Source organism: Budorcas taxicolor, chromosome 24 (assembly GCF_023091745.1).
Source record: "Budorcas taxicolor isolate Tak-1 chromosome 24, Takin1.1, whole genome shotgun sequence".
Taxonomy (NCBI): domain Eukaryota; kingdom Metazoa; phylum Chordata; class Mammalia; order Artiodactyla; family Bovidae; genus Budorcas; species Budorcas taxicolor.
Window position 1 is genome coordinate 34,307,405 of NC_068933.1, and position 142,596 is coordinate 34,450,000.

Here is a 142,596-nt window from a genome sequence, read left to right on the forward strand (position 1 = left end):
TGTGTTCTTAAAATATTTGTGAGTAATCATGTATTTGATCGGTAGATTTAAGATTCTAACTGAGAGGTTTATGCAAATTTTCTCCCAACACTTGTATTATTACTCACTAACTCCCTGGAGAGTTAGGAGAACTAATAGTTCTCCTTATTTTAGATATAAGGAAACAGACAAAGAGAGTAAATTATTCCCCACATGTATAGAATGTTAAGGAGTTTTTGAGTTCAAGTTTAAGATAATCGGACTCCAGGGTTGAAACCTTTAAAAATTCCACAATTTTCCCACATATTTTCTGATATAAGACTGGGGATGGGAAATGGAATTTACATTTATTGAGGATCTAGTAGATGCCAGGCAAATGTCAACTGCACTCACCCTGCAGGGCAGAAAAACCATTCTTTATTATAAGATGGGATACCAAAGGCTTCTGTATATGTTGTTCAAATTTCTAACTCAAATGTGTAAAGAAATCATGATATTTCACATATTAGACTTATCACTGGGAATATAGGGAAAAAAATGAGAAACTCATCTAAGAATGAGATTGTGAGTTCATCTCTCTACTTATCTGCCATATATAACTGTGATGGAGAGTGAAATCAATGGATGTCTATTTCCTTTTCTCCAGTGAAGAACATGTTTATAACTCGCTTCCTCAATGTAAAGTAGTCTTATTTATGCCTAGAGCAATCTCCACCTCTTCTCGGATCATGTTATTAAAAGCCCACATCTTAGGTGAAGATTTTGGCCTTGGCTTTTTCTCATGTCCTACAATCATAGTTTTGTCATCATGCTGGGTGCCTTCACCTGCACTCCTCACCTCCACACAACTTCAGTCATTTTCTCCTAGAGTGATACACTGAGCTCTCCATCTCCCTGTTTTTGTTTTTTTTTTCCCAGCTCTAAGTCATAACTTCAATATCATGCTTTCATTTACAGTTTTTTTTTTCCATTTTTCACAGTCATTTCCCACCAGCATTACTTTAGGGTTATATTAAGAACTTGCCTCCAGAATTTGACACATTCATTCCATAAACATATTTTATAAGTTGATTGCAAAGTGTGCTGAAAGGTAACTCATCATATGGAAAAGATGAGAGAAGGAGGGACTGGGGAGCAATTTTAAATATGGCCGACTAAGTAGGCCCTGTTGAGCAAGTGATGTGTCAGCCAAGACTTGGAGGAGGTACAAATAATTATGCAGTTTAGATATTTGAAAGGAGTCACCTGACATCACAGAGCCAACTCACAGAAGGCTTGTATTTAAATGCAAAGGTTGCAGGGCAGTAAGAGAGGAATGCAGGCATACACTGGGGGCCAGAGAGACACCTCCGGCACAAGATCAGAGGTTTCCTATTTTAAATTTTAAACAGCCCATCATTAATCCCACTGCCCTTATCTCACCAAAATAGAAGCCAGATATTCAGGCTTTCCCACAGGTTAAGACTCACAGCTCCACTGCAGCTGTAAACCACTCCTATCTCACAGGCATCAAGCTGGCAGAGCTATCCGTATATGCATCTGGGCAGGAGCTTTTCAAGCACATGAAAGATCCAATGAAAAAAACCTCAGGTCTGATCCAGGAGAGAAAAGATGTTACCTCATACCAGGGGTAGTAAAGATGGTCTTAGGAATACATTTTGAATGTGAACCAACAGAGTGAGTTAAGAGTTTGGCTGTAGAGTGTAAGAAACAGTGCTTAAGTGATGTTCATTTCTAATAGAGCAGAGGGACAGTGAGGCTACAAAGTTAACCCAGAGCTCTCTGTTCCTAAATGTGTGCTCTTAATATATTTAAATTTTTATTTGAAAATTTATGGATGATGAAAAAGGAGAATCTGCATAGGTAATCATGAACCAAGACAGATATCTGACATGCCATGATATAAAGGTTAAAGTTTCTCATTTATGAGTAGGAACATGCTTGCTCAGTTTGCAACTGTTTGGACTGTAGCTTGCCAAGCTCCTCTATTCCATGGGATTCTCCAAGCAAGAATACTGGAATGGGTTGCCATTTCCTCCTCTAGGGGATTTTTCCCGACCCAGGGATTGAATCCACATCTCCCGTGTCTCCTGTATTGCAGGCAGATTCTTTACCTGCTGAGCCACTGGGGAAACCCAAATAGGAATGTAGTTGAAGTATTAACTAATTTTGAAGTGGTAAAGAGAGGGATTTAGCATGATAATGTCCACCTTTAAAAGATTTTGTAGGGATATATTAGCAGAAAATGTGGTCAGATTCAGGCAGAACTGGAGACAAGTAAAATGGAATGCACAGTACAAGTGTTATGAAGGTAGGATTGGATGATATGGAAAGAATAGCAAGTTTTGAGACCTAAGGGGTAGACTTGGTTGAAGTGGTGATGGAGTGGATGTATTTGGGTTAGAATAAAAGAGGACTATGAAGACTTAAATATTCTGACTCAATGGATAATGATACCTTTTACTATTGATATACTGTACAGTTGGTGAAAACCCATTTGGTATTGGGGTGATGAAGCAGAAGGGAGTGAAAAAGGAGTTTGTTTTGAACATGTGTATGTGGGACACCTGTCAGAAATGCACAGAAGACTAGAAGTTCTCTTCCTCTATAGAAAAAAATAGAGAAAATAGTCATTATTTCCTTCTTCACATACTTATTGCTCTTTGTCTCTCTGTTTCCTTGTTCATGATTTTCTTTGGCTCATGTTATAGAGACATACATAAATACAGTTTATAGCATTTCCTTTTATTTTATTTTTTTAAAATTATTATTATTATTATTTAAAATTTTATTATTTATTTATTATTTTACTTTACAATACTGTATTGGTTTTGCCATACATTCATATGAATCTGCCACAGGTGTACATGAGTTCCCAATCCTGAGTGACTATCACAGACATGTCTAGAAAAAAAAAAAATTAAACAAAACAAACAAAAAAACTTGGTTTTACATAATCTGTGGGGCATAGGCATAGATTGTGACAATATAAATTTTCTTATCCAAATTAATTGATATAACTTCATAGTAAAATTAGCTTATGTTAGTTTATAAAATGTAGCATTTTTATTTTTCTATATTTCTTTTACAACAGTTGCTAAACAATATTTCAAAAAAACACAGCTTGGAGAAAAAATATTATCAAGAAACCAAACATTATCTGGCCTGATTCAAGAATAAAAAAAAAAAATCTGCCTTTCTCTCCTTTTGTGATGGCTTAACGTTTTCAATTTCATAAGCCAAAATAAATACTGTGAGTGAAACCATGTAGGCTCGTTTCATTTGATTCTGTTCTCAAACCCAAGTTCATGTGCCTGATGCACACTGAGGCCAAACAAATGGAAATCACAGTATTTGGAGCAGAGAAAGTTTTATTGTAGGGACCAACCAAGGAGAACAGGAGGCTAATATTCAAAGAACCCAAACTCCCTAATGGGTTTTGTGGAAGAGTTATAGGTAAAATCTGGGGCAAGAGCTGCAGCGTGTGGAACTTCCCTCTGACTGGCTGGTGGTGAGATAACAGGGCCGTGTTCCAGCCATCTCAGTCATCAGCCTTTCCAATCAGTGTGGGTCCACTTGCTTGTGCTCAGCCTGCAGTGACCTCCTCCGTCTGGGTTGAGGGGGCCCTAGTTCCTGCTGAAGAACTCCAAGGCATGCACAGACTGCTAGCCCATCACCCAAGGAGGGACCAGCACCAGGCCCCTTGCTGCAGCAATGTTTCTTCCTGCCTCCCCTTCCTTCCCCAGTTAGCAACTGTTTGAATATGCCCTTTGGAACTCGTGGAAGGTCGAGGAAGCGGAAAGCCTTTTTCCTTCAAATAAGAAATGGGACACATGGAAAGACTTTGGTATCCAGGAGGGCCCCACAGGGTCCTGCTCAGCTTCAGTCTAGTTGGTCCTGGGAGGTTGTTCCATCCCAAAGACACATTCCATCATGCACTCTGCTACTGACTGCCTGAGCTCAGATGCCCACAGCCCTGCTAATCACTCCCATCTCAAGAGAGGACATCTGAGTCCACTGTCTCCAGTAGCTTGTGATTCTCATGCGCTACCCATTCCAAGCTTTGGGAGATTAAGAGGATATTGAGTGTTGTAGGTCAGGACAGCCTCAGTGCCCTCAGAGAGTCCCTGGCCTCCATTCTACCTTCAAGGAATTAAACTGAGTTCCTGGTCATAGGTAGCTATTCTATCTCCAGGTGATACTCCCCTGGCCTCATGGAAAACTGAGTTCTAGAATATATCTTTCCCTTGAAGGACCCAGACTTACTGTCTCTCTTGACGGATGTGCTTCTGCACATTTCAAAGTGTTATTTGTGGTTTAGGGATCCATCGTCTTACCTGGAATCTAACTAGGACCTGCAGAGTTTCCATCAATATAAATGAAAGTGATCCTGGGCTGTGGGAGGAGCTAATCACAAAGGCCAAGAGTTTCCTTTTCCAAATGAGCAGCTAGCTGATGATGGTTACACAAGAGGTGGTCCATCCATACAATGGGATAGTATTCAGCCACAAAGAAGGAAGCACTGATATGTGACAAGTGGATGAATCTTGAAACTGTTATGCTATTCATGGTCTCTGTGAATAAAGCCAGTCACAGAAACCATATATTATGCATTTGTATGGAACATACAGAACAGGAACATCTAGAGAGACCAAGAATAGTGATTATTAACTGCTTGTGGGGTGGGGGGTGTGGGAGAAAGGGGAATAAAAAATGGGTGGGAGATGATAACAGTTGAAGGGTAGAGGACTTGCTTTTGAGATGAGAGAATGGAAACTTTTACTGTGGTAACGGTTGCATATATCTGTGAATATATTGAAAATCCTACAGTCATTCACCTGTGTGCTTTCAGTGGGTGAACTCTGTGGTAAAAATCATACACATCAGGATGATTCTATTGGACCTTTCCCTCACCCCCTTTGCCACTACCTTATTTTGACCCATTATGATTCATGTCCTGCCTTATTTAAAACTAATTTCTCAGGATCAGTTTCCCAGGAGTACTATTGCCTCCTAGGTCCAAGTTTTGGACCTGATCAGAGTTTATTTTTGTAATTTTGGTACAATACATCCTTGCTGTGGAGTGTCCTGGGATAAAGGAAGATGAGGATGAGTGGCGGGCAGGTGAGTTAGCTTTTGAGCCCGAGCAGATTAAGATATTTGTCAGAAGATTCAAAGACAATTGTGTGTTCTGTCTTCTGCCCTGGTGCCCCTTTTCTTCTCTTAGTTTGTCTTGCTGACTGTCTCATTTCTACAGCTTCCTTTGTATGGTTCTAAAAGGAATTTTAACAAACCACACTTAGATTCCATTTCAAAGTTTCCTTTCCCTTTCCTCAGCAGATTATAACGTAACACTGTATTTAAGAATGGGACACAGTTGAAAAAAGTGCTTTCTATTGTTTTATCCAGGATCAAGTTCCACAGTCTTGATTTTTTCCTTGTTTGAAAAGACTTTTTAAAAAAGATTATGAAGTCGGCAGTAGCACAATTTAAGAAGAAAATTTCTTGTAAAGAATATAGTTAATATTGCTAGTTTTCTCTTTCTCTGCCACCATAGCAAATAAAAGTTGTTAGAAAACCATCACATGGAGAATGGAAATTACCAGGAACTTCCCCCAGAAGAGCATGCCTGCTAATTTGCTTCAGTTGTGTATGACTCTAAGACCTCATGGACAGTATGCTTATTTGTCCCTTTATCCCTACTGAAGGGTTTGAAGGATGTCCACGTTGTCATCACAGACCCGCTGTACGCAGGCGCAAGCATTTGTCTGCGGTTCCTTCTTTTGGCCCTGAGCGCCCAACCACTCAGGATGCCTAAGGATGAGCCAGTGCAGCTGAAAGCTAATTCGAGGCCCTGGTCATCACCCCCAGGGCTCGGGGCAGAATGCTGTACTCCGAAGGGCTTCTGCCCGCGAGCCTCAGGGATACCCAACGGTCTCTCACCTGGCTCTGCTTCCTGCGCCCCGGCCCAGCCATGTTCCTACTCCTCGCAGGGCTTGCTGCGCTTGGAGGGCTGCTCGCCAGCCAGGGTAAGACTTCGGAGCCTCAACTTCCTTCTCCCTCTCTGGGTACTGAGCAGAGCTGGGATCTTCCTGGGGAGCAATTTCTGTAGCTCTAGGATACCTGCCGCCCCTTCCTGGGATTCTCTGATGGTGCCTTCCTTCCACCCTCAGCCACCCCCGGACCAGGATAGGGGATGGAAGATGTTAGCCAAGGATGCAATGTCTCAGCCGCTGAAGGTCTTTCTGGGCCACCCACTCTGTAGCCAGAGGACTTAGCTAGGTTCGGTACTGCCGTGTCTTTATTCCTCAGAGACCCCAGGGAAAGGCTTCAGCGTGGTTCTGGAAACCAACAGGATGGTCCTGCAGCATTATATCTGTTCTCTGTTCATTTGTTTGTTTCCTAGCCATTTTCAGTGGGCCACTGAAAATCTGTTGAAATCTGTGGACCAAGAAGGAGGGTGGACACACGTAGATAGATTTACAATTGTAGACCCCCACCATGGACTCAAAGCTTAAGAATCCATGCTTATCTTAGAGGACTGTTGCAAAAAATAATCCCATTTTCTTACTGCAGATTCTGAGGGAATGTTCCTATATGTCACAGTTCCACAGAAGATAAGGTCAAATGAGAGTGAAGATTGGGAGAAGCAGGTAAATGATCAAGAATGTTACTTTTAAAGATGGAGTGAAGGAATAATTTAGGAGTGTGGGATGGACATGTACACACTGCTCTATTTAAAATGGATAAGCAACAAGGACCTACAGTATGTATGGCACAGGAAACTCTGCTCAATATTTTGTGGCAGCCTGGATGGGAGGGGAGTTTGGGGGAGAATGGATACAGGTATATATATGTATATATATGACTGAATCCCTTTGCTGTCCATCATGAAACTCTCACAACATTGTTAATTGGCTATGCTGCAATATAAAATAAAAAGTTAAAGAGTATCAGTTTTATAATTTAAAATTTTAAGACTCTTTTTATTTACCTTTGCATTGAATCATATCATACTGATTTGTATTTGCTTGCAAAGCCACATATTTTTATTGCTAATTCCTAGGCCCTTCCCTTCATCTCTCAGGCTCTTCTGAAGCACTTGTTCACAATTTTCAAGAAATATTAAATACTATTGATGAATCATACTGGTAGAAATAAACAACATTAATTAAGTGTGACAATGGTTCAGACTGCAATGTATGGAAAGAAAACATTATTAATGGCCACAGTTAAAGTGATAGAACAAATGGTTTTGAGCAAAATTTAGACCTGCAAATTTGACCCAGAAGCATCAGACTTATTAGAAATAATGGCCAAAGAAAAAGAAAATTAAAAATATCACATTTGCCTGAAATGTGATATTATTTAAATAACTGAAGTAAACAACTTGAAGTTTAAAGTGATAGATATTACATTTAATTGATGATGAAAGCATGTCAGTAAGTATTAACTGGAAAAAGAATTTGAAAAATGTGCACTAATACTAAAAACTGATTAAATTGAAGACATTCCATCTTGAATATTTTCCTGATTAAAATATTTTAAATTGGCATAGTTATGCTGTTTTAGATTGCAGACCAGAAACTAGAATTCATAATACAGGGGTTTAGATTTCCATATGGTTAAGAAATGGGGTCAATATATAGAAACCCTGAGAAAATGCTTTCAGTTCGAAGGAACAATTTTTGAAATGAGTTAAGTAAAAAAATTAAGACTCCAATAACTCTATTTTGAGATACAGTATTAGAATATATTATGATTATGTTCTACTACTGAAAAATTATAATAAAAACTAAATGTATAAAATTGTACTTGAAAATCATAATAAAATTTCCTTTAGAGAAGTTTTTTTTTTAAATACTACTCTCATTTAATTCTCACATTAACCTTTTGAAATATTTTAGATATATTTTCATATATATATCTGAGAAAGGATTACAGATGTTAAAGTAGTCAGAGTTATCAGTTTTAGGACATGGAGTCATGACTTTAATTTATCAATATTTTTCCATTAAGAGTAAACTACATACTGTTGAAAAAATATTTGGATTTAAGCTTTTTTTTTCTGATTTGCTTCCATTTGTATGTATATTGTCATTGCATGATCACTTTAAACTTCAAGTTGTTCACTTGTTCCACAGTTATGTCAAAATATATAGCGACAATGCAGGATGTGAAATGTGCAGTGTCTGTCTACATGTTTTTAAATCTATCTATGTTTCATTACTGGTAATCGGTCTGTTCGCATTTTCTATTTTTTCCTGGTTCAGCCTTGGGATTTGTACCTTTCTAAGAATTTATATGCAGAATACATCATGAGAAACGCTAAACTGGAAGAAACACAAGCTGGAGTCAAGATTGCCGGGAGAAATCTCAATAACCTCAGATATGCAGATGACACCACCCTATGGCAGAAAGTGAAGAAGAACTAAAAGCCTCTTGATGAAAGTGAAAGAGAAGAGTGAAAAAGTTGGCTTAAAGCTCAACATTCAGAAAACAAAGATCATGGCATCTGGTCCCATCACTTCATGGGAAACAGATGGGGAAACAGTGGAAACAGTGTCAGACTTTATTTTGGGGGGCTCCAAAATCACTGCAGATGGTGACTGTAGCCATGAAATTAAAAGATGCTTCCTCCTTGGAAGAAAAGTTATGACCAACCTAGATAGCATATTCAAAAGCAGAGACATTACTTTGCCGACTAAGGTCCGTCTAGTCAAGGCTGTGGTTTTTCCAGTAGTCATGTATGGATGTTAGAGTTGGACTGTGAAGAAGGCTGAGCACCAAAGAATTGATGCTTTGAACTGTGGTGTTGGAGAAGACTCTTGAGAGTCCCTTGGACTGCAAGGAGATCCAACCAGTCCATTCTGAAGGAGACCAGCCCCAGGATTTCTTTGGAAGGAATGATGCTAAAGCTGAAACTCCAGTACTCTGGCCACCTCATGTGAAGAGTTGACTCATTGGAAAAGACTCTGATGCTAGGAGGGATTGGGGGCAGGAGAAGAAAGGGACAACCGAGGATGAGATGGCTGGATGGCGTCACTGACTCGATGGACGTGAGTCTGAGTGAACTCCGGGAGTTGGTGATGGAATCCTGGCGTGCTGCAATTTATGGGGTTGCAAAGAGTCGGACACAACTGAGGGACTGAACTGAACTGAACTGAAGAATTAATCCATTTCATCTAGGTTGTCCATTTTCTTAACTTATAGCTGTTAATAGTCTTTTATGGTCTTCCCTGGTGGCTCAGTGATAAAGAACCCTCCTGCCAATTCAATCCCTGGGTCAGGAAGATCCTCTGGAGGAGATAACAACCCATTCCAGTATTCTCACCTGGGGAATCCCATGGATTGAGGAGCAAAGGAGATTGACGTGACTTAGCAACTAAGCAACAACAGTAGTCTCTTCAGTTCAGTTCAGTTCAGTCGCCCAGTCATGTCCAACTCTCTGCGACCGCATGAATCACAGCATGCTAGGCTTCCCTGTCCATCACCGACTCCTGGAGTTCACTCAAACTCATGTCCATCAAGTCGGTGATGCCATCCAGCCATCTCATCCTCTGTCGTCTCCTTCTCCTCCTGCCCCTAAATCCCTCCCAGCATCAGGGTCTTTTCCAATGAGTCAACTCTTTGCATGAGGTGGCCAAAGTACTGGAGTTTCAGCTTTAGCATCAGTCCTTCCAAAGAACACCCAGGACTGATCTCCTTTAGGATGGACTGGTTGGATCTCCTTGCAGTCCAAGGGACTCTCAAGAGTCTTCTCCAACACCACAGTTCAAAAGCATCAATTCTTCGGCGCTCAGCTTTCTTCACAGTCCAACTCTCACATCCATACATGACTACTGGAAAAACCATAGCCTTGAGTAGATGGACCTTTGTTGGCAAAGTAATGTCTCTGCTTTTCAATATGCTATCTAGGTTGGTCATAACTTTTCTTCCAAGGAGTAAGTGTCTTTTAATTCCATGGCTGCAATCACCATCTGCAGTGGTTTTGGAGCCCCCAAAAATAAAGTCCGACACTGTTTCCACTGTTTTCCCATCTATTTCCCATGAAGTGATCGGACCAGATGCCATGATCTTCATTTTCTGAATGTTGAGCTTTAAGCCAACTTTTTCACTCTCCTCTTTCACTTTTATCAAGAGGCTTTTTAGTTCCTCTTCACTTTCTGTCATAAGGGTGGTGTCATCTGCATATCTGAGGTTATTGAGATTTCTCCCAGCAACTGATTGATTCCAGCTTGTGTTTCTTCCAGCCCAGCGTTTCTCATGATATACTCTGTGTATAAGTTAAATAAGCAGGGTGACGAGTTACAGCCTTGATGTACTCCTTTTCCTATTTGGAACCAGTCTTAAGTTCCATGTCCAGTTCTAACTGTTGCTTCCTGACCTGCATATAGGTTTCTCAAGAGGCAGGTCAGGTGGTCTGGTATTCCCATCTCTCTCAGAATCTTCCACAGTTTATTGTGATCCACACAGTCAAAGGCTTTGGCATAGTCAATAAAGCAGAAATAGATATTTTTCTGGAACTCTCTTGCTTTTTTGATGATCCAGCGGAAGTTCGCAATTTGATCTCTATTTCCTCTGCCTTTTCTAAAACCAGCTTGAACATCAGGAAGTTCACCATTCCCATATTACTGAAGCCTGGCTTGGAGAATTTTGAGCATTGCTTTACTAGCATGTGAGATGAGTGCAATTGTGCGGTAGTTTGAGCATTCTTTGGCATTGGCTTTCTTTGGAATTGGAATGAAAATGGACCTTTCCCAGTCCTGTGGCGACTGCTGAGTTTTCCAAATTTGCTGGCATATTGAGTGCAGCACTTTCACAGCATCATCTTCTAGGATTTGAAATAGTTGAACTGGGATTCAATCACCTCCACTAGCTTTGTTCATAGTGATGTTTCCTAAGGCCCACTTGACTTCACATTCCAGGATGTCTGGCTCTAGGTGAGTGATCATACCATCGTGATTGTCTCAGTCATGAAGATCTTTTTTGTACAGTTCTTCTGTGTATTCTTGCCATCTCTTCTTAATATCTTTTGCTTCTGTTAGGTCTATACCATTTCTGTCCTTTATCAAGCCCATCTTTGCATGAAATATTCCCTTGGTATCTCTAATTTTCTTGAAGAGATCTCCAGTCTTTCCCATTTTGTTGTTTTCCTCTATTTCTTTGCATTGATGGCTGAGGAAAACTTTCTTATCTCTTCTTGCTATTCTTTGAAACTCTGCATTCAGATGCTTTTATCTTTCCTTTTCTCCTTTGCTTTTCGCTTGTCTTCTTTTCACATTTATTTGTAGGCCTCCCCAGACAGCCATTTTGCTTTTTTGCATTTCTTTTCCATGGGGATGGTCTTGATCCCTGTCTCCTGTACAATGTCACGAACCTCATTCCATAGTTCATCAGGCACTCTATCTATCAGATATAGTCCCTTAAATCTATTTCTCACTTCCACTGTATAATCATAAGGGATTTGATTTAGGTCATACCTGAAAGGTCTAGTGGGAACCTATAAATACTGACCCTGTCAGATTTCAGATTTGGGTTATATGGGATCCAAACGTTCAGGTGGCAGCCTTAAAAGTTGAGGTTGCATTGCCAATATTTTCTAAGTAGAAATGGAATATAGACTTTAAAAATTGTGAATTGCTATATTATATATACATAACATATAATATTATAGATTAGTATGTGTGAGTGTGTGTGTGTGAGTCACTCAGTCATGTCTGAGTCTTTGTGACCCCATGGACTAGCCCACCAGTAGGCTCCTCTGTCCATGGGATTCTCCAGGAAAGAATAGTGGAGTGGGTTGCCATTTCCTTCTTCAGGGAATCTTCCCAACACAGGGATCAAACTCGGGTCTCCTGCATTGCAGGTGGACTCTTTACTGCTGAGCCACCAGGAACATCAGTATACTTCAATTTAAAAAAAAAAAAAATGAGATTCTCATTGTATAGAGAAGCTCCTATTAGGAAGAAACTGGAGACTTAATTTTCTTGTTGAATTGAGCAAAGAGTGGGGGAGGGTAGTCAGGGGAAGCGCCCACCAGCCCTTTCAGGCTGGTATCCCTAATAGCAGTATCCTGGCAGTATCCCTAATAGTGCACAGGTGTAGTCTGATTTGAAGCTGGACCTTCAAGCTCCAACTGAGAATGTGAGTAGTCAAACCCCTTCCAGGAAGAAAGTGAGAGCTGGGTGCTTTGGCCTGCTCCATCTATAATGCACCTGGGAATAACCATGAGATGTGCTCATGGGCACATGAAAAATCTGCTTCTTTGTTTAATGGGAGACTCATGGATGCCAAGTCCCCCTGGCTGTCTGAACTAGGCTACTTGGAAACCAGTCCCTTGGGTGGCAGCCTTAAAAGTTGTGCTGCTGAGTGGACCTAGAGATTGTCGTACTGAGAGAAGTAAGTCAGACAGAGAAGAAACATCGTATGACACCCCTTATGTGTGGAATCTAAAAAGAAACAATACAAATGAACTTGCGAAACAGAAAGAGACTCACAGACTTAGAGATAAGGACAGGGATAAGGATGAGGGGAAGGGATAGTTAGGGAGTTTGGGATGGGCTGTACACACTGCTATATTTAAAATGAATAACCAACAAGGATCTACTGTATAGCACATGGAACTCTGCTTAATGTTCTGTGGCAACCTGGATGGCAGGTGAGTTTACAGGAGAATGGATACATGTATATATAAGGTTGATTCCCTTTGATGTACACCTGAAACTACCACAACATTGTTAATCAGCTATGCCTGCTTTGTTGCTTGTTGCATCTCTTTGCAGCCCCATGGGCTGTAGTCTGCCAGGCTCCTCTGTCCATGGGATTTCCTAGACAAGAATCCTGGAGTTTATTGCCATTACCTTTTCTAGAGGATCTTCTTGACCCATGGATCAAACCTGGGTCTCCTGCATAGCAGGCAGATTCTTTGCCATCTGAACTACCAGGGAAGCCCTAATTGGCTATACTCCAATATAAAATAAAAAGTTAAAAATAAAAAAAAAGGTGTGCTGCTGGATGCCTGGTCCAAACCTTTTGGTGCTGAGGGAGATACTGAAAACTGGGGCTTCTCTCCTGATTGGAGCCTATTTTGCCAGGGCTGGGTTTTATGGTGTGTGTGTTCAGCCTTTCCTGCCCTTTTGCGTGGTGGATATTTTCTCAGTCACCCAGTATTGAGGAGCCACTCTGCTACTTCCTGGATTTCTCTCAGAGGCAATTGACCCATGCAAAGCTTATATTTGATATACCTGTGGGAGGAAGATAAGACCAGAGCCTCTTATCCTGTCATCAGGTTTATTTCATGTTCCTGGGTATATTTATTTTTGATTGGATTAACATTGCTAATTCCATTTGGTTGATTGCTTAACTTTGTGATTTTCCCTTAAAATGTACTATACTTTGTTTTGGCAGGCAGTTAGGTTACCTATTGGTTACCTAACCAGCTTGAAAATGTCGTGCTTGTAATGTCTTTGGTGAGGCTTCCTTGGTGGCTCAGTGGTGAAGAATCTGCTTGCAGTGCCTGAGACTCGGGTTTAATACCTGGGTCAGGAAGATACCCTTGAGAAGGAAATAACAAACTGTTCTAGTATTCTTGCCTGGGAAATCCCATGGACAGAGAAGCCTAGCGGGCTACAGTCTATGGGGTCGTAAAGAATGAGACACGACTGAGCGACTAAACCACAATGTCTTCAGGATGAATGTCTCGAGTAACCCCGACTCTAGTTTCTGGGTTTCTAGGTTAGTTTCTCCTTAACACTAAAATTTGACCCTTCTGTGATCTTTACTGAATGGCATGAGCGTGTTCAGTGACATTTTTCTCCTCTGGTTGGTCAGACCTTGTAAGTCTCCCAGCACTCTATGAGCTGTGGGTTTTATTCCTCAGCTCCTCAGTTCTTTGCCCATGGTGTTGGACAGACCCTAACTTCACAAAGTGATTCCTACCATCTAGTGTTCAGACCATTGAAGAAACTCTAACTCTGAGTATGGGAAAAACCTGTGGCTTCCTTCCAACCAATAGGATATGGCCCAGTAGATGGAGGTACCTCTGAGGATCATATTTGTTAAAGGACAAAGATTGGATTTCAGGCCTGTATCGTTCTTTTACATAAAACATGTTTTGCTAGACATTCTCTCACCCTCCGGACGATGTCTTAAAAGCAGCCTGCTGTACTGTGTACTGTGCACATCTGCTCCTGGACCCCTTCCCATCAAGGTGATGAGGACCACTATAGCTTAGTCCCTGGAGTCTCACAGCTCGTATTGCTGGAGCCACAGCATTCTTCCCTTGCTTCCTTCTCTTAGCTCTGTCTTTAGCTTATATGTGAAGCATTGCAAAGTGGCTCTAGTGTTTGAGAGTGTGTATTTATGCATTTATAAACATGTTACTGTTTCATTGTATTTGGTGTAGCATGTAAGCCTACAGTCATGCCTCATTCATTTTGGCTAAAAATGAGTATGTTTTTTATACACATAAACAGTAAAATCTAGCATTAATACATAGTAAAGTTATATTTCTTCAAAATATAACTTTCATCTCTTGTTTTCAAAAGCCATTCCCTACATTTATCGCCCTCATCCTGAATTTATTTAAAAATTTAAAATTCTTGCTAGTTAGAACAAAATAGTCTGAAGGATATATGCTTTTTAAAAATGGATTGGGTGAGTCTTTTTTGACTTTAGTGAAAAATACTCTTTTATTTATTTCTGATTTACTTAATTACCTTTATTTGCTTTATTTTAGGTGACTTATATCATTACCATTGATAACAAACCATATGCTCTGCATCTCAGAAAACAGTAAGAAATAATTTTCCCTTAAAGCTTAGAACTTACTTTTAAAAAAAATGTTTTTTGTACACTATTTAAATTTAAGCATGCAGTAAAATGTAGGTTGTTTAATTAGTTTTTCAGTTTTGGATTCATTAGTTCCTGAATATTAAGTCTATGAGAACTTTGAATTTTTATTTTCCAGCTTGTTAGTTTCAAATAAATCTATGCATAAATAAGTAAGCATTTAAATCCACGACTCAAGAACTGCAAGTGATGTATCAAGTATATCCAGTATACAATCAAACATGTGTATATCATGTGGTTATTGGCAGAAAATTGAACTAGTTGCATACTTTGTGTGGAGGTTTTAATTATATATGTATTTATTTTTAACAACTTTATTTGGTAAATTATGTGTATATACATATAATTATAAAACTCTCAAGTGTATAACTATAAGTTTAATATAGTATCACAATTTTCAACCATAAATCAGTTTTAAAACATTTCGTTCTCCACATTAGACCTGTCATACCATTTCACATTTAATGTCTGTTATCAGCCACTACTCTGGAAAACAAGCAATCTGTTTTCTGTCTCAATCTGTGTTTTTCAACATTTTATATACTCAAATAGCCTCTTCTTTGCCTACATCTTTGAAAATATGTATTTTTAACAACTGTATTTTGTCTGCCTGTATTTTTGTGGTTGAGTAAGGCCTGAGAAAATTTTCTTTACTTAATTCATGACGATTCTCATCTAACTCATGATCATTAAACTCATGTTGGTCTTTAGGGTCACTACCATTCCATTAAAAAATATTCTTTAGTAAGGTCATCAATGATCCTCATGTTTCTAAATGCCCGTTACTTTTTATTCTTCATTTTTCTTGATCATTCAGTGGCATTTTGTATAGCTGAGCAGCATCTCCTCCTTATAACAGTTTCTTCGTTTGGCTTCCAGGACACAGCAGGTCTCTTGGTTTGTCTCTTATCAGTGTATTCAGTCTTTCTCAGATTTTGTTTTTTTTTTTCCTGATTCCACTTCATCTCTCTCATCTTAGGAGTACTCCATGGTGCTATTCTTCAATTCCCCTTTTTTCCCTACCTATACTCAATTACCTGGTTCTTTCATCTGCTTCTATGGGTGTATTGATTACTCCCAAACTTATATCTTTACTGTATTTCTCTTTAGCGAATGCCACATTCGTGTATTTGACTTCTTATTTGATAACCAAGAGTTTGCTGTGATTCTCATATTTAATGTGCCTAAAATATACTTCTGGTCATTTTTCAAAATTTGTCTTTTCCTCAGGGATTTTAGTAAATGGCATGTCTACTTTTTCAGTTTCTCAGAACAAAAATGTTAGAGTCACTCTTGACATCTTATGTTTTTCTTTTGTTTTCCTCCACATCCAGTGGATTACTAAATCCCATGTGATCTACATTCAAAATGCATTAAACAGAAATCAAACCAATATCTTAAAGTAATCACTAATCAATTAAAAATAAATATTTTTAAAAAAGGCATTCAGCAATTGGACCTCCACCACTGCTACAATCCTAGTTCAAGCTACCATCATGTCTTTACTGGATAATAGCCTATCATCCAGCTATTGCAGCCTAGCTGATCACTTTGTTTGTGCTTATCGTCCTACAGTAGGTTCTCAACAGGACATTCAGTCTGATTCTATTAAAATGTTAGTCTGATCCTGCACTCTTCCTGCTCAGAATCTCCCAGTGGTGGCTTCTCATTTCTAGGACACCACCTCTTACTATTGTCTCTTGTCTTGTCTCCATAATTCACCACAGGTACTTTGTCCTCTAGATGGTCTTCGTAGGTACAAAACCTATCTCTGCCTCAGGATATTTGCATTTCCTCCTAGATCTGTGCAGATCCAAGTGGCTTGTTTCTCAGGTCTTCAGTAATCAAATCACTTAGCCTTTCCTTGCCATCCTGCCTACATTTGCAACCAACCTTTGGGCCTTATTTATTATCACTTAACATGGCTCAGATGGTAAAGCTTCTGTCTACAATGTGGGAGACCTAGGTTTGATCCCTAGGTCGGGAAGATGCCCTGAATAAGGAAATGGCAACCCACTCCAGTACTCTTGCCTAGAAAATGCCATGGACGGAGGAGCCTGGTGCAGGCTACTGACCGTGGTGTCGCAAAGATTCGGACACGACTGAGTGACTTCACTTTTACTTTCACTTTCAACATACTAGCAGTATGTGTCTCTCATTGTGAGGAAGACTGTGGTTTTGTCTTTTCTATATTGCTGTACCCCAGTGCCTTGAATTGAATCTGTCAGATTGTTGGCTCTCAGCAAATATTGTTGAATGAAGACATTTGTAGGCACACACACAAATATCTGATATGGAGGATTCAAAGTCTATTCTGGTGTTAAGAAAGCCCAAACTCTCTGAGATGCCAGGTCAGTGAATTTACACTGTGATGGCATGCTAAAATTACTCTAATTAAAGACTACACTTATATGAATCCTATATATTTTACTCATATTTTTATTATTTAAATGTTTATGTTCATAGTAAATTCATGACTCAACCACTTTTAGTTTTTGTTTTCCTTAGCTCATTTGTATCCCAGAACTTTTTGGTTTATACATATAATGAAACTGGATCTTTGCCTTCTGAGTCTTCATATTTTAAGGTAAGACCCAGATGTTGTAGACATTCATTACCACACATTTCCTTATTAAAGTGGGCTTACCATTACCATTGGGATAAGCTTGTTCCATGTCAGCAGTTTCATACAAATATTTTATTTCATATTCCATGTATGATAGGGATGAAATCCAGATCCAGAGAACACGTCTGGGCACCTCATTGGTATAAAATAAAGAAATGTGTCAAATACTTATTTTCCTTGAAAACCATTTTTATTTTTTATTTTTTTAAATATAATTTTATTTATTTTAATTGGAGGCTAATTACTTTACAATATTGTACTGGTTTTGCCATACCAACAGGAATCTGCCACAGGTGTACACATGTTCCGCATCCTGAACCCCGCTCCCACCTCTGTCCCCATACCATCCCTCTGGGTCATCCCAGTGCACCAGCCCCGAGCATCCTGTATCATGCATTGAACCTGGTCTGGTGATTTGTTTCACATATGATATTATGCATGTTTCAATGCCATCCTCCCAAATCATCCCACCCTCGCCCTCTCCCACAGAGTCCAAAAGACTGTTCTATAAATCTGTGTTTCTTTTGCTGTCTTGCATACAGGGTTATCGTTAACATCTTTCTAAATTCCATATATATGCATTAGTATACTGCACTGGTGTTTTTCTTTCTGGCTTACTTCACTCTGTGTAATCGGCTCCAGTTTCATCTACCTCGTTAGAATTGATTCAAATATATTCTTTTTAATGGCTGAGTAATACTCCATTCTGTATGTACCACAGCTTTCTTAGCCATTCGTCTACTGATGGACATCTAGGTTGCTTCCATGTCCTGGCTATTATAAACAGTGCTGCGGTGAACATTGGCTTACAAGTGTCTCTTTCAATTCTGGTTTCCTCCGTGTGTATGCCCAGCAGTGGGATTTCTGGGTCATATGGCAGTTCTATTTGCAGTTTTTTAAGGAATCTCCACACTGTTCTCCATAGTAGCTGTACTAGTTTGCATTTCCACCAACAGTGTAAGAGGGTTCCCTTTTCTCCACACCCTCTCCAGCATTTATTGCTTGTAGACTTTTGGATCGCAGCCATTCTGACTGGTGTGAAATGGTACCTCATTGTGGTTTTGATTTGCATTTCTCTGGTAATGAGTGACGTTGAGCATCTTTTCATGTGTTTGTTGGCCATCTGTATGTCTTTGGAGAAATGTCTGTTTAGTTCTTTGGCCCATTTTTTGATTGGGTCCTTTATTTTTCTGGAATTGAGCTGCAGGAGTTGCTTGTATATTTTTGAGATTCATTCTTTGTCAGTTGCTTCCTTTGCTATTATTTTCTCCCATTCAGAAGGCTGTCTTTTCACCTTGCTTATAGTTTCCTTTGTTGTGCAAAAGCTTTTAATTTTAATTAGGTCCCATTTGTTTATTTTTGCTTTGATTTCCGATATTCTGGGAAGTGGGTCATAGAGGATCCTGCTGTGATTTATGTCGGAGAGTGTTTTGCCTATGTTCTTCTCTAGGAGTTTTATAATTTCTGGTCTTACGTTTAGATCTTTCATCCATTTTGAGTTTATTTTTGTGTATGGTGTTAGAAAGTGTTCTCGTTTCATTCTTTTACAAGTGGTTGACCAGTTTTCCCAGCACCACTTGTTAAAGAGATTGTCTTTTCTCCATTGTATATTCTTGCCTCCTTTGTCCAAGATAAGGTGTCCATAGGTGCATGGATTTATCTCTGAGCTTTCTATTTTGTTCTATTGATCTATATTTCTGTCTTTGTGCCAGTACCATTCTGTCTTGATGACTGTGGCTCTGTAGTAGAGCCTGAAGTCAGGCAGGTTGATTCCTCCCGATCCATTCTTCTTTCTCCAGATTGCTTTGGCTATATGAGTTTTTTTGTATTTCCATACAAATTGTGAAATTATTCGTTCTAGCCCTGTGAAAAATACCAAAACTGCCATATGACCCAGAAATCCCACTGCTGGGCATACACACCGAGGAAACCAGAATTGAAAGAGACACTTGTAAGCCAATGTTCACCGCAGCACTGTTTATAATAGCCAGGACATGGAAGCAACCTAGATGTCCATCAGTAGACGAATGGCTAAGAAAGCTGTGGTACATATACAGAATGGAGCTTGATAAGGATTGCTTTGAATCTATAGATTGCTTTGGGTAGTATACTCATTTTCACTATATTGATTCTTCCAATCCATGAACATGGTATATTCCTCCATCTGTTAGTGTCCTCTTTGATTTCTTTCACCAGTGTTTTATAGTTTCCTATATATAGGTCTTTTGTTTCTTTAGGTAGATATATTCTTAAGTATTTTATTCTTTTCATTGCAATGGTGAATGGAATTGTTTCCTTAATTTCTCTTTCTATTTTCTCATTATTAGTGTATAGGAATGCAAGGGATTTCTGAGTGTTGATTTTATATCCTGCGACTTTACTATGTTCATTGATTAGCTCTAGTAATTTTCTGGTGGAGTCTTTAGGGTTTTCCATGTAGAGGATCATGTCATCTGCAAACAGTGAGAGTTTTAATTCTTCTTTTCCAGGTTGGATTCCTTTTGTTTCTTTTTCTGCTCTGATTGCTGTGGCCAAAACTTCCAAAACTATGTTGAATAGTAGCGGTGAAAGTGGGCACCTTTGTCTTGTTCCTGACTTTAGGGGAAATGCTTTCAGTTTTTCACCATTGAGGATAATGTTTGCTGTGGGTTTGTCATATATTACTTTTATTATGTTGAGGTATGTTCCTTCTATTCCTGCTTTCTGGAGAGTTTTTATCATAAATGGATGTTGAATTTTGTCAAAGGCTTTCTCTGCATCTATTGAGATAATCATATGGCTTTTATTTTTCAATTTGTTAATGTGGTGTATTACATTGATTAATTTGCGGATATTGAAGAATCCTTGCATCCCTGGGATAAAGCCCACTTGGTCATGATGTATGACCTTTCTAATGTGTTGTTGGATTCTGATTGCTATAATTTTGTTAAGGATTTTTGCATCTATGTTCATCAGTGATATTGTCCTGTAGTTTTCCTTTTTTGTGACATCTGTGTTAGGTTTTGGTATTAGGGTTATGGTGGTCTCATAGAATGAATTTGGAAGTTTACCTTCCTCTGCATATTTGTGGATGAGTTTGAGTTGAAAACCACTTTTAATAAATCTTTATGATACACAAACTTATTACTTTCAACTTTTTTAAATGTTGTGAATATTTATAACATTTGTCAATACAGTTAATGCATAAATAATTTATTTATTGGCCTCACTGTACTGTTTTTCAGATGCATTGTCATTATCAAGGATACATTGCAGGTTTCCCAAATTCAGTCGTGACACTCAGCATCTGTTCTGGACTCAGGTAACAGAATCTTGGGGCTTCCCCATAACACAGTGGGTAAAGAATCTTCTTGCAATGCAAGAGACACAGGAGAAGTGGGTTCAATCCCTAGGGCAGGAAGATCCCCTGGAAGAGGGCATGACAACCCACTCCAGTATTCTTGCTGGAAAAAATCCAATGGAGAGAGGAGCCTGGCGGATTACAGCCCATCCCTATTGGCTTAAAAAGTAAAGAATCTGCCTGCAGTGCAGGAGATCCACGTTCAGTCCCTGGGTTGGGAAGATTCCCTGGAGAAGGAAATGGCAACCCACTCTAGTATTCTTGCCTGGAGGATTCCATGGACAAAGGAGTCTGGTGAGCTACAATACATGGTGTCACAAAGAGTCAGACATGACTGAGTGAGTAACACACAACAGGATCTTTGAGGTTATTTATACATGAAAAGTTAGGATATACTTTGAAACAAAATTTAGTGGCTGCAAAACAAATCTGGGATATTTAAGGAGACTTCTAATCAGAACGTTTTCTTCATGATGGCCTTAGTTTTTAATATTAATAAATGGGCCTTTGCAGTAACCATTGAAGTCAAATCACTCAAGGGAATCCTAACTGAAGATATGTTCAAGATATTGAGGAGAAAGAGACAGATGCATTAAAGAAAAAATTCAAACACACCCACCCCCCAAATCCTTTAGAACATCTTCCTGGATGTTATTGTTGTATTTTGTATCAGCTATCTGGAATAGTTATGGAAAATTACATTAAATAGTTACTTAGCTAAGCACAAGCTGTACATTCTCAGTGTAGGTGTGCTTTGTATCAGATGTAAGATGACTAGCTGAGAAGGTACCTCAGATGTAAAAGGCAGGGGTGATGATTTTCATTATTGATGTGGCAGGAAGAAGGTGGTCAGTTTATAAGATACAGGCCCAGAGAAGAGCAAAAAGATTCTTCCCACCTTCCCTTTGCTTTTCATCTCCTGATGTCCAGAATTTGTTGACTCAGAAACTTGACATTTTCTGAATGTGGCTTTGCTACATATCAGCCTTTTTAGACCTCCATCCTATATATCCACTGTCCCTCTGTAAGAACAGGAACTTTTTATTCTTGGAATTCTCAACAAATGCCTTGGTTTCCAGCAAATCAGTTCAATTCAGTTGCTCAGTCGTGTCTGACTCTTTGCAACCCCATGCATGGTCTTAATACACCTTGAATGAATGTGACTGTTATATGGGGGAAAAAAATACTTCTCAGTTTACTTAGTTCTTTAATACATGAGAAAAACTGAGGCAGATGTGGTTACTCAGTTACTAGTGGTAGCTGAAAAAAAAGTAGGAAAAGAGAGTAACTTTAAAACATGTTCCTCACTATGGTTGCTCATTTCTTATGGCATTTTGAATTATTAATCTGATGGAATCATTTGCAGGATGATGGGATTATTTGCAATATTTTTATGTCATTGTTTTCTAAATATTCAGGGGATTCCTTCAGTTTGAAAATATAAGCTATGGCATTGAGCCTTTGGAATCTTCAGCGAGATTTGAGCACATAATTTATCAAGTGAAAAATGACCATACAGATAAACCAGTGTTGGCAGAAAATTACAGCAATATTTGGCAGAAAGATCAGTCCTATGCAATCAATTTAAGCTCACAGGTAACTGAGACAATTCTGATGTCATGACATGCTATAAAATTACTTCTATAGAATTGTGTTAATCAGGAAAAGGAGGTACTTAGCTGCTGAGTACCAATATAACATTTGATATCTTTTTTCTACATGGGTATATAAAACATCATATTCCATCTAAAATACATGGAAATATGCAATAATGTATTTCAAGCTTATTGTTGTATGTTGTCTTATGTAATATTTCTTGTTTTTCACTTTTATTCAAGCAAAAGTGCTTATTATTGAGTAAAATTAGGAATATAGAAACACTAGTTACCACTGCCCTGGTAAAATTGCTTTTAATATTTTGATATATAGGTTTACATACTACTGGGACATGTCCTTCTAAAATACTGTATCATTTGTATATTATTAAGCTTTTAATTTGTAGGCTGAATATAGAATTCTTAGTTGACAGGTGTTTTTCTTTAATCACTTTGGATATTTCAGTTCACTGTCTTTTGGACTCCATAGTCTCTGATGAAGAATCAGATGTTAGTCATCTTATTGACGATTCCTTGTGCACCATGTGTCCCTTCTTTGTTGATTCTTTCAAGAGTCTCTGTCTTTGCCTTATGACAGTTTTGTTATGGTGTGTCTTTGATTGGATCCTTTTGAGTTTATCTTACTTGGAGTTCATTAAGCTTCTTGGATGTTTAAATTAATTTTTTCATGAGATTTAGGAACATTTTGGCCATTAGTTCTTTGCAGCTCCTTTTTGCCCTTTTATCTATCTCCTCCCTATTACCTCCATTGTATACATGTTGGTCTGCTTGAAAATGCCCCACCGGAAAAGAACAGGTTCTGTTCATTCTGAAATCCATTCTGATTTCTTTCTCTTCCTCAGACTGTATAATCTCAATTGACTTTAAAGAGGTACAAGAAAGGACATCTTCGTGGTGACAAAATAGTTTTGTATCTTGATTGGAGTTGTGGTTATATAAACATACACATGAGAAAATGACATACAGCTATACACATACACATTGTACCAGGTGAATACCCTAGTTTTGAAAATGTACTGTAAGTCGTAGGATGTAACCATCAGGGAGAATTACAAGAGATCTGTGATCTATTTTGGCAATATTCTATCATTCAATACATATTTTTAAAAATCTGAACAAAAGATTTTAAAGAAGAGAATAAAGGTAACCCATTGAAATGAATGGATTTTGAAGTTCAATTACTGAAAATTACATGTGACGTTATGATGAATGAGACTATAAGTTCATTTTAAAACACAGGTATTAAAGATACAGTTTTATTATTTTGAAAATAAGAATATAAATTTGAAATGGCAAATGGGGAAAAAATGCTGTTATTAAAATATGAAATCTGCTTTGTAGAAACATACTGAAAATCGGTTATGGTGTGTACATAATTGTGATTATATTCAACCAGGCTGCAATTCGGAATCCATGGTTGTCAACAGTGGCTTACATTTTTATACAAGCACAGTAAGAGCAACCAAAATACAAAATATTTTTGAAGTTAATTTTGAACACCAAGAAAAGAAATCAGCATCTCAGTATATACACATTTAAGATGCATGCAGTTTACTTCCCTGTGAAAATGTAAACCTAGGCTCTACCAGTTGAATCCAGTTTCTTTGTTTGTTTGTTTATTTATAGTAGGCTATGCTATTTTGTGGGGCTTCCCTGGTGGCTCAGTGGTAAAGACTTCACCTGCCAATGCAGGAGACACAAGTTTGATCCCTGGATCAGGGAGATTCCCTGGAGAAGGAAACGGCAACCCACTCCAGTACTCTTGCCTGGAGAATTCCATGGACAGAGAAGACTGGTGGGCTGTAGTCCATGGGGTCACAGAGTCAGACCTGACTTAGTGACTAAACAATAGCAACAACAAAAAGCTGTTTTATGACAGATGCCATCTTTGTTCCCTCCTTATACTTAGATTTAGTTACCAGTGCACTTGGATCAAGGAAGAAATTGTAGGTCCTTTAAAATATCCATGTGTGAAATGGTATTTCAGCATGTTAGATATACATCTCTTGTAAAAATTATCATTAGAGTACTAAATGATGTAATAAATTGATGATTTATAGCTGACTAGGTCAGGAAGCAATAGTTAGAACTGGACATGGAACAACAGACTGGTTCCAAATAGGAAAAGGAGTACGTCAAGGCTGTATGTTGTCACCCTGCTTATTTAACTTATATGCAGAGTACATCATGAGAAGCTCAGGACTGGAAGAAACACAAGCTGGAATCAAGATTGCTGGGAGAAATATCAAGAACCTGATATGCAGATGACAACACCCTTATGGCAGAAAATGAAGAGGAACTAAAAAGCCTCTTGATGAAACTGAAAGTGGAGAGTGAAAAAGTTGGCTTAAAGCTCAACATTCAGAAAACGAAGATCATGGCATCCGGTCCCATCACTTCATGGGAAATAGATGGGGAAACAGTGGAAACAGTGTCAGACATTATTTTTTGGGCTCCAAAATCACTGCAGATGGTGACTGCAGCCATGAAATTAAAAGACGCTTACTCCTTGGAAGAAAAGTTATGACCAACCTAGATAGTATATTCAAAAGCAGAGACATTACTTTGCCAACAAAGGTCCGTCTAGTCAAGGCTATGGCTTTTCCTGTGGTCATGTTGGATGTGAGAGTTGGACTGTGAAGAAGGCTGAGCACCAAAGAATTGATGCTTTTGAACTGTGGTGTTGGAGAAGAGTCTTGAGAGTCCCTTGGACTGCAAGGAGATCCAACCAGTCCATTCTGAGGGAGATCAGCCCTGGAATTTCCTTGGAAGGAATGATGCTAAAGCTGAAACTCCAGTACTTTGGCCACCTCGTGTGAAGAGATGACTCATTTGAAAAGACTGTGATGGTGGGAGGGATTGAGGGCAAGAGGAGAAAGGGACGACAGAGGATGAGATGGCTGGATGGCATCACTGACTTGATGGATGTGAGTCTGAGTGAACTCCGGGAGTTGGTGATGGACAGGGAGGCCTGGCGTGCTGTGATTCATGGGGTCACAAAGAGTCAGACATGACTGAGCAACTGAACTGAACTGAACTGAACTTGACACAATCAAAGATTATTACATTGTATCAAATGGGACACAGAGCCTATGCTCTGGAGCTATGGAATTATTCACTTTCTCTTATTCAGTATTAATAGTGAATACCTAGACTTCTACCTTACTCTAGCAGGCTCACTGGGATTCCTTTAAACTTGGAATTTGTTTTCAAGTTAATTTTCTGATTTGCAATTAATTTTTATAGTTAAGACCTCATGAGGGTTTTATGAGGTAACTTGCCTCCTCTACATGTCACTGTCTGTGTTTAATAAATTCAAAACATATTAACATTTGATAAATTCTATTTTCAGGAAAAAACTTTTTCAGAACTATTGCCCCAATATCTAGAAATGCACATTATAGTGGAAAAAGCTTTGGTAAGTCAAACTTTCCCCTCCTTCCGTTGCTCTCTCTCTTCTTTCCCATTTTTTTCCCCTTTCTTAAAGTTTAATGTTTTATTGCTATCACCTAGAGAACATCAGCAAAAATGTTTAATCATTTCTAAGTATTAAATTTATGAAATCAATTTATGGAAATTTTTTATATTGTTAGCTCTCTTACAAAGGGTTTCAAAATTAATATTTCTAATGATTATGGAATGGTAGCTACACTTTTTTTTGCTAAATGTATATAGAAAAATTAAAACATGAAACTACCAATTTGGACCAATTTATCTTTCAGAGTCCAGACATTTTTTATTTTATTTTTAATTAATTCTTTTTTTATTGAAGTATAACTGATTTACAATGTTGGGCCAATATCTGCTGTACAGTAAAGTGAATCAGTTAAATACTATAAACATTCCTCTTTAGTATTCTTTTCCATTATGGTTTATCACAGGGCATTGAATACAGTTCCCTGTGCTATAAATTGGGACTTTGTGCTTTATTTGCCTTCTCTCTTTAAGCATTATGAAAAACTTCCTTAAAGACATAATATATGTAGTTTTCTGATTATTTCCGAGTAAAAAGGTTTAATTTTAGATGTGACTTGGATATGGTTAAGAAGCTTCCCCCATGGCTCACTGGTAAAGAATCCGCCTGCAATGCAGGAGGCGTGGATTGGATCCTTGAGTCAGGAAGATCCCCTGGAGAAGGAAATGGCAGCCCACTCCAGAATTCTTGGCCTGGAAAATCCTGTGGACAGAGGAGCCTGGAGGGCTACAGTCCATAGGGCCACAGAAGAGTCAGTCAGGACTGAGTGACTGAACATCAAACAACAACAAATGTATGTAATTAGGATCCCAAACTAGCCTAGGATGCACAATACTATCTACCCGCCCTCTCATTCTCAGATCAGGCCGGGGTCTCTGACCACACTTCCTAACTGCCTTGCCCTCTCCTTAACCTGCTGTACCCTCTCCAGTCACAGTGTTTCCTTTGAACTGTGATAGATATTTGCCAGCTGACCAATTGACTTAATATTTTTTCCAATTTTGGGGGGAATAATTGATAAATATGATTGTATATGGCTACATTGTACAATGTGAAGATTTGATGACCATGTACGTTGCAGATTGTTTACCAAGACCAAGATAATTAACACATTCACTGCCTCACAGCATTAACAGTATTTTCCATGTGTGTGTGTGTGTGTGTGGTAAGAACACTTAAGAGAACTCATCAACTTTCAAGTATACAATACCATATCATTAACTATAGTCACTGTCCTGCACATTAGATACTCAGAACCTATAACTGAAAAGTTTGTACCCTTTGACTTACATTTCTGCATTACTTCCTCTGGCAACCAAAATTCTATTCTTTGTTTCTATGAAATTGGACTGGTTTTCTTTGTTTTAGATTCTACATGTTAGTGATACCATGACACAACACAGTTTCTGTCTTTCTTGGGTTGGCACACTTAGCACAATGCCCTCCAGGTTTATCATGTTGTTGCAAATGAGAGAATTTCCTCCTTTTTGTGACTGAATACTATGCCATTGTACATGTACTGTACTAAGTCGCTTTAGTTGTGTCCGACTCTTTGCAACCCTATGGATTTTAGCCCACCAGGTTCTTCTGTCCATAGGATTCTCCAGGTAAGAACACTGGATGGATTGCCAGGCCTTCCTCCCATTGTACATGCAGCTGCTGCTGCTGCTAAGTCACTTTAGTCATGTCCGACTCTGTGCAACCCCACACCCTGGGATTCTCCAGGCAAGAGTACTGGAGTAGGTTGCCATTGCCCTCTCCACCCATTGTACATATATACCACTTTTTTCTATTCTTTCATCTGTTGACGACACTTAAAGTTGTTTTCATATCTAGGCTATTGTGAATAACGTTTCAAACATGGGAATACAGATATTTCTGTGAGATACTGACTTCACTTTCTTCGGCTCTACACTGAGAAGTGGGATTGTCATTCATATGGCAGTCCTTTTTTTAATTTTTAAGGAACTGTTATATTGTTTTTGATAATGCTGTTTTCCAATCCCATAGAGTACAAGGGTTTCCTTTTCTCAACATGTACACCAGCATTTGTCAGTTCAGTTCAGTCACTCAGTCGTGTCCGACTCTTTGCAACCCCATGTACCACAGCGAACCAGGCTTACCTGTTCATCACCAACTCCCAAAGCTTGCTCAAACTCATGTCCATTGAGCTGGTGATGCCATCCAATCATCTCATCCTCTGTCATCCCCTTCTCCTCCTGCCTTCAATCTTTCCCAGCATCAGGGTCTTTTCCAATGAGTCAGTTCATCACATCAGGTGGCCAAAATGCTGGAGCTTCAGCTTCAGTATCAGTCCTTCCAATGCATATTCAGGACTGATTTCCTTTAGGCATGACTGGTTAGATCTCCTTGCAGTCCAAGGGACTCTCAAGAGTCTTTAACACCACAGTTCTAAAGCATCAATTCTTCAGTGTTCAGTGTTCTTTATAGTCCAATTCTCATATCCATATATGACTACTGGAAAAACCATAGCTTTGACTAGATGGACCTTTGTTGGCAAAGTAATGTCAGCTTTTTATTATGCAGACTAGGTTGGTCAAAACTTTTCTTCCAAGGAGCAAGCATCTTTTAATTTTATGGCTGCAGTCACCATCTGCAATGATTTTGGAAAGAAAAAGTCTGTCACTGCTTCCATTCTTTCCTCATCTATTTGCCGTGAAGCGATGGGACTGGTTAGTTTTTTGAATGTTGAGTTTTAAGCCAACTTTTCCACTCTCCTCTTTCACTTTCATCAAGAGGCTCTTTAGTTCCTCTTCGCTTTCTGCCATAAGGGTGGTATCATCTGCATATCTGAGGTTATTGATATTTCTCCTGGAAATCTTGATTCCATCTTGTGCTTCATCCAGCCCAACATTTCTGCATGTGAGTTAAATAAGCAAGGTGACAATATACAGCCTTGACGTACTCCTTTCTGGATTTGAAAAAAGTCTGTTGCTCCATGTCTGGTTCTAATTTTTGCTTCTTGACTTGCATGCAGATTTCTTAGGCATGTGTAAGCTGTTATTTTTTTCTTTTTTCTTTCTTTTTTTTTTTTTTGATGACAGCCATCTGACCAGTGTGAGGTGAAATCTCACTGTGGACTTTGTTTTCATTTCCTTGATGGTTAGTAATGTTGAAAACCTTTTGTGTACCTGTTGGTCACTTGCATTTCTTTTTTGGAAAAATATCCATTTAGTAAACATAATGTCTTTTGAGTATCTAGATGAGAGTGAAATTATTATGTCATTGCTGCTGCTGCTGCTAAGTCGCTTCAGTCGTGTCCGAATCTGTGCGACCCCATAGACGGCAGCCCACCAGGCTCCCCCGTCCCTGGGATTCTCCAGGCAAGAACACTGACATTAGGTTAATGTAAATTACTGTTAGAGGATATTGATAGTTTTCAGAAGTGACTGTAGCAGTTTGCTCTTCCATCTTCTCATAAGTGATTGGTATTGATAGTCTTTTTCAACTTTAAATGGAGTGTAATCTATGAAAATATTGAATCACCATGGTGTACACCTGAAACTAATATAATATTGTAAATTGACTATAGTTTTTAAAAATATATTTTTTATCAGTTTCAAAGAAAAAAATATTTTCTTTCTTTTCACCTTTACCCTATTTCAGTTTGTTCTTTATCAAACCTTTTTGAATCAGTCATGCCACATAATTTTCACTTTACATCATTGACATTTCTGTCTTCCTAAAGATTTATTTGAGCATGTTGATGATTTTTAATATTTATTTACTCTTCTTGAATTATTAAGCATGCAATGGGAAATGTGGCTGATTTCTTCTGTTTTGGAAAATATCTACTTCAAGAAATCCCTTTATAATATAGACAGATCTGTGAAGTTATTTTAGTACCTCTTGATGATTTCAATTGTTTCTGCTGGACAGTGTCTTTAAAATATATAACAAGGGAGAATCTATTTTGAATGCCTAAGTATGATTTTTTTTATTGTTGTTTGTTTTCATTATGGTAAATATTATTATCTTTATGTTAGTATATTTTAATTCAACTCACAAGTCCTATGGTTTTCCTACTTGCTATCATCAAGGGATATTCATCATACAAGCAAAATTGCTGTGACATTTTTAAAAGAGTCATGTTTAGGAACTCATGTACACCCGTGGTGGATTCATGTCAATGTATGGCAAAACCAATACAGTATTGTAAAGTAAAATAAAGTAAAAATAAAAATTAAAAAAAAGTCATAAAAAATTTCTTTTTCAGTATGATTATATGGGATCAGAAATGATGGCTGTAACACAAAAAATTATCCAGATTATTGGCCTTGTCAATGCAGTAAGTTTTAACATTTTTGCATGTGTAAATTTATGAAAAGTCATTGAAAATCTTTTCATTATATCATGGCAGATTAATGACCTCAAGTCCTTGATTTGGGTTAATATCCAAAGTAATCAAGTAAACTTTATTTTTTTATGTACTATTTTGATGTAATGATTTATTTTATTTGAATATATACAATATAAATCTTATTTTTAGATGTTTAGTCAGTTCAAATTGACTGTGATATTATCCTCCTTGGAATTGTGGTCAGATAAAAACCGAATTTCCACCATTGGAGAGGCTGATGATTTATTACAAAGATTTTTGGCATGGAAACAGGACTATCTTATCCTTCGGCCCCACGATGTAACATTCTTACTTATGTAAGCACAATATTCTGCATTAATACAGAGATATACATAAATAATTTCATTAATTTTATAATATTATTAAACATTTATTATAAACAATATTATAAAACATTTATAGTGTTTTTCAGTTTGCTGTAGGCCCCTTTGAAAATGTTAAGTAAAATATAGATGTTGCCATCGAGGTGATAGTGTAGTAGGAAACATGATAAAAATAAAAACAATCTGAATCACTTATATGACCAAAATATTTTGGAATATAATTTATATGAAAAAATCTGTCTTTCATGAGCTTTTATAATATCAGCTATATGACAGAATACATACAAACTCCAACTTATTAATGATGTAAAACTGATACTATTCAGTTAATAAATATTACCTACGATTTGTGAATGCATTTCATGTCTACTGTTCGATAAAGAAACATTTAGGTTTTTGGTAATATGGTTAGGGCTTCCCTGGTGGCTCAGATGATAAGAATCTGCCTGCAGTTGGGAAACTCAGGTTTGATCCCTGAGTTTGGAAGATCTTTGGAGAAGGGAATGGCTGCCCACTCCAGTATTCTTGTGGAAAATTCCATGGACGGAGGAGCCTGGTGGGCTACAGCCTATGGGGTCACAAAGAGTAGGACATGACTGAAGAAATGCCTGTCTATAATTTTAAAAACTGCTTATATTTAGATGGCAAGAAATAAAAATAAATAAATAAAATTAATCATCAAAAAAGAAATATTTTCCATAAATTAAAAATTTCTTTTAATTTTTAGTGACCAAAACAATAAATTGCTGAATAAGGGAAATTGAGGAGAATTTGATATAATAAAATTATATCAAGTCAAGGACTTAGGTTAAGAAAAAAAATTGATATTAAGGTGAATTATAGTTTTCAAAAATTTGAGCATTTTGTATAATATATTAGGTATTATTCAGATTGAAAATAGTATGTTTGAAAACTTATTTTAAATTTTATGGGAGATTTAACTTAATAAATAAGCTTGTGAATCGTTCTGAATGACCATGCTAATACAAAAGGAAACATTAAAATGATGTAGTTACAGGAAACAGCCTAAACATGTGGGAGCAACATTTCCTGGCACGATATGCAATAGAAGCTATGATGCAGATGTTGCTGTGGTATGTAATTTGTGTCCTCTCTGTGAATATTTTTTTTCTAAACTTTATATTGTGTTTTATAAATATTATTTTACATAGTGAAGTAAACTTGATTTTTTTTCTCTATATCTGTATGTATTATTATTTTGTTCGGACAACATGATTTTAATCTCAGACAGTTATTTAATTATAAATTTCAAATATAGGGAAATGATATGAAGAGATATGACTATACCTCTTCACCAGCCTGGCATAAAAGATGATAGCATTGTATCAGATTTCCTAAGAACATAACCTTAGGGAAAAGTTAAAGCCTTCTGTTATGTCTCCTCCAAATTCAGGAAATAACAGAAGGCATGACTTCATATTTGCTAGTTTTTGCATATTTTATACTATTGTTACAAATACATGTAACCATTAACTATGTATTATTGTTTTGTTTTGTTCTTTCTTTATATATCATTTCAGAACCATTTTGAATAGCTTGTTAAAAGGTGTATACAAGTTGAAACATACTACTACTTCCTTTTTCTTTCAAAACTGTATCTTATCAAATAAAGCAAATATTCTTTTTACAAATAAAAATGGTTTTACAAGACTACTGAAAACACTAAATCAATTCTTTGCATAATCTACACTTTTGAATCCTTTTCCTTTTGTTTTTAAACTTTCCTTCCTGGCATATAACATAGTGTATATTTCCTTTTAAATAAAAGTTTTATTGAGGTGCATCATGTATAGAGAAAATTGCACAAGTCATAAGCATACAGCACACTAGTTTTTGGCCAAGTTATACATAGATATAAGTATCACAGAGGTCAAGAAATAAAATCTTATCAATAGGTCAGATCAGTTCAATTCAGTCGCTCAGTCGTGTCCGACTCTTTGCGACCCCATGAATTGCAGCATGCCAGGCCTCCCTGTCTATCACCAACTCCTGGAGTTCACTCAAACTCATGTCCATCGAGTCGGTGATGCCATCCAGCCATCTCATCCTCTGTCGTCCCCTTCTCCTCTTGCCCCAAATCCCTCCCAGCATCAGAGTCTTTTCCAATGAGTCAACACATCGCATGAGGCGGCCAAAGTACTGGAGTACTGTAGCATCATTCCTTCCAAAGAACACCCAGGATTGATCTCCTTTAGAATGGACTGGTTGGATCTCCTTAGAGTCCATGGAATTCTCAAGAGTCTTCTCCAACACCACAGTTCAAAAGCATCAGTTCTTCAGCACTCAGCTTTCTTCACAGTCCAACTTTCACATCCATCCACTGGAAAAACCATAGCCTTGACTAGATGGATCTTTGTTGGCCAAGTAATGTCTCTGCTTTTCAATATGCTATCTAGGTTGGTCATAACTTTCCTTCCAAGGAGTAACTGTCTTTTAATTTCATGGCTGCAATCACCATCTGCAGTGATTTTGGAGCCCCCAAAAATAATGTCTGACACTGTTTCCACTGTTTCCCCATCTATTTGCCATGAAGTGATGGGACCAGATGCCATGATCTTCATTTTCTGAATGTTGAGCTTTAAGCCAACTTTTTCACTCTCCTCTTTCACTTTCATCAAGAGGCTTTTTAGCTCCTCTTCACTTTCTGCCATAAGGGTGGTGTCATCTGCATATCTGAGGTTATTGATATTTCTCCTGGAAATCTTGATTCCAGCTTGTGCTTCCTCCAGAATCAGAAGACTCATAAATCCTCCTTCCCGCTATCTTGACACTTACTGGTTAACTTGATCTTTCTTTGAGCTTTCTGTAAATAATAGAGTATGTGTTCTCAATGTGTGTATTTACAACATATTTGCTCAAAACTTCATCTTTGATGGTTATTCATGTTTATATGTGTAGAAATAGTTTGTTCATTCTTTTGCTCTATATTTCTGAGTAATATGCCCAATGAATTCCTTGGGTATTCAAATTTCAATGCAGTTCAGTTCAGTCATGCACTTGTGTCCTATTCTTTGCAATCCCATGGACTGCAGCATGCCAGACCTCCCTATCCAACACCAACTCCCAGAGTTTACTCAAACTCGTGTCCATTGAGTAGGTGATGCCATCCAACCATCTCATCCTCTGTCATCCCCTTCTCCTCCTGCCCCCAAATCCCACCCAGCATCAGGGTATTTTCAAATGAGTCAGCTCTTCAATCAGGTGGCAAAAGTATTGAAATTTCAGCTTCAGCATCAGTTCTTCCAACGAATATTCAGGACTGATCTGCTTTAGGATGGACTGGTTCGATCTCCTAGCTGTCCAAGGGACTCTCAAGAGTCCTCTCCAACACCACAGCTCAAAAGCATAAATTCTTATGCACTCATCTTTCTGTATAGTCCAACTCTCACATCCATATATGATTACTGAAAAAAACCTTAGCCTTGACTAGATGGACCTATGTTGGCAAAGGAATGTCTCTGCTTTTTAATAAGCTGTTTAGGTTGGTCATAACTTTTCTTCCAGTGAGCAAGTGTCTTTTAGTTTCATGGTTATAGTCACCATCTGCAATGATTTTGGAGCTCCCCAAAATAAAGTCTGTCACAGTTTCCATTGTTTCCCCTTCTATTTGCCGTGAAGTGATGAGACCAGATGCCATGATCTTCATTTTCTGAATGTTGAGCTTTAAGCCAACTTTTCCACTCTCCTCTTTCATTTCATCAAGAGGCTCTTTAGTTCTTCACTTTTTGCCATAGGGGTGGTGTCATCTGCATATCTGAGGTTATTGAGATTTCTCCCAGCAATCTTGATTTCTTCTTGTGATTCATCCAGCCCAGCATTTCTCATGACATACTCTGCATATAAGTTAAATAAGAAGGGTAATAATATACAGCCTTGACATACTCCTTCCCCAATTTGGAACCAGTCTGTTGTTCCATTTCCAGTTCTGTTTCTTCTTAATCTGCATACAGATTTCTCAGGAGGCAGGTCAGGTGGTCTGGTATTCCCATCACTTGAAGAGTTTTCCACAGTTTATTGTGATCCACACAGTCAAAGGCTTTGGCACAGTTAATAAAGTATAAGTAGATGTTTTTCTGAAACTCTGTTGCTTTTTTGATGATTCAACGGATGTTGGCAATTTGATCTCTGGTTCCTCTGCTTTTTCTAAATCCAGGTTGAACATCTGGAAGTTCACTGTTCATGTACTATTGAAGCCTGGCTTGGAGAAGTTTGAGCATTTACTTTGCTAGCATGTGAGATGAGTGCAATTGTGTGGTAATTTGAGCATTCTTTGGCATTGCTTTTCTTTGGGATTGGAATGAAAACTGATCATTTCCAGTCCTGTGGCCACTGCTGAGTTTTCCAAATTTGCTGGCATATTGAGTGCAGCACTTTCACAGTATCATCTTTCAGGATTTGAAGTTGTTCAACTGGAATTCCATCACCTCCACTAGCTTTGTTTGTAGTGATGCTTCAAAATTAGGCATTATCTATGGAGAAGACTCTTGAGAGTTCCTTGGACTGCAGGGAGATCCAACCAGTCCATTCTGAAGGAGATCAGCCCTGGGATTTCTTTGGAAGGAATGATGCTAAAGCTGAAACTCCAGTACTTTGGCCACCTCATGCGAAGAGTTGACTCATTGGAAACGACTGATGCTGGGAGGGGTTGGGGGCAGGAGGAGAAGGGGACGACAGAGGATGAGATGGCTGGATGGCATCACTGACTCAATGGACGTGAGTGAACTCTGGGAGTTGGTGATGGACAGGGAGGCCTGGCATGCTGCGATTCATGGGGTTGCAAAGAGTCGGACACGACTGAGCGACTGAACTGAACTGAACTTATTGATTTCCTATATTGAACATTCAACATCCTAATAGCTGATTTCTTCATGGAAACATTTAAGATCTTTTTATCCTTCCAAGGTATCTTTTATCATGCAACATGCTTGTTATATTAAAGCGCTTTCAGTCTGGGCACTAATTTACATCTGTCCTGAGAAGCTTTATTGTATTGTTTACTTGATCATATTTTTGGTTCCCTTTTCTTTGTAAAACTTTGTTAAGTATGTATGAGAGCATTTTGACTCATCATCTATTTTTTTTTCTCTTCTTAAATTTTTCCTTTTCTTTTTAATCCTTTTTCCCAACCTTGAGCAATTGGCTTAACTTTTTCCAGGGCATAAAATTGTGCTACTCCATGTCATGGGTGGTGGTGGTTTAGTTGGTAAGTAATGTCTGACTCTTATGACCCCATTCACTGTATGTAGCCCGCCAGGCTCCTATGTCCATGGGATTTCCCAAGCAAGAATACTTGAGTGGGTTGGTATTTCCTTCTCCAGGGGATCTTTTCCACCCAGGGATCAAAGCTGGGTCTCCTGCATTGCAGGTGGATTCTTTACCACTGAGCCACCAGGGAAGCCTTGCAATTATTGAAGTCCATGAACACCTTGGTTTAAGCAACATATGTTACAAACTGCATAAGACATATATCATGCTGTAGTTGAGTGTTCTATACATGCCAGTTTTATAGACATTGTGTGATAATATTTTTCATGTCTTTTAAATAATTTCCTATTGTCTAGTGCTTTTGTCAATTATGAGAGTTGTCGCAGTCTCCAACTAAATTACGTATGTGTGTGTTTATTCTTTCAATTATATTTATTTTAGCTTCATATTTTTGAAGCTCTTATGTTTGATATGCAAACATTTAAGATTATTATTGAACTTTTTATTACTGCAATATCCTTTGTCCATGATAATCTTTGTTCTGAAGCTAGCTTCATCTGTTTTCAATATAGCCTCTCCAGCTTTCTTATGATGAATGTTCATATGTTAAATCTCTTTTCTTAACTGGTTTGGTCTTTATATATTATGTGAACTTCCAGTCAGCAGCTGAACCATGTGTTTTTTCCTCTGTTTCACCAATCTGTTTAACTAATATGTTTAGACAATTTTCACTGAATCTAATTGTTGATGCATCTATATTTCAGTTTGTCAACTTAGTATATGTTTTCTGTGTTATCTATCTTTTTTTGGTCCTCTGTTGCCATTTACAGTTCTCATTTTTTCTAGAACAATTTTTTGTATTCTATTTTGATTTATTCATCATAGGCATAATAAGCAAGCATGACCCATTGGCCAAATCTGGCCAACCACCTATATTGTAAATAAAGTTCTATTTACAGTTTTATCCACACATTAACCCACTGTGTCTAGGTAATTATAGTTGTGACAAATACTGTATAGTACACAAATATATCCTGTCTCTTTATATAAACTATCTATCTCTTTTTAGTGTTTTTCAATATTTCTCTTTGTAAAACATTTTTAATATGTTCTATAGTGAGATTACACACACACACTGACACAATCACATACACCCAAGTTTATTTACCAGCATTTTCAAGTAGAATATGGGAATGTTAATACCATATTTATTTTAGATCGAAATTATGTGTATAATCATAAAATGGGAAATTTTATAGTATAGTTTGCTTAAATACTACTTCTAAGCATATTAATAAGTATACACACTAAATTATAATTTTAAACATAATTTTAAAAAATCAAATGAAAAATAGTCTATTTTATCTACCCATGAAAGTACATTTTCTGTTCCTCTTTCTTCACTACTGATGTTACAGGTTTTCTTTTATTATCATTTTCTTTCTTGTCTGAAGAGCTTCCTTTAGTCATTGTTTTAAAACTTGGTTACTGGCAATATGTCTTTTAATTTTCCTTCATTTTAGAATGTCTTTATTTCATCTTCATTATTTAAGGATATTTTTGCTGGATGAAAGTCGTTTTCAGCACTTCAAAACTATTGTGTTACATTCTCTGTCTGACATTATTTCTGATGAGAACTCTTATTAATCATTGTTCTTCTGTAAGCAATCTGTTGTTTTCCTTTGGTTGACTTCAAGACATTTAGAAGTTTTCTCTGGCCATCTAATTATGATGTGTCTGATCATGCATTATTTCGAGTTTATTGTTAGAAGTTTTGTGAATCTATTAAATATGTAGATTTGTGTCTTTTGCCAAATTGAGGAGATTTTCAGCCATTTTTCTCTTCAAATATATTTCAGCTATGCACTTTTATTCTGGGCCACTAATGATATTAATGTTAGGTTTTTGTTGTTGTTGTCATCATTGTCCTACTGCTCCTGTATTTTTGTTCATTTTTTCAAAAGCTATTTCCTCTCTGTCTTGAGATTGGGTAATTTATACTAATGAATCTTTAAGTTCACTGATACTCCCTTCTGTCATCTCTTTTTTTCACTAAATTCATCTATTGAAGTTTATTTTCTTATTACTGTATTTTTTCTCTTCTGAAGTTTTAATTCAGTTCTTTTTATATCATCTATTTATTTGATGACATTTTCTATTTCTTAATTTCCTTTAAGAGTTTTTGTAATAGCTCATTGGAGCATTTTTATGGTGGTTGCTTTAAAATGCTTGTCAGGAAATGCATCTTGGTTTTGCTTTCTGTTGATTGCCATTTCTGACTGCAGTCAAGATATTCCTGGTTCTTGGTATTTGAGTAATTTTGGGCTGTATTTGGAATATTTTTGAGAATTGTCATCAGGCACTGATTTCTCTTTTTATTTTCCATTTCTGAAGACAGTTCATTTTCTAAAATACACATTTTAGGCTAGTTTTATGGACTGTTGCTCACATCCTGGTTTAGTTTCCATGGCCTTTTTAATGATATTCTTTGAAACCTTGGACATTATAGCATTCAGAGGAAGTGTGGATTCTGCTGCTTTTCTCTGACGAGGGTTGACTTTTGTTTGCTTGTTTTGTCGTTCAGTGCTCTTGGTTAAAGTCAGAACAGCAACTCAGCCTCACAGACGGCAGATCTGGCCTCAGCTGAGCTCTTCAGTTTGAGGCTGCTAATTGTACGAGTGTCTCAGGAATCAGCGAGAAATGTGGGAGACAGAATTCGGATTATCTTCTTTCTGAAGTTTTCTGCTTGTGTATTTGGCAGTCATAATTTCCTGATATTCACATTTTATATTTCCAGGCTAGAAATAGTAAAGATTTTGCCCTGAGTTGCCCCGTGAACCCACATCCCATATCTGTTATACTTGTCCTCAGTCTAAAAGTCACACAAACTTTCTCTTTTTAGTTTCTTTTGAGCATAGACTCCCAACCAATGCTAAAACCTTCTGTTAATGCCAGGTGGACTCCAACTTCTTCACCACCTGTAGTATCTATTATATTCTATATTATAGATGCTAAGTCTCTATTGAAACTGTACCATATTCATTTTTCTTCTCCATTTTTTTCCTGTATTTGTGTACATGCACAAATACATGTGCATGTACAAACACACACACACCACACAACTCTTCCTGCCCACCCCCAGCTTTATTGGCTTCTCTGATAGCTCAGCTGATAAAGAATCCTCCTGCAATGCAGGAGACCCCTGTTTGATTCCTGGATAGGGAAGATTCCCTGGAGAAGGGATAGGCTACCCATTCCAGTATTCTTGGACTTGCCTTGTGGCTCAGCTGGTAAAGAATCCACCTGCAATGAGGGAGACCTGGGTTCTATCCCTGGGTTGGGAAGGTCCCCTGGAGAAGGGAAAGGTAGCCACTCCAGTACTCTGGCCTGGAAAATGCCATGGACTGTATAATCCATGGGGTTGTAAAGAGTCAGACACAACTGAATGACTTTCACTTTCACTTTCTAGCTTTATGGAGACATAATTGACAAATAAAATATTTATATAATTAAAGTGTAGTGTGAAAAATTCTAAAAGAGATGGGAATACTAGACCACCTGATCTGCCTCTTGAGAAACCTGTAGGCAGGTCAGGAAGAAACAGTTAGAATTGGGCATGAAACAACAGACTGGTTCCAAATAGGAAAAGGAGTAGTCAAGGCTGTATATTGTCACCCTGCTTATTTAACTTATATGCAGAGTACATCATGAAAAACGCTGGGCTGGAGGAAGCACAAGCTGGAATCAAGATTGCCAGAAGAAATATCCATAACCTCAGATGTGCAGATGACACCACCCTTATGGAAGAAAGTAAAGAAGAACTAAAGAGCCTCTTGATGAAAGTGAAAGAGGAGAGTGAAAAAGTTGGCTTAAAGCTCAACATTCAGAAAACAAAGATCATGGAATCCGGTCCCATCACTTCATAGCAAATAGGTGGGGAAACAGTGGAAACAGTGAGAGACTATTTTTTGGAATCCAAAATCACTGCAGATGGTGATTGCAGCCATGAAATTAAAAGACAATTACTCCTTGGAAGGAAAGTTATGACCAACCTAGATAGCATATTCAAAAGCAGAGACTATACTTTGCCAACAAACGTCCATCTAATCAAGGCTATGGTTTTTCCATTGGTCATGTATGGATGTGAGAGTTGGACTATAAGGAAAGCTGAGCACCAAAGAATTGATGCTTTTGAACTGTGGTGTTGGAGAAGACTCTTGAGAGTCCCTTGGACTGCAAGGAGATCCAACCAGTCCATCCTACAAGAGATCAGTCCTGGGTGTTCATTGGAAGGGCTGATGTTGAAGCTGAAACTCCAATACTTTGGCCACCTGATGTGAAGAGCTGATTCATTAGAAAAGACCCTGATGCTCGGAAAGATTGAGGGCAGGAGGAAAAGGGGATGACAGAGGATGAGATGTTTAGATGGCATCCCCGACTCAATGGACATGAGTTTGGGTAGGCTATGGGAGTTGGTGATGGACAGGGAGGCCTGGCGCGCTGCAGTTCATGGGGTCACAAAGAGTCAGATACGACTGAGCAACTGAACTGAACTGAACAGTGTGATAATTTGATACTAGTTATGGAATGGTTCCAAAAATTAATCAATATATCCATCAATCCACTTTATTTATGAAAGTGCTTAAGACCCACTTTCTTGACAGTTTTCAAGTATATATTGCAGTCTCATCAACTGTAGTCACCATGCTTTATACCATATACATACACACACAATATCTTTATTTAGGGTATGGATTAAATTTTACTCATGATAATTTTTTTGGATATAGAAAAACTAGGAAGTTCTAAAAAATTTTTGTTTGTAATTTGTAAGTTCTAAAAATTATGTAATTATTAAATAAATGTAATATACACATTTATTTACATAAATAAATTACATTTATTTATGAAATTTCATTCATATGAAATGCTACTCTTCACTATTGTCAGTCTTTTTGTGCTAACATCTCACTTGAGATTCTTTACCATGGCCTTGCCTGTGTCTTGAACTTCCATCCTGTCATTTCTTCATTCATTATACTACAACCTTTGAACAGGTTCCCAAACAAGCTTGCTACCACTATTCATAACGGTGGGTCATTTCGCAAACTTTGTATCTCATCTTAAGCATCAATGCCAAAAATAGACTTTTCTAACTATCTGATCTATACAGTTATACCCCTCCTCAGAATTCTCTGTTGAAGAATTCCATTTCTTTAGAGCACTTTTCATGCTTTATTTATATCTGGTAGGTTTGTTGTTACTTTCCAACTAATTTTCTTTCCCCTCTTCTGTAAAATATGCTCCAAGTGTGGACAAAGTCCCTTCTTTTCATACATGCCACTATATTCTCATTTTTTTTGTTTAATCATAGTGCCTGGCCTATGTCTATATTGAACTATATTTGTTAATGGAAAGTATTGATTTAATAAGAAAGTTAAATGTGTTTGATTACCTTTTACCTTATCTCATGCTCTTTATTAAATTAACTAGTATGGATATTCAGATTGATGATTTATCAAAATGAAGTAGAAATCTGGTCAACATGGAAAAGTATTAAAATATAAAATTTTATAGGAACAAAGCTCTTTTGATATGTTTCTTGCTTTCATTTTCTTCTCATATGTTGGTTTTCTCTTCAACTTTCTTTATTTCAGTATCCAGGCACAATAACATTGGAGGGATTTTCAGTTATTATAGCTCAACTACTTGGCCTTAAAATAGGGTTAGCATATGATGACATCCAGGAGTGTTCCTGTCCAACAGCTAAGTGCATAATGAACCATGAAGCAGTGTAAGCATTGTTTTTCCTCTCAAATTAATGTCATGCACATATTTGTGCACTTGGTTACAAGACATGAAGAATTTATTTTTTATACTCAATCCCACATCAAAAATTGGGAAGGAATGTTTGTGCAAGAGGAGAAATCACACTAGTGAGTTTGTCCATGTGACACAAGACTCCAGAAAGTAGTGGATCCCGTAACAATGAAATATTCACTAAAGGGAATTCAAGGAAAAATGTAGATTTATGAGGACTATGAAATATTGTATTCACACAGATAGTTTTGCTGTTTATATTGTTGTTGTATCTGTTGTTCAAAGCAAAATCACCTTTGGTGATGTAACATAGTACTAGTCCCTTTGGCTATTACATTGAAGGGAACAAAAAATAAGAAAATATTTGAAGAAAAATGTAGATGTCCTTATTTGCAGATATTATGATTGACTACCTATGCAAAGGCAGCAGAATCAGTCAGTGTACCATCAGAACAATAACATCAGAAAATTCGTCAGGGTGATCAATCTTGAAAACTAGTCTGTGTACCAGCACTAAGGAAATAGATAACTTACTATAAAATGTCTAATTTTTCCAGAAGTTCATACATTCAGTACAATTCCAGTCAATATTTTAGATTAAATTAAATTGGATGAACTCTGTGGGAGGCATAAAATGGAGATAATAGACATAAATGACCTTTTCGTGATTATGGAGTGGAATTTATAATCAAAGGAGAGATTTTATTGATGGGACATATGACATATCTATAGACTGATTAAAATAAAGAGAAGAGGAGGAAAAAATGATGATGTTGGATATAAGGAACACAGGAGCAAAATCACGGAGTAATGTAGGAGAGAATGTAGGATCCAGTGCTTAAGTAGAGGGGCTGATTTTAATAGAGCTGGATAAATTCAGTTATTGTGATAGAATGTTAGGAGTAAGTAGATTGAAACATACACATTACCATCTGTAAAACAGATAGCCAGTGGGAATTTGCTGTATTAATGCAGGGAATCAAAAGCTGGTGCTCTGTGACAACCTAGAGGGGTGGGTTGGGGAGGGAACTGGGAGGGAGGTTTAAGAGGAGGGGACATGTGTGTGCTTGTGGCTCATTTGTGTTGATGTATGACAGAAATTATCACCATATTGTAAAGTAATTATCCTCCAATTAGAAACAAAATTTTAAAAAATTAGTCATGATTTACATTGTCTCCACAAAAAGCATTAGTTTTTCGTTTGGAGCATCTAACAATTCATATTATATATGGTGCATATGATATATGGTGCATATATATATATAATATTCACATTATATATGGTGCATTGTTTAGATGTGGTTTTATTAGATAGGTTTATTTAACCTGAGGATTATTTCATTTTAGAGTTTCCAGTGGTGTAAGGATTTTTAGCAACTGTAGCATGCATGAATATAGATCTTTTGTTTCAACATTTGAAGCTCAGTGTCTTCAGAAGTTTTCAATATTGAAACCATTCTACCAAAATCAATCAGTGTGCGGTAATGGAATTTTGGAAACTCATGAAGAATGTGACTGTGGCAGTGAACAGGTGGGTGATTAAGACTGAAATCTGAGCACAATTTTGTATGTTTCTAATAAGCAACCAAGGTGTATATGGAATAATATATGCAACTAAGTCTTCAGTAGAATTAAGATATAAAAATGAGGATAAATTAAGATGTATGAATCACTTCCACATACCTCTTCAATTGAGAAGGTGAGTAGTCATGAAATCGGGATTTGTACACACCATTCCCAATTATGCCAGCAGAGAATTTTTGAGTATGTATACTAAATGAAATCTCTTTTAACCTAAATCTTATGACTTCAGTCTCTGTTTTCTTTATAAACTTCTGAATTTGTTCCAGCGTTTTTCTGTCTTTTGTCATTGTGAGAATGTCTAAACATTATAATGTGTTTTTCTTAATTAATCTCAAATACTCGTGTATTTTCAGGTTTCAGGATGATCAAAATTTGTTCTTTATAATCCTTCTAAAGATAAATATAGAATCTATTATACTATATCTCCATCAACCAAATGTACAATTAACACTATTCTCAACCGATAGGACCAAATATTTAGTTTGTTATAGTATCATTATTCTCTAATATTTAACAATCCCCCCTATTTAAATAAAATAAAATTTCTCCATGATTACTCCCCTGCAGCTATACGACTTTCTCATCCACCAACATAATAGCTAACCACTACTCATTTATGTAACTTAAATCCTTACAAATTCTCTTAACCATCTACCATTTCCTTATATGTATGTATGTATGTATGTATGTATGAATATGTGTGTGCATATGTATGTATATATGTTTTCTGACTATCTCAGATATTGAACTGTCATCTTAGTTTTTTGCCAAATAGCACTATTCACATCTTGCATTGACCTACCCCTGAATATGTGCCAGTTACTTAACAAATCTGATTATTTTTAATGAAAGATAAAATGAAGCAGCATAATCCAGGGCTAAATCTACACAGTGTGAGTTTCCACAACTGCAGGCTACAGATACACTGGTAACTATAGCACATGGTGACAGTGCTCTACCATATTTCCTTGGCACTGATTATTCCTGCACCATGTTTTTGCTTCACGTACCTGATACTTTGTGTTGTAGTGTTTGTTCTGTCCCCAATAGAGTAGAATACTTGGGCAGTTATCAAGGAGAACTTAATGTACTCAGTACTAGCAATCAGCCCTCAGATAATTAGGACTGTGGATAATGTCCCCAATTGTTTGCTCTGCATGAGGAAATTCTCGAAAGCATGCTCTACATCAGAGTTCTACGAACTGTAGCCAATGGACTACACTTTTGTAAATGGTACTATATTGGAATGCAGCCATGCTTATATGTTAGCATGTTGTCTATGACTGTTTTTGTGCTATAACAGTGGAGTTGAATGGTTGCAACAGAGACCATATGGCATAGCATTCCTACAAAACTGATATTATTTGCTGTTTCATCCTTTACAAAAAATGTTTTCTGTCCCCAACTCTGTATCATTTCCCAGAGGTACTTGTGGGATATTTTTGATTTTAACTTTTTATTTTGCATTGGATTATAGCCAATTAGCAATATTGTGATAGTTTCAGGTGAACAGTGAAAAGATTCAGTTATATATATATATATATCCCTTGGACCGCAAGGAGATCCAACCGGTCCGTTCTAAAGGACATAAGTCCTGGGTGTTCATTGGAAGGACTGATGCTAAAGCTGAAACTCCAATACTTTGGCCACCTCATGCGAAGAGTTGACTCATTGGAAAAGACTCTGATGCTGGGAGGGATTGGGAACGAGAGGAGAATGGGACAACAGAGGATGAGACGGCTGGATGGCATCACCAGCTCAATGGACATGAGTTTGAGTGAACTCCGGGAGATGGTGATGGACAGGGAGGCCTGGTGTGCTGCAGTTCATGGGGTCACAAAGAGTCGGACACGACTGAGTGACTGAACTGAACTGATATGTGTGTGAATATATATATTCATTCTCCCCAAACTCCCCTCCCATCCAAGCTGCCACATAACATTGAGCAAAGTTCCATGGGCTATACAGTAGGTTCTTGTTGGTTATTCATTTTAAATATAGTGGTGTGCACTGACAGCCACAAGTTGGTTCTCTAAGTCTGTGAGTCTCTTTCTCTTTTGTATGTAAGTTCATTTGTATCATTTCTTTTTAGGGTCTACATATCAGGATATTTCATATCATATTTCATATGATATTTCATCTTCTGTTTGACTTACTTCACTCAGCATTACAATCTCTAGGTCTATGCATGTGGCTGCAAATGGCATTATTTCATTCTTTTTAATGGATAAGTAATATTCCATGGTATTACAATCCCACTGCTGGGCATATATCCAGGGAAAACTATAATTTAAAAAGATATATGTACTCCAACGTTTATTGTAGCCCTGTTTACAATAGCCAAGGCATGGAACAATGTACATGTCCATCAACAGAGAAATGGATAAAAAAAGATGTGGTATATAGACACAATGGAATGATACTTGTGAGGTTTAGCTTTATCTTACAGGAGCCATAACCAGCTCACAAATTTGCATGTGTTGGCTTGCTTCCCTTCCCTAATATCCCATGCCAGTTTTTTGGTTTAAACAGAATGGACCTTCAAATACATCTGCTCTCAAATCCCTGGAATTTGTGGGTGTGCATATTACATGGCAGAAGATAATTTGCAGAAGTAATTAAGCTTATGGGCCTTAAAGAAGGGGCATTATTCTGGATTATCTGCATGGGCCAAGTCTAAACACATGGGCCCATAAAAACAGAATATTCTCCAGGTGAAATCAGAGAGCTGTTACAGAAAGGGGCTCAAAAAGCTTTGGAAAGTGAGAGAGACTCAAACTGCTACTGCTGGAGGAAGACACATGGAAGAATAAGAAGAAATGTTGGTATTTTCTTGGAGAAAAGACTAGTCCTTGGCCAATGGCTGCCAAAGCAACAGGATGCTTTTTCTCCAAATTGTGGTTTTACACTTGTGAGACTGTAAGCAAATAACCTGACCTAGTTTACCTATCTGAAATTCTGACCTATAGAAAGTATGAGAAAATTAGCTTGTGTAATTTTAAGTTTGACCACTAAGTTTGTGGTCATTTGTAACAGCATCAGTAGGGAAATAATACACTTTCCAAATAAATTACTAATATACATCCTTATTGCAGGCTTTCCAGGTTGCTCAGTGGTAAGAATCTGCCTGCCTATACAGAAGATGTGCATTTGATCCCTGGGTTGGAAAGATCCCCTGGAGAAGGAAGTGGCAACCCACTCCGGTACGCTTGCCTGGGAAATCCCATGGACGGAGGAGCCTGGTGGGCTACAGTCGCAAAAGAGTTGAGCACAATTTAGCGACTAAACCACCACCACAACAATCCTTGTTTCAGAGTCTCTTTCTGGGGAAACTCAAAGCACATTAGCTGAATCAGAAATTGTCCTGGGAAGCAGATACTCAGGATTCTGGAGCTTCCCTGGTGGCTCAGTGGTGAAGAATCCCCTTGCCAATGCAAAAGAGTTTCCATCACTGGTTCAGGAAGAATCCACATGCTACAGGGCAACTAAGCCTGTGAACCACAACTACTGAGTCTGTGCTCTGGAGCCCGGTAGCCCCAACCACCAAAGCCCGAAGGCTCTAGAGCCTGAGCTCTGCAACAAGAGATGCCGCCACATTAGATGCCGCCACATGAGAAGCCTGTGTGCCACAACTAGAGAAAGCCCACGTGCAGCAATGAAGACCCAGCGAAGCCAAAGATAATAGGAAAAATGATATATAGATATGATTCTGAAACTGTATTTCATGCTGGCCACATAGTAATAGGTACTCATGTACTCATTTCTGGACTTGGCACATTTGAATAGATGCACTTGAGAAACTTAAACCTCCAGATTCCTCAGAAGCCCCTGGGCTGTGAAGTTACTGCCCGCCTCCTGGTGGAGCTGAGCATCACATTGCGTGTGGACCACAGAGACTTACATGAGGATGCCTATTCTTCTCAAGATCTGTCTCTGCCTTCCCTTGTTGGTACCAGACTACCAGTTAGTGTCAAGTCTAAATGCAGCCCAAGTGAATATTGGAATAAAGAGATTATTTCTATGAATTGTAGAACTTGCTAATACGTATGGGCAAGAACATGGAGAACATGCCAGGGGGAGATATCAAGGATGTTGGCCCCAAGATATTGAAATATAAGCCTAGAGGGATTGCGGGCAGGAGGAGAAAGGGACGACGAGGATGAGATGGCTGGATGGCATCACTGACTCGATGGACGTGAGTCTGAGTGAACTCCGGGAGTTGGTGATGGACAGGGAGGCCTAGCGTGCTGGGATTCATGGTGTCGCAAAGAGTCAGACATAACTGAGCGACTGAACTGAACTGAGCTGAACTGAACTGAACTGAAGGTATTGATAGGGGGATGTTGTCTAGTGAACTAGGATTTAATGCCTTGGTAGGGGACTTCCCTTGTTGCTCAGCTGGTAAAGAATCTGCCTGCAATGAAGGAGACCTGGGTTCGACCCCTGGGTTGGGAAGATCTCCTGGAGAAGGGAAAGGCTATCCACTCCAGTATTCTGGTCTGGAGAGTTCCATGGACTATACAGTCTATGGGGTCACAAAGAGTCGGACACGACTGAGCAACTTTCATACTAGGGGACTTCCCAGGTGGCTCATTGGTCAAGAATCTTCCTGTAATGCAGGAGGTGCAAGAGAAGCAAGTTCAATCCCTTGGTTGGGAGGATCCCATGGAGAAGCGAATGGTAACCCACTGCAGTGTTCTTGCCTGGAAAACGTCATGGACAGAGGAGCCTGGTGGGCTACAGTCCATGTGACTGCAAAGGGTTGGACATGACTGAGTGAACACGAGCATTCTTTCATCCAAGATAACCTAGGGCCAGCCTTGATTTGCTGTTGGGTGGAGCCTTGAAGATGGGAAACAATCTGGGCTATAATAAATGAGGTTGTTATGTCAGAACTGCCTTAATGGAGTAATACAGGAAGAGTCAAAAGTTGAGTGGCCATATTTGCCATATTTTAATACAAAAACTAGCACCTAATTATTTGAGTGGCCCAGAGTGCACCCCTTTCACTAAAGCAATGAAGAAATGCATTTCCAAGGAGATTGCAACATAGCTGAAAATCCCAGTGGTAGCTTTCTTCTATAGACTAGGATTGATGGTTGGAAGTACCATTATGGAGTTGGGCATTCAGTGTCACTAGGGATTGCTGAATTCCGAAATAGCTGAGGCCAAGCAGCTGTGGTTAAGAGAGATCTGGGTGGTCAATGATGAGAGTCCTTGATGTATGTAGCTGAAAACTAACAAGAGGGGAACAAAGGGCAGTTGCCAAAAATTTCTAATGGAAATTCACAATTCCTTGCTAATTTATGCAACCAAGCCAGTTTCAGAGCCAGAGCTCATTGTTGAAGTTGAGGTTGAGATCCTACAGTAGCCCCAGTAAGGATATAAAGCAGCAGTTTCCTCAGTGATTCCCCCCCATAGTGACCTCCAGCTGTTTGCTGTAGCTGTTCACTGGGGAAGACCCAGATCATTATAGAATGATGAACAGAGCATCTTTACTCAAGAGGCTTACAAAGAGGACCCAAAACACCATCATGGGTAGCATGGGCATGTAGAGAATCCAAGTGGTACCTGGCATCTTTGGTAAAATCCATCTTAGAGTAGATCCAGTAGATTCCTTAGCCTAACCTGTGGTCATGTTGCTAGTTCTTCTGTGACACATTGAGGTGACAATGAGAAGGTGACAGATACTCACCTGGGTTCCCCAATATGTGGAGTAAGAGCTACAAGAATAGGAAAGGATAAATATAAACACCTGAAATTACCAGGATAGAAATTAGCAAGCAGAATGTATTCTGGATGAAGAAATCAATAGGCAAAGTAGAAAGTAATTTGAATCAGATTACAATGGAATGGAATGAAAACCAAGACCATTGCAAAAGGATTAGTTAGCAGATCTAACAGGGCTGACATCAGAAGACCCAAAACACCTTCATGGTCAATATAGCTTCTGTATCCAAGCATCCTACACCCAAGTGCAAGTTCTTGTTATAAATAAATAAAATGGGTAAGACTCTACTAGCATTAGTAAAGAAACAAATCAGAGATAACAGTACTTAAAGATGAGACAACACTGTATGGCATCAAAACCATTGATTTAACAACCAGGAAAAAACAAATAAACAGCATTTACAATAGCACTAATCTCAAACACTAACAAAGTAATGCTCAAAATTCTCCAGCCTAGGCTTCAACAGTCTATGAACAGATAACTTCCACATGTTCAACCTGGACTTAGAAAAGGCAGAGGAAGCAGAGACCGAACTGCCAACATCCATAGAAAAACCAAGAGAATTCCAGAAAAGTGTCTTCATTGACTATGCTAAAACATTTGACTGTGTGGATCACAACAAACTGTGGAGCAGTCTTCAAGAGATGGGAATACCAGACCACCTTACCTGCCTCCTGAGAAATCTGTATGCAGGTCAAGAAGCAACAGATAGAACTGAACATGGAACAATGAACTGGATCCAAATTGGGAAAGGAGTATGTCAAGGCTGTGTATTGTCACCCTGCTCATTTAACTTATATGCAGAGTACATCATGTGAAATGTCAGGCTGGATGAAGCACAAGTTGGAATCAAGATTTCCGGGAGAAATATCAATAATCCTGGATATGCAGATGACACCACCCTTATGGCAGAAAGCAAAGAGAAACTAAAGAACCTCTTGATAAAAGTGAAAGAGGAGAGTGAAAAAGCTGACTTAAAACTCAACATTCACAAAATGAAGATCAAGGGCTCTGGTCCCATCATCTCATGAAAAATTGATGGGGAAACAGTGACTGACTGTATTTTTGTGGGCTCCAAAATCATTGCAGATGGTGACTGCAGCCATGAAATTCAAAGATGCTTGCTCCTTGGAAGAAAAGCTATGACCAACCAAGCTGCTGCTGCTGCAGCAGCTTTGTGTGACCTTGTGTGACCCTGTGGACAGCAGGCCACCAGGCTCCTCTGTCCACGGGATTCTCTAGGCAAGAATACTGGAGTGGGTTGCCATTTCCATCTGTGATGATAGTTTAGAAAAAGAAAAAAAGTGAAGTCGTGTTTGACTCTTTGCGACCCCATGAACTGAAGCCTACCAGGTTCCTCCATCTATGGGATTTTCCAGGCAAGAATACTGGAGTGGGTTGCCATTTCCTTCTTCAGACCAACCTAGACAGCATATTAAAAAGCGGAGACATTACTTTGCCAACAAAGGTCTGACTAGTCAAAGCTATGGTTTTTCCAGTAGTCAGGTATGGATGTGAGTGTTGGACCATAAAGAAAGCTGGGCGCAGAAGACTTGCTGCTTTTAAACTGTGGTGTTGAGGAAGACTCTTGAGAGTCCCTTGGACTGCAAGGAGATCAAAACAGTCCATCCTAAGGGAAGTCAGTCCTGAATATTGATCAGAAGGACTGATATTGAAGCTGAAGCTCCAATACTTTGACCACCTGATGTGAAGAACTGACTCATTAAAAATATCCTGATGCTGGGAAAAATTGAAGGCAAGAGGAGAAGGGGACAACAGAGGATGAGATGGTTGGATGGCATCACTGACTTGACGGATATGAGTTTGAACAAGCTCCCGGAATTGGTGATGGATAGGGAAGCCTGGTGTGCTGCAGTCCAAGGAGTTGGACATGCTGCAGTCCAACTTGCAAGGAGTTGGACACGACTGAGTAACTGAGTAACTGAGTAACTGAGTAACTGAGTAACTCAACTGAACAAAGAACAACATGAGTAGAAATAAATATGTGAATAGCATAATATATTTTAAGGAAATAAGAGTAACTCAACTGAACAAAGAACAACATGAGTAGAAATAAATATGTGAATAGCATAATATATTTTAAGGAAATAATGTGCATAATTTTAAAACTTAGAAAAGTTCATACCAGTTGTCTTTACTGGTAAAATTTAAAAATTAAGAAATTATACTGATTTTATGCAACATGACCTAGAGTATAGGAAAAAGCTATATGCTGTAATTCATTTTTAAGGATAAAAGAACCTTAATTAAAGGGCTTCCCCGGCACAGTAGTAAAGAATCTGCCTGCCAATGCAGGAGTTGCAAGACATGGAGCTTCTATCTCTGTGTCCAGAAGATTCCCTAGAGTAGGAAATGGCAAGCTACTCCTGTATTATTGCCTGGGGAATCCCATGGACAGGGGAGCCTATTAAGTTACAGTCCATGGGGTGGAAAACAGCAGGACAGAACTAAACACACACACACACACACACACATACACAGACACAAAACCTTGATACAGTATCTAATGAGACTATTTCAAGGACGGATTTATGTATGCTCATATTTCTTTTTTTTACCTTTCACTTTTATGTTTTAATATAAATTTATTTATTTTAATTGGAGGCTAATTATGATCACAGAATTCTCAGTAAAAGTTATAAACTGAATGTAATGAAACCTGCACACACATGCACTAGCACACACATTACAGAATTTATTGGTTTATTTAAGGAATTTTAAAGAGTGATTATCTCAGTGGAGAGATAATAATCGTCTATTAAAAGGGAACTTACTGTATTATAAGGGAAGGTGTCTATAAAATCTTATCATTAACATCATATACATGATGGTCTTTCTCCCTGAAGTCCGTAATGAGGCATGAAGCCCCTATTATCTTTTATACTTGATTTTGAATGTGATGCACCAGCCAGCAAAGCAAAGCAGGAAAATATTTAACAATTCAAAGTGTAACTTCATTCCTAATAATTTGATTGTGTAAAATTAAGACCTGAAATAATCCAGAAATAAATTATAATTTGTCTATATAAGTGCATGTATCAAGGTCATTGTTTACATAGTTCACAAAAATAAGGAGACTTCTTTATATCAGCAATAAATTAGAAAAAGAAATTTTAAGACACCATTTATAACAAAACTAAGAAACATGAAATGTTTAAGAATGTGTCCAGTAAAATATGTACAGGACCATGGAATAAAAAAAACTGCAAAGCATTGCTAGGAAGAATCATGGAAATATTTAACAAATTCAAAAAGAATCCTTATTGTAAGATTGGAGGAATTGATATTGATGAGATTGTGATTTCTCTTCAAATTTGTCATCTCTAGATGCAATCCCAATGTGTATAAATTCATCCTCAAACAAATATAGAGTTATAAAATAGAAGGGGATTTTACTAGCTTTTCAGAAAATTGTGTATATTCTACTTTTGATCGGAGAGGGCAATGGCAACTCACTCCAGTCCTTTTGCCTGGCAAATCCCATGGATGGAGGAGCCTGGTAGGCTGCAGTCCATGGGGTCGCTAGGAGTCGGACACGACTGAGCAACTTCACTTTCACTTTTCACTTTTATGCACTGGAGAAGGAAATGGCTCCACTCCAGTGTTCTTGCCTAGAGAATCCCAGGGATGGGGGAGGCTGGTGGGCTGCCGTCTATGGGGTCGCACAGAGTCAGACACGACTGAAGAGAGTTAGCAGCAGCACACCAAACTTGAAAAGTGAAAATTTCTAATAGTTGCATTGTTAATTGTAAAACCAAAATTAGTGGATCATTTATATCCTATTACGCTAAAACCCACTGATCTATATCACACTTCAAGTGTACCTTTTGCATGCATATAACTTTCTAATTTCTAATGCTGTTTCACTGAATTATGCAGTTTCTAAATATTGACATTTTTCATTATAAAAGACTATAACCTTAATTCATTAATATCATCACTAATATCATCAGAAAAGTAATGGAAAAATGAAGCCTCTGTGGATGGTAAAATTTTCCAAAATTCTAATTTTCACTTGAATGATTCAAATTCAGTTGTTTTCCTTGGAGTAACAGGCATATTTCATTCACTTTTAAGAAAATATCTGCCAAAACGAATACAATATTGTAAAGTAATTAACCTTCAATAAAAAAAAAACTCAAAATTCAAAAATCTAAAAAAAAATAAAGAAAGAAAATGTCTGCCAAATACCCAAGACTGAAAAACTGGTTTGTCCATCAGTGGTTCTTGCAAGTAAAAATGCTTTCTATGGTAAATGTGACTAGTCAATCTGTAATGCAAAAAATCAGAAAAGTGTTTTCCTTGAGAATCTATAGTAATGGAGAATATATTGTGATTATGCATAAACTGAATGGGGGAGGTGTGGAGGTGCATACAGTGTTGAACAAAGTCAGGTTCTGTTTGGCAGTAAGAAGAGGGTATTGGATGCTGGTTAAGCCAGGAACAATATCTGCTCCAACACTACAATCATATATGAATATATATGTGTACATGTGTATTCCAGATCACTGAATCCCTTCTAATGAGCTATATATAAAACTGTGTCAGTGCTAAACTGAAAAAAAAAAGGTGCTTATGAATGCTCTCCATTTGTCACACAATATTAGAGGAATGTTCAAAGGTTAAAATTCAACAAATTTAGTAGTTTTTTACTTCTTTACCAAAGACCTCCTTAAATGAAGCTGTTGAGTACATGATGGTGAATAATACAATGACCAAAAGCTTTGATTTAAACTAGACCTCCAGCAGTTTCATATGAAATTGCTTTTACCTGATCAATGCAAATATCAACACAATATAAAAGACAAATAAAGTCTAATTATTATTAAGAATTTGTTGGCCTTATAGACACCATTAAAAATATTTTAAAGATCTCCCAAGATCTGCCAACTACATTTGGAGAGCTTATAGTTTGAACTAGTTGGCAGATAATAAACATAAAATTTTTGACTAATTTTAATAGTAAAGAAAAATTCAGTGTTACGAAGTCACACACACAAACACACACTATAGCCTAGTGTAACAAACATAGATGCGAGTTTTCTATGATAAATATTGACAAATAAATTCATGGTAAAGAATCCGTCTGCAGTGTGGGAGACCTGGGTTCGATCCCTGGGTTGGGAAGATCCCTTGGAGGAGGGCATGGCAACCCACACCAGTATTCTTGCCTAGAGAATCCCCATGGACAGAGGAGCCTGCTAGGCTAGAATCCACGGGGTCACAGAGTCGGACTTGACTAAATGGCTAAGCACAACTTGCATACATAATCAAAAGAAAAATCTGCCCAGTTGCAGTTTATTTGGAAAAACACAAACTAAATTTATCCATGTGATTATTATACTAAACAAAGAAATAAAAACATATCACAACTAGTTGAGGAAGAATCTTTAAATACTCCTTCTTCAAAAATGCACTTCAGAATAAAATTTAGTATCAGTTTTAAGAAACATCCTAGCAGTAATTTACAACAAATTTAATATATAATAGTGACTCATTAGAAGCAGATCCATTATATTTGATAATAAGTGTTATTGCTGTTAGAGTACAATAGTGGAATACCTGAGACAAAAAGTAATCGTCTTTAGTTTTTAAAAGTCAATAAATAATTAGAGAATGAAATAACAAAGGCGTGTTTACTACACTCTTAAAAAAAACCAAACTATGTAACAAATTGGTGTAAAGTTAATGAGCTCTTTCTAGTACATTGAAAGTCTAAGTGATTTAACAAAACTGAAAGACACACAGAAATTGCAATAAATAGATAGCTGTTTCTTTTAAAGTCAAATTGCATTCAATTTAATCTTTATTAAATCCCAATCAACACACCCCTTTTAACCTGAATTGAACTACCCTTCTGCAAAAGGAATTCCAAAATTTAATCTAGAAATATAAGTTAAACAAGTGCATGAACATATTTTAATATTTTGGAGCAATGGCCATAGGAAATTAAATATACATACACACATACACACAAGTTGATAATGGGAAAAGAATAACAACAAAATAACATTAAAGGGAATAGATGGTTCATGGCTTGATTATTGCTGCATCACCAGCACGCAGAATAGTATCTGATATATATTCCAGGCTCAACAAACATGTTGATTGAGTGAATGCATGGATAATGTAATTCTCACTATAATAACATAGGATGTGTGCAAGTGGGTGAGGAGTGACTCTTTGATACATTTGAAATATCCCATTAGGAACAGTGTTACTTGGAAGGTTTATTCCAGAGAGTTTTTCTTAAAGAGAACTAGGGAAGAATACAAAAGGGACTTTTGATGTTTTAAACATTTTCACAGACTACTCCATTAAAGTTATTTTAAAATAATGGCTATATTTCTCTGTGCTATATAATATATCCTTGTTGTTTATTTATCTTACCCTTACCTCTCTTCCCTTTGCTACCTGGTAACCACTAGCTGTGGGCTTCCCTGGTGGCTCAGTGGTAAAGAATCCGCCTGCCAGTGCAGGAAAGGTGACTTTGATCCCTGGGTTGGGAAGATCCCCTGGAGAAGAAAATGGCAACCCATTTCAATATTCTTGCCTGGGAAATCCCAAGGACAGAGAAACCTAGAGGGCTGACAGTCCATGGGGTAACAAAAGAGTTGGATACAACTTAGTGACTAAACAACCACCCCTAGCTGTATGTTTCAGTTTTGTTATGTCTATTATTTTTTTTCTCTTAGATTTTGCATATGAATGACAACTACAGAGGAACATTTTAGAAAATGAGTTCATTTTGGGGTAATTTTGCCTTGCTGCTGCTGCTGCTGCTAAGTCGCTTCAGTCGTGTCCGACTCTGTGCGTGGGTTGCCATGTCCTTCTCCAATGCGTGAGAATGAAAAGTGAAAGTGAAGTCGCTCAGTCGTGTCCGACTCCTAGCGACCCCATGGACCGCAACCTACCAGGCTCCTCCATCCATGGGATTTTCCAGGCAAGAGTACTGGAGTGGGATGCCATTGCCTTCTCCAATTTTGCCTTACAAAATATCAAAACATTCTACGAGGCTGTTAAATTCAGCTCACTGTGATATTGGGCCATTGGCTTAAGAAATGAAAGTTGACATCTATACATCTGTATCTACTTATATGTCAGCATTTATGTCTATCAACTGATATAATTTTCTAAATATGAAAAAATTATATAGATACATAACATTTAATTTCCAGGGTGAAAATAGTTAATGTCATAAGAGTTATCAATTCAATGCATTCCCTACTAGGAAGGGAGAAACAAGCCCTGAAAATGCAGAATCTGAACTATTATCAGCTGAGCCTCCATGTTGCTAGGAGCTGGCCTGCTGCTCACAGACAGGCTGCAGTGTTCCCCTGTTGAAAATGAATGATTTTATACAAGATCAACATCTGTAATCAAAATGGATGAAGGAAAAAGAGTAAAACCACTGTTTAAGCAAGGCCCTCCACTTTATTTCTGAGAAGGGTAAAACCTGAAAATTTTCCAAGTTATAATAGTAACCAAACACCCCCTTTTCCTGACCAATGAGTAATTCTTGCTTCTTTACCAGTTTCAACCCTGGCATCAATACTGTCTTTATTCTTGGGTTTGTGTGTGCCCATTCCCTCAGTCGTGTCTGACTTTTTGTGACCGCATGGACTGTAGCCTGCCAGGCTCCTCTGTCCATGAAATTTCTTAGGCAAGGATACTGGAATGGGTTGCCATTTCCTACTCCAGGGGATCTTCTTGACCCAAGGATCAAACCTGTGTCTCCTGCATTTGACAGAAAAATTCTTTACCACCATGCCCCCTGGGAAGCCCCTTTCTTCTTCTAGATAAGAATTATTAAAATACCCAATCATAGATGAACTCCTGGTTTCTGACAGCATCTAGTCTTGCAAAGTCCAGTCTCTTTAAACCCTCCCCAAATTAGCTAAGCCTCAATCCTCTAACTACATACTCTCATGGAGTTGTATACAGTTCCCCATGGCATTTGTTTTCCTTTGCAGAAACTATTAATAAACCCAGCTTCTTCAACTCAGATGTGTCCCAGGTGGATTTTGGGAGAATGGCACTGGCACGTATATCTTCATAAGTATCCCCCACTTTATACAAGTGTAAGCTCTGTTTTTGCACTGACACACACATGTGCAGGTGTGTGCATTTATTTATTCCTGTATTCACTGACACACACATGTACAGGTGTGTGCATTTATTTATTCCTGTATTCACAAATACATTGATGAGTAATAAATACTAGAGTAAATATCCCACAAAATATGGAGGGGTATATTTCTGGAAAAAAATCTGTAAGTTTTAAAAAACAACAAAATATCAGTAAAATATTGATAATATTTGATAGTCTTGGCATGTTGGAGGGCTTGGTGATGAGATATAAAATGCAATAGTCATAAAGGAAGAAGAAAGTTGCAAGTTACAAGAAATGACAGACACCATTAATAAGACAAACAATAAACTTCAAGGAAAAGTCATTAACATAGAGAGGCAAAAAAGGGTAATCAGAGATTTTTTAAAAGCCACTCATGGAAGCAACCTAGATGTCCATCAGCAGATGAATGGATAGGAAAGCTGTGGTACATATACACAATGGAGTATTACTCAGCCATTAAAAAGAATGTATTTGAATCAGTTCTAATCAGGTGGATGAAACGAGCCTATTATACAGAGTGAAGTAAGCCAGAAAGAAAAACACCAATACAGTATACTAACACATATATATGGAATTTAGAAAGATGGTAATGATAACCCTATATGCAAGACAGCAAAAGAGACACAGAGGTATAGAACAGTCTTTTGGACCCTGTGGGAGAGGGAGAGGGTGGGATGATTTGGGAAAATGGCATTGAAACATGTATAATATCATATATGAAATGAATCACCAGTCCAGGTTCGATGCATGATACTGGATGCTTGGGGCTGGTGCACTGAGATGACCCAGAGGGATGGTACGGGGAGGAAAGAGGGAGGGGGGTTCAGGATGGGGAACACGTGTATACCTGTGGCAGATTCATGTTGATGTATGGCAAAACCAATACAATATTGTAAAGTAATTAGCCTCCAATTAAAATAAATAAGTTTATATTTTTTTTAAAAAGCCACTCCTATTTAGAGGGGGGAAAAAGGAAAATGAGTAAACAAAAATCCTTATGCAAAATGGTGAAAATTGTGAGAAGGAATGATTATTCATAAACCAAATTTTACAAAATGCAAAATCATTTTCAAACACACTAGCAATCAGAGAACCAATAATAAGAATAAGGCACCATTTGCATAGTTACCTTGTTATAAATTAAATTGATTGCTCCTAATTAGTTTTGACAAACATTGTTTGGTCATGCATCCTTATTTCCTTTTCATGAAAGGCTATATACATGCAGATACACTCATGTAATGATACTGAACTTTGGAACACTAAACACTGAAATAGAATACAGAGAAAAGTTATACGCTCTAACTCATTTTTTAAGGATAAGATACCCAGTGAGACCCTGAGGAAACTGCAGGATATGATCACAACTTTAGAGTTTACTCCGTATTTTCTATTTTATTTCTATGATGGGAATATTTACAAATATATATCCACCCATGTAAACATAAGAAAAATTGGAAACATTTAAAAAATTTTAAAGGAAGAAGAATCTTATTAAGGACAAAATCTTTAAAACTTGATTTTTTAGTAAATGGAAGATATTTAATTTTACAAATTCTTAAGAATATAAAAATATTAAAGAATATACAAATTATAGAAATGCAATGCATTCACTTGAAAAATATTTGGTCAACATTATTTAAACTATCATCTAATCTGAATAATAGTTGACTGCCATTTACCTTGTAAAAATATATATGTCAAAATATCCTTTTTTCAATGTATTTCCATTATAGTAAAATGTTGCACATGACTCCTATATTAAATATATTTTTGTTATATATATATATAGCCTAACTTTTCTTTAGCTTTATTCATAAAGGGAAATTTTAGTAAACAAGTCTCTAAAAAGAGAGCTGGGAAAAGTTTTCTCTTAGAAATTCAAATGTTACATTTCCGTTTTCATGTTATATTTATGTCCAGGTTATATCCAAATTAATTATAATTTCCATGTTATAATTCCAACTGATTAATTAATTACCACATATTTTAAATATTGAATGTAAATGATCAACTTTTTTTTAGATATTATTGACTTAGTTTTTATAGTTGCATGTGCCTTTGAGAATTCTAGAAATAGTAAAATAATAAAGTTTCACTAAACATAAGTATATTATATAGTTGAAAAATTGAACACAATAGAGTACTAAGTAGAAGCTGAGAAACAAGAACTATTAAGTGGTGGAACTAAAATGGTATTTCTTCTTATGAAATTTTAGGAATGTCAGTTTAAGAATTGCTGTGATTATAATACATGTAAACTGAAAGGCCCGGTACAGTGTGCTTCTGGATCATGCTGTACGTCAAAATGTGAGGTGAGTTTCCAACATTTATGTTGATGATTGAATTGTGATAATGGAATGCTATATAAATTGAATTAATGTAGAATTGATAGACTTCAGAAAAAATTCAGTGGAACAAAGTAGAGAGTGCATAAACAACCATGGGCATTAAGGACATATATGATGAGATAAAGACATCTAAGATTAGTACTGATTCTTCCATTATGCTGAAACCTCAGTTCACCATCTTCTAATTTATCTGATAAAGAGTAGAAGAAACATATACCATCCTGTACAAAAAAAATAATAATAATCAGCTCTTAAATCAATTGTAAAGTCAAATGACTAACAAAAAAAAATATAACAGAAATAGCAGACAAATGTGAAACACAGTGTGTGAAAGTGAAAGGCGCTGAGTCGTGTCAAACATTTTGTGACCATGTATAGCCCCTGTATCAGTTCAGTTCAGTTCAGGTCGGTCGCTCAGGCATGTCCTTGCGTCCCTATGGACTGCACCACGCCAGGCCTCTCTGTCCATCACCAACTCCCAGAGTATACTCGAACTCATGTCCATTGAGTCGGTGATGCCATCCAACCATCGTTCCGTCTGTTGTCCCCTTCTCATCCTGCCTTCAATCTTTCCTAGCATCTGGGTCTTTTCCAGTGAGTCAGTTCTTTGAATCAGTTGGCCAGAGCATTGGAGTTTCAGCTTCAGCATCAGTCTTTCCAATGCATAGTTAGGGCTGATTTCCTTTAGGATGGACTGGTTGGATCTCCTTGCAGTCCAAGGGACTCTCAAGAGTCTTCTCCAACACCACAGTTCAAAACATGTATAATATCATATAAGAAATGAATCGCCAGTCCAGGTTCAATGCAAGATACAGGATGCTTGGGGCTGGTGCACTGGGATGACCCAGAGGGATGGTACGGGGAGGGAGATGGGAGGGGGATTCTGGATGGGGAACACGTGTACACCGATGGCAGATTTATGTTGATGTATGGCAAAATCAATACAATATTGTAAACCAATTAGCCTCCAATTAAAATAAATAAATTTAAATTAAAAAGAAAGAAAAAAAAGCATCAATTCTTTGGTGCTCAGCTTTCTTTATAATCCAACCTCACATCAATGCATGACTACTGGAAAAAACATAGCTTTGACTAGATGGACATTTATCAGCAGATTAATGTCTCTGCTATTGAATATGCTGTCTAGGTTGGTCATAACTTTTCTTCCAAGGAGCAGGTGTCTTAATTCATGGCTGCAGCCACCACCTGCAGTGATTTTTTTTTTCTTAGTGCTTCCACTGCTTTTATTTATTTTATTTTTTAAAATTTTTATTTTTATTTTATTTTACTTTACAATACTGTATTGGTTTTGCCATACATTGACATGAATCCACCACGGGTGTACATGCATTCCCAAACATAAACCCCCCTCCCACCTCCTTCCCCATAACATCTCTCTGGGTCATCCCCGTGCACCAGCCCCAAGCATGCTGTATCCTGCATCGGACATAGACTGGTGGTTCGTTTCTTACATGATAGTATACATGTTTCAATGCCACCAAAAATAAAGTCTGTCTCTGTTTCCACTGTTTCCCCATCTATTTGCCATGAAGTGATGGGACCAGATGCCACGATCTTAGTTTTCTGAATGTTGAGCTTTAAGCCAACTTTTTCCGCTCTCTTCTTTCACTTTCATCAAGAGGCTCTTTAGTTCTTCTTTGCTTTCTGCCATAAAGGTGATATCATCTGCATATCTGAGATTATTGATATTTTTCCTGGCTACCTTGACTCCAGCTTGTGCTTCATCCAGCCCAGCATTTCTCATGATGTACTCTGCCTATAAGTAAAATAAGCAGGGTGACAATATACAGCCTTGATGTACTCCTTTCCTGATTTGGAAACAGTCTATTGTTCCATGTCCAGTTCTAACTTGCTTCCTGACCTGCATACAGATTTCTCAAGAGGCAGGTCAGATAGTCGTATATTCCCATCTCTTTAAGAATTTTCCACAGTTTATTGTGATCCACACAGTCAAAGGCTTTGGCATAGTCAATAAAGCAAAAGTAGTTGTTTTTCTGAAACTCATTTGCTTTTTTCATGATACAACAAATGTTAGAACTTGATATCTGATTCCTCTGCCTTTTCTATATCCAGTGTGACATCTGGAAGCTCACAGTTCATGTACCGTTGAAGCCTGGCTTGGAGAATTTTGAGCATCACTTTGCTAGCATGTGAGATGAGTGCAATAGTGTGGTAGTTTGAGCATTCTTTGGCATTACCTTTCTTTGGGATTGGAATGAAAACTGACCTTTTCCAGTCCTGTGGCCACTGCTGCATTTTCCAAATTTGTTGGCATATTTAGTGCAGCACTTTCACAGCATCGTCTTAAGATCTGAAATAGCTCAACTGGAATTCCATCACCTCCACTAGCTTTGTTTGTAGTGATGTTTCCTAAGGCCCACTTGACTTCACATTCCAGGATGTCTGGCTCTAGGTGAGTGATCACACCATTGTGATTATCTGGGTCATGAAGATCTTTTTTTGTACAGTTCTTCTGTATATTCTTGCCACCTCCTCTTAATACCTTCTGCTTCTGTTAGGTCCATACCATTGCTGTCCTTTTTTGTGCCCATCTTTGCCTGAAATGTTCCCTTGGTATCTCTAATTTTCTTGAAGAGATCTCTAGTCTTTCCTATTCTATTGTTTACCTCTATTTCTTTGCATTGATCACTGAGGAAGGCTTTCTTATCTCTCCTTGTGATTCTTTAGAACTCTGCATTCAAATGGGTATATCTTTCCTTTTCTACTTTCCTTTTCACTTCTCTTCTATTCACAGCAATTTGTCAGGCCTCCTCAGACAACCATTTTGCCTTTTTGCATTTCTTTTCCTTGGGGATGGTCTTGATCCCTGCCTGCTGTACAATGTCACGAACCTCCATCCATAGATCTTCAGGTACTCTGTCTAACATATCTAATCTCTTGAATCATTTGTCACTTCTGCCGGGATCCAGCCCCGGTGGATCCAGGGAATTCGAAGGGTGGACGGAGTTGGTGAGGAAAACTTTTTTATTTATTAATATAAGATTAGATTAGGAAGAAATAGTGTAGTAAGAAAATTAAGTGGAGAGAAGAGGCTGATTAACTTGGGTTACGTGGAAAACCAATAAAGTTCCAGACAAGGAGCTTGCACCATCTACGTTAGGCCGTCGGCGCCTGTTTGAATATCGGAGAGTGCCCCGCCTTGGGCTCTCTCTCTTACGAATCTTAAAAGCCAGGACAAGTAAGTAGACATAGTGAGCCTCCATGTCCCAGATGGGAATTCAGCCTGAAATTAGAGTAAAGAGGAGACACGGGGGAAACCAGTCCAGCAACTGGCTCTCCTTCTATTGTCCTTCAAGGCCTTTTATACTTTTGATTATACATAGAGATCAATGGGTAATACAAAATTATGTAGCGTTAGCAGCCCAGACTCTTTCTGTATATCTTTTTGTATACAAAAGGTCTCAGGTGATTTACATTATCTTCTGGCCAAGAGGCTTGTTAACACTTTTTGGCTCTCTTCCTTAATGAATGTTAATTTTGTTTCCCCTGAAGTGTTTTTCTTTAATCTGCATCTCCTTAAAGCGCTAAAGTTACATCTCTATAGAACAAAGGTGCAGTGGGTTATAACAAAGAAGGTACTTAACTCAAAGATCTAATGTTGCTAATACCAGGTCTACTACTTATTTTTCTATATACCGACTATATCTAAAAATAAAGGATATGAAAATTTGGCAGCAAGTATTGGCCCAACAAATGAAACTTTTAATCAGTCCTATTGTAGTGACTTTGACTCCTTGGAAGCCCCTACATTCCTAGGATGTTTTAAGCTTCCCGTGCCTCCTGTGGTCAGGAGGCCTCAATCAATCACACGCGCAGCTGTACGAGTCCTGCAGGCAGGCTAGAAAGCCATCAGAGGGGTTTTTGGATTGAAACACTCTTTCAAATGCAGAAGACTAAAGCTCTTTTTCCAGAGAATGTCAGAAGAGTGGAACAGCAGGCAGATTTTTATTTTTGGGGGGGTGGATGCTCAGGAAATTCCAGGGGGAAAACCTGAGGTCTGATTAGCCTTGCCATCAGAGCTCTTCCGCATGACCTTGTCACGGGTGGAATTCCTCACGCTGGCTCCCGGCACTTCCACTGTATAATCATAAGGAATTTGACTTAGGTCACACCTGAATGGGCTAGTGGTTTTCCCTACTTTCTTCAATTTAAGTCTGAATTTGGCAATAAGGAGTTCATGGTCTGTGCCACAGTCAGCTCCCAGTCTTGTTTTTGCTGACTGTATAGAGCTTCTCCATCTTTGGCTGCATAGAATATAACCAATCTGGTTTCAGTATTGACCGTCTAGTGATATCCATGTGTTAAGTCTTCTCTTGTGTTGTTGGAAGAGGGTGTTTGCTATGACCAGTGCGTTCTCTTGGCAAAACTCTTATTAGCCTTTGCCCTGCTTCATTCTGTACTCCAAAGCCAGATTTGCATGGACGGAGGAGCCTGGAAGGCTGCATGCAGTCCATGGGGTCGCTGAGGGTCGGACATAACTGAGTGACTTCACTTTCACTTTTCACTTTCATGCATTGGAGAAGGACATGGCAACCCACTCCAGTGTTCTTGCTTGGAGAATCCCAGGGGCAGGGGAGCCTGGTGGGCTGTCGTCTATGGGGTGGCTCAGAGTCTGACATAACTGAAGCGACTGAGCAGCAGCAGCAGCAGCAGCCAGGTATTTTTGACTTCCTACTTTTGCATTCCAGTCCCTTATATTGAAAAGGACATCTTTTTTGGGTGTTAGTTCTAGAAGGTCTTATAGGTCTTCATAAACCTGTTCAACTTCAGCTTCTTCAGCATTACTGGTCAGGGCATAGACTTGAATTACTGTAATATTGAATGGTTTGCCTTGGAAATGAACAGAGATCATTTTGTCATTTTTGAGATTGCATCAAAGTACTGCATTTCAGACTCTTTTTGACTATGTTGGCTACTCCATTTCTTCTACGGGATTCTCGCCCACAGTAATAATAGGTCATCTGAGTTAAATTCACCCATTCCAGTCCATTTTTTTTCTCTGATTCCTAAAATATTGATGTTCACTCTTGCCATCTCCTGTTTGACCACTTCCAAGTTGCCTCGATTCATGGACCTAACATTCCAGGTTCCTATGGAATATTGCTCTTTACAGCATCAGACTTTACTTCCATCACCAGTTGCATCCACAACTGGATGCTGTTTTTGCTTGGCTCCATCTCTTCTTTGTTTCTGGAGTTATTTCTCCACCTTTCTCCAGTAGCATATTTAGCACCTACCTACTTGGGGAATTCATCTTTCAGTGTCCTATCTTTTTGCCTTTTCATACTGTTCATGGAGTTCTCAAGGCAAGAATACTGAACCTTGTGTGCACCAGGCCCTGTATATTCCATGGAACTCTCCAGGCCAGAATGCAAGAGTGGGTAGGTAGCCTTTCCCTTCTTCAAGAGATCTTCCCAACCCAGGGATCGAACCCAGGTCCTCCACACTGCAGGCGGATTCTTTACCAGCTTAGCCACAGGGGAAGTCCAAAAGTGTAGGGTAGCAAAAATACAAAGAATCCTCACACGTTAATAAATCAAAGTTGAGTCACACACCACACACACAAACACACACACACTGGCAAATGGAGTACCCAAGCAATTTACAACAATGAAAAGTATAATTGTTCAGTGTGTGCACTGATCATCTGCAGTAATTAAGACAAACACAAATAAAATGATAATACAGTATTATAGAGCAGTTATCCAAATAGCAGTTTTAAAAACAATGCCAGATATTATCTAAGGAATGGGACTAAAGATCTTTGTTTCATGGTGTTTTTGGAAATTTGAATTACTTTAATCCCTTTCCTGAGCAATTTTTGCATATTCCGAATAGAGTATAAATTATTATGTTGATTGATTATTATGAGTTTATGTCTTACGTATGTACCCTAGAAACATGACCATGTGTGGAAAGCTCAGGAAGAAAAAATGTATTAATTATAGGATAAATTTGCAGTAGCAAATCTTAAAGGCAAATTTAATGTTTACTGTTGTTGGAATGGTTACATAAATTATTGAATATAGTACAAGAGTTAATAAGTGCAGGCTAAATATGCATGCACTTAGAAAGCAAGTTTCATAATGCAAAATATTTTAATTCCAACTTTGGTAAGCTATATACACACAAATATTCCATATATTCTTTTGCTCATTATTTTCAATTAGAGTATAATTCATTAGAGTAAAATTATTTTAGTGACTGTTTCTGAGTATTATGACAAACATATTCAACCTTATAACAAGCCCCACAATCAAAGGATAGGCAATTTCATTACCAGGTCTCTCAAACCCCCCTACCTTCATGCCCCTTTGTAGATAGTTCACACCTCCACACATAGGCCCTAGTAACTACAGATCTGTTTTCTGCATTTCTGGTTTTGCAAAAGCAAATTGCATTTTATTGAATCTCATGTGTGTAAACATTATAAATAGGCATCTTCAATTCAGTCACGCAGTGATATCTGACTCTTTGCAATCCCATGAACGGCAGCATGCCAGGCCTCCTTGTCCAACACCAACCCCCAAAGCTTGCTCAAACTCATGTCCATTGAGTCAGTGATGCCATCCAACCAGCTCAACCTCTGTTGTCCTGTTCTTCTCCTGCCTACAATCTTTCCCAGCATCAGGGTCTTTTCTAAGGAATCAGTTCTTCACATCAGGTGGCTAAAGTATTGGAGCTTCAGTTTCAGCACCAGTCCTCCAATGACTATTCAAGATTGATTTCCTTTAGGATTGACTAGTTTGATTTACTTGCAGTTCAAGGGACTCTCAAAAGTCTTCCCCAACACCACAGTTCTTAGCATTATGCATTTGAGCTTCATTTATGTTGTGTTTATCAGTATTTCATTCCTTTTTTATTGCTGAATAGTATTGCAAGCTATTTAAGGATGTACCACAGTTTGTTAATACAGTTCCCAGTTGAGGGATATTTGTTTCATTTTCCATTTGGGGTGGTGAAAATACAGCTGCTATAAAAATATTCATAAGCAGATTTTGCATGAATATTAGTTTTTTTTTTCACTTAGATAATTATAAATGAAATTGTTGGTTTGTACAGTAAGTATATATGGAGTTTTATAGGAAACTGTAAACCTATATTCTAAACTGGCTATACTATTTTGAATTCCCAGTAGCTATTAATGAGCCTTGCAATTGGTCTGCAAACTAAATATAGACTCTAAAATTGCACAACATGATTTGATTTTGTCATTGCGACTTGTTTATTATTTAACCTTAAAAAATCATTTTACTATTAATAGTTTCTCTGAGTTTACAGATCTTTGATCAATCAGAATTTGGTTTCATATAATACACCACTTCATATATGGAGATGGACCTTATATAAAAGAACATCTCTCACATATTATAAACACAAAATATTTTGTTACTTGTTTTGCTTTATATAGTCTTATTTTTTAGAACAAGTAAAATGAAGAAAACAGAATTTTGCAATTAGCATCATTTATTCCATTTCTGGGTCTCTTTATTTCCTTCTGTAAATTTCTGCTCAGTACCATACTCCTTATATCTGAAGACTTCCTTTACTATTCCTTGTAATTTCTATCTGCTGAAATCAATTGTCTTAATTATTGTTTTCCTGGGCAAGTCTTTATTTCACAGTCATTATTGAAATATATATTTCCTAAGAATGGAATTCTAGGTTGAAAGAGTTTCTTCTTCATACAGTCCTTTATAAGATGGCATTTCATTCATGTATTGCTCATATTTGCCTCAGTCTGTTAAATATTAGGTCAATGGAACTGGATTGTACAGTGTGTGTGTTACTTCAACATGCATAGAATGTCAGCTTCTGGCCAAGGTGAACTTTATCATAGAAGGCAACGATGCCTGATTAAGTCAACAGGGACTAAAGATATGATCATAAATGTACTCTTTATCTGAGCTATGAAAAGAGGATTTTAGCTCACAAATGATCAATATAATGGTGATGATGACAGCAATGGTAATGGCTACTCCATATATTGTTTACCATATGTTGTTCAAGCACTTGTTACATTAATTCAGTTTAATACTAACAAGAACCTTACGAGAGAATGATTATTATCCCAAGTTTACATGTGTCTCACTCACACAAGTAAGTTAGTAAAAGTCCAAGCAAGATATTAAAACCAGGAAGCTTTAAAAAAAAAAATTCTTTTATATCAGACTATAGTTGATTTACGATGTTGTACTAGTTTTGGGTATACAGCTAAGGGATTCAGTTATACAAATTATATATGCATAATTCTTTTCCCATTTAGGTTATTACAGAATATTGAGGAGAGTTCCTTGTGCTATACAGTAGGTCTTTGCTATCTATTTTAAATAGATAGATTAAATTAGGTTATCTATTTTAAATATAATGGAGTATATGAAACCAGGGAGTTTGTCTCCTGGGTATCTCCAAGAAGAAAATGGTAGAGGCAGTGTTTCTCCAATTTTGAGGAGCAAGTATGCTTCATCTGTTTGATCTGTCTCCATCCAAGTGCTGGTTAGTCTGGTGGTCTTTTGATGTAAAACACAAAACTCTGGTGGAGGATCCTTTTAGCCTTTGAGACAGTTACTTTTCCTCAGGCTTCATGATGAATACTCTGCCTGCCCTTTCCTTTGGAGAACTCAGCAGTAGGGCTCTGTAATCCTCTCCAGTATCAATATGGTAAGTTCCCTACCTATGAACCTTCAACTCACAAACTGTCAGATACGGCAAATGTGCATTTGCTTCCCCAAGGAACCAGAACCCGTGCTATTAACATCAAGCATGACTGAAACATCATCCTCCATCTCCTATTCCTGATGATCTTTCAGCTCTACCATCTCTCACCTGGTCTTCGTCCTCCAGTCAGTAATTCTTGCCTGTTCACTCAATGCCAGCCCCTGGATACCAGCTATTGTGCTGTACTAATGTACTTTTCAAGATATTATAAGATTTAAAGTATTTATTATTTTTTTAAGTATTATTTGTGTGAAAAGGACAATAAATCTGTTACAGTATGGTGCTGTACAGCCAATTGTGTTAGTTAAGTGCCTAGGCTAACTTTGTTGGATTTATGAACAAATCGAATTTCCAAATGGAGTAGAATGCATTGATATGTAGGGGCCTGGCTGTAATCAGGCACATCTCATTTTCTCTTCAGTAAGAAATTGAGAATAGTCACTCATGGAACATGATTTTCATTTTCCTCCTAGATATCAGTAGCAGGCACTCCCTGTAGAAAGAGTGTGGATCCAGAGTGTGATTTTACCGAGTATTGCAATGGGACTTCCAGTGATTGCGTTCCTGACACATATGCCATGAATGGCCAGTTGTGCAGATTGGGGAATGCATATTGTTACAATGGACGATGCCAAACTACTGACAACCAGTGTGCCGAGGTATTTGGAAAAGGTATTGCTTTTTTTATATATATTTCTCTTTTTCTTGTCTTTGATGAAGCAGAGAAAATTAATATTTTTATTAAGCCTCAATATCAGGGTACATATCTTCTTAATATCCTGCATGATCCTTGGGGTGGATATTTAAAGCACTTTCATACCAGAGGACACAGTAAAGCACTTCTGCAACTGGTTGATTTGTGAACTGAACTAGCCACCTTTGACATGGAACACCATTTTTACTTAAAATAATGATTGAGACAAATGATGTTGATTAAGAGTTGGGTATTTGGAAGACATCAAAAATGAATGAAGTAAGCATGTCATTTCAAGGAAAATAACTGTCTGAATCTGTTGCTAAGGATAAAACTCAAAACTTTTCAACTAAAACTTTGGGTTTTAGAAACATTATCTGCCTCTGTGACTTGACAGCTTCCCCACACACTTAAAGTTAACTGTAAAAATTTAAATTAAAATTAACATTAGTATTGGGGTTTCTCTGGTGGCTCAGATGGTAAAGAATCTGCCTGCAATGCAGGAGACCCAGGTTTGATCCCTGGGTGAGGAAGGTGCCCTGGAGTAGAACATGGCAACCCACTCCAGTATTCTTGCCTGGATAATCCCACGGACAGAGGAGCCTGGTGGGCTACAGTAAATGATATGGCAAAGAGTCAGGGACAACTGAGTGACTAACACACACAATATTAGTATTAATATGATCGTTACCTGAACTCTTTTTAAGTAGATTGCTTATCTCCATTTTGTTTCCTTTTACTTCTGGGGAACATATTCCTCCTTTGCCTCATTTTGCCTGATTCTTTATTTACATTTCTATGTATTAGGTGGGTTGGGGGCTTCCCAAGTGGCACTAGTGGTAAAGAATCCAACTGCCAATGCATGAGACATAAGAGATACAAGTTCAATCCCTGGGTGAGAGGGCATGGCAACCCACTCCAGTATTCTTACCTGGTGAATCTCATGGACAGAGGAGCCTGGTGGGCTACAGTCCATATTTGCAAAGATTTGGACACAACTTAGCATGCAGCACACTTTAGATGGGTTGATTTCATTTTATAGCACACTTTCTATGGAACCCAGCAGCACACTGCTCTCCATTCTCCAGAGCTGTGTGCTCAAAGGGTACTCTTGATGTGGACTGCAGGGCCTGCAGGGTCCTGGGTCTGGTCTGGGCCCACTGCTGGGAGGTGCTGGGTCCCAGGGCACCTGGGCAGGGGCTGGAGGTTCCTGTCTTATATATTTATCTTAAATTTGGATCCCTCTCTAAGATATAATAGATATCACACAACTCTAGAATTGGAAGAACTGAATCACAAGGTCAGTAAAGATTAAATCTGAATGAAGGAAAATTCGTTTTTGTAGGAGTGTTTCAAACTTTGAGGATAGTATTGTGCATTCCTTTTCTTATGGTTTGGTTTTTGGTTTGGATCTTAACTTTCTCGTCAAAAAGATCCATATTTACAGCTCAAATTAGGAGCTATATTTGTGTATATAGAGATTGGAATAGCAAGTTAGTAGATTCCATAATTTTACTGAACCTCTTACTTTACCATTCATAACCTTATTTTAGTGGCCTGAAACTTTAAATGTTCAGAATGAACTTCATTCTGAAAGTATAGAATTATATTTCCTCACTGAAGAACTGATAGGATAACAGTAGTCTCAGGCAATTGATTAAAATGTGTTTTTATACTTCACTTTTTAAACAATTTTTGAGAATAATTCACATGACTAATACATATATCCCTCCTTTTCAGACAGTGATTATTCATAATACCTCAATATAATTTTATATTTTTAAAGAAGTAAATTAAGTTTAGAATAAATCAAAATTACTCAGTGACATACAAATAAAATCATTTGCTAACTGAGTAAAGGTAGCAGAACACCAAATTTCAGTTATTTGCCCAGCTGTAACACAAGGTTTATAGTTTGTACCAAATTACACAGAACCTGTTTTATGTTGTCTTCCTAATTATTATTTTTTTTAATTTCCTGTAAGTTTTTTTTAATCTTCCTAATTATTTGAAACTCATCTTTAGTAACAAGTTTCAGGTTAGGTGACAACCAAAATTCCAGAGCTACAGAGCTTTCATCTTTCATGAATCACAGATCAGTGCTATTTTCTCTATGCTATGTTTTCAAGATGTTGCTTTTTCCTTGGTTCTTTGTTGTTATTTTTACAATGCTCATTTGCATTTGAAAATATTATTTGTCTTTGCCACAGTAACTTTTGACCAACGTTTAATGCATCACTTTTAAATTAGACAATTTAGTTATTACTTATTTACTCTCTGTAAGATCCAATAAGTTGAATCTAGGACACAATCCTTTTATGTTTTTAAAATTTTTTCTATAGAGAACCAGCAGTGCAATTTTATTCAGAGCAAAGAAAAAGGAAACTTTTAACCATACTAGAAGAAACTGAGCCATCAGTTTGGAATCTCTACTGAAACTACACATGCAATGAGGACAAAATTCTGCCAATACAATTGATTTGCTGCTGCTTTTGTTGTCTGTGTCTCTAATATTACAATTATAAACAAAACAGGGCAGCTAATATTTGGAATAATTGCTGCACTGTTGCAGCATCTGGCACACAATTTCACTTCTCTTCACATGGCTGGTTCTCTTTGCATACCTGGGTTTCCCCTTCTTCAGTAAAATCACTTTTGATATTGAATGTCTTTCAAATCTCCTTACTTTCCCCCTTGATCATATTGACAACAGCCTTGCAGGTAACATCAAGCAAATCTTTGATTTCTAAGTAGTTTGCTGCCAGTGTAAGATCAAATCATGTTCCTTGGTCAACTTTCAGGAACTTGTTCAGATATTCAGAGATATCATCTGTCCATTTTTCTTTGTTCTCATTGTCCTCAGGATGATGAGGATTGTCTTTGTGATGGGTGCGCCACTGAATGACCATTTTTTGTTTGTTTGTTTGTTTTTTTTAAATACTGCTGCGTTAACATTTGACAAAGGGACAGGATTATCATCTCTTTCATCGTCTATTCCCAAATCCGCTTTTAGCAGCACTTGGATAGCTTTTACACTCTTTTTTATTAGTGACCATAACAGTTTTCTTTCAACATGTACTTGATGAACAACGACTTCCAATACAAATGATAGTCATAGATTGTTTTGCAATTTCAGCAACAACTTTGATTATCCATCAGACCTCTGCAACCCCTACCTCAAAAGCTTGGCTCCGTCTCCACAAAGCAGAAATGGGGGACTGGCTGCCATACTCTTTGGACTGAAAGAGTCCTTCCCACACTCTTTTTAATTAAATGAACTTTTAACACCAAACCGAGTTACTTAACATTTGACATCTTCTTGAGTTCTAATGAAAATAAGGATGCTTAGTAAAGATGTAACCACTCGTGAATTTCCTCTTGGAATATACACTCTAATATCTCCACAAAACTTATTCAAATAGGTCAAAATCAATCTTTTGTTGTAGTTTATTAATTTCTTCATACAAAAATATTCATTTAATTCAGACTTAAATTGAAAAAAATAGGAAAAACCATTAGACCATTCAGGTATGACCTAAATCAAATTCCTTATGATTGTACAGTGGAAGTGAGAAATAGATTCAAGGGACTAGATCTGATAAAGTACCTGGAGAACTATGGACAGAGGTTTGTGACATTGTATAGGAGGCAGTGATCAAGACCATCCCCAAGGAAAAGAAATGCAAAAAGGCAAAATGGTTGTCTGAGGAAGCCTTACAAATAGCTGTGAATAGAAGAGAAGTGAAAGGAAAAGGAAAAAGGAAAGATATTCCCATTTGAATGCTGAGTTCCAAAGAATAGCAAGCAGAGATAAGAAAGCCTTAGTCAGTGATCAGTGCAAAGAAATAAAGGTAAACAATAAAATGGGAAAGACTAGAGATCTCTTTAAGAAAATTAGAGATACCAAGGGAATATTTTATGTAAAGGTGGGCACAATAAAGGACAGAAATAGTATGAAATAAAGAAAGCAGAAGATGTTAAGAAGAGGTGGCAAGAATTCACAGAACTATAGAAAAATATCTTCACAACTCAGATAATCACAATGATCACTCACCTAGACCAGACATTCTAGAATACAAAGTTAAATGGGCTTAGGAAGCATCACTATGAACAAAGCTGGTAGAGGTGATGTAATTCCAGCCTGTTGAGCTATTTCAAATCCTAAAAGATGATGCTGTGATAGTGTTGCACTCAATATGCCAGCAAATTTGGAAAACTCAGCAGTGGCCACAGGACTGGAAAAGGTCAGTTTTCATTCCAATCCCTAAGAAAGGTAACGGCAAAGAATGCTCAAACTACCACACAATTGCACTCATCTCACACACTAGTAAAGTAATGCTAAAAATTCTGCAAGCCAGGCTTCAGCAATACGTGAACCATGAAATTCCAGATGTTCAAACTGGATTTAGAAAAGGCAGAGGAGCCAGAGATCAAATTGCCACCATCTGCTGGATCATTGAAAAAGCAAGAGAGTTCCAGAAAAACATCTACTTCTGCTTTATTGACTATGCCAAAGCCTTTGACTGTGTGGATCATAATAAACTGTGGAAAATTCTGAAAGAGATGGGAATGCCAGACCACCTGACCTGCCTCTTGAGAAACCTGTATCCAGGTCAGGAAGCAACAGTTAGAACTGGACATGGAACAGACTGGTTCCAAATAGGGAAAGAAGTATGTCAAGGCTGTATATTGTCACCATGCTTATTTAGCTTATATGCAGAGTACATCATGAGAAACGCTGGGCTGGAGGAAACACAAGCTGGAATCAAGATTGCCAGGAGAAATATCAACAACCTCAGATATGCAGATGACACTACCCTTATGGCAGAAAGTGAAGAACTAAACAGCCTCTTGATGATAGTGAAAGAGGAGAGTGAAAAAGTTGGCTTAAAGCTCAACATTCAGAAAACGAAGATCATGGCATCTGGTCCCATCACTTCATGGGAATTAGATGGGGAAACAGTGGAAACAGTGACAGACTTTATTTTTTGGAATCCAAAATCACTGCAGATGGTGACTGCAGTCATGAAATAAAAGACAGTTACTCCTTGGAAGAAAAGTTATGACCAACCTAGAAAGCTTATTAAAAAGCAGAGACATTACTTTGCCAACAAAGGTCCATCTAGTCAAAGCTATGGTTTTTCCAGTAGTCATGTATGGACGTGACATTTGGACTATAAAGAAAGCTGAGCACAGAAGGATTGATGCTTTTGAACTGTGGTGTTGGAGAAGACTCTTGAGAGTCCCTTGGACTGCAAGGAGATCCAACCAGTCCATCCTAAAGGAAGTCAGTCCTGAATATGCATTGGAAGGACTGATGCTAAAACTGAAACTCCAATAATTTGGCCACCTGATGTGAAGAACTGACTCATTTGAAATGACCCTGATGCTGGGAAAGATTGAAGGCAGGAGGACAAGGGGATGACAGAGGGTGAGATGGTTGGATGACATCATCAACTTAATGTTCATGCGTTTGAGTAAACTCCGGGAGTTGGAGATGGACAGGGAGGCCTGGCATGCTGCAGTCCATGGGATCACAAAGAGTCGGACACGACTGAGCCACTGAACTGAACTGAGCTGATTCATTCACTCGATTCTTATTTCGAGCAGGCATTTTTTTCTTGTTGTTGTTGCCAAAACTATGGGCAAAAAGCAGTTCTTGTAGTAGCCTACTATATGAGACATACAAATTAACAAAAATTGCTTACATTCTGCATTATTTCTTTAAGTAAACTTAAACTTTTAAAGCGTCTGTAGAGTCAATCATAGTCATCATGTTTGTCCATTAAATATATATATATAGTGAGAATGTATGTGCACAGGGCTGATAATATTCAAGTTGGACACATGTGCATGCTTACTGTACTCACAGAGCCTAGAGTCAAGAGACAAAGACAGTAAATACATACGCACCAAAGAAACATAAAGCTCCTAATTGTACAAAGTGCAGTTAAAGGAAAGAAAATAGAATGTTGAAAGGAAAATGAGTTGTAGAGGACAAGAAGAATACTGCTGAGTGTCATCAGAGAGCCTCCAGCTGTCAACTCACCCCCTGGATCTCCAAGGCTAGCTAATTGTAGTGGGTCAAATCTTTGCTGGGCCTGCATCTTAATTTGATTTCTTCTCTGCTCCCTCCTGTTGCTTCCCTCTCACTTCCTGATGGTCTGGATGATCTGATCACTAATAGTTTGCACATTGTACCTCATCCAGAGGCTGACTTCTGGTCAGCCACTAACTCTTGTTACTGACAGCAGTGCGAGAAAATACAAGATACATTTTCAGAATGACATCACTCACTAACAGGCAATTGATGAACACCTCATCACTGGTGGAAACTGACAATGTGCTCACAGAATGAACAGGGATAGGATGCTAGTGACAGGGTATACCTTGTATCAGCTGGTATGAGTGAACTGTATGGGGAAATAGTAATTGCCAGGGCAATGGAACTGAATATCTATTACAAAGCAACATTGGAATCTGGGAAAAGATAGCAAAAAGATATTGGTACAGAGTCTAAGCTTGCTCTGTTTGCCACACAACAGGCCAATAATCCAGAGACAAGGTGTTGAGGTAAGGACTATGACTTTATTCAGAAAGCCAGCCAGCCAAGAAGGTAGCAGACTAATGTTTCAGAATAACCATCTTATCAGGCTCTTTTATAGAACAGAGATGGGGGAAGTGAGGAAATAAAAAAGTAGAATGGGAGAGAGAGAGGTGGTGAGGAAATAAAGTGAAAAAGGCCACCAGTCTTCCCAAACATCTCCAGGAATGACAAGCTTGTGGAAGGAATGTATTAATCTCTTCTTTATCACAGCCATTCACAGGGGGGTAGGGTCATGTTAGTTGTCTATGAGCTGAACAAAGGCATTTTAGTTTAACAATCAGGCAGAGTAGCAGGGTTCTGTGAGGCAGACCATTATGTATACTCATAATAGCCAAAACAATGAAAAGCAAGTCAAAGAAACAGTTCCAACATGGAGTCAGAATTGGCTCTTCCCTGCAATAGGATGATTTGAATTCAGACTGAGTGGAAGGGCCTCCCTATTAACTTATATAGTTAAAATCAGAGGATAGAGAAAGTTGAAGACTTCCCAAGTTGAAGGAACTCCAGAATAGGTTCAATTGTCAATCAAATCTATTTTGCCAGGTTAAAGATCTGGTTGGGAAGAAAATGAGAATTTTGCATTGAGGACAGGAGGAATTAAAGATACGTCCCCTAAACTTTTGAGCATCCAGACTTCTCTGAAACTTTTGAATCTATAAAATATCAAACTGCCCCGTGTCATACCAACACCTGCATCCAATCTGGCATGGGAATGTTCCCCTTGCTTGAAAATAATACAGAACTCTGTGTTGACTAAAGAAAAGATGCACAATGTGGGCGTGCAAGTTATTTTATCTGGGACAAGATTGGGACTGCAGCCTGGGAGACAGCCCCTCAGATAGCTCTGAGAAACTGCTCCAAAGATGTAGTGGAAGAAGGCCAATGCATATGATCATGGCAAAGGTGGAGTACGTGAAATAAAGTGCATATTTTACAAGAGGTTTTCTGCTAATCATGAGGAGCTGATGTCACCATGAAGGGATTTCATGCTTTTCTAGATATGAGGAGAAGTAAGGTTTGGGATCATGAAATCAGATCCTGAAAATATCTATCTAAAGACCTGTTCCATCAGTTTTCCTGGAGCAGAGAGTGCCTCATTCTCCACCCTGAACTCCCTTCAGAGAAGGTCAAAGGTCAACAGCTGCAGCTGCAGAAGATTCCATCTATGCAGAGGCAGATGGCAAATGCTGTCGGCAAGCACCAAGTTGTAGTTGACACCTGTCACACAAAATGTATCCCCCTGAGTTTCTTCCCCTACATTTTGGGCACTGACTTAAAATAGAGTTAAGACACAGAGCTCTTTTAAACTAGAGCCCAGATGTCCTGGAGCTTATACCGGAGTAACAGAGCTCTCACTGGAAAAGACCCTGATGCTGGGAAAAATGGAAGGCAAAAGGAGGAGAGGGCAGCAGAGGAAGAGATGGCTGGAAAGCATCACAGACTCAATGCATATGAATCTGAGCAGACTACAGGATCTCCAGAGGACAGGGAAGCCTGTGCTGTAGTCCATGGGGTCACAAAGAGTCAGACACTGCTTAGTGACTGAACAACAGCAGGGATCTACGCCAACAGAGCTGTAGGTCCTAGTTAGCAGTTACATCTGAAACCAAGGGATATGCATGGAACCAGATTCTGAGAGTCCTTTGTCATAAGACTGGATCAGGGCCATAAGACTTGGTAGGAGAGAGTTTATTGTTATGGAATCATTCTCCCAAAGTTGAGGAATCAACATTCTGTATGGATACTAGAAGATAGTAAACATTTTTGCTGGGATTGTTTCCAAAAACATTGAAAATAACATGATGGCCCATTCTAGGTGACTTCAGTTCAGTTTAGTTCAGCTGCTCAGTCCTGTCTGACTCTTTGCGACCCCGTGGACTGCAGCACGCCAGGCCTCCCTGTCCATCACCAACTCCCGGAGTTGATGCAAACTCACGTCCCTTGACTCAGTGATACCATCCAACCATCTTATCCTCTGTTCTCCTCTTCTACTCTCACCTTCAATCTTTCCCAGCATCAGGGTCTTTTCAAATGAGTCAGCTCTTCATACCAGGTAGTCAAAGTATTGGAGTTTCAGCTTCAGCATCAGTCCTTCCAATGAACATTCAGGACTGATTTCCTTTGGGATGAACTGGATGGATCTCCTTGCAGTCCAAGGGACTCTTAAGAGTCTTCTCCAACACCACAGTTCAAAAGCATCAATTCTTCTGTGCTCAGCTTTCCTTATAGCCCAACTCTCACATCCATACATGACTACTGGAAAAACCATAGCTTTGACTAGATGGACCTTTGTTGGCAAAGTAATGTCTCTGCTTCTTAATATGCTGTCTGGGTTGGTCATAACTTTTCTTCCAAGGAGTAACTGTCTTTTATTTCATGACTGCAGTCACCATCTGCAGTGATTTTGGATTCCAAAAAATAAAGTCGGCCACTGTTTCCACTGTTTCTCCATCTATTTGCCATGAAGTGATGGGACCGGATGCCATGATCTTTGTTTTCTGAATGTTGAGCTTTAAGCCAACTTTTTCACTCTCCTCTTTCACTTTCATCAAGAGGCTCTTAAGTTCTTCTTCACTTTCTGCCATAAGGGTAGTGTCATCTGCATATCTGAGGTTATTGATAATTCTCCCTGCAGTCTTGATTACAGCTTGTGCTTCGTCCAGCCCAGCATTTCTCATGACGTACTCTGCATATAAGTTGAATAAGCATGGTGACGATATGGCGGCCCATTCTAAGTGAATTTTAAATGAAAGAATTGCTGTACCACTTAGTGGAGTAAAGGAAGAAAAGGCTCAGGGAAGTGGATATTCTGTAATGTACATGCTACATATGTAAGGCCAAATAATTAAGCCCAACAGGAAGGACCATGGCCTTGGGATGTGCTGGTGAGAAGGGTATCAGAATCACCATAAATTTCAATAGCGGCCTTCTCTGTAGGCCAAGGCAATGATGGTAGGAGGGGATAATATAGAAGGAGGTTCACTGATGGTAATTGGCATGATAAGCTCTTGAAAAAATCAAGATCAGATAGTAGTGCCTGGAATAGCTGGATAAAATTATTATAATAAGCATCAGGGACAGAGTAGCAGATGTGGATACCTGATTTACCAACTGTCAGACAGATGGCTAATATTATAGAATATAGTTTCTATTCTGTTGTGTTATATGGGCAGCCTACAAAGGTATAGTCTTCTTTGTACCATCAAAGAAAATAAAGACTGGATGACTGAGAGACTAAAAAGGATTACCTTACTGAATATCATAATTCCCTGTTCAAATTCTAAGCAACTTTCAGAAACCCAGTTTCACCATGGTCTCTCCATGAGAGCGGGCACTTAGAGGGGTCAGGAAATGATTAAGAACCCTTGCCAAGTTTCAGTTTATAGTGGGTCCCCTAGATTCAAAAGTCCATTTGGTAGTTCTTTCTCCATCCTAGAGTGTATTCTTGGAGTTCACATCATGGTAGTTTGTGCGATGGCATCATTAGGTCCTTGGTCAGTTTGGGGAGGCCATAGAGAAAGTCCTTCCAGAAATTAGTGCTTTGCTTAAAGGTGTAAAGGATGCAGACTTGTTGGCCATACAATATCTGCACTGAATGACCAACTGGACCCTTGCAGAAACCAGAGGGTCCCTGGAAGATAACAGTATCTATTGCCAATATCAGCAAGTAGTAGATTAAGTAACTGTACCTGCTCTGCCAGTGTGGTGACTGTACTAGAGCAGATCAACATGACCTTAGATATGTGGTAGGAGTGCAGCCATTGATTTGGCAAATATATATATTCTTTTCTATTCCTACCTGAAAAGAGAAAGAGAAGCAGCTTGCAATCACATGGAATGGATGATGGTATTAATTTAGGGTTAAAATATAGCTGCATTCAGCCACATGTAGTTGAAGAGATTTGGACATCCCAGAAAAGGTCATGTTGATCCACACTGTCACTGACTTTGTACTAACCCGGCTAGATAAGCAAAATGTAACTAGAATGGGCTTCCCTCATGACTCAGTGGTAGAGAACCTGCCTGCCAATGCAGGAGATGCAGGTTCAATCACTGGGTTGGGAAGAGCCCTTGCAGAAGAAAACACACTCCAGTATTCTTGCCTGGGAAATTTCATGGACAGACAAGTCTGGTTGGCTAGTGTATAGTATATAGTTCATGGGGTCACAAAAGAGTCAATCACCACTTAGTGACTAAACAACAACAAGCTAGAATGTATGAGGACTAAGTAAAATACATGTGATACAAAAGGGCAGGAGATACACTGAAGGAATATTTAGGAACCTGTCATATCAGCAAAGTTTTAGGAGTCCAGTGATCCGGGGCATGACCTGACACCCTCTGCAAAGTAAAAAACAAACCCTACGTATCTTGCATTTCAAATGAAAAGAAACTAGTATGATACCCAAAGGTGGTCTTATGTGGGTTCCAGAGGCAGTAGATGGGGAAGTGCTGCTTGATTCCATTTACCAGGTGACATGAAATGTTGCTAATATCGAGGGAGGTTAAAAAAAAAAAAAAAAAAAAAAAAAAAAACAGAATAAGCCCCTGCAGCATATCTAAGCTGCAATGCAAACAGCCCTGCATTTTGAATCATAAAACACAGAAGATCCATTACTAGAGGTGTGGGTTATGAGAAAAATAAATGCCATGTGGTGTTTCTACCAAGCTTCTTAGGAAAATAGCAGGGTAGTTCCCTGGCGTTCCTGAAGCAAAGCTGTGCTGAACAACCTTCTGAACCACTGGGGAAGCCCATTCTAGCTGCATTTTGGAAAACTGCACTAACTTGACAAACAACTCTGGGCGCACTATTGGCCCCTGTAGAGATAAACAATCTGGCTTTCAGATATCCAGTGATCATATGCTGAGAACTACTCATCATAAACTCAGTTATGTCAAATCCCTTAAGCCAGATGGTTCGATAGATAGAAGTCAAGATTCAAGCTCAATAAAAAGAGAGGCAGAAGAAAAATTCATGAACAGGAAATCTAGAACAGTTTGTCTTTCTACCCTCTTATACCTTTGCTTCTCCTTGGCTCTTACCAATGGATACATGGGATTTCATTATGACTGGTGGATGCAGAAGGAATAAGCCTAGGCTAGTTTTATAGGTGTGTTGGCTCAGTAACTGGTTATAAGTTGAAAAAAGATAGTAGCCACTCTGCAGTCTCACTTGGGAGGATGCCTTAAAAGATTTTGATCATGTGATCATTCATTTCCTATGAAGAAGAAATGTTCAGAGATTGGATTATAGATGTATTTATGGACAGCGACAAAGGGCCAAGGTGGTTGGTGGTGAACCTGGATGCAGAGAGATTAGATTATAGACAAGAATTCTGGGATAGACACATGGGCATGAACAAGAATGTGAAGATCTTTGTATTAATCAATCAGGTTAATAGTCATTAAAAAAAAACAAAAACCCACTCACCATGGTTTAGGCACAGAACAACCAACTAGAAAGTTGGTTATATCAGTTTATATCACTTAGCACCTGTCATCATCCACCCAAGTACCTGTAGGATGAACTTTATTTTCTTTTATTCCTGTTTCTGAAATAACTGATTATTTTTTCTAAGTTTGCCTTATCTCTTTCTTGACTACTTGCACCATTTGGTTAAATTCAGTCAAGAGTAATTAAGACACATTCTGTTTCCTGACCACCTTGCACAGGGGAAGTAAGCTCACTAAAGACATTATTTACCTTTAAATTATTGAGAAGATAGTTTCTCAAGAAGTTTCAAAATTGCATACAGGGCATCACTCTCTTTCTTGCCATCTACTGGCAGGCTTAAATTGCAATGCCACATTTTAGGTGCATTTCACAGTAGAATTCCACGTCTAGGTACCAGTCTTTCTGTTTATTGAAATGGAAATGAACCTCAAATCTCTGAGATTTACGTATCTAATACAATTACTCTGCTATATTCTGCTCTGCCTTCACTATGACACCCAAACTGATTAAAGAGCATCTACTTAAAACCTTGCGTATCTTGCATTAAGTAAGATAAGAATATGGCACCCCCTCTACTAATTCTGAAGGTTTTACCCCAATTGATGTTTCAAATCTCTCATTTCATTAAGTAGAGCAAGTTACAAGGTCAAGCCTGATGTACATTGGACTAGGAAAGAGGCATTCCCACAGGGAGGGGTCAGGAAATTGTTTTTAACTACAAGATACTTTGCTATGATATAGATAATCATTTTCTATTTTCTATCAGATAAGACAATCATTTCTTTCTACTTGCGTTGACAGGGTGTGTGCTAAGTCTCTTCAGTGGTATCCAACTCTGTTCGACCCCATGGACTGTAGCCCTCCAGACTTCTCTGCCCATGGGATTCTCCAGGCAAGAATACTGGTGTGGGTTTCCATGTCCTCCTCCAGGCAGTCTTCCTGACTCAGTCATCAAACCTGCTGTCTCTTATCTCTCTTATGTTGGCAGGAAGTTTCTTTACCATTAGAGCTACCTGGGAAGCCCATTGACAAGATACACATAGGAAAAAAAAAAGCATGACCAAGACCACAATATTTTTGTTTATGCCATGAGTTTCATTAGCTTTTTATTGAGAAATATTTTATTTGCATTAAGAATAATAATTTAATGGACATGTTTTTCATTTTAAGGTGCTCAAGGTGCTCCATTTGCCTGTTTTGAAGAAGTTAATTCTTTGCATAATAGTTTTGGAAACTGTGGTTTTAAAAATTCCCAACCATTACCTTGTGAGCAAAAGTATGTATATAGAAAATGACTGTTTCATTGAGTTATAAAATGTCTCTATTTCTTGTCAAGTGACACTAAATAGTAATGGACAATAAATTGTGTATCTGGAGAATATTTTCAAATAACATTATGTATATTTTCCTTTTATGCAATTTAGCTCTTTTTTACTTATCTTTTTTTCCCTGTTAATAAGGAGACTAAGAGAAGTTTGGTGTTTATTACTGAAGGTAGAAAGTGGGCTCAGTGCAGAGGGAACAGATGGAACCACTCATCTCCTAAACTGAGAGACACCTTCCCTGCCATCTCTTATCTTCCAAAATTTGGAAGAGAACACTTCCAAAGTCATTTTTTAATGCTAGCATTTCCCTAATACCATAGACAGACAAGGGCATTACCAGAAGTGAAATAAGAGGCCAATATCCTTGATGAACATAGATGAAAATATTGACAAAAAAGCAAATTTAACAAAACTTTAAAAGGAACATAAACCATGATCCAGTGGATAATATTCCAGAGGTGTAAGGATGGTTTTGTATCCACAAATCAATCGATGTGATACACCATATTAATAAATAAAGGGATAAGAATCATATGATCATCTCAGTAGGTATAGAAAAAGCATTTGACAAAATTCAACATCCTTTCATTATAATAACTCTCTTCATATTAGTATAGAAGGACTGTACTTCAACATAATGAAAGCAATAATGAAAACCCACAATTAACACTACACTTAAAAATAATAGCTGGTAGTATTACCCCTGAGATCAAGATCATGGCAATAATGCCTTCTCTTGTCACTTCTGTTTGCTATAATACTGCTGTAATAATGAAAATGAACTCATAGAAACAGAGAGTAGAAAAGTAATCGCCAGTGGAAAACAAAAATTGGTAAAATGATACATGCTTTCATTTGTAAGATGAATAAGATCTGAAGATCTAATGTATAACATGGTGAAAACACTATATAATTATTATATAATTAGGCAATAGAATTATATAATTATTATATAAATGAAATTTGCTGAGAGTAGAGCTTAAATGTATTCAAAATAGGATTTTTGTACACAAAAATAGGATAAATACGTGAAATGCTGAATGTATTAATTCACCTAACAGGGTGAATCATTTCACAATGTAAAGTGAAAGTGAAAGTCACCCAGTTGTGTCCTACTCTTTGCAACCCCATGGACTATACAGTCCATGGAATTTTCCAGACTAGAATATTGGAGTGGGTAGCCTTTCCCTTATCCAGGAGATCTTCCCAACCCTGGGATCGAATCCAGGTCTCCCGTATTGCAGGTGGATTCTTTACCAGCTGAGCTACACGGGAAGCCCAGGAATACTGGAGTGGGTAGCCTATCCCTTCTCCAGTGGATCTTCCCAACCCAGTAATTGAACTGGGGTCTCCTGCATTCATGGGGTTGCAAGGAGTCAGACAGGACTTCACTTTCACTTTCACTTTCACTCCTGCATTGCAGGCAAATTCTTTACCAACTGAGCTATCAGGGAAGACCCTCAAAATGTATACATGTATCACAACATCAATTTGTATACTTTACATACTTTATAATCTTGTCAACTATACCTCAGCAAAGCTAGAAAATGATAGCAGCAGATAAGTTCTGGAAATCTACTATGCAACTTAATTCCTATAGCTTTTAAAAATATGTTATTGTATACTTAAACTTTTCCCCAAAGTTAAACCTTTTATTAACTATTCTTACCACATCCATAAAATAATGATTATAATACAAAGGGCAAGAGGAAACTTTGGGAAGTGATGGATATGTCTATGTCCTTGATGATGCTAATAATTTCGTGGGCATGTCCTTATCTCCAAATTCAAGTTTTACACATAGGTATAATGTTTTGGTGGTGACTATAAAGAGTCAGACATGACTGAGTGACTGAACTGAACTGAACTGATACCTTAAGATGCCTTAAAGAATAGTAACAGAGCCACATTCAAGAACTAAGAGAGGACATAAAGACAATGTTGATTTAAAAAAAAAAAAAAAGAACAGAAAGTGGGAAGAACATGTTAAAAAAACTGAGATAAAGTCAAATGCTCCAGAGGGAAGTAGGACTTTCTTTAACTCCTAGGAAAAAATCAGAAAAAAAATTGTAAAACCCTTAGGTAAGTACCACACTCAGCATGGCTTAAAAGCAACTTGGTTCCTTTATGAAAACTACAAATGGCTGAACAAGGTGTTTAGTTCAATGGGACTAAGACAGTATCCTGCACCATCTGCCTCCACATGAGTCTGCTACGGATTAATTATGATGTGTAGAGAATGCAGAAATTCCCATGTGCCCCAACACCGGAAAATTAACAGGTTAAAAGAGGAAGTCTGGAATCATGAAGTGAATGCTGATGAAGGGAGATCTCATGAAGAGAGCCTGATAATCGCTAAAAGATGGAGTATAATCAGCCACACCATATTAGAAAGCAACTGAGAGCAGACTGAGTTACACCACAGAGGATGCCCACAGAGGCAGGAGGTGGTGGTAAGTCAGCCTCAATTTCTCTCTGATGACCAGAGGTATGTGTGCACCATACATACATATCTTGGTCTAAGATACGGAAGAAGGAAAAGCAAAGGTGGAAGGAACTGTGAAAGTTAGCAAGCATGACTTAAGTGGACTTCATCTGAGATGATGGTAGTATATGAATTTTCCCAAAATAAAATCACTAGATGAGATTGGAATTCAATAGCTCAATTCATCTGCTTTCAGCAGATTCCAGGAATTCAAGCCGATTGCCAGTTCCAAGAATTCAACCAGAAATGCCAATTTTGAGAGAATGTACTTTGGAAGAGGAGTTTGTATTTCAATAGCCAGACTAGAAAAAGATCTATCATGTAAAGTTGGTTTAAGATATTTTGAGATACATTCTATACAAAGAGAATAGAGCAACAATAAACGGAAGTATTTCAATCTGAGAAACAAGAAAAAGGAGACTGGAAGGAGAGAAACTTGGAAAAAGATTTGGAAATGGAATCCCACTCTCATTTCAATCTTCACGTCTTGATGCGTTCTTGCTCAGTCATGTCTGACTCTTTTGCAACCCCATGGACTGTAGCTCACCAGGCTCCTCTGTCCGTGAAATTTTACATACAAGAATACTGGAGTGGGTTGACATTCCTACTCCAGGGGATATTCCTAACCCAAGAACTGAACCCACATCTTAGCAGGCAGATTCTTTACCACTGTGTCACCTGAGAAGCCCTCACTTCTTGATACCATTAAACTAATCTGTTATTTTAAAAGGACCTCCCATGGAGAATTCCCCAGGAGTTCAATAGTTAGAACTCCATGCTTTCACTGCTGACAGTATAGACTTAATCCCTGGTCAAGGGACCTAAGATCCTGCAAACCACAAGGCCAAATAAATAGATCAATTAAAAAAAAAAAAAAGCCTCCCCATGGTCTTTTAGAACAAAGGGATGAAATTTTCAAATGAAAGACATTTAAAGAGATAACAGTGACATGCTCAACAAACACATATCAATAACTAAGAATTGTTTTTTCAGTTGAGGATGAGAGTTGGTAGATTTGAGTGATTCCAAGAGCAAGAAGTGACATCAATTTTTTTCCAGGGCATAAACTAGGAATATTGAAAGTCTCTTAGAGAAGCCAGTATTCTACCCATTGATAAGTAAATAAACTATTTATGGGATAAACTCTGGTAGGGCTTATGCCAAATATGGGGTCTGAAAGTTTCTGGATTCTCAGGAAAGGAATACAGAATGACTGGAAATAGCAACATATTCAAAGAATCTTGGGATCAAAAGGAACAGTCTGTATATTAGATTGATTTACTGACTAAAGATCATGTCTATTACAGTGAGTATAATTAGAAGGGTCTCAAAATATGCACAAAGTATAAATAAATGCAGTCAACTACTCTCAACAAACCAGCAGACTGCTCAAGCTTTATCAAAGTGGGAAATTTCTGAGTGTGATCGGCGTAATGGGCTAGATAACAAAACTGAGTACTTAAATGGGCAACAAAGGCATGTCTGAACATCTCAGTTCATTGTGTAGATTTCAGTTCTGCTGCTGCTGTGCCAATTAATCGTATCACATTCAGATGTGCACCCTAGTGTACAGTGACATTTGGCATTTTTCTGATTTTTTTTTACTATTGGTTAAACAACATGTATGTTAGCATTGATGTGATACAATACTTATTTAAAACTTAAGTTTCATTAAAGGACAGAATGATAAGACATAGTTTTGTTTCCCCCTCTCCAGGGATGTTCTTTGTGGAAAGTTAGCTTGTGTTTGGCCACAAAATAGTACTTATAGAAGTGATGTTCGATCTGCAGTTTATTCATATTCTCAAGGACTTCTGTGCATAACTACTGCGTCATCAGTGAGATCAGGTGGAGGAGATTATACCTATGTGGCTGATGGCACCGTGTGTGGTGCACAGATGGTAACAAGCATGTTCACTTGTATTTACCTGTGTTAAATTATGTAATTATCAGATACTATATTCCACGATGACTATCCCAATCACACAGAAAGCATTTGAACCTGGCGCTGCCATTTAGTTCCCATGTGATATTGAAAAGATCATTAAACCAAGCCCCGGTTATCAAATCACACTGACTTTTTGGATTAATCTGTCATCAGTCCTCATGGGAGAAGATGCATTTTTAAGCACAAGAGTCTACTGACAGTTGATTCTTTTTAGATCTTTGAATTCTGATGGCTTTAAATCATAAAATTCTAATTTTGTGTTTTTAATTTTTCGTACTTCAGAAAAATCATAATTGAGCATTCATATTTTATCTGTATTGTCAAAATATAAGTGTGAGAAATTTAGAGGACCCAAAGCAGAAGTCTGCACTGGGAGAGCACAGCTATAGCGATGTACGAGCTCCTGTTGAGATGTACATGTAGTACTATTTATGTAGCTAAAAAATAAAGGGAGAAGAAAAGTGATTCAGAAGCTCAGAGAGTCAGTCTGAAATATGAGTGCACACATTCCAGAAAATATAAGGCAGCAGTTGTAAATCAGTGTTTTATGTAAATGGCATTTAGTCCTTATGTATTAAAAATAAAACAAAAGCTTAAGACGGTTAATCAAACAGCCAGTTTTTCTGTCTGCGTTGAGCAGTCCTATCCCCTTGGGAACTTGCCTCTTATGGTCAGCATCTTTAACATGGCTCCAATGCTCCCACTTCCTGATATTCACACCCCATGTAATCCTCTTCGTCTGTGTGTGCACTGGATATACTGACTGGCTTCTAAGAAAGAGAAGATGGTGAAAGTTATGGAATGTCATTTATAAGATTAGTTTTAAAAAAGACAGTGACTTCTGTTTGGCACGCACACTTGCTTTCTCTCACCTTCTCAGCTTGCTTGCTTTGCTAAAGCAATTTACATGGTGGAGAAACTCATATAGAAAAGCTTTTCATGGCATCGATTTGTCAATTTTTCCTTTCATAGAACATGTGTTTTGTGTCAAGTCTAATAAGCCTAGTTATAAGTTATAGTTATAGTTGTAAACCCTGGGTCAAGAAGATAGTCTCACAGATTTTTTTATTTCTAAAAATGTGTAATATTGTGTTTTACATTTAAGTTTGTTTACATTTGGTTTATTTTCAGTTAATTTACTTTCACGTGAGGTTTAGGTTGAGGTTCTTTTTTTTTTTTACTTTTGTCAAAAATGAATTGAGTGTATATTTGTGAGTCTGTTTTTGGATGGTCTAGATTGTTATATTAATCTGCAGGTCTATATATCTACAAATATCATGTCCTCTTGATTACTTTAGCAGTTTCAGTTCAGTTCACTTCAGCGGCTCAGTCGTGTCCGACTCTTTGCGACCCCATGAACTGCAGCACGCCTGGCCTCCCTGTACATCACCAACTTCCAAAGTTCACTCAAACTCACGTCCATTGAGTCAGTGATGCCATCGAGCCATCTCATCCTCTGTCGTCCGCTTCTCCTGCCCCGAATCTCCCCCAGCATCAGAGTCTTTCCCAATGAGTCAACTCTTCGCATGAGGTGGCCAAAGTACTGGAGTTTCAGCTTTAGCATCATTCCTTCCAAAGAACACCCAGGACTGATCTCCTTTAGAATGGACTGGTTGGATCTCCTTGCAGTCCAAGGGACTCTCAAGAGTCTTCTCCAAAACCACAGTTCAAAGCATCAATTCTTTGCTGCTCAGCTTTCTTTACAGTCCAACTCTCACATCCATACATGACTACTGGAAAAACCATAGCCTTGACTAGACGGGCCTTTGCTGGCAAAGTAATGTCTCTGTTTTCAATACGCTGTCTAAGTTGGTCATAACTTTCCTTCCAAGGAGTAAGCATCTTTTAATTTCATGTCTGCAATCACCATCTGCAGTGATTTTGGAGCCCCCCAAAATAATGTCTGACACTGTTTCCACTGTTTCCCCATCTATTTCCCATGAAGTGATGGGACCAGATGCCGTGATCTTCATTTTCTGAATGTTGAGCTTTAAGCCAACTTTTTCACTCTTCTCTTTCACTTTCATCACGAGACTTTTTAGTTCCTCTTCACTTTCTGCCGTAAGGGTGGTGTCATCTGCATATCTGAGGTGATTGATATTTCTCCTGGCAATCTTGATTCCAACTTGTGTTTCTTCCAGCCCAGGGTTTCTCACCATGTAGTCTGCATATAAGTTAAATAAGCAGGGGGACAATATACAGCCTTGACGTACTCCTTTCCTATTTGGAACCAGTCTGTTGTTCCATGTCCAGTTCTAACTGTTGCTTCCTGACCTACATATAGGTTTCTCAAGAGGCAGGTCAGATGACCTGGTATTCCCATCTCTTTCAGAATCTTCCAGTTTTTTGTAATCCACACAGTCAAAGGCTTTGGCATAGTCAATAAAGCAGAAATAGATGTTTTTCTGGAACTCTCTTGCTTTTTCCATGATCCCACAGATGTTGGCAATTTGATCTCTGGTTCTTCTGCCTTTTCTAAAACCAGCTTGAACATCTAGAAGTTCACAGTTCATGTATTGCTGAAGCCTGGCTTGGAGAATTTACTTTGCTAGCGTGTGAGATGAGTGCGACTGTGCGGTAGTTTGAGCATTCTTTGGCATTGCCTTTCTTTGGGATTGGAATGAAAACAGACCTTTTCCAGTCCTGTGGCTACTGCTGAGTTTTCCAAATTTGCTGACATATTGAGTGCAGCACTTTCACAGAATCATCTTTCAGGATTTGAAATAGCTCAACTGGAATTCCATCACCTCCACTAGCTTTGTTCATAATGATGCTTTCTAAGGCCCACTTGACTTAGTAAGCTTTAATAATAAGCAGAGTGATTCTTCTCATTTTACTTTTCTTTCAAAATATAGTTTTGGTTATTCTAGGCCCTGAACTTTTCAATATAAACTGTAAAATAAACTTATGCCATGCCATGCTAAGTTGCTTCAGTCTTGTCTGACTCTTGCAACCCTGTGGACTGTAGTCTGCCAGGTTTCTCCATCCATGGGATTCTCCAGGCAAGAATTCTGGAGTGGGTTGCCATGCCCTCCTCCAGGGGATCTTCCTGACTCAGGGTTTGAACCTGGGTCTATGTCTCTTGCATTGACAGGCAGGTTCTTTTCTGCTAGCACTGCTTAAAGTGGGTGGCAAAAGAATGCTGGAGTGGGTGGCATATCCCTTCTCCAGCAGACCTTCCCCATTCAAGAATCCAACCAAGGTCTCCTGCCTTGCAGGCGGGTTCTTTGCCAACTGAGCTATCAGAGACGCCCTATTAGTTGTTCAGTCATGTCTAACTCTTTGTGATGCCATGGACTGTAGCCAGCCAGGCTCCTCTGTCCATGGATTTCTCCAGGCAAGAATACTGGAGTGAGTTGCCCTATCCTCCTTTAGGGGAATCTTCCCGAACCAGGGATCGAACCCATGTCTCCTATGGCTTCCTCATTGTAGGTGGATTCTTTACCTCTGAGCCACTGGGGAAGCTCAAATGAACTTTTATGAGACAACATAAAACTTTTCAGAAATTTAATAAGAATTATGTTAAAACTGTAGTTTAATTTGGGAAGAGTGAATATCTTTATTATGTTGAATTTTTCAATGCATGAAAATGGTAAGTCGCCTCAATTATTTAAGTAGTCATTGATTTCTTTCATCAGCATTTTATAATTTTTAAGGTATAGATGTTGTGTATCTTCTATTCGACTGCATGTCAACATTTTATTCACTTTGGAGTAAGTATAACTGACATTGTGTTTTTAATTTCATCTTTCACATGTTTATATAAATGTAATTTTCAATATGTTCAATGTGCACCCAAAACCTTGCTGAATTATTTTGTTATTTCTAGAACATTTTTGTAGAATCCTTAGAATTTTGTATGTAGACAATCACTTCATTTTCAAATAAAGACAGGTTTTTTTGTGTATTTTGTTTTTTGTTTGTTTGTTTTTTCTGCTGCTGCTGCTAAGTTGCTTCAGTCGTGTCTGACTGTGCGACCCCGTAGATAACCTCCCACCAGGCTCCCCCGTCCCTGGGATTCTCCAGGCAAGAACACTGGAGTGGGTTGCCATTTCCTTCTCCAATGCATGAATGTGAAAAGTGAAAGTGAAATCTCAGTCGTGTCCAACTGTTAGCGACCTCACGGACGGCAGCCCACCAGGCTCCTCCATCCATGGGATTTTCCAGGCAAGAGTACTAGAGTGGGGTGCCATTGCCTTCTCCACATAACTTTTATTTGTTTCCTTGCTTATTCCACTGGCTAAAACTTCATGTACTATGTTTAATAAAAGTCTTGAGAATAGACACACTTGCTTTCTTCCTCATTAAGGGAAAAACATTGTCATTTACAGTCAGTTGTTTTACTAGGAGTAGGTTTGAATATGACCCTTAGCAACTTGAGTAAATTCCCTTGTATTCCTTGTTCACTCAGATTTGATTTTTTCATTACAAATAGATGTTGAATGTTGTCAAATACTTTTACTTTGTCAATTGATATAACTATGTGACATATTCTTTTATAGTTCTGTTTCATCCAGATGATCTGAAAAGCAATATTAATGGTATTTGAGAAATCTAGATTCCTAAGAAAGATTGGAACTTGTAAAGATAGGGCATTTTCCCTTATTGTAGGTTAGTTATGTAGTTTGATAAAAATGAGGAAGCATAGGTGATTAAATTCACATGGAGAATTTTGGAAAATGGATCAAGATTGCCAGAGACTTTGATCATGACTGTTATCTAGGAGACTTAAGGGTGCCAAACACCTCTGCACAAGTTTTTCTCTTAACTTTTTAAATTGGATAAAATGTACATAGCATAAAATTCACACTTTTAACCATTTTCAAGTATCTGATTCAGTGGCGTTAAGTGCATTCGCTTGACCATATATAATCTGTTTCACTAGTCAGTTTGTCTGAATTTATGCCAGAACCACGTGGTTTTCATATAGTGCTTACTTTTTTTTTTTTTTAAACTGAAGTATAGTTGCTTTACACTGCTGTGTCAGTTTCTGCTGTACAGCAAAGGGAACCACCTTATGTATACATATACCCTCTCTTTTTTGGATTTCCTTCCCATCTAGGTCATGACAGGGCACTGAGCAGAATTCCCTGTGCTATACAGTAGGTTTTCACTGGCTTTCTATTTTATGTATAGTATCCATAGTGTATTATATGTCCATCCCAATCTCCCAACTCATCCCACCCCTCCTCACCCTTGGTACTTATGCATTTGTTTTCTATGCTAGTGTCTCTATTTCTGCTTTGCAAATAAGATCATCTATACCATTTTTCTAGATTCCAGATATATGCTTTGATATATGATATTTTTTTTTTCTTTCTGATTTACTTCACTCTGCATGACGCTCTTTAGGTCCATCCATGTCTCTGCAACTGAGAATTTTGTTCATTTTTATGTCTGAATAATATCCCATTGTATGTATGTATCACATCTTCTTTATCCATTTCTCTGTTGATCAACATTTTAGTTGCTTCCATGTTCTGGCTATTGTAGAGTGCTGCTATGAACATTGTATATGTCTTTTCAAATTATGGTTTTCTCTGAATATATGTAGAAGAGTGGGATTGGTGGATCATATGCCAAATCTATTTCTAGTTTTTTAAGGAACCTCCATACTGTTCTCCATAGTTGCCGCATAAATTTACATTCTCGTCAATGTGCATTGAGGTTTCCTTTTCTCCAAAAGGTCTCCATCGTTTATTGTTTGTTGAGTTCTTGATGGTGGCCATCCTGACCTGTGTGAGGTGATATCCTGCTGTAGTTTTGATTTGCATTTCGCTGATTTTTAGTGATGTTGAACATCTTTTCATGTATTTGTTTGTCATCTATATGTCTTTGGAGAAATATCTATTTAGGTCTTATTTTTTTATTACTCTTTTTTATATTGAGCTTAATGAACTGTTTGTATATTTTGAAGATTAATTGTCAATTGCTTCATTTGCAAATATTTTCAACTATTCTGAGGGTAGACATTTTGTCACATTTATAGTTTCTTTTACTGTGCAAAGAAAGCCTTCTTCAGTGATCAATGCAAAGAAATAGAGGAAAAGAACACAATGGGAAAGACTAGAGATCTCTTCAAGAAAATTAGAGATACCAAGGGAACATTTCATGCAAAATGGGCTCAATAAAGGACAGAAATGGCATGGACCTAACAGAAGCAGAAGATATTAAGAAGAGGTGGCAAGAATACACAGAAGAACTGTACAAAAAAGATTTTCACGACCCGGATAATCATGATGGTGTGATCACTCATCTAGAGCTAGACATCTTGGAATGTGAAGTCAAGTGGGCCTTAGAAAGCATCACTATGAACAAAACTAGTGGAGGTGATGGAATTCCAGTTCAGCTATTTCAAATCCTGAAAGATGATGTTGTGAAAGTGGTGCACTCAATATGCCAGCAAATTTTGAATACTCAACAGTGGCCACAGGACTGGAAAAGGTCAGTTTTCATTCCAATCCAAAGAAAGGCAATGCCAAAGAATGCTCCAACTACCACACAATTACACTCATCTCACACGCTAGTAAAGTAATGCTCAAAATTCTCCAAGCCAGGCTTCAGCAATAAGTGAACCATGAACTTCCTGATGTTCAAGCTGGTTTTAGAAAAGGCAGAGGAACCAGAGATCAAATTGCCAACATCTGTGGGATCATGGAAAAAGCAAGAGAGTTCCAGAAAAACATCTATTTCTGCTTTATTGACTATGCCAAAGCCTTTGACTGTGTGGATCATAAAAACTGTGGAAAATTCTGAAAGAGATGGGAATACCAGACCACCTGACCTGCCTCTCGAGAAATCTGTATGCAGGTCAGGAAGCAACGGTTAGAACTGGACATGGAACAACAGACTGGTTCCAAATAGGAAAAGGAGGATGTCAAGGCTGTATATTGTCACCCTGCTTATTTAACTTATATGCAGACTACATGGTGAGAAACCCTGGGCTGGAAGAAACACAAGTTGGAATCAAGATTGCCAGGAGAAATATCAATCACCTCAGATATGCAGATGACACCACCCTTATGGCAGAAAGTGAAGAGGAGCTAAAAAGCTTCTTGATGAAAGTGAAAGAGGAGACTGAAAAAGTTGGCTTAAAGCTCAACATTCAGAAAACGAAGATCATGGCATCTGGTCCCATCACTTCATGGGAAATAGATGGGGAAACAGTGGAAACAGTGTCAGACTTTATTTTGGGGGGCTCCAAAATCACTGCAGATAGTGATTGCAGCCATGAAATTAAAAGGCGCTTACTCCTTGGAAGAAAAGTTATGACCAACCTAGATAGCATATTCAAAAGCAGAGACATTACTTTGCCGACTAAGATCCGTCTAGTCAAGGCTATGGTTTTTCCAGTAGTCATGTATGGATGTGAGAGTTGGACTGTGAAGAAAGCTGAGTGCCGAAGAATTGATGCTTTTGAACTGTGGTGTTGGAGAAGACTCTTGAGAGTTCCTTGGACTGCAAGGAGACCTAACCAGTCCATTCTGAAGGAGATCAACCCTGGGATTTCTTTGGAAGGAATGATGCTAAAGCTGAAACTCCAGTACTTTGGCCACCTCATGTGAAGAGTTGACTCACTGTGCAAAAGTTGATGTTGTTGTTGTTTTTTTTAAAATATAGAACACTTCATGTATTTCAGTGTCACTCTTGCATCAGTCAGTCAGTCAGTCAGTTCAGTCACTCAGTCGTGTCCAATTCTTTACAACCCCATGAATCACAGCACGCCAGGCCTCCCTGTCCATCACCATTTCCTGGAGTTCACCCAAACTCATGTCCATTAAGTCTGTGATGCCATCCAGCCATCTCATCCTTGGTCGTCCCCTTTTCCTCCTGCCCCCAATCCCTCCCAGCATCAGAGTCTTTTCCAGTGAGTCAACTCTTCACATGAGGTGTCCAAAGTATCAGTTTCAGCTTTAGCATCAGTCCTTCCAATGAACACCCAGGACTGATCTCCTTTAGGATGGATTGGTTGGATCGCCTTGCAGTCCAAGGGACTCTCAAGAGTCTTCTCCAACACCACAGTTCAAAAGCATCAATTCATCAAGCACTCAGCCTTCCTCACAGTCCAGCTCTCACATCCATACATGACCATTGGAAAAACCATAGCCTTGACTATGGAGCCATGTTGATCTTCTCTGTGTCATTCCAATTTTAGTATATGTGTGGCTGAAGTGAACACTACAGTAAGTTTTGAAATCAAGAAGTGTGAGTCCTCCAATTTTGTTCTTTTTAAAGACTGTTTTAGCTATATAGAATCTCTTGTGATTCCATGTGCATGTTATGATGAGTTTTTCTATTTATGAAAAAGCTATCTGTCTTGAAATTTTGACAGATTGCATTGAATTTATAGAAGCTTTGGATAGTATTGATATATTAATAATATTATATCTTCCAGCCCATATACACAGGATAAATTTTATTTTTCTGGTTTTAAATTTTTTTTTTTAGTATTTCTTTCAGTTTTCAGTGTATGCTTCTTGGTTAATTTTAATTGTCTAATAATAGTGGATGCTATTCTTTATAGAACTGTATTCTTAATTTCCTTTTTAGAATGTCCCTTGTTACAGAAATGTCTTTAGTTTTGTATGTTAATATTTTATCCTGAAATTTTACGGAATTGTTGATTAGTTCTAACAAACTTTTGTGTATGTGGAGTCTTTAGAGTTGACATATAAGATTAAATCACCTGCAAAGAGATAATTTTACTTGTTTATTTATGTGTGTACTTTTCGTATTTTCTTGCCTGATTGCTCTGGCTAACACTTCCAATATTATATCCAAGAGAAAGAGCAAAAGTAGATGGTTTACACAGCATTATTTACTCATTGGCTATATGTTAATTTTCAGGAAATAATTGGAAAATGCTAAATTTCATTCTTCTTTTCAATGATTTCATCATGTGTTACACTGATGTATTTAAAGAAGTCAAGAGAATATTTGTTACAACCTTAGCTTAAAAAATAGAGAAAAGTAAATGAAGGGAAAAAATGACTAATTTAACCCCTGATTAACCACTTCAGCATAACTAGGGTTTTGCAATGCATACATATTAGGTTAAAATATTTCTCTTGATGAACTATTATAGTTAGTATTATAGCAAGGATTTATGATGATTTACCATCCAAAATAATAATTTATATTTACTCTGAAACTAAAATAATAAATTATTTTCCAGTTTTTGAGCAGACAAATCATTAATATTAATCTAACCAATTATTCATAGCAGAACATTAACTCCCATAATGGTGATTCTCATTTCAGTTCCCAATTGTAAGTATTAAAACCAAAATTATATGGCATCACTGCATAAACTGTGTTAAGGCAAACATGCTCAGATTTTATTTTTTTAACTCTTACTATTGTTTAGATTTTTGTATTGGATTGATAGAATCTTTGTTCCAAAATCAGAGTGATGCATAATATAAAGTCTCAGCAAGTATGTCTTTTGTTCTTTTGTATACACACGATATAGTTAATTCTTTCCTTGTGTCAGATTTGTAAATAACTATGAAATATTGCTTGTTTTGTTTTAGTATTGTATAAATAAAACCTGCAAAGAAGTTCCTTTAATGGGATATAATTGTAATGCCACTATAAAATGCAGAGGAAATGGGGTAAGCTACTTTTGTTTTGGTAATTCTAAATTTTATGTTATTTTTTGAGTAATTCAAAGTGAAAAATCTATCCTGTTTAGGAGAAATGAAAATCTAAGTTCCTCTTTTATCCAGTCTTGCCTAGGAATAGCTAACTAATATAAAGAAAATCATCTGATTACCAACCAATCAAAACACTATTTAGTGAACTGTACTATATGTGTACTGAATTTATTGTAAGCACTCAAAACTTATGAATTGGTAACACATTTAAATTAAAAAAAATCATTTTCTCATGCAAATGAATGCATATTTTACTATATTGTGAACATATGTCTTCTTCATACTCTTCATAGTTAAAATTTAAAGCTATATAGTATTTTACAGAAGATATTCTTAAAGACATGTTAGAGAATTTCTGAAGTTTTTATGAAGAGGCTTCTATAAGAAAGTATCTTTATGCAAAAAACATTTTTTTTCCCAACTGTTTATCCATTTTAACCTGGCAATACAGATTTGTAGTTACTTTTGCATTGAATATTTACTTCTTAAAAATGTATAACTTGGGTCCCTTGTTTTACTACTTTCCAAAAAGAAAATCAGTGCATGATTTGGTCAACATTATAGAAATGAAATCAAATTTATCAGTACTCAGTTTTATAATATTCAAGAGAGTGCCAGAAAAACATCTATTTCTGCTTTATTGACTATGCCAAAGCCTTTGACTGTGTGGATCACAAGAAACTGTGGAAAATTCTTCAAGAGATGGCAATACCAGACCACCTGACCTGCCTCTTGAGAAATCTGTATGCAGGTCAGGAAGCAACAGTTAGAACTGGACATGGAACAACAGACTGGTTCCAAATACGAAAAGGAGTGTGTCAAGGCTGTATATTGTCACCCTGCTTATTTAACTTATATGCAGAGCACATCATGAGAAACGCTGGACTGGAAGAAACACAGGCTGGAATCTAGATTGCCGTGAGACTTATCAATAACCTCAGATATGCAAATGACACCACCATTATGGCAGAAAGTAAAGAGGAGCTAAAAAGCCTCTTGATGAAAGTGAAAGAGGAGAGTGAAAAAGTTGGCCTAAAGCTCAACATTCAGAAAATGAAGATCATGGCACCTGGTCCCATCACTTCATGGGAAACAGATGGGGAAACAGGGGACACAGTGTCAGACTTTATTTTTTGGGGCTCCAGAATGACTACAGATGGTGCCTGCAGCCATGAAATTAAAAGACGCTTACTCCTTGGAAGAAACGTTATGACCAACCTAGATAGCATATTCAAAAGTAGAGACATTACTTTGCCGACCAAGGTCCATCTATTCAAGGCTATGGTTTTTCCTGTGGTCATGTATGGATGTGAGAGTTGGACTGTGAAGAAGGCTGAGTGCCAAAGAATTGATGCTTTTGAACTGTGGTGTTGGAGAAGTCTCTTGAAAGTCCCTTGGACTGCAAGGAGATCCAACCAGTCCATTCTGAAGGAGATCAACCCTGGGATTTCTTTGGAAGGGATGATGCTAAAGCTGAAACTCCAGTACTTTGGCCACCTCATGCGAAAAGTTGACTCATTGGAAAAGACTCTGATGCTAGAAGGGATTGGGGGCAGGAGGAGAAGAGGACGACCAAGAATGAGATGGCTGGATGGCATCATAGACTCGATGGACGTGAGTCTGAGTGAACTCCGGGAGTTGGTGATGAACAGGGAGGCCTGGTGTGCTGCGATTCATGGGGTTGCAAAGAGTCAGACACGACTGAGCAACTGAATTGAACTGAATATTCAGTAATACAATTAACTTGATTGGTTTTAGAAGATATAGAATGCTGATGCTTTGTCTTGAATTTTCTATGAAACTTCTCTGTAAACAAGGTTAGCTACATTTTCATGTTTTGTTTTTTACGTTCATTATTGTTCGTTTTAATTGTTATCATTGTTGGTCTGATCTTTTGCTCTTCTTTGTTCAATTCTCTGCTTTAAGCCTTCAGCCTCAATATTTTTTGTAAAATCTCAAACCAAACTTATAGGTTGCAGTTTATTGATAGATTTTGTTTAGCTGTAATTAACATACAATATCATATTAGTTTCAAGTGTCAGTTCAGTTCAGTCACTCAGTTGTGTCCGACTCTTTGTGACCCCATGGATTGCAGCACACCAGACCTCCCTGTCACCAACTCCCGGAGTTTACTCAAACTCATGTCCATTGAGTCAGTGATGCCATCCAACCATTGTATCATCTGTCATCCCCTTCTCCTCCTGCCTTCAATTTTTCCCAGCATCAGGGTCTTTTCAAATGAGTCAGTTCTTCATATCAGGTGTCTAGAGTATTGGAGTTTCAGCCTCAGCATCAGTCCTTCCAATGCATATTCTGGACTGATTTCTTTTAGGATGGCCTGGTTGGATCTCCTTGCAGTCTAAGAAATCTCAAGAGTCTTCTCCAACACCACAGTTCAAAAGCATCAATTCTTCAGTGCTCAATTTTCTTTTTAGTCCAACTCTTTCATCCATATATGACTGCTGAAAAATGATAGCTTTGATTAGAATGACCTTTGTCATAATTTGATATTTTACACATTATGAAATTAACATTCCAGTAAGACTAGGTTTATGTATATTCTATTTTATAGTAAAAAGTTTTATTTTAAAAATACTTTGATGTTCCTAAGAGATTTGGTCTATTATGTTAATTATTTTCTAAAATTTATAAGGAATATATTTATTTAGATTTTATATTCTAGATAAATGTTGTTTCTGACATGACATTGTTCATCTATTTTAATGGGAGAGATAGGGTGCTGGAATACCACTTTAAAGTAGAGAGAAATATATCTTGTGCAGTCTGCATTTAGAGTTCTAGCATATCAACAATGCAAAAATGTTGTCTTTCCACATTAAAAAAAAAATCGCTCACTCTGTTGGCACAAAATTATTAAGTTTTAGTTCTGCTGTCCCAAAACTTTGTAAGCTCAGTTGGACTGTTCTATTTCCTTCAGTCCTGTCAAAGAGAAATGTGATGGTAGTTTAATTCCATTGTATTTGTGCTGAATGTTGTGAGATTACTTTTCTTCATTTTCTGACATTAGAAATATTACTGACAAGTGACTAAGGTATATGTTTCATTTCATTTTTTCTGCTAAGAACTCCTTGGGTTAGAAAGATCCCCTGAAGAAGGAAATGGCAACCCACTCCAGTATTTTTACATGGGAAATCACATGGACAGAGGAGCCTGGTGGGCTACAGTCATGGGGTTACAAAAAGTCAAACACGATTTAGAGACTAAACACTAGAAAGTTAAATTATATATCTAGTCTGAAATAGCAAGTCATTCTTCACCTAATAAAATTTAATAATATTTATTTGTTTATTGCTTCTGCTCTAGCTAGCCATCTTTTTTCTTTCACTACATTAGTAAAAATGTAATGATGGTAACCTCTGTTATTTATGTTAAATCAGGATAGCGGAAATTTGGGGATTAGATTTGAAATATGAAATAAATGATATTTTACTCTTAATTTCAAAATTTTACATTAAAATATTTATCACCAGTGCATTGTGTGTGTATGTGTGTGCTCAGCTGTGTCCAACTCTGCAACTCCATGGACCATAACCAGCCAGCCTCCTTGGTCTATGGGATTTTCCAAGCCAGAATTCTGGAGGGGTTGCCATTTCCTAATCCAAGGGATCTTCCCAAACCAAGGTTGAACCCACATCTTTTGTGCCTGCTGCATTGGCAGGCAGATTCTTTACCACTAAGGCCACCTGGGAAGTTGGGCTACAATAAATATCAAAAAAAATAAAAAGAAGAAGAAGAGGAAGAAGAAATATTGACGTGTAAATTAGAACAACACTTTTGGACTTCAGTATTATAAATAAAACTCATTGAAATCACTTTTGATATGTAGGGAAAAGAAATTTAATATTTCAATAATCTTTCAGTTCAGTTCAGTCACTCAGTCATGTCCGACTCTTTGTGACCCCATGAACTGCAGCACGCCAGGCCTCCCTGTCCAACACCAACTCCCGGAGTTCACTCAAACTCATGTCCATCGAGTCGGTGATGCCATCCAGCCATCTCATCCTCTGTCGTCCCCTTCTCCTCCTGCCCCCAATCCCTCCCAACATCAGGGTCTTTTCCAATGAGTCAACTCTTCACATCAGGTGGCCAAAATATTGGAGTTTCAGCTTCAACATCAGTCCTTCCAGTGAACACTCAGGACTGATCTCCTTGAGGATGGACTGGTTGGATCTCCTTGCAGTCCAAGGGGCTCTCAAGAGTCTTCTCCAACACCACAGTTCAAAAGCATCAATTCTCCAGTTTCATCCAGAGAGATGATATGGGGTGGGAGGTGGGAAGGGGGTTCATGTTTGGGAACTCATGTACACCCGTGGTGGATTCATGTCAATGTATGGCAAAACCAATACAGTATTGTAAAGTAAAATAAAGTAAAAATAAAATTTTTTTAAAAAAAGCATCAATTCTTCAGCGCTCAGCTCTCTTCACAATCCAACTCTCACATCCATATATGATCACTGGAAAAACCGTAGCCTTGACTAGATGGATCTTTGTTGGCAAAGTAATGTCTCTGCTTTTGAATATGCTATCTAGGTTGGTCATAACTTTTCTTCCAAGGAGTAAGAGTCTTTTAATTTCATGGCTGCAATCAACATCTGCAGTGATTTTGGAGCCCCTCAAAATAAAGTCTGACACTGTTTCTACTGTTTCCCCATCTACCTGCCATGAAGTCATGGGATCAGATGCCATGATCTTCATTTTCTGAATGTTGAGCTTTAAGCCAAGCCAACTTTTTCACTCTCCACTTTCACTTTCCTCAAGAGGCTTTTTAGTTCCTCTTTGCTTTCTGCCCTAAGGCTGGTGTCATCTGCATATCTGAGGTTATTGATATTTTCCCCACCGATCTTGACTCCAGCTTGTGCTTCCTCCAGCCTGCCCGGGTCCAGCCCCAGTGGATCCAGGGAATTCAAAGGGGGGACAGAGTCGGTGTCTTAGAAAAGAATTATTTAATTAGAGATATAAAGACAGATTAGGAACGAATGGTGTAGTAGGAAAATTAGTGGAGAAAAGAGGGTGAATAACTTGGTTTATGCAGAAAACCAATAAAACTCCAAGACAAGGAGTTTGCACCACCTACGTAGGCCACCGGCACCCACTTGAATAGTGGAGGGTGCCCCGCCTTGGACTCCCTCTCGCGTGGGTCTTAGAAGCCGGGGCAAGTAAGTAGACATGGCGAGCCTCCACGCTCCAGATGGGAATTCAGCCAGAAAAAAAGAGAATGAAAAGAGGCCACATGGGGGAAACCAGTCTTTCCAGGAACTGGTCCGTCTCTTTATTTTTCAGATCCGCTTATATACTTTTGTTACACATAGATATGGAATACAGAGTCACGCGGGGTCAGCAGACCTGACCCTTATCAAAATCAGGTGCTTTATACAAATGTCTTAGGGGCTTTACATCATCTTACGGCCATGAGGCCTGCTGAAATTTTATGGCCCTTTCTGATAACGGTCAGTCAACCATAAAACTTATTCTTCCTGGGGTTAATTTTCTTAAACCAAGTGCCACCCTCCTAAGGCACGAGATAAAGTTGCATTCCTATAGGGTGAAGGTGCAGTGGGTTACAATTAAGAAAGGAATTTACTTAGCCTAAGGTTTAACATGAATTAATATCAAAGGTTAATACTTATTTCTCTTATATGCTAGTTATATTCATTAATGTGTATAAGGGCAGGGGATATGGAGACTTAGCAGCAAACATTGGCCCCAAAATAAAAAATCCTTCACCAATATAATTCCTAATCAACCCACTATACTATACTAATAATTTTCTAACTTCTCAAAAGAATCTGTATTTAGAAAGTTTAAAGAATCTTGTGCCTCTCACAGCTGGGAGGCTGTGAACAATCACATGTGGCCGGACGAGACTGTCTGTCAGGCAGGCTAGAGAACTTTCAGAGGAGTTTGTGAACTGAAACACTCTTGTCACGCCCAGGAATTTTATTAGCTGGAGCTTTAAGTTAACTCTTTCTCAGAGAGAGATTGGGGGGGGGGGGCAGCCCCCCGAAATGTCAAAAGTGTAAGTGAAAGCATAAAGCAATAAAGTAGGCAGACTCTGGTTTTGGGAGAAGATGCTCGAGAATTTCCAGGGGGACTCCTGAGGCTCGATCCCACCTTTGCGTATGTCGAGCCTCCTTCTTCATGACCTTTACCATGGGCAGAGTTCCTCACGCTGGCTCCTGGCACCAGCCCAGCTTTATCTTTAAACCCCCCAAATTTATCATTATCAGCATACATGGACAAAACACAATGTCTGCAATATAATGATAGGAAATAACCAAAAATGTCTATTTCTTAAAATGTGCTAGCCCTATATTTATACCTTCAGGTATGGGAATAAATTCATAATATATCATTAGTGATGTTTGTTTGGCAAAAACCTGGGAATGAGTGTTTACATGTTTGTGGATGTGGGTATGTGTCTGTGAATATATGTAAAACAGAAAGCGCTTAGCAGTGGAGAGGGACTTAATTAGTGGATGAAGGCCTTCTTTTGTGTGTTAGTCACTCAGTCAAGTCCAGCTCTTTGCAACCCCATGGAGTATCACTGCCAGGCTCCTCTATCCATGGAATTCTCCAGGCAAGAACACTGGAGTGGGTAGCCATTCCCTTCTCCAGAGGATCTTCTTGACCTAGGGATCAAACCTGGGTCTTCTGCATTACAGGCAGATTATTTACTGTTAAGCCTGAGGGCAGCCCTATGTATCAATTATATAGTCTTTAATAAACTTAGAAGACAAACATTTTTCCTTCTTGCATTTCTTTTTCTTGGAGATGGCTTTGGTCAAAACCTCCTGAACAATGTTACAAACCTCAATGTATAGTTCTGCAGCCATTCTGTCTACCAGATCTAGTCCCCTGAAACTATTCATCCCTTCCCCTGTAAATCATAAGGGATTTGACTTATGTCATTCCTGAATGGCCTAAAAGGAGAAAGGTAAATATAAACCCAACTGAATGCAGAGTTCCAGAGAACAGCAAGGAGAGAAAGCCTTTTTAAGTGGACAATGTAAAGAAATAGAAGAAAACAATGGAATGAGGAAGACTAGAGCACTCTTCAAGAAAATTAGTGATACCAAGGGAACATTTCATCCAAGGATAAGCACAGTAAAAGACAGAAATGGCAAGGACCTAATAGAAGCAGAAGAGATTAAGAAGAGGGAGCAAGAATACACAGAAGAACTGTAGAAGAAAGTCTTAATGTCCCGGATAACCATGATGGTGTGGTCACTCACCTAGAGCCAGACATCCTGGAGTGTGAAGTCAAGTGAGCCTTAGGAAGCATACCTATGAACAAAGCTAATGGAGGTGATGGAACTCCAGCTGAGCTATTTCAAATCCTAAAAGATGATTCTGTTAAAGTGCTGCATTCAATACACCAGCAAGTTTGGGAAACTCAGTAGTGGCCACAGGACTGGAAAAGGTGAGTTTTCATTTCAGTCCCAAAGAAAGGCAATGCCAAAGAATGTTCAAATTACCATAAAATTGCACTCACTTCACATGCTAACAAGATTATGCTCAGAATCCTTCAAGCTCGTCTTCAGAAGTACATGAACCGAGAACTTCCAGATGTACAAGTTGTATTTAGAACAGGCAGAGGAACCAGAGGTAAAATTGCCAACATCCATTGGATCATAGAAAAAGCAAGAAAATTCCAGAAAAAAAAAAATCTACTTTTGCTTCACTGACTATCTTAAACATTTTTTCTGTGTGAATCACAACAAACTGTGGAATACCTTATCTGCCTCCTGAGAACCTTTATGCAGATCAAGAAAGGCCAGTCAGAACTGAACACGAAGCAACAGACTGGTTCCAAATTGAGAAAGGAGTATGTCAACAATGTATATTGCCATCCTACTTACTTGACTTATATGCAGAGCATATCCTGCAAAATGACAGACTGGATGACTCACAAGCTGGAATCAGGATTCCTGGGAGAACTATCAACAACCTCAGGTGTGCAAATTATAGCACTCTAATGGCAGAAAGTGAAGAGGAACTGAAGAGACTCTTGATAAGGATGAAAGAGGAGAGTGAAAAAGCTGGCTTAAAACTCAGCATTCAAAAAATTAAGATCATGGCATCTGGTCCCACCACTTCATGGCAAATCAGTGGGAAAAAGGTAGAAACAGTGGCAGATTTCATTTTCTTGGACTGCACAATCACTGAGAATTGTGACTGCAACCACAAAATTAAAAGATGCTTGCTTCTTGGAAAAGAATATGACAAATCTAGATAGCATATTAAAAATCAGAGACATCACTTTGCCTACAAAAGTCCATGTAGTCAAAGCTCTGGTTTTTCCAGTAGTCATGTACAGATGTGAGAGTTGACCATAAAGAAGGCTGAATCCCAAAGAATTGATGCCTTTGAACTGTGGTGCTGGAGAAGACTTTTGAGAGTCCCTTGGACAGCAAGGAGATCAAACCATGAACATTCATTGGAAAGACTGATGCTGAAGCTGAAGTTCCAATACTTTGGCCACCTGATGGGGAGAGCAGACTCATCGGAAAAGACCCTGATGCTGGGATAAATTGAGGGCAAGAGGAGAAGGGAGCAACAGGATGAGATGGTTGGATGGCATCACTAATTCAATGGGCCTGAGTTTGAGCAAACTCAGGGAGATAATGAAGGACAGAGAAGTCTGTTGTGCTACGGTTCATGGGTGGCAAAGAGTTGGAAACAGCTTAGCAACTGAACAACAACAAACTTAGAAGATCAGGGATTTTATTCTTTTGAATGTAAGTATATATGACATACAGAGACTATCATGATTCATAGTAATTACATATTTTTCTGTTTCAGATATGTAATAATTTAGGCAATTGTCATTGCATTCCTGACTATACACCTCCAGATTGTGAATTACAAATTGGTTCACCAGGAGGAAGTATTGATGATGGAAATGATCATAAATCTTGTGAGTAGAAATTAAAGTTTTAAATTCTAGGATGTTTTAGTAATGAAGCATCAAAATAGGATGCTTTATGAAATAAAGAAATACACTACTAACTAAAATCTTTCGTGATCTCCCAAGTGACTAAAAGAGTTACTTTGAATAGTGGCTTTCATTAAATTAATGTTAAATAATATTTGCAATGTGCTTTCCACAGAGGCACCCAGTTTTAATCAACTCAGTTACTAAAATACAATATAATACTCAAGTTTCAATAAACATCATGCATGCTCAGTTGCCTCAGTCATGTCTGTCTCTTTGTGACCCTATCGACTGTGGCCCAGCAGGCTCCACTGTTCATGGGATTCTCCAAGCAAAAATAGCGGAGTGGATTGCCAGCTCCTTCTCCAGGGGATCTTCCCGACCCAGGGATTGAACCCAAGTCTCTTATATCTCCTGCATTGGCAGGCAGGTTCTTTACCACTAATGCTACCTGCGAAACCCTAATAAACATCACAGCATGAATGAAAAATAAATGTGGATGGATGAACATCATGCAAATTATTTGCATTCCATGTTATTAAAAACTTTGCAGGTTATTAAAAAGCACGTGTAGGATAAGGTGTTTATTTTGAATGAAATTTAGATTAAAAAATGTATGACAAAATATAAGTATACGTATTTACTAGGAAATAATAGTAAATCACATTTTGAGTGATGAAGTACAAGTTTATACTTTCTCTCGTTTCCATGAATGAAGGCAAGTTGCTCATTGATTCAACATCTATTTATGATAAAAACTCTCAATAGGGCTTCCTTTGTGGTCTAGTGCTTAAGAATCCACCTGCCAATGCAGAGGACATGGGCTCGATCCCCGGTCGGGGAGGATTCTACATGCCACAGGACAACTAAGTCCAGTCACTGTAGCTATTGAGTCGGTATGCCCTAGAGCCTGAGCTCCACAACAAAAGAAGCCAACTCAGTGAGAAACTTGCACACTGCAACCGAGAGGAGCCACTACTCATCACAAACTAGGGAAAGCCTGCACTCAGCAATGAAGACCTACCACAGCCAAAAATAAAACAGATAAATAAATCTTAAAAAAAATAAAACTGTCAACAGTGTGGGTATAGAGTGACTATACCTCATCAAGGTGGAGTCCACATATGGCAAACTCCAAACTAACATCATATGCAACAGTTAAAAGCTGAAAGCTTTTCCTCTAAGATCATGAATAAGACAAGGATGCCTATGCCACTACTTTTATCCAACACAGAATTGAAAGTCCTAGTCACAGCAATTAAACAAAAATGAATAAATAAAATAAATCCTAGATTCTAGTTGTATTTGATGAGTGTTTTCTTTGTAAAAAAATTAGCTTATTTATTTTTATTGGAGGATAATTGCTTTACAATATTGTGTCGGTTTCTGCCTATATCAACACTTTTGTTGGCATTTTAATTAATTTATTTATTTTTAATTGGAGAAGAGCATTTTGTTCTTATTGGATTACAAAGCCCAAATTGTTTCATATATATCCATTTGTAAAATTTTTCTTGTATTTGTGTCATTTCACTGGAACAGCTGGACACCCATAAGCAAAAGAATTATCCTAGTCACAGACCTCACAACTTTCAAATATTAACTCAAAATGGCTCGTAGTCCTAAAGTCTAAAAGTATAGCTAAGGACAAGCGCAGGCAACAGTAGTGACTGGAGACAGCGGTATGCATACACTTGGCTGTGGGGCCCAAGTGCAGGTGTCCAGGTGGTGGCAGATGTCAGCTGAAGATGTGTTTGTAGTGATCAGGGCTGGGGTAGGTGGCAATGGCTGGAGCCAACTATAGGCTCACTGGCTGCTCCAGTGGCCATGAATGTCAGTACACTTTCCTAGTGCGTCACACTCTTCTTCTGCAAATGCATACTGCAAGGGAATTCAGTGATGGGATGGGGAAATCGAGTTCTGGGGCATGCTGGTACACAACCTGACAGGCTAGCTCCAGGTAGGCACAGTGATGCCCACCACTGTCAGAAGTCCAATTGTGATCTGGATCCAACAAACAGCTAGATTATGCTCTCCTGTAGCCGTTCTCTTCCTCCCCTGGGTATGTGCACTTTCTTGCAGGTCAGGTCTTGCTGGGGATGTGCAGGTTCAGAGCTGAAGGCAGGGGCTGGTTACAAGTAGGCACGGTGGTGTGGGCCGGTCAGAGAGGCAGAACCTGATCGGGATCTGACAAACAGCTGCAGATGCCATGGGTGTTGATTTGCTCTTCTGTGGCTGGACGCTCACTGCAGGACATGCAGTGGAAGCCAGAGACAAGAGTCAGGCTGGGGATATACAAGTGCGTGACTGCAGGGGCTATTCACAGGTGGACATGGTGACACTGGCCTGTGATAGAAGGCAGGACCTGACTCTGTCCACAAACTGCAGTGTGTGGCCAGGAAGGAAGGCAGCAGAAAGGGAAGGCTGGCTGGCTATACATTCACCTGTGGCTGTAGGTTGTTGTTTTATCATTCAGTTGCTAAGTCGTGTCTGACTATTTGTGACCCCATGGACTGTGGCCCACCAAACTTCTCTGCCCATGAGATTTCCTGGGCAAGAATACTGGAATGGGTTGCTGTTTCCTTCTTCAGGGGATCTTCCCCACCCAGGAATAGAACCTGTGTTTCCTGCGTTGGCAGGCAGATTCTTTACACTGAGCTACCAGGGAAGCCTGCAGCAGATTACTTCCACTTATTATATCAGAGGGTCTAGTCAGTATATCCTTCCCCCCAAAGCATACAGATTAAACAGTAAAAAGAAAATTAGTGTTTCTGTACAGGTAATATGATCCTATATGCAGAAAATCCTAATGAGTCACCAAAACCTAAAGAGTAAGGTGGCAGAAAATGAGATCAATATACAAAAAGCAATTATATATCTACAAACTAAAAAGAGACCATCCAACAGTGACATTAAGGAAGCAATTTTATTCATGACAGAATAAAAAATAAAATACTTAGAAATAAATTCAGTGGAAAAGTATGTGATTTGTACACTGAAAACTTCAAACCATTGCTGAGATAAATTAAAGAAAATTTAAGTAACTGAAGAGACAGTTATGTTCAGAGTTTGGAAAACACTTGTTACAAGGTCAGTTCTCCCCAGATTTATCTATACACTCAGGAAAATCCTGTTGCAAGTCATCCATCAGGTTCATTTGCAGAAATTGACAAGCTGATTATAAACTATACAGAATTTCAAAGGGACTAGTGTTGTTAAAATAACTTTGAAACAGAGTGATGTTGGAGAAAATACATCACCCAATTCCAGAACTTTCTATAAAGTTACAATAATCAATGCAGTTTAACACTGATGTTAACATAGACATGTCGATCAATGGAACATAATAAATCACTGGAAGTAGAGCCACAGATGCATGGAAAACTAATTTTCCATAAAGTGCGAAGCAAATCAGTGAATAATGGATAGCTTTTTCAACAAAAAACGCTGGAACAATTATATACTCACATGCAGAAAAAAAAAGAATTCTGTACATGTTCTGACATCAAAATATGAAGCCTAAACTTATAAAACTTCCAGAAGAGAATATATGAGAAAACCTAAAGTGCCTTTGGATTAAATAAGGATTATTTTTTTAACATGTGATACCAAATCACAATCTAAGAAGGAAAGGTGAAAATTTGGACATCATCACAATGAAAAGATTTTGCTCTTCAAAACTCACTTGAAGAGTTTTGTATATAACTAGAGTTAGGTATATGGAGAAGGCAATGGCACCCCACTCCAGTACTCTTGCCTGGAGAATCCCATGGATGGAGGAGCCTGAAAGGCTGCAGTCCATGGGGTCGCTGAGAGTCGGACACGACTGAGTGACTTCACTTTCACTTTTCACTTTCATGCATTGGAGAAGGAAATGGCAACCCACTCCAGTATTCTTGCCTGGAGAATCCCAGGGATGGGGGAGCCTGGTAGGCAGCCATCTATGGGGTCGCACAGAGTCAGACAAGACTGCAGCGACTTAGCAGCAGCAGAGTTAGGTATATAACTAATAAATTATATTCTGAATATACACAAATTTTATATTCACAATATAATCTTTGACAATTAATAATGGAAAACAAACAGTCCGATAAAGATGGACAAAATATGGATACTTTATCAAAGAAAATATATAGGTGATAGATAAGCACATGTAAAGATGCCCAATATCATTGTTCATGAAAGAAATGCACACTAAAATCACAATTAGTTACTGTTACATTCTTTTAAAATTTATTTAAACATGAAGTTTTGTCAAAATGGGAGGATAGTGTTTCATACACTATTGTCGAAAACTGTACAGTTTCAGCTTCTTAAAAGAATCTCATTTATTTATTATTTATCTTTGGCTGTGCTGGGTCTTCATTGCTGCACGTTTCTAGTCGGAGTGAGCAGGGGCTCCTCAGTAGGTGTGGTGTGAGGGCTTCTCACTGCAGCGACTTCTCGCTGCAGAGCACAAGCTCTAGGGCATGAGGGCTTCAGTAGCTGTGGCTCCCCAGCTCTAGAGCACATGGGCTAACTTGTTCCTTGGGATATGGGATTTCCTGGATCAGGGCTGGAACCCGTGTCTCCTGCACTGGCAGGTGAATTCTTTATCACTGAGCCTCCAGGGAAGCCGTTTAGCTTCTTTCACCTATCATGTAATGCAGTCACTTTACTGTTTGCCCAAGAGAATAGAATGCCTTCACCCCTACAAAACTTTGTACATAAACATTCATAACAGCTGTACATGTAATAGATAGGAAAACAACCCAAAGACAAATCAACAGGTGATGGATCAACAAAGTGTGGTATATTCAAAACACAGCATACTATTGAACAATAAAAAGGAATGAGCTACTGTTAAAAATACAAATGTGTATGGATGTTAACATTTATGCTGTGTGAAAAAAAAAAGATTAAAATGAATAGAGACTGTATGACTTTATTTATATTAAATTGTAGAACACCTAAACTAATTGATAGAGAATGCTGATCAGATCAGTGGTTGCTTGTGTTGGGAGTGGCAGCAGAGCAGCATTATATGGGCTAGAAGAAACTTGTGGGTGATGGATGTATTCATTCCAGTTGAGCCTTGGACGACATGGATTTGAACTGCTCTGTGCATTAACAAGGATGTCTGGCATGCTGCAGTCCATGAGGTTGCAAAGACTCAGACACAACTTGGCAATTGAACACGTGCCTCCACTTGTACACAGATTGTATTTCAATAAATACCACAGTACTATAGCACCAGAAGCAGACTAAATCCATGGGAGAGCAGCTACAGATATGGTGGAGCCTGCACTACAGAGAGACCGCAGATATGGAGGACCAATGCTCAAGTTAAACAGGAGTGTTCAGACTGCTTGGAGTGGATCCCCCAACCCTGCAATGTTCAGGAGTCGACTGTCTTTTGACTGATGTGGTGGTTTTACAGATATAAACATATATATATATATATATATATATATTTACAACATATAACATACATCTCAAATAGATTCATGTATTATGCATCTAAAATAAGAATAAATCTGTTAAAAATCATAAAATTGAAATGACATCAAAGACAAGAGTCACACTATTTTATTGTCAAATCTCAGACATTAAACTTATTTTCCTTACCAATACTGATAAGAATTTTACATTAACTGAAGAAAATCCATAACTATCAAAACAAAAAATAATCTTTTAAGTATATGCCTCATTTGCTATATCTTATCCATTGTACAGTTATAGTGTTCACATTTCATCATATACGAAGAATCAGTTCAGTTCAGTTCAGTTGCTGAGTCGTGTCCGACTCTTTGCTACCCCATGGACTGCAGCACGCCAGGCCTCCCTGTCCATCACCAACTCCTGAAGTTTATTCAAACTCATGTACATTCAGTCGGTGATGCCATCCAACCATCTTATCCTCTGTCGTCCGCTTCTCCTCCTGCCTTCAATCTTTCCCAACATCAGGGTCGTTTCAAATGAGTCAGTTCTTCGCAAGAATAACTATATAATAAAAGAAGGAAAATACCAGTTATACCAAGACTCTCATCCATTGCTAATGTGAATGTAATTCCTACAACCACTTAGGAAAATCACTGGAAAAGTTACAAATGTTTGGTTTAGGCACACACTATAAGTAAGCATCACATTCCCAAGGCATATACCTGTGAGATAGGCACACATACATTGACTAAGAGACATGTAGTATAATATTCATAGCAGCACTATTCATAACACTCATAACTGCAAGTTACCCAAATGCTCATAAGAAGCAATGTATTTATAGCTGTTATTTCTATATAAAGATATTGTATGCAGTGATGAGAATGAATATTTTACAATTATAAACAATAATTTGGCTGAATCCCCAAATAAGGTAATATTGAGCCAAAAAATCAGATAGGATATAAATACATACAACATAACTCTATATAAAGGTTGCTGCTCCTGCTGCTGCTAAGTCCCTTCAGTGGTGTCCAACTCTGTGCAACCCCATAGACGGCAATCCAACAGGCTCCCCTGTCCCTGGGATTCTCCAGCCAAGAACACTGGAGGTTGCCATTTCCTTCTCCGTTATAATCTGTCAAAAATGATCCATGGATTAGTGATTTTCCATGGATGGTGGCTGAAAGAAAGTAGATTGGAGGTAGTGAGATGCTGGCAAAGTTACTTTTCCTGGATCTGGTGTTGGTTACATAGATGTGTTCAATTTAGAAAATTCTTTGAGCTATAAAATGATGAAGTGAATGCATGTCTGTTAGTATTGTTACATTTCTGTAAAAAATCTACTAACTAAACAGTAATGGAGGGAAGCAATATCTTTTTTTGTTTTGTTTTGTTTTAATATAAATTTATTTATTTTAACTGGAGAACAGAATTATGATTAGAAAATGTCCTCGTGTGTGCTTTTGAGACTCTAGCAGAGTATGTTTTGAGATCTGGATTATTTTTCTAATTCTTTGCCAATATATTTATTTATTGTGCACTTTTGCTGCTGTGGCTGCTAAGTCACTTCAGTCGTGTCCAACTCTGTGCGACCCCAGAGACGGCAGCCCACCAGGCTCCCCCGTCCCTGGGATTCTCCAGGCAAGAACATTGGAGTGGGTTGCCATTTCCTTCTCCAGTGCATGAAAGTGGAAAGTGAAAGTGAAGTCACTCAGTCATGTCTGACCCTCAGTGACCCCATGGACTGCAGCCTACCAGGCTCCTCCATCCATGGGATTCTCCAGGCAAGAGTACTGGAGTGGGGTGCCATTGCCTTCTCCATGTCTCCTTTTGGGAATTGTGTAATATTTGAATTTTTTAAGACAGCAAAGGACACACTATATTGTTGGCTGTCAACAAGAGAGAAAAAATACACACAACACACACTTTACATATAGGTAGACACAGACACAAGTATGGGTATAGAAATGGATTTTACTCACAAGTATAAAATATAAATACTGGATGGAGAAACATAGTCATTTAAAAATGGTTTCCTTTGAGGAGCAAAACTATGTGACTTGGCAAGGTAGTGGATGGGGGATTTTCACAGCATATTGCTGAATTTTTAACTTAAGCCCTACTAATATGTCACCTTTAAAATAAATAAATAAGATGAATGTAGTAAACAGACTTCAAACTGTATATACAGTATCGTAATACTTTAAAAATATGCATAAAAGATGACTAGTAAGCCTCCAATACTTTGATCACCTGATGCGAAGAACTGACTCAATGGGAAAAAACTCTGATGCTGGGAAAGATAGAAGGCAGGAGGAGAAGGGGACGACAGAGTATGAGATGGTTGAATGGCATCACTGACTCGATGGATATGAGTTTGAGCAAGCTCCAGGAGTTGGTGATGGACAGCAAGGCCTGGCATGCTGCAGTCCATAGGGTCGCAAAGAGTCGGACACGACTGAAAGACTGAACTGAGTGAATTTAGTAAGCCTATGAAAACTATGCAATTGTAGTTTTGGGTATGAGCTTAAATGCCCTTTTATTTCCTCATATATGACAGTTTGCAAGGTCTTAAACTTTCAATTATGTATATGATTTTACATGTATGCATATGACTGCTGTCCAACTCTTTGCGACCCCATGGACTGAAGCCCGCCAGGTTCCTCTGCCCATGGAATTTTCCAGGCAAGAATACTGCAGTGAGTTGCCATTCCCTCCTCCAGGATGCATATGATTAAAGTGAGATAATAGAAATTTATTCAAACATTCAGTGAATATCCACTTATTTCTGTGTTTCACTTCCAGATACAATGTTTACTAAAAAAGGCTACAATACACATCAAAACTGGCTTATTTTAAGTTTCTACATTTTTCTGCCCTTTTTCATAACTTGCACCATTATGATAATGAAGCGAAATGAAATGAGAAAATCATGCAACAAAGAGAGTGTGGAATATGAGGGGTAAGTAAGATTTTACAAATAATTTAGTATCTTAAATTGTGCTGGTCATTAACCAGTGTCATAAATTCATAATTATATATTTGTTATGTTTATTTGAAATGTGTGCTATTTTAAAATCTAAACAAATGTGCTTTTATCCATTCTGTTTTCCCAATAGTTCATTATTAGTATATTAAGACAAATCAAAATTTTGACTGCTCTAGAACTGTTTTCCTGATGAATATTCCACAGTGTAATAGGGACTTAATATGAGAAAACTATATTTGGTATATCATTTTAAGTTCCTAAGTGGATCTAAATTAAGTAGCAGTGTTTGTTTCCTTCAGAGAAATCCTTTTTATCCAATTTAGAATTTATGTCAAAAATGTCATTAATAAATCCTTGAACCTCAAAATATTTCTATCTCTTTAGTAGTCTCAAATGTTGTTAAAAAAATCTCTGCAGAATTCCTCTGAAATTAGATACTGTTTCTTACAAACTTGTGCATGATTTTCTTACTTCTGTGCGTCTTCCTTTCTGATGACCTAACTCTTTAACTCATTGAAGGCAAGAAACCTTTATATCAATCCCAATATGTGACAGCATGAATGAGGATTTTAGCCTCAAAGTGACATTTTCTTTGAAAACTATTATTGTGTGCTGTGCTTAGTCGCTCAGGCCTGTCTGGCTCTTTGTGACCCTGTGGGCTGTAGTCTGCCAGGCCCCTCAGTCCATAGGATTCTCCAGACAAGAATATTGGAGTGGGTTGTCATGCCCTCCTCCAGGGGCTCTTCCTGACCTAGGGATTGTACCCAGATCCGCCGCATTGCAGGCAGATTCTTTACCATCTGAGCCACCAGGAAAGCCCATTTTATGAAGACATATTCAGTTATACACACATCACATGTATATCATTTAGGGAAATGTTGATTCATATTCACTGAAAGAGAAAGTGACTTAATTGGCCATCATGAGACTTTACAGAGGAAAAGAGAATTCAAAGAAAGCCCTGACAGGTAATGTTGTTGAGGGAACCTGAATAATGTACATGCTGAATACAGCTCTATATCTAAAAATTCATGCTGTCCCAGCCTTAATGACTGTTCCTTTACAAACTCTCCCACCCCACCTGGGATGTGTACCATTAAGCTTTCCATCTTTGTTTATTCTATAAGTATATACTGGAGCTTTACAATACATGATTTTTACCACATAGGAAAAAATTGTTTTATCTTATAGCCATGTATTTATTTCCAACATGCATTAAGCTAGGGCTCTGGGTTAAGGTAATAAGTTCACAGAGCTGGAGCATCATTCTCATCAAATCACATCAAAGACAAATGCTATGAACTGATAACTTAATCTCAATCTTTAATAACTTGGAGGAAGTAGTGTTTGTCAGGTATTTCCTGACAACATGAAAACACCTGTTAGATTATTTCTCTCTTTTTTTATACTTAAATCTATATAAAAAAAAGCAGCTAAATGTACCCCATATGTTTTTGGTTTTTGAGTAGTTCTTCACTTTCAGGCTCTATAAAAGGTGTTTCAGAATTATCTTGTATATTCTTTGTCACAGCCCTCAGTTCAGTTCAGTCGCTCAGTCGTGTCTGACTCTTTGCGACCCCATGAATCGGAGCACTCCAGGCCTCCCTGTCCATCACCACCTCCTGGAGTTCACACGGACTCACATCCATCGAGTCAGTGATGCCATCCAGCCATCTCATCCTCTGTTGTCCCCTTCTCCTCCTGCCCCCAATCCCTCCCAGCCTCAGAGTCTTTTCCAATGAGTCAACTCTTCGCATGAGGTGGTCAAAGCACTGGAGTTTCAGCTTCAGCATCATTCCTTCCAAAGAAATCCCAGGGTTGATCTCCTTCAGAATGGACTGATTGGATCTCCTTGCAGTCCAAGGGACTCTCAAGAGTCTTCTCCAACACCACAGTTCAAAAGCATCAATTCTTCGGTGCTCAGCCTTCTTCACGGTCCAACTCTCACATCCATACATGACCACAGGAAAACCCATAGCCTTGACTAGACGGACTTTAGTCAGCAAAGTAATGTCTCTGCTTTTGAATATACTATCTAGGTTGGTCATAACTTTTATTCCAAGGAGTAAGCATCTTCTAATTTCATGGCTGCAGTCACCATCTGCAGTGATTTTGGAGCCCCCTCAAAATAAAATCTGACACTGTTTCCACTGTTTCCCCATCTATTTCCCATGAAGTGATGGGACCAGATGCCATGAGATTCGTTTTCTGAATGTTGAGCTTTAAGGCAACTTTTTCACTCTCCTCTTTCACTTTCATCAAGAGGCTTTTTAGTTCCTCTTCACTTTCTGCCATAAGGGTGGTGTCATCTGCATATCTGAGGTGATTGATATTTCTCCCAGCAGTCTTGATTCCAGCTTGTGTTTCTTCCAGTCTGGTGTTTCTCATGATGTCCTCTGTATATAAGTTAAATAAGCAGGGTGACCATATACAGCCTTGACGTACTCCTTTTCCTATTTGGAACCAATCTGTTGTTTCAGGTCCAGTTCTAACTGTTGCTTCCTGACCTGCATACAGATTTCTCAAGAGGCAGGTTAGGTGGTCTGGTATTCCCACCTCTTTCAGAATTTTCCACAGTTTATTGTGATCCACACAGTCAAAGGCTTTGGCATAGTCAATAAAGCAGAAATAGATGTTTTTCTGGAACTCTCTTGCTTTTTCCATGATCCAGCGGATGTTGGCAATTTGATCTCTGGTTCCTCTGCCTGTTCTAAAACCAGCTTGAACATCAGGAAGTTCACAGTTCACTTATTGCTGAAGCCTGGCTTGGAGAATTATGAGCATTGCTTTACTAGAGTGTGAGATGAGTGCAATTGTGTGGTAGTTTGAGCATTCTTTGGCATTGCCTTTCTTTGGGATTGGAATGAAAACGGACCTTTTCCAGTCCTGTGGCCACTGCTGAGTTTTCCAACTAATTCCAGTTAGCTCAACTGGAATTCCATCACCTCCACTAGCTTTGTTCGTAGGGATGCTTTCTAAGGCCCACTTGACTTCACATTCCAAGATGTCTGGCTCTAGATTAGTGATCACATCATCATGATTATCTGGGTCGTGAAGATCTTTTTTGTACAATTCTTCCGTGTATTCTTGCCACCTCTTCTTAATATCTTCTGCTTCTGTTAGGTCCATACCATTTCTGTCCTTTATCAAGCCCATCTTTGCATAAAGTGTTCCCTTGGTATCTCTAATTTTCTTGAAGAGATCTCTAGTCTTTCCCATTGTGTTGTTTTCCTCTATTTCTTTGCATTGGTCACTGAAGAAGGCTTTCTTATCTCTTCTTGCTATTCTTTGGAACTCTGCATTCAGATGCTTATTTCTTTCCTTTACTCCTTTGCTTTTTGCCTCTCTTCTTTTCACAGGTATTTGTACGGCCTCCCCAGACAGCCATTTTGCTTTTTTGCATTTCTTTTCCATGGGGATGGTCTTGATCCTGTCTCTTGTACAATGTCACGAACCTCATTCCATAGTTCATCAGGCACTCTATGTATAAGATCTAGACCCTTAAATCTATTTCTCACTTCCACTGTATAATCATAAGGGATTTGATTTAGGTCATACCTGAATGGTCTAGCGGTTTTCCCTACTTTCTTCAATTTGAATCTGAATTTGGTAATAAGGAGTTCATGATCTGAGCCACAGTCAGCTCCTGGTCCTGTTTTTTTGACTGTATAGAGCTTCTCCATCTTTGGCTGCATAGGATATAACCAGTCTGATTTCGGTGTTGACCATCTGGTGATGTCCATGTGTAGAGTCTTCTCTTGTGTTGTTGGAAGACGGTGTTTGCTATGACCAGTGCATTTTCTTGGCAAAACTCTATTAGCCTTTGCCCTGCTTCATTCCGCATTCCAAGGCCAAATTTGCCTGTTACTCCAGGTGTTTCTTGACTCCTACTTTTGCATTCCAGTCCCCTATAATGAAAAGGACATCTTTTTTGGGTGTTAGTTCTAAAAGGTCTTATAGGTCTTCATAGAACCATTCAACTTCAGCTTCTTCAGCGTTACTGGTTGGGGCATAGACTTAGATAACTGTGATACTGAATGGTTTGCCTTGGAGATGAACAGAGATCATTCTGTCGTTTTTGAGATTGCATCCAAGTACTGCATTTCGGACTCGTTTGTTGACCATGATGGCTACTCCATTTCTTCTGAGGGATTCCTGCCCACAGTAGTAGATATAATGGTCATCTGAGTTAAATTCACCCATTCCTGTCCATTTTAGTTCGCTGATTCCTAGAATGTTAATGTTCACCCTTGCCATCTCTTGTTTGACCACTTCCAATTTGCCTTGATTCACGGACCTGACATTCCAGGTTCCTATGCAATATTGCTCTTTACAGCATCGGACGTTGCTTCTATCACCAGTCACATCCACAACTGGGTATTGTTTTTACTTTGGCTTCATCCTTTCATTCTTTCTGGAGTTATTTTTCCACTGATCTCCAGTAGCATATTGGGCACCTAATGACCTGGGGAGTTCCTCTTTTGGTATCCTATCATTTTGCCTTTTCATACTGTTCATGGGGTTCTCAAGGCAAGAATACTGAAGTGGCTTGCCATTCCCTTCTCCAGTGGACCACGCTCTATCAGACCTCCCCACCATGACCCGCCTGTCTTGAATTGCCTCGCAGGCATGGCTTGGTTTCATTGAGTTAGACAGGGCTATCTTCCTAGTATGATTATATTGACTAGTTTTCTGTGAGTATGATTTCATTGTGTCTGCCCTCTGATGCCCTCTTGCAACACCCACCATCTTACTTGGGTTTCTCTTACCTTGGGTGTGGGATATCTCTTCACAGCTGCTGCTCCTTACCTTGGACAAGGGGTATCTCCTTACCATCGCTGTTCCTGTCACTGCCCTAGAAGCAGCCTTTTGTACAAGGATTGTTGGTTTCTTTTATTGGAAAACAATATTACAGACCCAGATGCTAGGTTTGCACCTTGCTATTTGGGTTTCATTGCTTCTAGAACCTCACAACAGACAGATTTATGAATCTGATATGTGTATACAACACATGTATACACACAACTGTCCTTAGATATCCTGCAGATAAGTCCTTTATCACATATGTGATGTAGCTGGGTGGTCTGAATTTTTGCAACCTTATGAACTGTAGCAAACCAACTGTAGCAAACTGTAGCAAACTTTGCTACAGCAAAATGTAGCAAAGCCTGGTTTCCTCTGTTCCCCACTAACTCCTGGAGTTTGATGAACTTCATTTCCATTGAGTTGGTGATGCCATCTAACCATCTCATTCTCTGTTGCCCTCTTCTTTTATCAGATAAAAATTGAGTTTTTTTTTTCTTCAGATATGTGTCATATTTTCATTCAAATCATGGTATTTTTTGCTGAGGAAACATTTTTAAATTTTATCATTGTTTTCCTTCTTGGATTATGCTTTTGCTGTTATATTTAAAAACTCACCACCAAACCCAAGGTCACTCAGATTTTCTCCTATGCTTCCATCTTGAAGATTTATAGCTTTGCAATGTACATTTAGACCTATGATTCATTTTGAGGCAGTTTTTGTTCAAAATTTGAAGTAAAATTTTAGAGTATGACTTATGTGATAAAGTTTGTATTTTTGCAAATGTATGCCAAATAGTCCAGTGTCATTTGTTGAAAGAACTATATTCATCGAAATACCTTTGCACCTTCATTGAAAATCTTGAACATATATATGTAGGTCTAATATTGAATGAAGGAAATTAGATATTTCTTATTTTCTTGTTAATATTAAGTGCATCTTCTTATTTATAGGGTAAAGTTTTTTTTTTCTGCAATATATCTTTTTCCAAGTTTCAAATACTAGAATATGATTCTCTTTATCCACATTTTCAAATAAGTTTGCCTAAAAGAAAGATATGTTATCTTTTCCACATGCCACAGATTAAATAAGCTATGTCATGTCTGACTCTTTTGCAACCCCATGGACTGTGGCCCACCAGGCACTTTTGTCCATAGGATTTCTCAGGCAAAATTTAATGAAATGGGTAGCCATTTCCTTCTCCAGGGGATCTTCCTGACCCAGGGATGGAACCCACATCTCCTGTATTGGAAGACATATTCTTTTCTCTGTAGTGACTGGAAATATTCTATTTAGCCTTTCACTTTAGTCTTTCTAAACCATGGATTTTTCAAAGAACCAAAAGTATACAAAACTAAATAAACATTTTCATTATTTTCAGTCCTTTCATATCTGTAATTATTTTGCCTCATACTTAAATGATAAATTAACAGCAAAGTAATAAATCTAAAGCTATATATTTATGCATATAAATATGTATTCATATACGCTGCTGCTGCTAAGTCACTTACAGTCATGTCCAACTCTGTGCAACCCCAGAGATGGCAGCCCACCAGGCTACCCCGTCCTTGAGATTCTCCAATTGGAGCTGAAGCTCCAATACTTTGGCCACCTGATTTGAAGAGTTGATTCATTAGAAAAGACCCTGATGCTGGGAAAGATTGAAGGCAGGAGGAGAAGGGGATGACAGAGGATGAGATGGTTGGATGGCATCACTGTCTCAATGGACATGAGTTTGAGCAAGCTCCAGGAGATGGCGAAGGACAAGGAAGCCTGGTGTGCTGCAGGCCACAGCATCACAAAGAGGTGGACATGACTGAGTGGCTACACAAAACAGCCTTCTTTATGGTCCAACTCTCACATCTGTACATGACAACCGGAAAAAGCATAGTTTCGATTATATGACCTTTGTCAGCAAAGTAATGTCTCTGCTTTCTAATATGCTGTCTAGGTTTCTCATAGCTTTCCTTCCAAGGAGAAAGCTTTTTATAATTTTGTGGCTGCAGTCTCTGTCTGCAGTGATTTTGGAGCCCAAGAAAATAAAATCTGCCACTTTTTTCACATTTTTCCCACCTATTTTCCAAGAAGTAATGAGGCCGGCTGCCATAAGCTTAGTTTTTTGAATGTTGAGTTTTAAGTCAGCTTTTATGCTTTCTTCTTTCACCCTAATCAAGAAACTTTTTAGTTCTTTGCTTCCTGCCATAAGGGTGGTGTTATCTGCATATCTGAGGTTATTGATATTTCTCCTGGCAGTCTTGATTCCAGCTTTGATTCATCCAGCCTGGTATTTCTCATGATGTACTCTGCATATAAGTTAAAGAAGCAGGGTGACAACATACAGCTTTGACGTACTCTTTTCCCAATTTTGAATCAGTCTGTTGTTCCATGTCCGTTTCTAACTGTTGCTTCTTGACCTGCATAGGTTTCTCAGGAGGCACATAAAGTGGCCTAGTATTTCCATCTGTTTAAGAATTTCTACAGTTTGTTGTGATCCACACAGTCAAAGGGTTTAGGGTAGTCACTGAAGCAGAAGTAGATGTTTTTCTGGAATTCTCTTGCTTTTTCTATGATACAACTGATGTTATCTCTGGCTCCTCTGCATTTTCTAAGTATAACTTGTACATCTGGAATCCACTGATTCTTTATTTTTCACTCTCTCTGTTCCTTTGAGTGCCTATTTTGATCTGAGACTTAAAAAAGAAATCTGACAGTAGATATAGTTAAAGTATGAAACTGTCTACTACTAAACAGATTGTAAATTTGTATTTTCTTTTTCTTTCCCTAGTCATTCAGCCATTGTACCAGAACGCTATGACATGGACAACTAATATAGCTAAGCACTTCGCCAACAAAATGCTTACATGAAGAGGAGAAAGTGTTTTGTAACCCTTATGCTATCCCTAAATACACTTTAAATGTCAAATTTTCGAAAATAAAGTGCACTTGGGCAGGAGGAAGTCTTCCTTCAGTTCAGTTCAGTCGCTCAGTTGTGTCCAACTCTTTGTGACCCCATGGACTACAGCACGCCAGGCCTCCCTGTCCATCACCAACTCCTGGAGTTTACTCAAACTCAGGTCCATCACGTTGGTGATGCTATCCAGCCATCTCATCCTCTGTCGTCCCCTTGTCTTCCTGCCTTCAATCTTTCCCAGCATCAAGGTGTTTTCCAAGGAGTCAGTTCTTTGCATCAGGTGGCCAAAGTATTGGAGTTTCAAAGTCAGCATTGGTCCTTCCAATGAATATTCAGGACTGACTTCCTTTAGGATGGACTGGTTGGATCTCCTTGCAGTCCAAGGGACTCTCAAGAGTCTTCTCCAACACCACAGTTCAAAAAAGTCTCCTTTGTGACTCCCAAATACACCTAGCCGCTGGTGAACCCCTCCAGAGGGTCGCAAATCCTGGCTCCCAAGCTGGGGAGAGGCCCAATGCACAGCTGCACTTCCATCCCTCACTCCGCTCAACCCTGCAACAGACCTGCCTCTCCACCTGACTGCCCAGCTTGCCCCAGGCCAGTCCCTCAGGCATGCTCCTCCCCTCTCCTGTCCCTCTCTCCAGTCTCACCCCGCCTTAGCCCCTCCCCTCCTCTTTCCCTCCCGCCCCTCCCCCTACTTTCATCCCCGCCCTCAGCCCCAGCCACGCCCCTCCCAGGTCCTGCTCCCAATCCCCCCTCCCCCCGCCACGCTTGGTGAACCCCGCGAGCCATTTCCAGTCGACCGCCCTCCCTGAGGCAAGGCCAGTCACGCAATGTTGTCTCTCCTGCTACTCCTCACAGGGCTGGGCTGGCTGGCCTCCGCGGGCCATAGTAAGTGAGGACCGTGCCAGATAAGAGGGGGGCCCATCATCACAGTGTCCCTTGGCGCAGGGGTGAAGGGGGTTACTCTCCTGGCCCCAGAAGCCCAGGCCAGGCTGAGGGAGCCCGGGTTTGGTTGGAGTCCTGCCCAGTTTCAGGGTTCTGCCAGGCCAGCTGGTTGGAGGGCTCAGAGCAGGACTGGGATAGTTGATGGGAACACAGGTCTTCCAGGGAGATGGGGTGGGGGTGGGGGTAGGGAGAGGATCCTGGATGGGGTCCTGGGTACTTCTTCTTAAAACTCTACACAGTATGATTTTTGGGTGTGTGTGTGTGTGTGTCTCTGTGTGTGCGCGCACCCACTGGGGCTTGGAAGATCCACAAGTTATGTGATAGGAAAGGACAAATAAGAATGAATGCTGCCCTGGACTGGGGGATGCTCATTCCTCTCTTCCTTACTGCAGACTCAAACATCACTTCTACAAATTACAGTGCCACAGAAGACTGGGACAGATATTGACAGTGGAATTTCAAAAACGGATGTAATTAAGAAATAACTAAAAAAAAATATATATATATATATATATATATTTTTTTTTTTACTGGAGTGCAAGACCCAAATCAATGTATGCGTATCCCTTGTTGAAATTTTGTGTTCTAATGACTGTGTTATTGTTTTCATTTCTCAAGTAACAGATGAACGTTATGAAATAGACTCAGAGGGAAAAGACGCCTTGAGTTCTTGTCACACAAAAAGGCATCTACCGACTACCAGATTGTTTTCTATAAAAGATGTACATTTAAAAATGTCTTCTATGTAAGAGAAGCCATACCAATACTTATGTAATAGCATTTTAAAACGAAAATATACAAAGAATATCTTCATGCTTGTATTTAGACAAGGCAATGGCACCCCACTCCAGTACTCTTGCCTGGAAAATCCCGTGGATGAAGGAGCTTGGTAGGCTGCAATCCATGGGGTTGCCAAGAGTCAGACACGACTGAGTGACTTCACTTTCACTTTTCACTTTCATGCATTGGAGAAGGAAATGGCAACCCACTCTGGTGTTCTTGCCTGGAGAATCCCAGGGACGGGGGAGCCTGGTGGGCTCCTGTCTATGGGGTCACACAGAGTCGGACACGACTGAAGTGACTTAGCAGCAGCAGCAGCGTATATAAATCTTTGTAATGTTATTTTTTATTTGGTTAGCATAGTAAAACCTGTGCATGATGTACATTGTAAAATGAAATGTAGACAGTACAGAGACTTGTTAAGAAGGTGAATGGCCACCTCACTTTCTAAAGACAGTAAATTTGAAGGAGACTGAAGGTTTAGAGCCAGGCATACACACATGCACGCATATTTTTAATGAGCATGTATGAGAGTTGTAATTGACTTTATCTCTTATGGGTAGAGTTAGGATTATTTTTATGATAATATAGCTCTGACATTATTTTCCCTAACTGTTGGATATCTTATATGTAACATAGTGTAACACATTTTAGACATGTAGATAGTTTCATGGGCTTTCTTGGTGGCTAGACAGTAAAGAATCTGCCTCTAATACTGGAGACTTGGGTTTGATCCCTGGGTTAGGAAGATGCCCTGGAGGAGGGCATGGCAACCCACTCCAGTATTCATGCCTAGAAAATTCCTATGGACAGAGGTGTCTGGCAGGCTAGAGTCCAGGGGATCGCAAAGACTCAGACACAGCTGAGCGATTAAGCACAGCACATAGTTTCATAAACCTTCTTGAATAGTCATCTTGGTGGGATCAACAGGCAAGCCACTATTAAAAAAAAACTGATAAATATTGAAAAGGTCTACTAGAAAATATGCATTATATTTGACTCCCATTCACAAAAATAGTGATGCCTGTCTTCCTGAGGTCTCTCCACGTCTCCTCTTCAGGCTTCTCCTCTTCTGCTCCTGTGAACATCCTAAATGAATGCTTCACTTTGAACAGGTATTTTCTGGTTAAGCCTTAACAAGAGAGCCTTTCTGTATGTTGACTTGGAATCATTTTGTTAGTTGTCAGTCTTTCCGGTTTTGACTTCTGTTTTAATAAGAGTTAGCAACTTTGGATAGGATACTTTGTTTTCAAGAAGAAAGAAATATTGATGTAAAGAAGCACAGGGATCGGATAAGAATCCAACAATTAGAATCCCAGTAGCAAGCTCTGATGGAGAAGGCAATGGCACCCCACTCCAGTACTCTTGCCTGGAAAATCCCATGGACGGAGGAGCCTGGTAGGCTGCAGTCCATGGGATCGCAAAGAGTCGGACATGACTGAGCGACTTAACTTTCACTTTTCACTTTCATGCATTGGAGAAGAAATGGCAACCCACTCCAATGTTCTTGCCTGGAGAATCCCAGGGATGGGGGAGCCTGGTGGGCTGCCGTCTATGGGGTTGCACAGAGTCAGACACGACTGAAGTGATTTAGCAGCAGCAGCGGCAGCAGCAAGCTCTGAGAGGAACATCTGCAATTGTCAGCTGAAAAATTATGTTAGACACTGGGGCAGGTTTTATAGACTGAATGGTCTACTTTTTAAAAAAAATAATTTTAATTGGAGGCTAATTACTTTACAATATTGTATTGGTTTTGCCATACATCAACTTCTGACTGGCTCACTTTGTGGCACCAAGAAACACCAGCAATTGTGTATTCATAAAAGCTATTACAGCCCCCGTCCAATGAATAGCTGGAGATGCTGAAATGTTTAAGAGAGTATAACAAATGTACACTGGGAAATGCTAACAAAGAAAACATGGGGACCCATGAAAATAGCAGGAAAGAGACAACATTTGGTACACACACATGCACACAGACACACACACCCAACATGAGAAAGTCTCATTACTATAAAATATTCAGTTCACATGAAACAGATAAAAATTCCAAATTTGTATGAGTTTAATAAAACATCCTCAACATATATAACATGAAAACCGATAGCATGACAAGGAGAAATTTTCAGATAATTTCCATAGAGAGATATGTAAATGGTTATCTCAAATGTTGATTGGCCAATCATAAAATTTTTAAGAAACATTTGAACAACAAAAATAAGCATTGTGTCAATGAATAAATTGAACCAAATTAAGCTTATGTATTGTTTTTCTCTTTCTGCTCTTTGTTTTCACTCACTCGATTCTATGGATGTCACATAGGAGGTTTTTATTTAATGATACAACCTATATTGCAGCAAGAGAAAGAATTCAAGCAAATATCAAGAATCCGTGAAGCATCCCCGATGAGCTAGTTCCACATGAACCCAATCTCTCGGCTCTGGGAATATGTTGAGTCTCTGGCTAAAAATCACAAGATTTATAGGAGGAATCTTGGCTTTGGGAGAACTCCTTACAAAGTTTTCAGTGAAGTTGTAAGAAGCCAAGCCAGCCTTATTGAACTAGTTGGGGAAAAACAACAGAACTAACCTTGACCAGGGGAGTTTTGAACCCTAAACAGAGCATTACTGTCCTTGTCTTAGCTAAGAGTCAGAAACAACCAGACTTGTCAGCATCCCCAGAAATAGAGAAGGCTTTTGTAATCAAGATGTACTATGCTCTGTCTCTACTGTAAATAATGCTTCTGAAGAATGCTTCTCATACTTCTGAAGTATATACAGTGTCACTCAACAAAATTGACCACAACAAGGAAAATAAGGGGCTTCCCAAGTGGCTCAGTGGTAATCACCTGCCAACTCAGGAGACAGAGGAGACACTGGTTTGATCCCTGGGTTGGGAAGGTCCTCTGGAGGAGGAAATGGCAACCCACTCCAATATTGTTGCCCGGATAATCCCATGGACAGAAGACTCTTGTGGGCTACAGTCCACAGGGTCACAAAGAGTCAGACACAGCTGAGCATGCATGCACACATAATAAATGAAAAAGTAAAAATAAATGAAAAGCATATAGTGATCATACAGAGCTCATTATTTGGGAATAATACAATTAGGTTTAAACTTAAGAGAAAGACTGAAAAATGTATTTGGAAATTTAATAATGTACATGGTTCATGGGCTGAAGGAGAAATCATAAATCATAATGGACGCTAAATAGTTAAACAATGAACTAGAATGAAGAAATTACATAGAAAAATTTTAATTGCACTCTGAAAATGGTATAGGAGCATAATTCATAGTCACAAATATTTGGTACTAAAAAAGGGTTGAAGTTTAAAAATTAGAAAAATAATTATAACCTTAAAATTCTTAATGATGCTGCTTAAGAAGTAGAATTAATGAAAGAGAAATTAAGCTGAAGCAGCCTGGCTTCCCATTGTCAAAAGTTGATTTCTGAGAAGAATGTAAAAAAAAAACAGAACATTTGGTGAGATAGACTAAGGAAAAGGAAAAGAAGGAAGAGATGTATTTTTAGGGTTTTGAAATATCTAATCATTACTTTCTCTCTGAATACTTTGCTATAGGTTACCTATTTCATCAAAATTGGCAGGAAAACATACACTGTCCATCTTGAAAAACAGTAAGTGGCCATTCTTCTTTTCATAGAGTTGCTTTTAGTTTCTTAATGACTGAGCCTACATTTAGAGCCTAAATGTTGAAGAGCATGGGGATTATATGTAATACATTAGGTCTTGGTGATTCATGTCAGGCTAGATTTTCCAGTCTTTATCTTGAGATTTTCAGTCTAATATTCATACTCAACTTTAATGATGTAAATGTTAAAGAATATCAGATCCATGAAAATCATTTTATGTAGCTCCTTAAAATATATCTACAACTGCAGTTATTCAGGGATTAGTTTTATCTGCCTATAATTCAATTTGTTTGTTCCATGTCATTTAACAGAATTTTATGACTTTAAGCATTTTACTTGGTATTACACTCTTGTTTGATCTCGTTTTGCTATAGTATATGTTTTTATGTCTTCAGATTTCTATTTTCACTCTGAGGAAACCAACATGAATAACCCGTGTTTATCATTATATTGTTTTCTATTCTAAATTGCATCATTACCTGAAATAAAACATTAGAAACCTACCAAAAAAAGGGTTTCTTTTCACAAAAGGAAATTGTGTTCTGCAAGTGTCTTATTTAATAACAGCATTTATTTTCTTATTTTATGTATATATTTTTACTCATTTTTATAGATGAAATCTCATAGTATGTACCATTGATGGGAAATTAGTTTATTTCCAGGGATTGTCACTATAAACTCTGACAATATATATCCTTATCTCTGTATTCTTATATAATAGAGATTTTGTTTCATAGACTTGATATCAATAAATGGGCTTCTGGATCAAGAAGGATGGCTGTTGATAATAGTAGTAGTATCAGTAGCAATAATAATAATGACAACAGTAACATTGTGACATTTATTAGCAGGTACCATTTCCCAGACGTATTTCTAGGCACCTAATTTGTACCTAGTAACCAGTTAATTTTCACAACCACCTCTAATGTAGGCCTCCTTTATTACCAACATTTTATAGCATGTAAAGATTTTGAGAGATATTGGGAGTTACTTTCTAAAAAGACACTAGCACTTTAGATTTTCAAAAGCATACATGATCTGCTAATATAGTGTATCTCATCTTAAGGTCAGGTTGTATTTCCCTAAATGATTTTTCTGAATATTGATTGACTGTTCGTGTTTTCCTGTATCTTGTTTGGCTCTTCACCTACTTTTCTTAATATTCCTTATTATCATTTTAATATACTTGATTTTTTAGAGCAGTTTTCAACTCCTGAGTGGGAAGGCACAGAGATGTCTATATATCCTCAGCCCCAGCACAAGCATCGCTTCCTCCATTATCAACATTCCCCACCAGAGTTATATACTTGCTGTAATTGAAGATCCTACATTGACAAATCATTCATTATCACCCAGAGTCCATAGTTTATATCATGCTGTTTTTTATATTGGTGTTTTTTTTTTCTATGAATGAATAAAAATTAAAAAGGAAACTTCTGAGGATAATATAAACAATCAAGTTCTTGCCATAAATGATGCTCATATAAGCATTTTTCCTACATGTTAAAGAAAGTGTATATGGCCACAATAGTGAGATCTTTTATTCCCATGCACAGACCTCTTCAGCACTCTCCATCCTCAGTGCTAATTGCAATTGTGATATTGATACATATTCTTCTGCCACATTTTAAACGTCTTTCATCCATATGTCTAAAGATCAATAAAAATCATGTTCTGATGATTTGTTTAAATAGATATAAATGGCACAGTATTGTATAGCCTCTTAACAGTTCTTTATGGTTCAGAAAGAGCTTCCCAGGTGGCGGTAGTAGTAAAGAATCCTCATGCCAATGCAGGAGACATAAGAGAATTAGGTTCGATCCCTGGGTTGGGAAGATCCCCTGGAGGAAGGCATGGCAACCCACGCCAGTGTTCTTGCCTGGACAGTCCCGTGGACACAGCTGCCTGGCAGGGTTCCAGAGTCGTACACGACCGAAACGATTTAACATACATGCACTCATGGTTCAGAAGGCTAAGAAAACGTGCTCCTTAATATGATGAAGCTTGAAAGTGACACCAACTTTTTTATCTTTCCCTGTGTCTCCACTCTTTGCCATATGACTTTGATTTCCTCTCATCAAGAAGTGGAGTGTGTATAATTCAACGTCCACATCACACTCAGTCTTGTGGGTCTGAGTTTATCTACACAAGGCCAATATCATGGGTGTGAAGAGCCCAAGGTTAGAAGGGCCTTGCTTGAATTCATGCTCTACTGATGCTTTCCTGAGGTTCTTAATACTTTTGAATGAGAGACCTCACAGTTTTGTTTTACCTTAGTGCCTGGCAAATTACTAGCCAAGTTTGGGGCTATGCCACTTATTTTGGGCAGAGTGATGTTGACTGGCTTGATGTCAACAGAGGCTTAAAAGAGCTTTCCTGCTTTTCTACTTTCCATCTTGTTTGCCTGTCATCCCCACGAGAATATGCTTGAGCTTAGCTTGCTGGAAGGTTAAAGACATATGGATCACAGCCACAGTGCTTTATTTATCCCTACATCGGCCAATATTCAGCTGAATCCTATTCCACTGAGCAAGCCTGGTCACAGTTAGCAGAGTTGTCATGGCTACTGGCACATAAAAATGTGAGCAATAGATACGTAACTGTTTTATTTTATGTGGTTTTGGTTTTGTGGTTTTTTGTCATCCCTTACAGCAGAAAGTGAAGAACTAAAGAGCCTCTTAATAAAAGTGAAAAAGGAGAGTGAAAAAGTTGGCTTAAAGCTCAACATTCAGAAAACTAAGATTGAACTGAACTGAACTGTCATGCAACATTTTGCCTAATTTCACTTGTTGAGATTTATTCATATTGATGTGTGCGATCAAAGTTTTTTTAAAGAAAAAGAAAATGTAGTCATCAAATTTATTTATCTCATAAATTATTTATCCTCCCTTATTTACAGCAAGAAGAGCTCTCTCGTGGACATCCCTGGCAATGACTTCCCAGGTCCCAGTGAAACTGATGAATTATGATTATAAATAAGAAAATTCTCAACTACTATATACTAGCAGTTTTTTTCTTCAAAACACATAACCAATTTTTACTCATGACGATAATTTAAAAGCATTTCTGTTTTGTACATTCTCAACAAAACAATTAATTTCACTCATTTTTGTTAATTAGTGGATAACAAATGCTATTTTATTGTTGTTTTAATATGCACTTCTCAGGTTATTAATAATACATAGTATCTTTCCCGGTGTTTGCTGACCATTCTCATTAACTGGCTTATGCTAAGCTGTTTGGGGGCGAGATTGGTTTTCATTCATTTGATCTGTTTATTTTCTATTTCTTTATCTTTCTCTTTTTCTGTTTCTTGTTCCGTGATCAATCTGTGGGAAATTTTGTTTTCTGTAGATATTAACACTATCGCTTCTATATGTTGCAAATATGCCACATAGACTACTGATTGTTTTCTTCTTTTGTTTTTGGGATTCATTGCTATACAACAAAATTTTCAGATAATCATTTTGTTCATATTTTCTCTCATAGATTCTCACCTTCCTCTTTTGTGTCTCTCAGATCCTGAAGTGATAGCATGCTGCTGCTGCTGCTGCTAAGTTGCTTCAGTCATGTCCAACTCTGTGCGACCCCATAGACAGCAGCCCACCAGGCTCCCCCGTCCCTGGGATTCTCCAGGCAAGAACACTGGAGTGGGTTGCCATTTCCTTCTCCAAAGCATGAAAGTGAAAAGTGAAAGTGAAGTCGCCCATTCGTGTCTGACTCTTAGCGACCCCATGGACTGCAGCCTACCAGGCTCCTCTGTCCATGGGATTTTCCAGGCAAGAGTACTGGAGTGGGGTGCCATTGCCTACTCCAGTGATAGCATAACATCCTATAATATTTTTTATAATTCTTTTTCCATTTAGGATATAAATACACTGCTTTTAGTTTCTTCAACAACAGCATTGTGTACGGCGAGTGCAGAGTAAAAGAAAGCGAGCCAGGCAGTCAGGCAAGAAAAAGGAAATTTATTAGAGGGAAAAGAGAGGGTGACTGGTTCTTAAGGAGAACCAGCGTCCTCCCTTGCTGACGGAGTCCTTCTTATACTCCACCAATGACAAGTTCTCTGAAGGGATGGTCACGCAGCCGGAGGTCTGAAATCTGGTGGTCTTGCATCTTTGAGATGATAGGCACCAATGAGATAACAGGATGCCATTAGGGCAATTTGGTCAGTCTCACAGATCACTGTGATTTTATTCTTTGTTTGTGAGGTTGACATAACGAGCCATCTTATCAATGAGACCCCATGTGGGCCCTATCACATTGCATTTTCCAGCTTTTCTCAAAGCTTCTGTTTTACTTTTTTCTTTTTATTGCAGCTTTATGCTGATTCAGGTATTGTTTAGTTAGAATAGTTTCAGATTATTTTCTTCAGATGAGATGTGCAGATGGCCGAATTGCCTATCTGCAGATGTCTTCTGTTCTCATAATTGAATAGCATTTTATCAATGTGTAGAATTTATGTCATATTTCTTTTATATAATTTTTTGCAATTTGATGCATTCCATATTAATTTTTTTCATGTGTGGGTGAGTGCAAATTCGTGTGTGTGTATAACAATAGTTCAGTTCAGTTCAGTTGCTCAGTTGTGTCCGACTATTTGTGACCCCATGAATCGCAGCACGCCAGGCCTCCATGTCCACCACCATCTCTCGGAGTTCACTCAGACTCATGTCCATCGAGTCCATGATGCCATCCAGCCATCTCATCCTTGGTCGTCCCCTTCTCCTCCTGCCCCCAATCCCTCCCAGCATCAGAGTCTTTTCCAATGAGTCATCTCTTCTCATGAGGTGGCCAAAGTACTGGAGCTTCAGCTTTAGCATCATTCCTTCCAAAGAAATCCCAGGGTTGATCTCCTTCAGAATGGACTGGTTGGATCTCCTTGCAGTCCAAGGGACTCTCAAGAGTCTTCTCCAACACTACAGTTCAAAAGCATCAATTCTTTGGCACTCAGCCTTCTTCACAGTCCAACTCTCACATCCTACATGACCACAGGAAAAACCATAGCCTTGACTAGACGGACCTTGGTCAGCAAAGTAATGTCTCTGCTTTTGAATATACTATCTAGATTGGTCATAACTTTTCTTCCAAGGAGTAAGCGTCTTTTAATTTCATGGCTGCAGTCACCATCTGCAGTGATTTTGGAGCCCCCAAAATAAAGTCTGACACTGTTTCCACTGTTTCCCCATCTATTTACAATGAAGTGATGGGACCAGATGCCATGATCTTCATTTTCGGAATGTTGAGCTTTAAGCCAACTTTTAATAATACCCCTTGATATAGCCCAAGTGCCTTAATTTTTTCATTTTAATTTCAGCCCCTACACATTTTTTTCTTCTGTGGGGAATCTATGTTTTCATCCTGAGTCTTACTTCTCTGTGCTCCATATCATAATTTATTCTATAAATTTGATCAAATATTTATTTTTGATGTGCATTTTACCAGGTATTTCCCTCTTTATTGAGGTGTGTGTGTGTGTGTGCTCACTTGTGTCTGACTCTTTGCACCCCACGGACTATATAGCCCTCCAAGCTGTCCTTGGGATTTCCCAGGCAAGAATACTGCAGTGGGTTGCCGTGTCCTTGTGTAGGAGATCTTCCCAAACCAGGGACTAAACCTGCATTTATTGCGTCTCCTGCATTGGATGGTAGATTCTTTACCCTCCCCTTTATCGGCTAGACCTATAATTCTTTTTCCAGTAAGCAGATTCTTTTAGATACACTTATTGGGTCATTGAATATTAACTGTCATGTGTTTCAGTTTCAGGGTATCTTTTTTTTCCCCTTGGGATGATCTCCCTTGAAAACTTATTAATTTTTCTTCAGATTAAGATTTTTGTCCATTATTGCTACTTCATTAGAAACTAAAATTTAAATGTTGCATTATTTTTTGTTGTTTATTTTTATTTCATTGGACATTGTTTTTCTTTCAGTGCTCATCTGTATTTTCCTTATGTCACTGATTAAGGCAGACTGGTGTGCTGTTTCATAAATAAGTGAAAAATATGTTATTGAAAAAGAGCCCAGGATGAATAAACTTACAAACTAAGTTTTTATCCTTTTAATAATTCTTGTCAAATATCTGTTAAGCTTTTGCCTCTAATTTCTTTCTTCCAGGAAGTACCTCAGATTCCCACTTCCACCACCTCCATTTAAACACAGTTATTAAACCTTAGCTCCACCATTGCTCCAGAATTCACGTTCTAGATGCTTGCAACTAAACCAGGGCATGTAGAGTTTTTGTGTGGAATATAAACTGACAAATATCAATTTTTCTCTTGAGAAGCTCTCTAGTTTTGTTATTTGAATTAAAGAAAAGTTTTCAAGAAAGAAAAGAAACAAATTGTTGTAGGATATTGAATATAGTTCCCTGTGGTATACAGTAGGTCTAGTCAAGGCTATGGTTTTTCCAGTGGTCATGTATGGATGTGAGAGTTGGACTATAAAGAAAGCTGAGTGCTGAAGAATTGTTGCTTTTGAACTGTGGTGTTGGAGAAGACTCTTGAGAGTCCTTTGGACTGCAAGGAAATCCAACCAGTCCATCCGAAAGGAGATCAGTCCTGGGTGTTCATTGAAAGGACTGATATTGAAACTGAAACGCCAATACTTTGGCCACCTGATGTGAAGAGCTGACTCATTGGAAATGTCCCTGATGCTGGGAAAGATTGAGGGCAGGAGAAGAAGGGGAAAACAGAGGATGAGATGGCTGGATGGCATCACCAACTCAATGGACATGGGTTTGGGTGGACTCCAGGAGTTGGTGATGGACAGGGAAGCCTGGTGTGCTGTGGTTCATGGGGTTGCAGAGTCGAACATGACTGAGTGACTGAACTGAACTGTACTGAACTTCATGAAAACAAGCTAATGAAACTATCATGTAGTTTCATTGCAACTATCATGTAGTTACTAATAAAAAGAAATAGATTCTTAAAAATATGTACCAAACTAAACCACACCAATAATCTGAGGTCCATCTGTTATTTTCATTTCCAGTTCAGAGGAGTGTTCTGGCTATGTGCAGATATGAGGCAACTTGTACACTCAATTGTTGGTTATTTGTTTTTTATTAAGGAAATTCAGAAAATGAAGATCATGCCATCTGGTCCCATCACTTCATGGGAAATAGATGGGGAAACAGTGGAAACAGTGTCAGACTTTATTTTGGGGGGCTCCAAAATCACTGCAGACGGTGACTGCAGCCGTGAAATTAAAAGACGCTTACTCCTTGGAAGAAAAGTTATGACCAACCTAGATAGCATATTGAAAAGCAGAGACATTACTTTGCCAACAAAGGTCCGTCTAGTCAAGGCTATGGTTTTTCCTGTGGTCATGTATGCATGTGAGAGTTGGACTGTGAAGAAAGCTGAGGGCTGAAGAATTGATGCTTTTGAACTGTGGTGTTGGAGAATACTCTTGAGAGTCTCTTGGCCTGCAAGGAGATCTAACCAGTCCATTCTGAAGGAGATCAGCCCTGGGATTTCTTTGGAAGGAATGATGCTAAAGCTAAAACTCCAATACTTTGGCCAACTCATGAGAAGAGTTGACTCATTGGAAAAGACTCTAATGCTGGGAGGGATTGGGGGCAGGAGGAGAAGGGGATGACAGAGGATGAGATGGCTGGATGGCATCACGGACTCGATGGACGTGAGTCTGAGTGAACTCCGGGAGTTGGTGATGAACAGGGAGGCCTGGCATGCTGCGATTCATGGCGTCGCAAAGAGTCAGACACGACTGAGCGACTGAACTGAACTGAACTGATGCTGTAAGTTTATAAACTATAGTAGCTATAGCTATTTTAAATACTTTTTTCTTTAACCCTTATACTACAGTTTAGTGGCTGACACACCATTTTAATAAAAATAACAATTTCTAATTCTGTGGGTTTTTTGTTTTTTTTTTTTAACCTTTACCAGAGTGCTGTCTATTTGGCATATTTTTGTTGTTTTTCCTGAGTAGCATCTCTTTGTTTAAGCTTGAAGAACTTCTTTTAGCATTCCTTACAAGATCAGCCTAATGGTGATGAACTTTTTCCGGTTTTATTTTTCTGGAGAAACCTTTATTTATTCATATCTGAGGGATAAATCTGCTGAATACATTGGCTGGCAAATTTTATATTTCAACCCTTTGAATAAGTGATTCCACTCTCTCCTGGTCTATAGTTTCTACTGAGACATCTGCCTATAGCCTGATTGGGGTTTCAATGTAAGTTAATTAATTTTTTTCTGCATTTCAGATTATTTATTTTTGATGGTTTCATACAATGAGTCTTACAGAAGGTCTTTTTGCATTGATCTGCCCTGTTGTCTGTGCTTTCTATTGCATTCTTCATCTTATTTCTTGAATTTTTCAGCTTGATTTTGGTTTCTGTTTGGTCCTTTTTAATAATTTTAATTTTTGGTAAATAACTTTCTGTTCAATAATTTTATTCCTAAATTCAATGAACTGTCTTTCTGGATTTTTTTGCAATTCATTGAATTTCTTCATGACAGCTATTTTTGATTCTTTAGCAGTTAGGTCAGCAATCCCCAATCTTTTGAGCATCAGGGGCCAGTTTTCTGGAAGAAGACCACTCACCTCCTGCTGTGCGGCTGAGTTCCTAACAGGCCAGGAACAATACTGGTCCATCCATGGCCAGGGATTTGGTCCCCCTGAGTTAGATCACAATATTCCATGTCTTTGAGTTCAGTTTCTGGAGAATTATTATTTTGTTTTAGTGATACCATATTTCTTTGACTTTTCATATTGTTTGATGATTTGGTCTTCTGTTTTCTCACTTGATGTAACCTGACACCCTCCTGAGTCAAAAATTTATGTTCACTTTGCTATCAGGTGGCTCAGTGGGAAAGAAATGGCAGGAGACACAGGTTCTATCCCTGGATCAGGGAAATCCCCTGGAGAAGAAAATAGCAACCCCATTCCAGTATTCTGTCTGGGATGATCCCATGGACAGAGGAGCCTGGTGGGCTTCAGTCCATGGGGTCACAAAGAGTTGGATACACATGAACACATTATTTCTTACAGTTCAACAGAATAGCATTTAGAACTCTTTTCTTATTCCAGGAGGTGGCACTAAAGCTCAAGTTTATAGCTTCTCTTGCAGGAGATGGCTTTTGGGGATGAGTTAGAATGTGCATGAGGAGCTGGCATCAGAGTGGGAGGTTTGGGCTAGAACCTCAGACTCTGGAGATGCTCATGGCTTAATGGAAAGAACTTCACCTGGAGATACTTTGTGGGTGTGCTCCCTGCTGAAATCCCATAGCAGATGTCAGGGAAGCGATTTCTTCAATGCCCATTGATATTCCTGTCTGCCCTCTCCTCTTCCTTCTCTCTCCCACCAGTCACAGAGGTCCCTAATCACAAATCTGGATGCTGCTAAAGAGAAACAGGTCCCTCCAGCTGCAGTTCACATTACTGAGAAGCAGAATGGTCCCTCACTATTTTCATCTTACACCTCCTCTGCCAAAAGAGGCACCTCTGATGCTCCCCAAAACCCATACTTTGGGCATCATTCTGGAGCAGAGACACACTAGAAGAGCTCCTCCACTTTATTGACCTTAATACTCATTTATATCCCACTCTGATGGTGTTCCATACCCCACTGTCTAGTCAAGTAGACAAAAAAATAGAAATCCAGATCTCAAAGAGATATTGCACTCCCATGCAGCATTATTCACAATAACTTAGAGGTGGAAATAAACTAAATGTCCATCAGTGGATGAATTGACATGGAAAGTGTACAATAAGCACACAGTTTCTTTCTTTTGCTTGCAGATATCCAGTTTTCAAAACACCATTTGTTGAAGAGGCTTTACTTTCTTCATTGTGTATCCTTGACACCCTTGTCAAAATCAGTCGATATGTGTGGATTCATTTCTAGACTGTATATTCCATTCTATTGGTCTACAAGTCTGTCTTTATGTTAGGATCATACTATTTTAATTATTATAGCTTTGAAATATGTTTTAAAATTAGGAACTCTGAGGCTTCCAGCATTGTTTTTTTCCTCAAGACCATTTTTGGATATTCTTTTGTGGTTCCATAAAATTGTTGGCATTGTTTTTTTCTCTAAAAACTGCTATTGAAAATCTTATAGTAATTGCTATGGACCTGCAGATTGATTTGGGTATTATAGACATTTCAGCAGCACTTAAGTTTCCTAATCCATGAAAACAAGACAGCATTCCATTTGTGTCTTTTAAAAATCTTTTCAGTAATATTGATAGTTTTTAATGTATAAGACTTTCACTTCCCTAGTTTATTTCTATGTATTTTATTCTTAAATTTCATATTTAGATTGTTCTCTATCAATACATAGAAGTTAAACTGATCTTTGTATATTGATTTTGTATTCTGAAACTTTGGTCAATTCATTTATTGTGACAGATTTTTGTGAAACTTGTAGGGATTTCTGTGCATCAGATCATGTCATCAGTGAACAAAAATAATTTTGCTTTCTTATATTCTATTTGGATGCCTTTTAAAAAATTAATTTATTTATTTTAATTGGAGGCTAATTACTTTATAATATTGTGTCGGTTTTGCCATACATCAACATGAATCCACCACGGGTGTATATGTGTTCCCCATCCTGAACCCCCCTCCCACCTCCCTCCCCATCTCATCCCTCAGGGTCATCCCAGTGCACCAGCCTTGAGCACCCTGTCTCATGCATTGAACCTGGACTGGCGATCTATTTCACATATAGTAATATACATGTTTCAATGCTATTCTCTCAAATCATCCCACTCTCGCCTTCTCCCACAGAGTTCAAAAGTCTGTTCTTTATCTCTGTGTCTCTTTTGCTATCTCACATATAGGGTCATCATTGCCATCTTTCTAAATTTCATTTTTATGCATTAATACACTCTATTGGTGTTTTTCTTTCTGACTTACTTCACTCTGTATAATCAGCTTCAGTTTCATCCACCTCATTAGAACTGATTAAAATGCATTATTTTTAATAGCTGAATAATATTCCATTGTGTATATGTACTACAGCTTTATTATCCATTTGTCTGCTGATGGACTTCTAGGTTGCTTCCATGTCCTGGCTATTGTAAACAGTGCTGCGATGACCACTGGGGTACATGTGTCTCTTTCAATTCTGGTTTCCTTGGTGTGTATGCCCAGCAGTGGGATTGCTGGGCTGTATGGCAGTTCTATTTCCAGTTTTTTAAGGAACCTCCACACTGTTCTCCATAGTGGCTGTACTAGTTTGCATTCCCATCAACAATGTAAGAGGGTTCCCTTTTCTCTGCATACTTTCCAGCGTTTATTGTTTGTGGACCTTTTTGATGGAAGCCATTCTGACTGGCATGAGATGGTACCTCATTGTTGTTTTGATTTGCGTTTCTCTGATAATGAGTGATGTTGATCATCTTTTCATGTGTTTGTTAGCCATCCATATGTCTTCTTTGGAGAAATGTCTATTTAGTTCTTTGGCCCATTTTTTGATTGGGTCGTTCATTTTCCTTGTATTCAGCTGCAGGGGCTGCGTGTATATTTTTGAGATTAATTCTTTGCAGTTCCTTCGTTTGCTATTATTTTCTCCCATTCTGAAGGCTGTCTTTTCACCTTGCTTATAGTTTCCTTCATTGTGCAAAAGCTTTTAAGTTTAATTAGGTCCCATTTGTTTATTTTTGCTTTTATTTCCATTACTCTGGGAGGTAGGTCAGAGAGGATCCTACTGTGATTAATGTCAGAGCACTTTGTCTATGTTTTCCTCTAGGAGTTTTATAGTTTCTAGTCTTACATTTAGATCTCTAATTCATTTTGAGTTTATTTTTGTGTATGGTGCTAGAAATTGCTCTAGTTTCATTGTTTTACAAGTGGTTGAGGAGTTTTCCCAGCACCACTTGTTAAAAGATTGTCTTTTCTCCATTGTATATTCTTGCCTCCTTTGTCAAAAAGAAGGTGTCCATAGGTGCGTGGATTTATCTCTGGGATTTCTATTTTATTCCATTGATCTATGTTTCTGTCTTTGTTCCAGTACCATATTGTTTTGATGACTGTAGCTTTGTAGTATAGTCTGAAGTCAGGAAGGTTGATTCCTCCAGTTCCATTCTTCTTTCTCAAGATTACTTTGCTCTTCGATGTTTTTTTGTATTTCCATACAAATTTTGAAGTTATTTGTTCTAGTTCTATGAAAAATACCATTGGTAACTTGATAAGGATTGCATTGAATCTATAGATTGCTTTGGGTAGTATATTCATTTTCACTACATTGATTCTTCCAATTCACAAACTTGGTATATTTCTCCATCTATTTGTGTCATCTTTGATTTCTTTTATCACTGTTTTATAGTTTATATATATATATATATATATATATATATATATATGTCTTTTGTTTCTTTAGGTTGATTTATGTCTAAGTATTTTATTCTTTTCATTGCAATGGTGAAGCGATTTGTTTCCTTAATTTCTCTTTCTGTTTTCTCACTGTTAGTGTATAGGAATACAAGGGATGTCTGTGTGTTAAATTTATATCCTGCAACTTTACTATATTCATTGATTAGCTCTAGTAATTTTATGATAATGCAAAAAGATAGGACACTGAAGGATGAACTCCCCAGGTGGGTAGGAGCCCACTATGCTATAGGAGATCAGTGGAGAAATAACTCCAGAAAGAATGAAAGGATGGAGAAAAGGCAAAAAAAAAAAAAAAAAAATCCCATTGTGATTGTGACTGGTGATAGAAGCAAGGTCTGATGCTGTAAAGAGCAATATTGCATAGGAACCTGGAATGTTAGGTCCATGAATCAAGGCAAATTGGAAGTGGTCAAACAGGAGATAGCAAGAGGGAACATCAACATTCTAGGAATCAGCAAACTAAAATGGACAGGAATGGGTGAATTTAACTCAGATGACCATTATATCTACTACTGTGGGCAAGATTCCCTTAGAGGAAATGGAGTAGCCATCATGGTCAACAAAAGATTCTGAAATGCAGTACTTGGATGCACTCTCAAAAATGACAGAATAGTCTCTGTTTGTTTCTAAGGCAAACCATTTGATATCACGGTAATCTGACTCTGTGCCCTGATCAGTAACGCTGAAGAAGCTGAAGTTGAATGGCTTTCTGAAGACCTACAAGACCTTTTAGAGCTAACACCCAAAAAAGATGTCCTTTTCATTATAGGGGATGGGAATGCAAAAGTAGGAAGTCAAGAAACACCTCGAGTAACAGGCAAATTTGGCCTTGGAATACAGAATGAAGCAGGGCAATGGCCAAAGAGTTTTGCCAAAGAATGCACTGGTCATAGCAAACACCCTCTTCCAACAACACAAGAGGAGACTCTACACATGGACATCACCAGATGGCCAACATCAAAATCAGATTGATTATATTCTTTACAAACAAAGAAGGAGAAACTCTATACAGTCAACAAAAACAAGACCAGGAGCTGACTGTGGCTCAGATCATGAAATCTTTATTGTCAAGTTCAGATTGAAATTGAAGAAAGTGTGGGAAACCACTAGACCATTCAGGTATGACCTAAATCAAATCCCTTACAATTATACAGTAGAAGTCACAGATAGATTTAAAGGACTAGATCTGATAGACAGAGTTCATGATGAACTATGGACGGAGGTTTGTGACACTGTATATGAGACATGGATATAGACCATCCACAAGAAAAAGAAATGTAAAAAAGTAAAATGGCTGTCTGAGGAGGCCTTACAAATAGCTGTGAAAAGAAGAGAAGCGAAAAGCAAAGAAGGATAGGAAAGATACCCATTTGAATGCACAGTTCCAAAGAATAGTAAGCAGAGATTAAAAAAAAAAAAAACAAAAACAAAAAGCCTTCCTCAGTGATCAGTACAAAGAAAGAGGAAAACAATAGAATGGGAAAGGCTAGAGATCTCAACAAAATTAGAAATACCAAAGGAACATTTCATGCAAACATGGGCTCAATAAAGGACAGAAATTGTATAGACCTAACAGAAGCAGAAGATATTAAGAAGAGGTGGCAAGACTACACAGAAGAACTGTACCAAAAAAATGACCATGACCCAGATAATCATGATGGTGTGATCACCCACCTAGAGCCAGACTTCCTGGAATGTGAAGTCAAGTGGGCCTTAAGAAGCCTCCCTACAAACAAAGTTAGTGAAGGTGATGGAATTCCAGTTGAGCTAGTTCAAATCCTAAAAGATGATGCTGTGAAAGTGCTGGACTCAATATGCCAGCAAATTTGGAAAACTCAGCAGTGGCCACAGGACTGGAAAAGGTCTGTTTTCATTCCAATCCCAAAGAAAGGCAATGCCAAAGGATGTTCAAACTACCGCACAATTGCACTCATCTCACATGCTAGCAAAGTAATGCTCAAAATTCTGCAAGCCAGGCTTCAGCAATAAATGAACCATGAACTTTGAAATGTTCAAGCTGGTTTTAGAAAAGGCAGAGAAACCAAAGATCAAATTGCCAACATCTGCTGGATCATCGAAAAAGCAAGAGAATTCCAGAAAAACATCTACTTTTGCTTTATTGACTTTAAAGGCTTTATTTAAAGCCTTTGACTGTGTGGATCACAAGAAACTGTGGAAAATTCTTCAAGAGATGGGAATACCAGACCACCTGACCTGCCTCTTGAGAAACCTATATGCTGGTCAGGAAGCAACAGTTAGAACTGGACTTGGAACAACAGACTGGTTCCAAATAGGAAAAGGAGTACGTCAAGGCTGTATATTGTCACCCTGCTTATTTAACTTATATGCAGTGTACACCATGAGAAACACTGGGCTGGATGAAGCACAAGCTGGAATCAAGATTGCCAGGACAAGTATCAATAACCTCAGATATGCAGATAACACCACTCTTATGGCAGAAAGTGAAGAAAAAATAAAGAGCCTCTTGATGAAAGTGAAAGAGGAGAGTGAAAAAGTTGGCTTAAAGCTCAACATTAAGAGAACTAAAATCATGGCATTTGGTCCCATCAGTTAAGTTCCGTTCAGTCGCCCAGTCATGACTAACTCTTTGTGACCCAATCCGCAGAATTCAGGCCTGCCTGTCCATCACCAACTCCCAGAGTCCACCCAAACCTGTGTCCATTGAGTCAGTGATGCCATCCAACCACTCATCCTCTGTCATCCCCCTCTCCTTGTGCCCTCAATCTTTCCCAGCATCAGGGTCTCTTCAAAATGAGTCAGCTCTTCACATCATGTGGCCAAAGTATCAGAGTTTCAGCTTCAACATCAGTCCTACCAGTGAACACGCAGGACTGATCCCCTTTAGCATAGACTGTAAGGATCTCCTTGCAGTCCAAGAGACTCTCAAGAGTCTTTTCCAACACCACAGTTCAAAAGAATCAATTTTTTGGCACTCAGCTTGCTTTGTAGTCCAACTCTCACATCCATACATGACCACTGGAAAAACCATAGCCTTGACAAGATGGACCTTTGTTGACAAAGTAATTATCTCTGCTCTTAATATGCTATCTATCTTGGTCATAGCTTTCCTTCCAAGGATTAAGCGTCTTTTAATTTCATGGCTGCAGTCACCATCTGCAGTGATTTTGGAGCCCATAAAAATAAAGTCAGCCACTGTTTCCACTGTTTTTCCATCTATTTGCCATGAAGTAATGGGACCAGATGCCATGATCTTTGTTTTCTGAATGTTGAGCCTTAAGCCAGCTTTTTCACTCTCCTCTTTCACTTTCATCAAGAGGTTGTTTTGTTCTTCTTCAGTTTCTGCTATAAGGGTGGTGTCATCTGGATATCTGAGGTTATTGATATTTGTC

At 38.4% G+C, this 142,596-nt stretch overlaps 1 protein-coding gene across 1 annotated transcript; it reads left to right on the forward strand.

The window, feature by feature from the left end:
• The first annotated feature begins 3,742 nt into the window (after positions 1 to 3,742).
• LOC128068269 (disintegrin and metalloproteinase domain-containing protein 18-like) lies at positions 3,743 to 121,391 on the forward strand. Its single transcript, XM_052661393.1, has 20 exons — positions 3,743 to 3,826; positions 5,688 to 6,008; positions 14,720 to 14,775; positions 17,341 to 17,419; positions 20,683 to 20,759; positions 22,217 to 22,394; positions 25,767 to 25,832; positions 30,127 to 30,198; positions 30,400 to 30,566; positions 31,606 to 31,687; positions 41,477 to 41,613; positions 42,987 to 43,170; positions 59,329 to 59,424; positions 68,694 to 68,892; positions 82,147 to 82,252; positions 86,504 to 86,687; positions 96,268 to 96,348; positions 105,214 to 105,328; positions 113,576 to 113,732; positions 121,349 to 121,391. Exons 1-20 carry the CDS (start codon positions 3,743 to 3,745, stop codon positions 121,389 to 121,391), a joined length of 2,484 nt encoding a protein of 827 aa, XP_052517353.1.
• The last annotated feature ends 21,205 nt before the right edge of the window (positions 121,392 to 142,596 follow it).

Coding starts and splice junctions, on each gene's coding strand:
- LOC128068269 (XM_052661393.1), top strand. CDS start 3,743: ATGCCCTTTGGAACTCGTGGAAGGTCGAGGAAGCGGAAAGCCTTTTTC. Junction 17,420..20,682: donor CTGAGTCTTCATATTTTAAG/GTAAGACCCAGA, acceptor ACTGTTTTTCAG/ATGCATTGTCATTATCAAGG. Junction 41,614..42,986: donor ATAATGAACCATGAAGCAGT/GTAAGCATTGTT, acceptor ATTTCATTTTAG/AGTTTCCAGTGGTGTAAGGA.